Genomic DNA, 144,179 nt, shown 5'->3' on the forward strand with positions numbered 1-144,179 from the left:
AAAGGCAAGTCGCCAGAAAAACAACAGAAGGCATCAGACGCCCGGAATGGCAGTAAATAACGTTTTAAGGCTTACTGCTAAAATACAGATACCAAATTAGAATTTTAAGGCAAATGACCACAATCACGCCCGAAGGCCTTACACGCCAGGAACGGCATTAACACAAAAAAAAAAAATAGAAACCTACTGCAAAACAGCAAATACACTCCTGGAAATTGAAATAAGAACACCGTGAATTCATTGTCCCAGGAAGGGGAAACTTTATTGACACATTCCTGGGGTCAGATACATCACATGATCACACTGACAGAACCACAGGCACATAGACACAGGCAACAGAGCATGCACAATGTCGGCACTAGTACAGTGTATATCCACCTTTCGCAGCAATGCAGGCTGCTATTCTCCCATGGAGACGATCGTAGAGATGCTGGATGTAGTCCTGTGGAACGGCTTGCCATGCCATTTCCACCTGGCGCCTCAGTTGGACCAGCGTTCGTGCTGGACGTTCAGACCGCGTGAGACGACGCTTCATCCAGTCCCAAACATGCTCAATGGGGGACAGATCCGGAGATCTTGCTGGCCAGGGTAGTTGACTTACACCTTCTAGAGCACGTTGGGTGGCACGGGATACATGCGGACGTGCATTGTCCCGTTGGAACAGCAAGTTCCCTTGCCGGTCTAGGAATGGTAGAACGATGGGTTCGATGACGGTTTGGATGTACCGTGCACTATTCAGTGTCCCCTCGACGATCACCAGTGGTGTACGGCCAGTGTAGGAGATGGCTCCCCACACCATGATGCCGGGTGTTGGCCCTGTGTGCCTCGGTCGTATGCAGTCCTGATTGTGGCGCTCACCTGCACGGCGCCAAACACGCATACGACCATCATTGGCACCAAGGCAGAAGCGACTCTCATCGCTGAAGACGACACGTCTCCATTCGTCCCTCCATTCACGCCTGTCGCGACACCACTGGAGGCGGGCTGCACGATGTTGGGGCGTGAGCGGAAGACGGCCTAACGGTGTGCGGGACCGTAGCCCAGCTTCATGGAGACGGTTGCGAATGGTCCTCGCCGATACCCCAGGAGCAACAGTGTCCCTAATTTGCTGGGAAGTGGCGGTGCGGTCCCCTACGGCACTGCGTAGGATCCTACGGTCTTGGCGTGCATCCGTGCGTCGCTGCGGTCCGGTCCCAGGTCGACGGGCACGTGCACCTTCCGCCGACCACTGGCGACAACATCGATGTACTGTGGAGACCTCACGCCCCACGTGTTGAGCAATTCGGCGGTACGTCCACCCGGCCTCCCGCATGCCCACTATACGCCCTCGCTCAAAGTCCGTCAACTGCACATACGGTTCGCGTCCACGCTGTCGCGGCATGCTACCAGTGTTAAAGACTGCGATGGAGCTCCGTATGCCACGGCAAACTGGCTGACACTGACGGCGGCGGTGCACAAATGCTGCGCAGCTAGCGCCATTCGACGGCCAACACCGCGGTTCCTGGTGTGTCCGCTGTGCCGTGCGTGTGATCATTGCTTGTACAGCCCTCTCGCAGTGTCCGGAGCAAGTATGGTGGGTCTGACACACCGGTGTCAATGTGTTCTTTTTTCCATTTCCAGGAGTGTACAATAGCAAAGGTTGATAAAAAAAACAAGCAGCTGATCACCAAACGGGTGAAATAAGATGATGGTAAACTTTTTAATACAAGCGGCCACAGACGGCGCTCCAGGAAGCGACCTCTGACAAGGTCCGGCAACAAACACTTTCGCGAGCGATGAGATAGGAAGCCAAGAGTTGCATTCACTTCGCAAGATAGTAACTCAGACTAGTGGCAGTCTCAAGAATGACTAATGATAATCTTGCTGAAGATACCTGACGTCCGACAAACCAAATGCAACGATGGAACACTACACCAAAGTCGGAAGCGGCGGTCTGCACTGCGTCCCCAGAATACTGCGTTTGGAGCACCCGGAACGAGAAACGAACCACTACCACCGGAGTAGAAAGCACTCCGCTTGCTGGTCTTCGCCTCGGCGACACTGCGGGCAGAAACACGGACCCGAGTCACTGGAGAATCGCGAGATATCACAATGGTGGAGGTTTCTCTACATGGATTGAAATGCACTCATCTTAAAGCTTGCTGGATCCGGTTTACCACGAGGTCGTGCACCCTCGTGAACACAGTCCTTCCTTCCGGCAGTCGATGCGTGCCGCCAGCATTCCCGGCGTATTCTCACTGCGCGGACCTGGCTCCTCTTGAGCCCCCAACCAAACTGGCCCACTCACAGGACCCGGAAAAAAGTGACGTCGCCCCAAAGATAGGGTATCAGTTATTACATATCGATAACCGCTGCTACTTCCACTAGCGGACAGGCAACGCTTGCGAAACCGGAGCTTACGGAATATCGGACCAGGTTTGTGATTGGATTCAGGATTTCCTAGAAGACAGAACACAACATGTAATTCTTAACGGTTCAAAATCTGCAGATGTAGAGGTAATTTCGGGAGTACCGCAAGGAAGCGTGATAGGACCTTTATTGTTTACAATATACATAAATGACTTAGTTGACAACATCGGTAGCTCCGTGAGGCTATTTGCAGATGACACGGTTGTCTACAAGAAAGTAGCAACATCAGAAGACTCGTACGTACTCCAGGAAGACCTGCAGAGGATCAATGAATGGTGCGACAGCTGGCAGCTTTCCCTAAACGTAGATAAATGTAATATAATGCGCACACATAGGGGCAGAAATCCATTCCAGTACGATTATGCAATAGGTGGTAAATCATTGGAAGCGGTAACGACCGTAAAATACTTAGGAGTTACTATCCGGAGCGATCTGAAGTGGAATGATCACATAAAACAAATAGTGGGAAAAGCAGGCGCCAGGTTGAGATTCATAGGAAGAATTCTAAGAAAATGTGACTCATCGACGAAAGAAGTAGCTTACAAAACGCTTGTTCGTCCGATTCTTGAGTATTGCTCATCAGTATGGGACCCTTACCAGGTTGGATTAATAGAAGAGATAGACATGATCCAGCGAAAAGCAGCGCGATTCGTCATGGGGACATTTAGTCAGCGCGAGAGCGTTACGGAGATGCTGAACAAGCTCCAGTGGCGGACACTTCAAGAAAGGCGTTACGCAATACGGAGAGGTTTATTATCGAAATTACGAGAGAGCACATTCCGGGAAGAGATGGGCAACATATTACTACCGCCCACATATATCTCGCGTAATGATCACAACGAAAAGATCCGAGAAATTAGAGCAAATACGGAGACTTACAAGCAGTCGTTCTTCCCACGCACAATTCGTGAATGGAACAGGGAAGGGGGGATCAGATAGTGGTACAATAAGTACCCTCCGCCACACACCATAAGGTGGCTCGCGGAGTATAGATGTAGATGTAGATGTAGAAACCGAGTGGCGCCAGTCAACACAAGAAGAAGACAAACAACCGCAACCATGCCAACTAAACGATACCGTCTGACCTCCAACAGAGGGCGGAAACCTAGAAACAGCACCAACGCAACCCGTGGCATGGCTCAGAGCCTACTTTGGATACCAGTTCTCTTAAGTTGACCCAACAGTTGTAACGTTTTAGCTTTAATTTGGTATGGTGAGAGCGGTACTGATGGACAATGAAACCGGGTTGAAAGCTGTGAGCTGTCTGGGGAAGTTAATCTTGCATTACTAAGCAACTGTTTCATCAGGTATCTAGTCCAGGTTTACCAAATTCCCAAACAGACTAACATTAATGATAATCTTTTAATAGTCATACAACAACCGGTAATATATATATAAAAGGGAGAATTTAAATAAAAAGAAAGAAATCAGTTTATATTTGGAAATTTATTTTTAAGATTGGTCATGAAACTTCAGCATATTAAATTTTATTCGTAACAAGCTGGTGCCTTATTTAGGATGGTGAAAATCTTACGGAACACATCAAATATGGAGCCAAGATTGGGAGTCTGCATACAACACTGCATTCATAAAACAAAACACAAAGAACGTTGAAACGCATGCAAGAGAAAGTTAACCACTACAAACAGATTCAAATTTTTACCCAAAGAAATTACGTTCGAGGCACAATCCTGTCCGTCATGTAATTACCACACACTGGTATACTAAATTCATATTAACTCTTTGTGAAATCTTCGCGAAAAAATAGCTGAGGGCTACTTTGATGATTACACCACATGCTTCACGTGGTCAACTTCGTTTACACAAAGCGTATAACTCCACAATAATTTTGATAATTAAAAGAAATTAGATCGAAAAGCAAATTACAAAAGAACAACCTCGAACTGGTTACTAACGTCTTACTGTTAACCTGACGGGTCAAACAGTTATATAAGCACGTGGTACTGGTCTCACAAAGTACACCCCACGTGGGTTGAACATAAAGAAAAATTGCTATATTGCAAAATATTGTCAAGACGAGACATTATAATCACACATATATTCGCATTTAAGATTGATCTTAGTTAGAGTTACTGATCAACACGTGGTTCCACTTTACTCACAAAGTAGTAACAAAGCAACTCCCGGAAAATAATATGAAATTCACACGAGAATTACACTACGCTGCAATTTAAGATAACCTTAGATATCTTAGAGCTAACCCGAAATAAAGGTGATTAAATTCTCAGTTAGTCTGAACTTAACAAATCCATTGTCCTACGGACTTAGCAGACACGCGCTTAGCCGGAGATCTTACCATTTCAGACGCTCGCCACCTCCAGACTGCAACTCCCTACTACCGAGCGTGCTTCCTGAGGGTGGCTCACAAAGACAAACGGAAGGGGCCAGAGGGGCAGCTTCCTATACCAACATGACAACGGACGGACAGGACCATACTAAGGATAGAAACCTCTCTGCTTTAAGAAAGCGTAGCTACCTGTTCTGACGTTGGTCCTACTGTTCTCTAGCAGACAGCCTTGTCTGCTACCCTCAAGCATGCAACTACAAACACATTTGATCATTCATCCTCTCACACAGAAGGGAAGGGGGATGACAGTATCTTATCATATACAGTATATAACAGAAAGCGGATGTAGGTTCCGTATGAGACTGTGTGACATGAATTACATATAAACAGTGTTTTAAAGTGTAGTAGTGTGACAGATCGTTCTTGTTTACGTGTAAAAGTAACACGTTCCACTACTCAGTCTCCTCCCAGATAGTCAGAAACGCCACAGTAAATTTAGAAGAGGAATTTATGCCGTAAATGACAACAGATTTAAGAAATTAAACGTGAAAGGAATCCAACAGAGACCTTTCACAGTGTTTCCCGTTAACAGCAAACTGACTGAGAAAACCCTTTCAAATATCAACAAAAATAATCATTAACAATGCGACCACCTCGGAATGATTTGCTGGAGATTTACTGAATAACTCGTGCTTTCTGATTTTTAATGTTGACTGGCTTGCTAAAGCTGAAGAAAAGGCATTTTCAGGGCTACTTCTTTTGCGTGGAAATTGCATACATTTTTCATTTTCTTCTAGAATTCTGCACAACGGGAGAACGTGGCATTCTTGATGGGAATGAGGGGCGGATATCGGGGAGTGAACTGTAGCCATTTTTATTTTATGCTCGGAGCTGGCGCCATAATGTATGCGCCAGGGTGTCTGTATCTCATTAAGGGCTGCAGAACGAGGCGACAGAGAGAAGACTGGAAACTGTTTCAGCAACGTTCGGCAAGGGCTCACAAACTTAATTGTGTATGTAAACAGTTCATCAGTCTCGGGACTCGGGAATAGACTTTTTTCCTGTTCTCTGCATTGATACTGGCAAGATATCGGTCCCGGGAATTTGGAAGACTCTCGAGAATGTTTTAAGTTTGAAGTCGTATAACGAAGGGCAAAAAAAAATATTTTTTGCAAGACACAATTACAGATTAACTATTTTAGGATTTTTTTCCTTTACTTGTTATGTCAAACCTTACTTCCGACTAAATTCAATGCTTCTAAGGAAGTACACTATAGTTTGTAATGAGGGAGTTTGCTAGTATCAAAATATGTGACATATATGGCCGTTTCATTTGACTGCATTGATTTAGAAGTTTACATTTACTACAAAGGCAAGGAGCTATAGGCCTTAGTGCGTGACATAAATTTCAACTTAATACCGCTAAACGTTTCTGTGAAAAAGAGGTCATAACAGACGGACGGAGAGCGAGACAGTCGAATTACAAATGGGAAAAAAATACTTTTTTCGTATGAAATACTTACAAACTAACAATTTTCGGATTTTTCCTTTACTTGTGCTGTAAAATCTTACTTCTTGCTGTATTTCATGATTCTGGGCCAAGGGGAAGCAACCCATAAGTTTTGATGAGTGAGTATGCGATTACCAAAATATGACGTAAATGGCCGTATCTTTTGATTACATTGACTTAGAAGCTTAAATTTATTACACCGCCGAAGGACGTTTGATCTCAGTATGCGAAATAAATTGCAACTTGATACCTGTACTCGTTCCTGCCGAAAAGCGGTGTTAACAAAAGGGCGGACAGACAGACAGTCGGTTAACAAATAAGAGAAAAAAATGTTTTTCTTGTGATATAATTACAAATTAACAAATTTCGGATTTTTTTCCTTTGGTTGTATTGTGAAATCTACCTTCTTGCAAAATTTCGTGATTCTAGGTCAATGGGTATTACCCTACAGGTTTTCATGACTTGGTTTTAGAGTACGAACATCTTTCGATTGCACTGACTTAGAAGCTTCAATTTTTTACATCGCCAAGGGACCGTAGACCTTAGTACGTGGCATAAATGTAAACTTGTTATGTCTACACGTTCCTGAGAAAAAGGGTTTTTGACAGTCGGACAGACATACAACATGGTGATCCTGTAAGGGCTCAGTTTTGTCCGTATCCGATACCCAACCCTACAAGTAATATAATTTTCCGTGAACATCCCGAAAACAAAAGCCGTAGAACGCTAGGTCAGCGGTATAGTAGAATCACAAAGAGTCATTTCTATAAATGTGAGAGAATTCTGTCTTCTTCTTCTGCACTTTCCGTATCAGGCCAATTGTGGCTTGTTAAAGGTTCATGTTGTGGTTGGCAGGAGAGCCAACACCGTGTTACTAGAGGAAGCCGAAAGGCACGCGTTTTAGCTCACGCAGGCTGGCGTTAGGTCTGGAACAGGACAAGGAAATTAGAATTTAGAAAAAACGGACGTAGCTGGTGGAATACTTAACTTTAATCCATTAATGGTGAACATCGCTCTTGACGGTACATTATTCACAGTATCAATAGTAACTGGTAATGGCGCCTTGCTAGGTCGTAGCAAATGACGTAGCTGAAGGCTATGCTAACTATCGTCTCGGCAAATGATAGCGTAATTTGTCAGTGAACCATCGCTAGCAAAGTCGGCTGTACAACTGGGGCGAGTGCTAGGAAGTCTCTCTAGACCTGCCGTGTGGCGGCGCTCTGCCTGCAATCACTGATAGTGGCGGCACGCGGGTCCGACGTATACTAACGGACCGCGGCCGATTTAAAGGCTACCACCTAGCAAGTGTGGTGTCTGGCGGTCACACCACAGTACGCATCTTTTTCTCGGTCTGCCTGGATTTCTTTCCCCTTTTGGTTTTCAGTTTTTTACTGCCATGGCAGTCTCTCTGGATCTGTTCTTTGAGGATGTTCATTCCATTTCTATTTGTTTCGATCCAGTTTTTCTTTCACATTGCAATTTTCAACTACTTTCGAATATCTTAATGTCATATTGCATCTATTCTTTTACATCCATTCACTGCTCTAAGAACTCTCATTTCTACTGCTTGTATTTCTTTTTCTGGTCTTTTATTCAATACCCACGATCCATTTCTATATAACAGGGTTGGTAATGCGACTGTTTTATAAAATTACAATCGTGTTTATTTCCGTGTTTTATGCTTTAAAGTTCTGTTAATTGTTCCACAGATACTTCAAAATTTAATCAACTTAATCGGCATGTGTTATTCATATTAACACAATATTTTGCATCCAAGCTAAAATATTTTACCTATTATATTGGTTTTTGATCAACTACTATCTTAGTTCTCACTGAATGCTTCCTACAAATTGCCACTGACTTAGATATAAAAGACGATATTTTCATACTATATTTTGTACATATTCAATCACTGGATAAATTCCTTTCTGCAAATCGTTTTCTCTTGAAAAAATCAATGTAAGTTCATAAGAATATAGGAGTGATTTTTAGCTTCATGGCATTCTTTAGTTTACCCCAATGTTTATCCCAGAATTCCATCTGCGAACTGGATCGTCAATGTAAATATTGAACAGCTTGGTGGATAAACCACAGCATTGCCTCAGTACTTTACTTATTTGTATCGGTTCAGTATATAGTTCTTACATTGAAGATTACTGATGTTTATTTATGTCGACGGCCTTCTCGCAGTGGTAACGCCAGTTCCCGTCAGATCACCGAAGTAAAGCGCTGTCGGACTTGGTTAGAACTTGCCGGTCTGCCGAACGCTGATAGCGAAGCGACGTGCTCTCAGTCAATCTGAGCCAAATTGAGGAGCTACTTGATTCAGAAGTAGCGGCTCCAATCACGAAAACTGACAAAGGCCGGGAGAGCGGTATGTTGACCTCTCGCCCCTTCATATCCACACCCAGAGACGCCTGTCCGCTGAGGATGACACAGCGGTCGGTCAGTACCGTTGGGGTCTTCTGAGACCCCCTTCGAACTGAGTTTAGTTTTAGATGTTTCTGTATACAGACTATTTGTAACTGATATAAGCTGTAAAAAGTAACCTCTGAGCTCCATTATTGTCCATAAATATTCTGTAAGGACATTTTCAAAAGATTTCTGATAATTTATAAAAGCAACACGTGTCTCTTTGTTAAACTCTCTACTTTTCATTAAGCTGTGGTACAAGGGAAACTGCACCAGTCGTTGATCGTCCCTTTCTAAATCCGAGTTGTTCCTTCACTGGGAAACATTTTGCTACTGCTTTTAGCCTTGTGTTTAAAATTCTCACATAACATTTATATCCTGTTTCAAGCAGGCTTATCCCTCTGCGGTTAAAAGAGAATTCAGTAATGAACAGAAAATCTGTACTCCAGATTTCAGGAGAGGGGAAATGCCCTTCTTCCCGTTGTGGATGTTTGGCTTTTGTGGACAGCGACACACCTGCGGCCGCGATACAAACAGATTCGATTAAGATCCCCACCTTTATAGCCGAGATCGGTAACGCACGTCTGTGAAGTGGCGCTCGACTCGGAGACAGCCGGTTCGAATCCTGGCGGTGGCTGATTTTTCACTGTCATTATTTGGTGGGCAAGGGGAATAGAAGTGGTGGTGTAAAGTTCTTGATCAGCAGTTTTTGACGCAATGTCCTGGATTTAATTCCAAACTTCTCCGCAGTGTCTCGTGAATTGAGAGCATGTGACACTGTTTATGGTGATCTCTCCGTTGGATGGGGATGTTAAGGTCGGCAACACCGTTGGTGCTATTCGAGAGGAGTATGCTATGTGCCGGCACTGGGTTTCATCCTCTCTCTGCTCTCATCATCATACAACACAAACATAAGTTTACAGCATTCGCGTATCCTTTACAATCACCTGCACTGTACAAACACAGATACGACTCTGGACACTGGTGGCCGAGCGGTTCTGGGCGCTTCAGTCCGGAACCGCGCAACTGCTACGGTCGCAGGTTCGAATCCTGCATTGGGCATGGATGTGCGTGATGTCCTTCGGTTAGTTAGCTTTAAGTAGTTCTACGTTCTAGGGAACTGATGACTTCAGATGTTAAGTCGCATAGTGCTCAGAGCCATTTGAACCATTTTGAACAAATACGACACGACTCTCATATACCTTAAGGAATGGGACCAAACTCTGTGGAGGAAGAACACCCTTTATGCTAGGCAGCTGAACCCATCCCGTGAATAAAACAGCCAACAATGCCATAGACATTTACAGTTTTTCTTAAGAGGACAGGTAGCACTGGTGGACTCCCTCGGATAGGTGCTCGCATTAGCACGCCGCTTCCGGGATTCTGGGAGCGCGCCGGCTTCGGATCGAATTCGACCACCGTGTATGTGGTTTTTGGCTGGTTTCCCACATCTGATCACGTGAAAACATCCCTTCACAGTTACACCTTTAGCAAACATTTAGAAATTGTGCCTTCACTTTCACTTGGACAACACTAGAAATTACGTCCCGTGGGGGCGGAGGGTGGGGGGGTGTGACAGGAACGGCACATTCTACCACTTCCATTGCCAAATCAGTAAATTAAACATGCTGACACCGGTTGGATACGGGATGAAGGCCAGGAAAATGAGGAAGCAGTTAGCTCTGTTGTCACCATAGTGTGGTACAATTTTTTTTTCGAAGCAGGATTGCGCATCCTGTGCGCAAACCAATCCAGAGGATAACCTCGGTTTCAGCTGTCTGTGTGGACGCCGGAACCCCGGGTACAGAGGTCGGTGGTCGTGTCTTGGGGCTTGCACGACCGCCGCACTGAACACGGGACGTAATGTGGGACACGGAACACGCACGTGCGACATGGAGGAGCAACGCCCTCTGGCTGACCTCACGCTCCCTCAGAGCGACCGCAACCAGGCCGTAAACACGCCGCAGTGTCTGTGGTAGCGTCCTCCACCCACACGTTCCCACACCGACACCCAGCAGGCACGGTATTACTCTGGGCGTCTCACTGGACGGAAGACTTAGTTGTTCTGAGTGGCAAAGCGTACTAAAAACGACAGCAGTCTTTGTAACAGTACGATTGGTAACATTATAAACAGACTGTAGTACACTACTGACCATTAAAATTGCTACACCACGAAGATGACGTGCTACAGACGCGAAATTTAACCGACAAGACGAAGATGCTCTCATATGCAAATGATTAGTATTTCAGAGCAGGCGCCGGTGGCGACACCTACAACGTGCTGACATGAGGAAAGTTTCCAACCGATTTCTCATACACAAACAGCAGTTCACCGGCGTTGCCTGGTGAAACGTTGTTGTGATGCCTCGTGTAAGGAGGAGAAATGCGTACCATCACGTTTCCGACTTTGATAAAGGTCGGATTGTAGCCTATCGCGATTGTGGTTTATCGTATCGCGACATTGCTGCTCGCGTTGGTCGAGATCCAATGACTGTTAGCAGAATATGGAATCGGTGGGTTCAGGAGGGCAATACGGAACGCCGTGCTTTATCCCAACGGCCTCGTATCGGTAGCAGTCGAGATGACAGGCATCTTATCCGCATGGCTGTAACGGATCGTGCAGCCACGTCTCGGTCCCTGAGTCAACAGATGGGGACGTTTGCAAGACAACAACCATCTGCACTAACACTTCGACGACGTTTGCAGCAGCATGGACTATCAGCTCGGAGACCAAGGCTGCGGTTACTCTTGACGCTGCATCACAGTCAGGAGCGCCTGCGATGGTGTACTTAACGACGAACCTGGGTGCACGAATGGCAAAACGTCATTTTTTCGGATGAATCCAGGTTCTGTTTACAGCGTCATGATGGTCGCATCCGTGTTTGGCGACACCGCGGTGAACGCACATTGGAAGCGTGTATTCGTTGTCGCCATACTGGCGTATCATCCGGCGTGACGGTATGGGGTGCCATTTGTTACACGTCTCGCTCACCTCTTGTTCGCAATGACGGCACTTTGAACAGTGGACGTTACATTTCAGATGTGTTACGACTCGTGGCTCTACCCTTCATTCGATCCCTGCGAAACCCTACATTTCAGCAGGATAATGGACGACCGCATGTTGCAGGTCCTGTACGGGCCTTTCTGGATACAGAAAATGTTCGACTGCTGCCCTGGCCAGACATTGTCCAGATCTCTCACCAACTGAAAACGTCTGGTCAATGGCGGCCGAGCAACTGGCTCGTCACAATATGCCAGTCACTACTCTTGATGAACTGTGGTATCGCGTTGAAGACGCATGGGCAGCTGTAGATGTACACGCCATCCAAGCTCTGTTTGACTAAATGCCCAGGCTTATCAAGGCCGTTATTGCGGCTAGAGGTGGTCGTTCTGGGTACTGCTTTCTCAAGATCTATGCACCCAAATTGCGTGAAAATGTAATCACGTGTCAGTTCTAGTATAATATTTTTGTCCAATAAATACCCGTTTATCATCTGCATTTCTTCTTGGTGTAGCAATTTTAATGGCCAGTAGTGTAGAAACGTGCGATCACAATTTCAGGACATTCCCCACAGAAGCACAAAGAAAACGCGTTGTATGGACATAGGTCTGGAAACTTTTGTAGCCGTTTGCTACCTGTGAAATGAGTCCACGGCCTGCGTAAGTAGTTGAGGGAAGCTCATACTCCGCTGTAGGTGTCACTGGTTCTGTTCGAGTAATATGATGTCACGCCTCGACAAAGGCGCGCTCTAATGAACCGAAACGTTACGACCACTGCTCACCACGAGAACGGATGCTCGCCGGTGGCGTTGAGAATACGCAACTCTGTAAGGAAAATAAGCAGCCGGAAAGAAATACAACAACCTCAAGGACTTGTTCAATTTCACCAGCGTATAATACGTGCATACAGAGGAGTTGTAGAGCTAAGGATTCATTTCTGCCATCGGTGACCCGATGATACTCAGGAGACCTGTTTGTGCACCTTCTGTTTTGACTCTGCTGGTAGTAACTGTGTTGAGTTTAGAGGTGAACAGTGTCTGCAACATACAGTCCAGAGTACAACCATGCCCCACCCGACGAGTTGTTGAACAGCTTCAGCCATCTGGTTAGGGTCGCACTTCGTGGCTGCAGCAAGCTGGATGGACGTGTTGCTTCACGTGTTAGGCCCAACATATCGGTTGTGTGTCATTGCTTTCAAGAGTGCCCTGCGCAACATTCCCACACCTGAAACTTCCTGGCAGATTGAGACTGTGTGCCGGACCGAGACTCGAACTCGGGACCTTCGCCTTACGCGGACAAGTGCTCTACCATCTGAGCTGCCCAAGAACGACTCACGCCCCGTCTTCACAGCTTTACTTCTGCCAGTACTTCGTCTCCTACCTTCCAAACTTCACAGAAGCTCCACTGCGAACTTTGCAGAACTAGCACTGCTAGAAGAAAGGAGTGCAGAGTGAAAATCTCATTCTGGAAACATCCCCCAGGCTGTGGCTAAGCCATGTCTCCGCTATATCCTTTCTTCCAGGAGTGTTAGTTCTGCAGGTTCGCAGGAGAGCTTCTGTGAAGTTTGGAAGGTAGGAGACGAGATACTGGCAGAAGTAAAGCTGCGAGAACTGGGCGTGAATCGTGCTTGGGTAGCTCAGATGGTAGAGCACTTGCCCGCGAAAGGCGAAGGTCCTGAGTCCGAGTCTCGGTCCGGCACACAGTTTTAATCTGCCACGAAGTTTCATATAAGCGCATACTCCGCTGCGGAGTGAAAATCTCATTCTATTCCCACACCTGTAGACCAGGTCCTCGAAGTTCGTGTAGCAGAGACGCATGTCAAGATCAACGCATTGTTAGATCAGCAGTGCAAGACCGAAAATCATCCAGACATGAAATACGGTCACATGTTGCAGCTTATGTATCATCAGGGAGCCTTGCGACCATCTGCTTGCAGGAGGATGAACCTCACCTGCGCCTCTGGCCAGGCTACGACTGACACCGTGACACAGCCAAGCATGGACACAGTGGTATCGTGAAAGAGTTCACTGCAGATTACAACGGAGCTTTGTTGTCTTCAGTGATGGGAGTAGGTTGTGTCTGTACGCGAATGAGAGGGTAAACGTGTGTGGGGCAGACCTGATGAGATGTGTATTCCAGGGTGCTGTAGGAAACGGGTTCCAGCAAAGGCTTAGAGGTGTGGGGGGATGGTGGGGGATCAGTTACAGCTGGCGATCGCATTCAGTACTTCCACAGAGTAAAGTAACCGCTACATGGCACACGCTCTTATTCGTGAGCTACTGTCACTTCAGGAAGATGCTGTTCTTTTTCAAAAAGGCAGTGCATGTACACACGCAGCTGCGGGGTGCGTTGCGACGTGATCTTCCTGGTACACAACAACCACCGTGGTCAGCAACATCACCTGATATCTTGCCCAGTAAACACGTATGGGACATGGTAAGTAGGAACTTACCCGGTTTCCAGGGTCTGCAAGAACCATTGCTGAATTGTTACAAAAGGTGCAAGATACCTATGAGAATGTATCACAGGATGCCAATCGGCATCTTGATGATTCCAGAATGAGATTTTCACTCTGCAGCGGAGTGTGCGCTGATATGAAACTTCCTGGCAGATTAAAACTGTGTGCCGGACCGAGACTCGAACCCAGGTCCCGAGTTCGAGTCTCGGTCCGGCACACAGTTTTAATCTGCCAGGAAGTTTCATCTTGATGATTGTTTGCATGCGAGCACAAACGTTAGAGTTGCCGCCAGAGAGGCAATACTGTGTACTGATGTGACTGTTTGGGTACCCTTTGCTGTGACATGCGTATTTCATTTGGTGTTAATTTGTTATATTTCCCACAATGCTGAACTACCTGTCGCCACAAATGTAAAAAAAAAAAAAAATATGACCCTACCCTTGATATTGTTGCATTTTTTCATCGTGTTGTAACCTTCTCCTTCTAATCGGCCTACTGGATTGCGATATAACTGACGGTGATCGCATAAGCCTAATGAAATTTTACAGTGAGTAAGGCTATCATTACCGAAGGAAAATAATACCAGGTTAGCTGGAGGAAAATGTACAACAGACTCTTCTGAAGGAAGAATCTATTCTAAACTTAAGTAAATACTGATGATAATTTTGACATGGGTGGAATATAGTGCAATCGCTCACGAACCACACAGGAGGGAAAAGGGTACCACGTAATATTTACTACAAAAATTACTAACAACACAAAAGAAACGCTCATTAGTTAAAAAAGAGAGATAATTAAACGGTCGCCCGACCGCTAGGACAAAGATTCTCCAGAACCTTAAGAACGGAAATGGCAAAGAAATTTAAGCAAATAGTCACTGGCGTGGCTACAGCAAATCAGTTCACGAGAAAATAAATTAATCAGAAAGCACTGAGTTTCCAGTTACTTATTCCGAAATACTAAATTTTGAAAGTAAAGTAAGTGAAGTTACAGGTTAAATTAATGCCTTAATTAAACTTTGCTATGTAAAAAGATGACTTTCAGTAGCCTCAGTGTAACGTAACGTAAGATTTACAAAAAGGCAAGCAATTTCCTTTTGATTATTGGAACACTGAAGTGAATTTACTTTAAGGAAGTGAACAACTGATTCTACTTTTAAAATAACAACAATGAAGTACATAGCAAGCCAGAAGACGTCACTCGCTAAGCTAAATACAGAATAAATGAAATATGCACTCTTAATCTTTAGTTAAGGGGTTTGTCAGTGAAATTTTACGTCACTGTTAGTGAATGAACGAAGTTAACACGTAAAACTGGAAATTATTTAAGCCCCTGGTATGCAATACAAGAATGAGAAGTTACTGAGGCAGAAAATGTAGACTGAAGGCCGGCCGATGTGGCCGAGTGGTTCTAAGCGCTACAGCCTGGAACCGTGCGACCGCTACGGTCGCAGGTTCGGGCATGGATGTGTGTGATGTCCTTAGGTTAGTTAGGTTTAAGTACGTCTAATTTCTAGGGGACCGATGACCTCAGATGTTAAGTCCCATAGTGCTCAGAGCCATTTGAACCCTTTTTTTGTACACTGAAACACAAAAAACTGGCAGTGAATAGTTAATCAGTTTTCATATTCTTACGACACTCGGTGAAGGTATGGAAAGGGAAGGGACGCTGCCTGATAATAATGTCTGAGGCCAATGACAACACAGGTGCCCTACAAGATTTAACAACTGCAAGTTATTATTCAAGTTGGTCATAGTTTGTGAAAGAAATGTCACTGAGTAATGCCTACTTTAGTTTATAATTTTTCACTTAAGTCTTACGATGTTGTAGCTGTGCGGACAACGAAGAATGTAGCCGACGACAATGCTGAGCTTGGGTAGAGAAACCGTGTTCTTCCAAAAGTAACGGACCAAATCGGCAAGATTTTAAGGAAACATAACGTTCGACCGATTTTCAGACCAACTAAGAAAATAGGCCAAGCACTTCGTTCCGTTAAGGATAAACGTCCCCCTCTGTCTGGAAGTGGTGTATACAAGATTCCGTGTACATGTGGTGGGGTCTACACTGGAAGTACAAAGAGAAGTGTCAATACACGGTTGAAGGAACATAAAAGTCTTTGCCGATTAGGGAAAACAGGCAAGTCAGCCGTGGCGGAATATGCTCTCCAGTCGGGTGATAACGTAGTGAAATTTTCAGAAACTGAAGTTTTATGTACTACGACGAACTATTATCCACGGCTATGTAGAGAAGCCATCGAAATATAGAAACGTGGGGATAATTTTAACAGAAAAGAAGAAGCCATGAAACTCAGCGATATATGGACAGTGGCGCTACAGAATCGATGAGAAGTTTTTATCTTTGTCGTGCTACGATCGATAGTTATATTTCATAATTGACAAGGTTTATCTCTGCTATCACGTGAAATCCAGACCACGCCAGCTATCCACGGTACTGAGGCCGTTCTTTGACGTCCGACTCGTCAGTCGGCAAGACTCGGTACAACCAGGAGCACCTCCGAAGATGTCCAACGTAGCTTTGGATGAAACAAAAAAATGGCTCTGAGCACTATGGGACTCAACTGTTGTGGTCATAAGTCCCCTAGAACTTAGGACTACTTAAACCTAACTAACCTAAGGACAGCACACAACACCCAGCCATCACGAGGCAGAGAAAATCCCTGACCCCGCCGGGAATCGAACCCGGGGACCCGGGCGTGGGAAGCGAGAACACTACCGCACGACCACGAGATGCGGGCTTGGATGAAACGTCAGGGGTAGAAGAGTTCCATGGTCCACGGCGATACAACCCGGAAGAATTCTCGTCAGCTGAAACGTCCGGTCGTGAAAGTCTTTACTGTATAAATCTATTATTACATCGATTACTTATTAAATATAGTTTCCGTGATACAGCTTGCACATTCAGAATCGGAAGTACAGTATAATTATCAACGGATATTAAACGGCAAAAAGTTTTGGATGGTGAAGAAGGTATTTTATCTGCATTTTCGGTGTTACAGTGTACGCAAGCGAGACAGCGTTGATACTGGCTGCAAATGGGTAAATCGAATGGCATAAGCGACTTTGGTAAAGAACACATTGTTACTGCATGGCGCCTGGGTACGACTATCCAGGAAACAGCGACGCTGGTCGGCTGTTCGGATGCTACTGTCGTGACCACCTGTGGAAAGTGGGTGACAGACTGAACGCCTCGTCACAGAACACGGAGGTCGGAAGCTTGCCCGCTCTGCAAAGCAGGAAAGGCGTCGATCTGTGGCTTGTTGCAAGCACGTGTGTTTCGGAACGCACCGCTCAGCGCGCATTGTTGAACTTGGACCTCTGCTACAGGCTAGCCTTACACTTGTTTCTGTAATAATCAACGTCATCCTCAATTACAACTGCGTTTGGGGTTCCATCATCGAGACTGGACCCTGGATCAGTGGGAACGTGACGTCTGATAAGGTAAACCACATTTCTTGTTACACTAGTACGATGGCCGCGGTCGCATACACGGTAATCCAGTAGAACAGCTGCCACAAAGATGCACTGCACTACGGACGCCAGTAGGTGGGGACAGATTTATGTTATGGGGATTTTCAATTGGGCTTCCATGGGAGATGTGTTGGTAATCTAAGGCGAAATCATAGCTGTGGACTACGCGAAAATTATTGCGGATCATCTGCATCCATTCATACGTGATGTCTTGCCCGCTGGTGATGGCTTCTTCCATCAGCATAAGGGTCCGTGTCACAGTGTTAGAAACGTGGTACGCTGGTACGCGGAGTACGGTCGAGAAGTTACGTTGCTGCCTTGGCTATCGAATTTGCCTGATCTGAACCCAATCTAACACATCTGGGACGCTATCTGGCGTCACTGTGCGTAGACGTTTGGTACCGCATACCCCTAGAAACCTACCGAGAACTTGTTGCATCCGTGCCACTCAGAATCAATGCTGAATGTGTTCCAAAAGTGGACGATAACGGTATTGGGCAGGTGGTAATAATGTTGTGGTTCGTGAGTGTAATTTGCAAGTAATTGCACCCCTGTTGTGTTGTGTCCCACTCGACAGCTAAGAAATCGACAACTGTGAGCACAGACATAAGTGCAGGTTGAAACATAAATGCCACTAGAATTTCAACCTGCAATAGCAAGCCTCTTCACAGCCATACGAGGAATGTGATAAAAGTGAAGATGACAACACCGCAAGCGATATGGCAACGCCGTGTTGTTCTACTTGTGTAGACCTGTGTGTCCCTCCCATCCAGATGCTCAGTCCGAGTTTCAGTTCCATACAGCCATCACGATATTTTTTAAAGCGCCATCAGTGAAGTCGTGTTTTTGTTGTGTGTTACGAAAACGGAACAGCGGAATTTAGAACAACATTACGCCATCAAGTTTTGTGTTGAAATTGGGAAATGTGCGAGTATGGCCACTGAAAAGTTGAAACAGGTCTACAGGTAACATTCGTTATGAAGAGGAAAACTTTTTCGCTGACACAAATCATTTTCGATAGGCCGAGAACGCTTTGAGGATGACTTCGCTCAGGGAGACCTTCAACTTCGTAATCCGACGAAATCGTCTAACGTGTGCGTGCTCTTGTGAGATCAGACCAACGTTTCTCAATAAGTAGAGATATCCCACATTAATAATTTGTACGTCCAGGACAAACTGTCAACCAAGTGTTTTACAAAGATGTCCTCGAGAGACTAAGGAAAAGGGTGAATCGAGTGAGACCGGACATTGCAGACAAGTGGATGCTGCACCATGACAATCCGCTGTATCAACGAACACGGAATTTTTTACCTTAAAACTCATTTCTGTTGTTCCACAATCCCCCCCCCCCCTGTTTACTTGATCTGAGTCTTTGCGAAATTTTTTGTTTCCTGAAATTGAAAGTACGTCATTTTGCGACTATGGAGAACATTCAAAAGAATGCGACCGATATGTCAAAGCTCCTAACAGTTGAAGCTTTTCAGCGTTGCTACCAAGACTGGCAACAAAGACTCCACGAGTATACAGCTATCTTAGGGAATTAGTTTGAGGGGCACAATATTATTGTTTGAAAAAATTAAAACCTTGTTAGAAAAAAATCAGTCTCGTTACTTTCTCACACACCTCGTTAGTGGAATGTGCCTTCCTGTCAGATTTTTTACATGTTAGAACTACAACTGTTCCTAGTACGGTAACTGTGGAATACATGCAAAAAAAGAACATATTAGTATGAAACATGGAACTGTTTGTCACATAAAAAGTTCAAAATGTTCTCGATACACGGCATCAACATGCAGTCACATTTAGTCTCAGATGTGCAGATCTGTCAGTGGAGTATGGTGTTTGATTTCACAGATCTCCACGGTATGGCTACAAGGATTCTCTGCATCTTGTAGAAGGGTTCTTGAACGAGCCCGCAACCAAATGCCTGGGTACTGTGTGTGCATTACATGTTCCCACCTCTCGCCAAACGGGGGTACGTCCAGTATTTTCGAACAGGGTGGTCTAGGTGTTACGGCGTGGGCGGGACATAATGTTGCATGAGCTAGTGATCTCCAAATCTTTGAAAACTGTACACATGTTCACAACGTTAAAGAGAGACTGTATTCTTTCCACATGTTCCTCTTTTCGGGAGTGCATTCAGGCTTGACTTCATTTTTATGAATGAGAATGAGTGACTGCGTCGAACAACACTTGTGGGGGAGGTCTTGGAACAAGATGACATTCGGCGAATGGACTGGCCAGCCCTGTCACAACTTAAATCCCACAGAGCACGTGTGAGATGCTTTGGGGTGTTGTGTTTCAGCACGTCCCCATGCACCAACGACTACCCTATTAAACGCATCCCGCCTTTCAGGAATCGTAGTCACGTCGCATAATTGTTGTCTTAGAATAAAATAGTCATTTCTGTTCGTCTCGTTGCGTAATTGTGTAAGAGGTCCATGATTAAAGAATTTGTTGCTAGCGCACTCGAGCAGATGTAATTTCGATGGATTGCTCGCGCGCTGCCTGCGATTTGTAAGGTATAAGAGAATCTCAGAGCAGAGAGCAGTGTTGTATGCAGTAGGAGTAAGTAGTTGCTAGCGAGCAGTCGTGTGTATCGTGTTGGCTGGGCCGGTCGTGGGGGGAGCGATGGCGGAGCCTGAGCAATATAATATAAGGTAAAAGCAGCCTCGCGCATATGTAGTATTGTTGTATCAAGTCGCATGTAAATGTTTTAAAAAATCTCTTAATAATGATCTTTCTCATAAAAAGTAACTTTTGACAATCATTCATTTCAAATTAAAGAATTTACTAATTTCTCCAATCCTTGGTCATCCCGATTATTGAAAAGAAAAATCAGTTGTTTCCTTTTATAAATGACAAATCTGTCGGCCAGCATTGCACAGGGCTGTGCCAGAATAATTTGTTATAGGAGCAGATATATACGCGTTATCCGGCAACCTTATTGAGGTAAGAATTTTCAATTTTTTCAGAATGATCTTTCAGGGCCATGACGCAGCAGTGCTGACGTCCAAAATTTACCAGTTTAAATTCACAGTCATTATTGAAAGATTATAAGTGAGCGACAATTTTATTGAGAGGTTAGTCACATTGTATTATTGGTAGGATACGGAATTTATCTGTTGGTAGGTTACGCTAAATGTCAATGTTATGGTTATATTTTTTAGTGTTGGGAGATTTCGGAATTTTTACTGTTGAGAGGTTACACTAAATGTGAATATTATTCATATTATTTTACTGTGGGGAGGTTACAATTGTTTCAGGTTCCTTCTATGTTGTGTTGTACTGTACTGTAGTGTGAAACTTCTTTCTATGCATGGTTCAAGTTTCACCGAGCTATGTTTCTTGGCTGTGACGTGTCATATGAAAGTTGCTTTAGTCCCTAAGTTTTGCACACCTATGTAGAAAAGAAAAGAACGTTATTCATTCCGTTATCAGGCAAGAAAATCAAGTATTTTCATATGTTTAAAAAGAGGCAATTGCAGTCGGTGAAAAGACTGCTGAACTATCAGCTTCGATTGACCGAGTATAGCTAAGAATATCTACTCTTATTGTCTTTTAATAGCTGTTGTAGGTTTTGGTTCAGGTGGATGTTAAGTACAGAAATGGCTAAGCAGTCATGGATTCAGAACCTGCTCTAACCGGATGCATGTTACGTGTCTGTCGTTTCATTGGGTACACACTGACTAAATAAGCGGTGGTTTGTAGTCAGCGATGAGGTTGGATGTCCATGTCGAGCCCGATAATTCAAACAGTTCAACAATATCGCCTCCATGATGTTGATTTCATCTATAAATAGCCAATAAATTAACAGCTCTGAAATGGTTTGAACGCTAACAATCTACTCTGCGGTATACACATCACCGGAGTTAATTAGCAAATTTCGCTCCTCCAGATCTCTTCTTGCGGATAACATCCCCACATAGCAGATACAGTGCGAGCCTGTATACCCCGGCGACTGGCGAGCGTAATCTTGCATCACCGCGTAGCCAATCCGGCGCACGTTTCCTCGGAGGCTGAGGCGCTGGCTGTGCAAGCTGTTTTAATTAAAACCGGTGCTCGAACGTAAGAGCTGTGGCGCACTGCTGCTCCAGCGGTTAAAAACGGACTGTTTTCACTGGAAAGGCGCCGGAAGAGCCTGCGAGTTCTGCATAATGGAACATCGCCTCTTGGCACGGGGTTCCACGTTTCGCATCGCATGGGTCATCTGCGCAGCGGGATGGAATAATTTAGGCTTTCAGTGCTCTATTGCTCTCGTGTACGTCCAAACTGTTTCCACCGACTTTCATTAGTTCAGTTAGTTTCAAAAGCGAGGGACCGCCGTATCTATTATATTCCTCTCAAACTGCTCCTCCCTTCTTCAAATACGGCTTGTGACTACCATTCGTGAATGAGGACGTACAGCGTTATTGGATGGTGCTTATAAAATCCTAACGACTTTCGCCTGTTCATCGCTCTAAAATATTTTTCTCGCTTCTACGCGTGTCTTTGCTTATCCCACGTTTACATGAAACAGAACATACCGAAGGAAACGCAGAAAATGACTTAAAGATTCTACATGTAATCGCTACGAGCTCAGCAATCTTAAATATCTACAAATTATGAGACGCAAACTTACATGGCCACACCACATGCTCAACGTAAAGACAGAAAGTGAATACAAGTAAATTCTCAATACTTTTAAGAAATGTTGGTTACAGGGATCCAATCCCCCGCAGGCTACCGTTTCATTTTTTAAAAAAATCTTATGCCATTGCTTATAAAATCAATTTTCAGCAATTTCTTGTAGAATCTGTTGTATGAGAAACCTCGATTGCTGAGTTTCGTCAAGATCTACATCATTACTCGTAGCATTTAGAAAATTGTAGTCCTTAACAGCAAATGAAAAATTTACGAACAAAAATAGATAGGGGCACTGGCAAAATCCATCAGGGGTCCTAGCTGATCAAACTGCTGTGTGACAACTCTAGGTAACTGGAACCGCAGTGAGATGCAAATTAATTGTAATGGCAACTAATTTGTCAGTGATTGAACACTTTGGTTCCGACTGCTAATCAAAGGAAAGTGGTGCCAAGTAGCATCAGCTGTGAAGGCAAGGCTCTGCGTTGGGGCGTGAAATCGGTTGACGAAATGCTTCTCAGCCGGAGCAGAGTGTACTACGACAAACAGAAAATTTCGGCGTGTGTACGACTGCTGCGATCCCTGACCAGGTGCACTGCAGTGAGGCAGTTAGCGTCTGTGGTAGAGGGCTCCAAATTCGACCGGACAGTTAAGACTCTAACAAACTTCTCCTCGATAAAGTGCAGAAGAGTAAGGAACGCCCGACTACGACGACGATCAGGACGGCTGTCCTCTGTGTTTTCTTCACCACAGCTACAACAGAGCTTCTGCTCCGATGCGACTCAACAACAGTCTTTCTGCCAATCATGGCTATTAAACGAAAATGGCAAATCTTCCAATAAAAAATTACGTCACCGTAGCCACCAAAGACAGCTCATCCCGCCAATCTTCACGGCGGCCGTAATCATGTGTCGACGTAAGAGTCAACCTTCCAATGACAGCCTTCGCGATATGTCAGCGAGAGGGAGTTCTTGTGTGTGGTCTAAATGAGAGTGGCGCACCCCACCGTCGAGATGGATGCTCGCTTACTCGAAGCCCCAGGTTACAATGCCAGTCTGTCCTCTGTCCTCTTCCACAAAACACCCCGCTTTGGACAGCAGCTTTCGCCCTCGTTAAACGGTGTCCGTTGCTTCAGCTAGCCGCCAATTGCTAACGTCAGAAGGCAAGCCACCGGCGACGCTTAGGCCCCTGTCCTGCTGCCGGTGACCTCGTCCACCTCCGGTCTATTCAACTGCTGGTTCGGCGCGGCTTTTGTGTTGCCGTCTGCATTTCTGTGAATCTGTCACCTTTCTCTCCTCACCTCGCACACTCAAAGCTGGCAGCCGAAACCTCCACAGCAGTCGCAACGTGGAGGGAGAAATGATTAAAAAACATTATGTCCGTCACCCACGCAAATTACACTCCTGGAAATTGAAATAAGAACACCGTGAATTCATTGTCCCAGGAAGGGGAAACTTTATTGACACATTCCTGGGTCAGATACATCACATGATCACACTGACAGAACCACAGGCACATAGACACAGGCAACAGAGCATGCACAATGTCGGCACTAGTACAGTGTATATCCACCTTTCGCAGCAATGCAGGCTGCTATTCTCCCATGGAGACGATCGTAGAGATGCTGGATGTAGTCCTGTGGAACGGCTTGCCATGCCATTTCCACCTGGCGCCTCAGTTGGACCAGCGTTCGTGCTGGACGTGCAGACCGCGTGAGACGACGCTTCATCCAGTCCCAAACATGCTCAATGGGGGACAGATCCGGAGATCTTGCTGGCCAGGGTAGTTGACTTACACCTTCTAGAGCACGTTGGGTGGCACGGGATACATTCGGACGTGCATTGTCCTGTTGGAACAGCAAGTTCCCTTGCCGGTCTAGGAATGGTAGAACGATGGGTTCGATGACGGTTTGGATGTACCGTGCACTATTCAGTGTCCCCTCGACGATCACCAGTGGTGTACGGCCAGTGTAGGAGATCGCTCCCCACACCATGATGCCGGGTGTTGGCCCTGCGTGCCTCGGTCGTATGCAGTCTGATTGTGGCGCTCACCTGCACGGCGCCAAACACGCATACGACCATCATTGGCACCAAGGCAGAAGCGACTCTCATCGCTGAAGACGACACGTCTCCATTCGTCCCTCCATTCACGCCTGTCGCGACACCACTGGAGGCGGGCTGCACGATGTTGGGGCGTGAGCGGAAGACGGCCTAACGGTGTGCGGGACCGTAGCCCAGCTTCATGGAGACGGTTGCGAATGGTCCTCGCCGATACCCCAGGAGCAACAGTGTCCCTAATTTGCTGGGAAGTGGCGGTGCGGTCCCCTACGGCACTGCGTAGGATCCTACGGTCTTGGCGTGCATCCGTGCGTCGCTGCGGTCCGGTCCCAGGTCGACGGGCACGTGCACCTTCCGCCGACCACTGGCGACAACATCGATGTAGTGTGGAGACCTCACGCCCCACGTGTTGAGCAATTCGGTGGTACGTCCACCCGGCCTCCCGCATGCCCACTATACGCCCTCGCTCAAAGTCCGTCAACTGCACATACGGTTCACGTCCACGCTGTCGCGGCATGCTACCAGTGTTAAAGACTGCGATGGAGCTCCGTATGCCACGGCAAACTGGCTGACACTGACGGCGGCGGTGCACAAATGCTGCGCAGCTAGCGCCATTCGACGGCCAACACCGCGGTTCCTGGTGTGTCCGCTGTGCCGTGCGTGTGATCATTGCTTGTACAGCCCTCTCGCAGTGTCCGGAGCAAGTATGGTGGGTCTGACACACCGGTGTCAATGTGTTCCTTTTTCCATTTCCAGGAGTGTATTTTCCTTACATATCAGTACAGAGCATCCGATCACTGATTTACCTAACGAAGTATGTCCATCGCATACCTACGAAAGGCAATTTGCATGCAGAATCAGGCGTAATGATTGAAGATGGACCGGCGTGATGGGTCTGCTACCATGTATGGGAGCGCCGGAAGGCCTGCCATCTTACAGCTTAACCGCTAGTCCGGTTCATGAAGCACAGACCCAGATGCAGGGTGCCTGTCTAACAGCTTACAATGGCAATAAAATTTTGATTTTCAGTATTTCGTGTGATTAATGATCGAACTGAAAAATTTAAAATGCTTATGGTAAAAGCTTATCTCAGTAAGAAAAGTGCTACAATCAGAAACTGTGTGTATGTTTTGACGCAGCGTAACTCACGGCCCGCAAATTACGCAGGCTTTATTCATCCAGTATTTGAGAATGAAACCACTTAGCGACTTTCAACGAATTCACGCCTTATTTTAAACCGTAACGAAACTTATTCTCGTTGACAACCCTCACAAAATGATGAAAGGAAAAGACGATGATGTTTGGATTGTGGGGCGCTCAACTGCGCGGTTATCAGCGCCCGTACAAAGTCCCAACCTTTGCTCAGCCCAGCCTCGCCACTTTTATGAATGATGATGAAATGATGACAACACAAGCACCCAATCATCTCGAGGCAGGCGAAAATCCCTGACCCGCCGGGAATCGAACCCGGGACCCCGTGCTGGGGAAGCGAGAACGGAACCGCGAGACCACGAGCTGCGGAAGAAAGAAAAAGTGTTCATCGCTTACTACATTTTTGCTGTTCATGTATGTAAACTTCAGCACCGGAGGATGTTACGCAGAGTGAAAGGGCAGACGCAGCTACCAAGGAGGCGTGTCGCGATGCTAAGTTGGTTCGATTTGCCATCCCCCTTCATGCTATGGCCTCGCTGTTGAGGTACAAAAAAATGGTTCAAATGGCTCTGAGCACTATGGGACTTAACATCTGTGGTCATCAGTCCCCTAGAACTGAGAATTACTTAAACCTAACTAACCTAAGGACATCACACACATCCATGCCCGAGGCAGGATTCGAACCTGCGACCGTAGCAGTCGCGCGGTTCCGGACTGAGCGCCTAGAACCGCTAGACCACCGTGGCCGGCTTTGAGGTACAGAGTCTTACGTTAGTGGGAGGAGGACTGACTGGAAATAAGCTCCGTCTTGTAAAGCCAACGACGCGGTCGTGCGTAGCTCCTCCCTGCCACGTCTAAGGTACGAGATCTTTCCATGGGGCAAAGTCCTATGACGCACGGCCTCTTGGTCCGGCGAGAGGTCCCTCCACTGTGCGGTGCTTGTGGCAATTGGGGGGGGGGGGGGGAGAATTGTGGAGGGAGACCAAGAGATGAATACAGTAAGTACATTCAGAAGTATGTACGTTTCAGTAATTAGTCGGAGATGAAGATGCTTGCACAGGATAGAATAGCATGGAGAGCTGTGTGAAACTAGACAACAACAACAACTACTACTACTACAGCAACAGTCTCACAAGATGACAAGCATGGGAACAGCAGTAATGTCACATCACAGTAGCGCCATCCATCGCTCGTATCTGAAATCTCGAAAGGCGACCCACTCACTGGACACCGGCAGCGTGCATGTGGGTGACCGCGGCCAGCTGGTGAGTCGTGCGACGCCCGCCGCTCCGCTCCTTCCGGGTCGCGACCGCCGGCAGGCTGCGGGCGCAGCTGCGCGGCTACGTCGCCCGCCCACGCCCACGCCTCGCTACGCCCACGCCTCGGCCCGGCCCTGTCCGCTACCGGCCACCTGGAGCCCACGTGCGCCACTCTGCAGATGGTATCGGCCAGCCTCATTGTCCGGCCGCGGCGGCAACGCAATACCGCAGCAGCCGCGCCTCTCCTTAACGAGAAACTAGCCTTACCGGGAAGCCGCGTTTCCTCAGAGTGCGGTCGTTGCTAAACAAATTCCTCGTCCCTTATGGTTTGTCCTAGTGCGCTGGTCACTAATCCGCGGTCAGACTTGTACAGCCTAAGGTCGCGGCGACGCTTAGATCATTAGCGAACACACAGTAGGACACGGGGTATGCAGAATTGCATAGGCCTGCATATGCAATTCGCAGTGCTCCGCGTGTTCGTTCCCGTACTAAGCTGTAAACGGAGGAAAGTAATCTGTGTGCAGATACTGGACTCGCCGCTTTTGTCCTTCGGCGTTTTACATCGTTCCTTTCTTGTTGCTCTCATGGTGATGGACTGGTTCTATCGCAATCAGTAAGCATTAAAGGAAGCTACCCTACAGACAGAGGGATCTATATTTATACTTGGCAGAAATAATTACATACTGACATAATCGTCGGAATTGCTTGCGTTTCCCAAAAGTTATAAATATTTCGATTTCTGAAAAGAAGCTCTGTATTTGGCCAAGATCTCGAAGAAGAAGGTTCCTTACGTACTGGTTGTATCGAGTAAGATGTGGAGACGGCGGTTTGAAAGCGGACAGAAGAAGTACGAGGAAGGGCGTCCCTTACCTGAGGGATCGCTACTCAAGCTACCTGGCGAAGGGGCAAGTGTGGCAAATGTCCGGTGTGGCAAATGTCCGGCATTTCTCAGCGTGGTGTGCTGACATTTGCCACGGTGGACATTTGCCACGATTTTACCTGCTCCGAAGGGTTGGGTCCCTTGTCTCCCCCTCCCCTCCTCCTCCTCCTCCTCCTCCTCCTCCTCCTCACCCATCGCCCGCCCCTCAGTAAAGGTACTTACTGAGCCTTTCCGCTGGTTCACTTAACATAGGACCAGAATCTCTATGGATTTTCCGCCACATTTCTAGAGAGAGTTTCTTTGTGGAAACTATTAAATGCATCTCGCTTTGAAATCCGCACCGAATTTCGAGCCTCAGTAAAACTTTGCCAATCTTAGAATTTTACATTCGTGTAAATTATAGGTGCCCTTTTCGGTGCTCCTGCAGCAGCTTTCTGTCGTGTTTTGTGTACCATGGGGGATCAGTTCCGTCTCTTATTAATTTATTTGGTGTGAATCTCTCCAGTGCTGTTGATACTATTTCGTTGAAATTAAGCCACATATGGTCTTCACTTACGCAGTTTGGAAGGATTGAAGACTGTCTCCTTAAAAGACGTCAACCGAATTTTTCGTTGCTTTTATAAATAGATATATTTCGTCGTTGCTTTTATAAATAGATATATTTCGCGTTTAGTTTTAGTGAATTTCCTTGCTACGGAATTGAGCCTCGCTACAACTGTGTGTTCACTAATCCCTGTATACGTCGTGATGCTCAGGATTATGTGTGGCTAAGAGGTCAAGTGCGTTTTCGTAACCATTTACAGTTTGAATGGCCTCGTGAATTAATTGTTCAAAATAATTTAAGAAAAGCGTTTAGAACAATTACGAAAGTTGTTTTCTATCTACAATAGGGTCTGAAAATGTATTTTTGTCAACATAAGGAAGGTAGATTGAAGTGAGTGCGAACTATAATAGTATGAGTAGGGTACCTATTTGCGATGAGACTCGAGTTTTCTTTGAAATGTTAGTGCAGATCATTACAATTACGGCTTTTCCCTCCAAAACGTAGGATGCTTTCTCTGTGACCCTGTAAATACCACAGCTAAACAATGTAGAACAACAACGTACGTTACAAGCATAGCATTCGGTATTACTTCATTTCCTTATTTCAAACATTTTAAAACTGTACGTCGACTTTAGATGACATGTCAATCATGTATGTTCTTACCTCTGTTTATAAACGTACTTTCAGACATTTTTTGAACATTCTCCCGCTACATTTTACTAACTAATGTTTCGCCGCAAGTGATATCGGATTCTAGATAGTAAATTAATATGGAGTATGCCGTTCTTCTTTTCAAACATTCACATACCCATTTCTTCTTTCCTTATTGTCTTTTGGGCATGCAGTTGTAGTAATTAAAGTAGACATAAATGCAGTGAACAAAAAGAAATGTTTAACGTACATTCGCATTCTCTTTACATCGTTCCTTTCTTGTTGCTCTCATGGTGATGGACTGGTTCCATCGCAATCAGTAAGCATGAAAGGGAGCTACCATACAGACAGAAGGATCTATATTTATACTTGGCAGAACTAATTACGTACTGACATAATCGTCGGAATTGCTTTCGTTTCGCAAAAGTTATAAATATTTCAATTTCGGAAAAGAAACTCTGTATTTGGCCAAGATGTCGAAGAAGAAGGTTCCTTACGTACTGGTTGTATCGAGTAAGATGTGGAGACGCCGGGTTGAAAGCGGACAGAAGAAGTACGAGGAAGGGATCGCTACTCAAGCTACCTGGCGAAGGTGCAAGTGTGGCAAATGTTCGGCGTGGAAAATGTCCGGTGTGGCAAATGTCCGGCGTGGCAAATGTCCGGCATTCCTCTGCACAGCTGGTGGTGGATGAGGCGTGGGAGGAGGGGGAGGGGTACCCGGCAACGCCGAGGGAACAGAGTGGGGAAGAAAATTAGTGACAGCGTGCTTGGTCTTGCTTTGGTCTGGAGTAGTAACAGAAATATAGAGTGAAACAGGAGAAAGAAACACAAAAGGAAACGAATGGGTAGCTTTGATATATGAAATAGTGAAGGCAGCAGTGGAAGAGCTAAGCAAGAAGACAAGGTCCAGCACACGAAACAGCACGGTTTTAGAAAGCGTCCCTCGTGTGACACTCACCTTACCCTTTTCTCACACGATATACTGCGAACTACGGATGAAGGACAACACGCAGATTCCATATTTCTAGATACCTGGAAAGCATTTGACACGGTGTACATAGCAGGCTGTTGAAGAAGATACCAGCATATGGAATAATTTCGCAGATATGTGAGTGGCTCCAAGACTTTGTAACTTATAAAACCTAGTACGCTGTTCTTGAGGCCTACGAGAAAGACAGGCCGCGGCACGTACGTCACTAAGGTAGTCCTGCGCTCGCTCGCTCGCTCAAATCAGCAGACAAACTACGTTTCGACACCTGTTAACTCGTAAGTAGGCGTGATAGTACAAACGAAAACTGAATATTCTACTGGAATCCGCTATTATGGAATCTCACTGTTATTAGTCCTTTAGGCCCTAATGACGGGGAGTCCATGGGCCTGCCTATAATTTCTTACTGCTGTACTGGCGTACAATAAAATAAAAATCATGCTAAAATGATTATCAGTTGCATAAGGCACCACTTCCAGCACGTAATGAGTACTGTTAAGCAGAAGAGACTAAATGCTATAAACAAGCTGTTATACCATTTACATCGAGTATTGATCTTAACCCTTTGGTGCCTGACGGTACTTAAAAGTACCAGTAAGTTTTGACTCTCATTATTTTCTCGTGGTGCAGTTTCGTGACCTGAGAGCCTGTCGGTACGCAACAGTAACTCTGCTCTACTGTTTCATAGATGTTATTGTGCAATACATAGACCTCTCTGGCGGTCAGAGCTTGAAAGTGTTTTTCGCACGCTGCTGTGAAAACAGAAGATTGTATGTGCTTGTTTCCATGGTGTTGCCTGAATTTGTGCGCAATTTATTGAAACTTCCGTTGAGTTTTCCATTGTACGTACTTACCTTCTTTGTTTTTTTTATAACAGTTTGAAGCATTACGTTACAAGTGAATGAGATAAAGTGGAAAATATAAGGCGGACTTACTAGTACCGTCAGGTTGTGCGAACACTTTATTGTAGCAACAATGCGTTACCTCTCACTAGTTGTTCTGTTCACTTTTTCTCACACAGAAATCCGTAAATACATTTGCCTGTGGAACAATTAGAACAAACAGGAAAGGTATGTCAGGGAATTTACCTGAAGAAAAATGTGTAAAGCGTGGGGAATCAAATCACAGAGAGTCATCTTTAGACCTAACAGTATTTCACTGGAGGGAAAATAAAGTAGTGTATTTTCCGTCAAACTTCCATGGCACTGAACAGAGCATAGTGACAAGAAAACAGAAAGATGGAACTAGTATGACTATACAATGTCCAGTTATTGTATGTGATTACAATAAAAACATGGGTGGTGTGGATCATGCAGATAGATTACGTTCAACGTATGGTCTTGACAAGCGATCAAAGAAATGGTGGCACCGTCCCTTCTGGGGAGCAGTAGAAATTGCTTTTGTCAATGCTTACGTCATTTTCTGTTATCTACATGGGGCACTGCCACTGCTGGAATTCAGGCGTGCTGTGGCACTAGGGCTAATGAATGAACAGCAAGTGCCAAATCTCAAAAAGAGAAACTCTGGTACAGATGAAATAACTCCCCCAAAGAGAAGGAAGGATAACTTTTCTGTTCCGAAGGATGTACGTCTTGGCAACCGAGGAAACCATTTTGTAGTGTTCAGTTGTAAAAGAGGACGCTTCGAAATGTGTGAGAAAAATAAAATTTAGTCGAGACCACATTCACAATGTAGTACATGTAAAGTGTATTTGTGCTGCAATGAGAAAAAGAACTGTTTCCTACAATTTCGTGAGGTATGACTAAATATGTGATATGTATATACTGTCAAAGATGTACAGCTAAGTTACTACGTATTGTGAAGTTGCTCTAGAATAAATTCATGCGAAATTTAAAAAAAAAAAATTCAGGAATATCATATTTCTGTTATTTAATTTTCTAATGTAAAAATATTTAATATTTATGTGGAATAAAGTACATGTTATAAAAATTGGAGCATTTGTCTGCGCATGTTGTGATTCTGTCCATGGAGTCTGACGGTACTTCTGAGTACCAGGAGAGAAAAAAGTTGTGAAAAATAAAATAAAATTTTACAAAAAATCCTACCGTCATTTGAGGCCACAATAGCATAAATTCTGCAAAGAAAATGTTAAAAAGTAAATTTCTTCCTATGTCAGGAAACAAAGGGTTATATTAAATTTTTCTGTAGTACTGTTAATCAGTAAGACTTCATAATAGCAGATTCCAGTAGAAGATGTAATTCTAGTCAGTACGTACACCCCCAGCTGCGAGTTAACAGGTTTAGAAACGCATTTTGTCTGCTGCGCTGAGCGAGCGAGCGAGTTCAGGACTACCTTCGTGACGTACGCGCCGCGGCGTGTCTTCCTCGTGGGCCTCGGCTGTTCTCGACGGCGAGTGTTCATCAGTGACAAGGCTATCGTTAGGACCGCAGCAGGGAAATGAGATAGGACCGCTGCTGCTCTGTATAGGCCTATACATAAATGATTTTGTGGACAGGATGGGCAACAAAAAATCTGCGGTTGTTTGCTAATGATGGTGTGGTGTACAGTAAGATGTCGAAGTTGAAAGACTGTAGGAGGTTAAAGATGAATTAAACAAAGTTTCTAGTTGGTGTGGTGAATTTCATCTAGCTTTAAATGTAGAAAAACGTATGTTATTGCGGATGACTAGGAAAAACAAACCTGTAATATTCGGATACAGCTTTTGGTGTCTCCTAGTTGACACAGTCAGCTCCTTTAAATATCTTGGCGTAGACGTTGGAAAGCGATGTGAAATGGAATGAGCACGTGATGACTGTAATAATGAAGATCGACTTCGGTTTGTCGGACTGTAGTAATGAAAGTCGACTTCGGTTTGTCGGAAGAATGTTCGGAAAGTGTGGTTCATCACTAAAGGAGACCGCATATAAGACGCTGGTTTGACCTATTCTTGAATACTGCTCGAGTGTTTGGGAACCGTACCAGGTCGGGTTAAAGGAAGACATCGAAGCAATTCAGAAGTGGGTTGCTAGATTTGTTACCGGTAGGTTCCAGCAACACGTAAGCGTAACGGAGATGGTTTCCAAGAGGGAAGGCGACGTTCTTTTGGAGGAACACTTTTGAGAAAATTTAGTGAACCGGCATTTGAAACCGACTGCCGAACGATTCTGCAGGCGCCAACATACGCTGCGCGTAAGGACAACGAATATACGAGGGTAATCCCAAAAGTAAGGTCTCCTATTTTTTTTATAAGTACAGAATTCTGTGTGGCAGTTGGTCACACTGTTACGAAGAGTGCTTCACGCGCTGTGTGTGAAGATGCGCACGCCGCGCTGAGGCGCTCAGTCTTGGCTTGGCAGCCGTTGAGAATGGAGCTCCCGGTGGATGTTACCGCCAAGTGCGAATTGCACGCAGTTATTCGGTTTTTGAACGCAAAGGGCATTGCGCCGATTGAAATCCATCGCCAATTGACGGAAGTGTATGGTGAGTCGTGCATGAATGTCAAAAATGTTCGTAAGTGGCGTAGAGGGTTTGCAGCTTGTCGGACCGAAATTCACGACGAACAAAGGAGGGGGAGACCGTCAATTTCTGAGGAGACAGTGTTGAAGGTTGAGCAAAGCATGCATGAAGATCGGCGGATCACCCTGGCTGATCTCTGCACGTTGGTTCCTGAGGTTTCCCGAAGCACCGCTCACAGAATTTTAACGGAAACATTGAACTACCGGAAGGTGTGCGCAAGATGGCTGCTACGCATGATGACTGAGGACCACATGCGCCAACGAGTTGATACTTCCCGCACATTTCTTCACCGCCTTGCAGCCGAACGGGACAACTTTCTGGATTCAATTGTTACGGGTGACGAAACTGGGCATCTCAGTTTACACCTGACACCGAGCAACAATCACACCAAAGCCGCGGAAATTCAAACAAACGCAGTCTGCCGGTAAAGTCATGACAACCGTTTTTTGGGATCGGAAAGGAGTATCGTTGGTCGATTTTATGCCCACTGGGACCACAATTAACGCTGACAGGTACTGTTAGACTCTGAAAAAACTCAAACTGGCAATTCAGAACCGGAGAAGAGGAATGTTGAGCAAGGGCGTACACATTCTCCATGACAACACTCGCCCACACATCGCTCGGCAAACCGTTGCTCTCCTGCAACTGTTTCAGTGGAACATAATCACCCACCCACCCTATAGTCCTGACTTGGCGCCCAGTGACAATCTCTTGTTCCCTAAGTTAAAAGAACATTTGGTCTGAAAGGGATTCAGCTCCGACGACGAGGTGAAAGAAGAGGTTCATAACTTTCTCAACAGCATGGAGGCGAGATGGTATGACATGGACATACAAAAACTGCCGCAGTGCCTACAAAAATGCATCGGCAGAAATGGTGATTATGTCGAAAAGTAGCTAAATGTTCAAGCTGTAAACTGATGTAAACCACTGTAGAAATAACCTGGTCTATGTACTTATAAAAAGTAGGAGACCTTACTTTTGGTATTACATTAATAAGATAGGAGATATTAGGCATACAGACAGTCGTTCTTCTCTAGCTCTATTTTCTAGTGAAACAGGAAACAAAATGACTTGCAGTGGTACGGAGTACCCTCGGCCACGGGCTGCACAGTGGCTTGCGGCATATGGCAGGGGTAATCTCAGGAACTTCTGTAGTGATTTAGATACGGTTTTGAGTGGTAGATTGTTGCACGAGAATATAATTTATGATTGTTTCGTGGAAATTGGCTGAACTATGTTGAATCAAAAGTCCACCGCCGTGTGTTTCTGTCGGAATGTGAAGGCTAACCTCAGGAACTAATCTAGAGATTTTGATACGCTTTACATTAATAGATTGACTGACTCACAAGGAAGTTTTGTGTGTCCTCTTCAGATCAGAAAATATTGAAAGTTCAAGAGAGCTACTATTGTATTAATTACTTTGTGGTAATACAAGGCAACAATGAACGATTCTAAAAAAAATTGAAACGATAGTAATTTTTTTTGGGTCGTATCATACGTAATACCTCAGGACTTAAGCAGGACAATATTATAAATACAACTTAGCAGCTACATGTTGCTTTATTAAGAAAAAGGCAGTCATATACATCACATATATTGCTGTAGACTTCAACAGAGATTAAAATAAATACTTGTTATCGAAACTTTCAACAACTGTAAGTACAGAAATGAAAACAGTAAACAAAATTACCACAGTAAAATCTTGTAAATGTTGTTGTTTTTCTTGATACTAGCACATGGATCAGTATTAAGTTAACATTACTTGTCCTAGTACAACTTTAGTTTTTGTGGAACATGTTAAAGCAATTCCAGTCAATAGTGAAGCACAGGAACACTTTGCACTTGTCCCTCTGTGATACGATAAGGCCTGTGCAGCTTCCTGTCCGACATTTTGACGTGTTCTTCTTAACATGGAAGTCAAGCATGGGAATCAAGCTACGTGCTTCCACTGCGTCCCGAGGTCCAATGCACAAACGTTTAAAGCTTACAAATCTATTATAGTAGTAACTTATAGTTATCTCTTAACTGAGGAATGACTGTAGAGCTTTAATCAATTACTAAAGCATGTGAAGACACTTGTAATTAGAAAAGATATGTCTTTTCGCTTATTTCGGCGAAACATTCTGTGTAGTTGCAGAATTCAAAGCTTTCAGTCGGTGCTGACACCTCCTGGCGCTCAGCAAAAGGACGGACAAGTGATTGTGGAGAGGACAGAGTTGCTCTCTACCAAAACTGTGGTTCGGTAGTTTTGGTACAGCACATAGATGACGTAGTAAATGGTAAGATTACCGATAGTATTGGTAGAACTCGTATGGAAAGAAACATAAATGAACGTGTAAGTGAGAAACTGGAAGCCGACGACTTCTCTTTTTTTTTGTGCTTTGCGCATAATTAGAACGTACATGATTCAGCCTTACTCCACTGCATATTTTATATCCTTACAGAATATAAACATATTTTTATGAGTAATAAAAATTAAGATAATGCAGTACCTGTGTTTGTTTAGAACGATGAAATGTTCCTTCGGACATGCACGCTTGTTCGAAGGGAAGGGACATCACATTATACATCGTAGCAACACAGGCACGGCAATATCGTATTTATCCGCCGATACCAGGCAGCGACTTCCAATTACAATATCCTTTCCTGTACGGGAATTACAGTAAGTGCACGAGCGCAGGTTGTGACGCATGAACGAGGACATATAAAAGTTTGGGTCTGGCGGGGAGTCGTTCGCGGAGAGCCAGAACAGTTAAGGCGACCGCTGTCGTCAAGTGCAAAATCCGGTTCGAGTCTCGGTTCGCACAAATGTTCATTGTCATCATTCTATTATGCAGCTAATGAATCTCTGTATTAGCAGCTGCAGGCAACGGCCTTGCCGCAGTGGATACACCGGTTCCCGTGAGATCACCGCAGTTAAGCGCTGTCGGGCGTGGCTGGCACTAGGATGGGTGACCATCCACGCCACCATCCGCTGTTGTCATTTTTCGGGGTGCACTCAGCCTCATGATGTCAATTGAGGAGCTACTCGACCGAATAGTAGCGACTCCGGTCAAAGAAAACCATCACAACGACTGGGAGAGCGGTGTGCTGACCACATGCCCCTCCTATCCACATCCTCCACTGAGGATGACACGGCGGTCGGCTGGTCCCCATGGGCCACTTGTGGCCTGAAGACGGAGTGCTTTTAGCAGCTGTGAATACATTTCACTTATAATAAAAATTATTTGATCACTTAACTTCTATGCTTTTACGAAACCAAAGAGATCCAAATACAGTTTACACGCACAAATACAAAAATATAGACATATAGTATTGTTGTTATTTTATACTCAATAAGACTTTCTTCATCATCATCAATGGCATGAATTTCCTCTTATTGCTGATAATTGCGTAAGTTTTTTATGAATAACAGAAACATGTTTTTATATAAGTCCGATGAAGTGCTGAGGCGATGTTTGATAATTTTCGATTTTGTGTTTTCTTTACCTTTTTTAAGGAAATTGCGTTTTCTAGCGCTATATGATAAATCTGTATTATTTTCTATATTTCTGCTACAACATCCCTCTGTTTCACGTCATAAATGAACAGTTTTTGTGTAAAACGCGAATTAAACATTGACTATTTCAGTTTTGCTATAAATATTGTTCATTCTTAAATGAAAGACAGGAGGATAACTATGCAGAACAAAAATATTCCGTAGGTTACCTGGCCTTTTATATATCCTCACTCAGTTTCTAGTTTGTTAACTGTTTCTAGTTTTTATGGAAACCAAGTAAAACACTGATCGCACACGTAAAGAAAGTGATCGGTATGAGGAAACGCCCGATAGGTATGCAACACACTCGACGTGCAGGTACCGTTAACTGAACAAAGCTACTACAGTAGCCTACGCTACTTTGGTAGTCCACGGTAGCCTATGATAGTGTAACAACTCTAGGCAAGTGCGATGTGTACAGTATTTACATGGTACCACTGACCAGAAAAGGTTGGGCTGCGGGACACGCCCGAGAAAAAAAGTACAACCTGGAGGTATCATATGTGACACCTCGGGACTGAAGAGGTTAAATAATTTACTATCGCTGTGTCAGGCAAGATGTCAGGCCGTAGATACCGCTACACATGTGAATCCTGATCAGGTCGCTAATTATGTTCAACTGGTGAACAGAGGGTTGGGGTTGCGTTGTTTGTGGGAGGAGACCAGACAGCGAGGTCATCGGTCTCACCGGATTAGGGAAGGATGGGGAAGGAAGTCGGCCGTACCCTGTCAAAACAACCATCCCGGCATTTGCCTGGAGGGATTTAGGGAAATCACGGAAAACCTTAATCATGGTGGCGGGACGCGGGATTGAATCGTCGTCCTCCTTAATGCGAGTCCAGGGTGTTAGCCACTGCGCTACCTCGCTCGGTAACTGGTGAGCGGCATAGCCACTGCGCTACCTCACTCGGTAACTAGTCAACGGAGAACACATAAAAATCAAGAAATAGAAGCAGGCGAAAGGTAACACAGACGTCTGAAAACGAGGTTCACAGAAGGTGCAAAGTGCCGTTGCAGGACTGGCTACAGCAGAAACACAAAGCTGTGGGGGAATACTTGTCCACAGGAAAAATAGCTTCTGTATACAGGAAAATTAAGAAACCTGTGAAGAAAATAGAATCAGTTATATCAGTAACACAGCTTACTAGGAAATCCAGTACTAAACTAAGAAGGAAGTCTGAAACGCTGAAGGAATTTTTGGAATGGCTATACGAAAGAAACTATCTTCAAGAAGATATTAGGGAAAGGGGAGCGAAAGTATATGAATAACAGCAGGGAAATGTGATACTGCCACTACATTTGACGCAGAACTAAATGGCCAAAGTTTAAATAAGACACCTGAAGTAAACATTCACTCACAATTGTTAAGATCTTGAAAAGAAGAAAACGATGATATAATTCTTCCACATAGCGCACAAATTACCTACGGGAGACATTCAAAGTACTTTCACACATCCAGGAGAATATAATAGTCGCAATTTCGAAGAAGGCAGTTACCAAATGTCATGAAAATTCTGGAGGCATCAGTTAGTAAGTCATCGTGGCAAAATACTACCACGAACTGCTTATGCGTGCATAAGACTGATAGAAGGTGATCTTGGGGAAGATTAATTTGTGTTCCGGAGATATTACAAACATGTGAGGCAAGTATGACCACACAGTTTTTCTTAGAAGATAGTCTGAAAACCGCTGGACTTACGTTTCTGCCATTTGGAGATTTGGAGGTGTTATGAGATGTTCACTGAAAATAGTATTCTGAAGTTTTGAGCATAAAACACAACGACTGAAGTTCTGTTTACAACTTGTACAGAAAACAAACTGCGACTGAGTCTAATAACCTGGAATAGGAGCAGTAGTTGAAAAGGAAATGAGACAGAGGTTGTTCAATCTGTACACATTGCAAACCAAAGAGAATTTTCGGAAGGTGATTTAAGTGATGAGAGAAGACATAAAAAGTTGAAGGTTTACAGATGACGTAATTCTCTCAGAGACAACAAAGACTTCTGGAAGACCAGTTGAACTGAATGTGCAGCTGGGGCAGACATTGCCTGCAGGAGAAACAGCGACTGCTGAAATGAAGCTTGCAGGACACGCAACACCTTTTTTATTGAAACGTTTCACTAAATTTAGCAAGAGCATCGTCAGAAACTATGGAATTTACAGTTCAAAGTGATCAGCCAACTACTGCAAATGCCACATTTTCTGATTATGCTCTTGTTAAACTGAGCGAACTCACCCAATAAAAAAATAAGTATTAGTTATCACTTGGCTGTCCTAAGAGCTACAGAGTGGGTAGTGTCTTAAAAATTCGTTCTAAGATGAAAATCAACAAAAATATAAGAGAGTTAATGGAGTGCACTCGAATTAATTCAGTTGATGCAGCACGAATTTGATTAGGAAAACAGATACAAAAAGTGCTAGACGAGTTTTACTGTTTGGTTTGCAAAATAAGTAACGATAGCAGAAGTGAAGACGATGTAAAATGCAGGCTGTCAATATCAAGCAAAAAGTTTCCAAAGAAGAGGACTATTTTAACATGTAGTATACAAGGTGTTAGGAGTATAAGTGTAGTCTCTTTCGTTGGTGACTGAGGACAGTGTACTGAATAACATTACATCAGTATTTGGTTCATTTGCAGACTAATAATTATACTTAGTAGTATTTTTTTGGCTGATTAGTACATCTAAGTTCACGTGGCTAGGGCAAGTCATTAACGTTTATTTTCCCCTGAGTAGCAGGTCAGGTGTTGAAGTGTTTGCACAATGACACAAAGCCTTGCAGTTTATACAGACAGGTGTAGTCCACTTAGTGATGCAGTTACGACTGTGCAGGAAATATCAGGTTACAAATTATGTGATGTATTTGCGGGAAGACTGTAAAATGCAGAGATAAAGTACCAGTGATTACAGTATAGGCACTTATACCCCTAACACCTTGTATACTTGACTGTTACAAAGTCGTTCCTGAAACTATTTGATTTGTAGCGTTATAAGATACGAAACTTTGACGAGAAACAGTTCAGACAAGATGAAAATAGAAGCTCTTGAAATGAAGCAGGAAAGATGAAAGCTGTAATTTGTATGGCTATACATAAAAATACTGTTACTGTACCTAATGGGGAAGAAAATATCTTTGTCTCCTTGTTTCCATAATGGGGTCTGCTGCTATAATGTTTTTTGTTTAAGAGCCCAAAAGCTTCTTTCACACAAATTTTTCCCTCAGTTGGAGTTCGAAACCTTTTATCGCTTGGTCTATTGAAATTAAATACACCCGCAAGTATATATTGTTGTTATGCCACAGTGTCCTCTAAGCAGTAAATGTAAGACGTAGTCTTCTATTTACTCGGGAACAATAATAAACGAATTTCCATACTGTCGCCGCCACAGATTGTGTCGCCGTTGATTCAGCCTTAAACTTCTTTTACATATGAAATAATTAATAGATGTAGAAGCAAAATGTCAAACTTCTTCAATATCCTGCAAGATCAATCTGTTACACATGTAACAAATTTTGGTCAAGGCCTGACGTTAAGTGAGAGAAGCAAGTGTTTTCATAGTCCATAAGCCCATAGCTATTTGGGTTCTGGTGGAAGGGTAACAATTGTAATAAATGATGGCTGCTCATTAAAACTGTTCTAGGTTTTTCCCACTGTGGGAAAGGTGAGGCTCACTTTCCTACTTTAAGTTTGTAATTGGTTTAGTACTTCACTTCTTGTAGCCGCATGTATAGCATTTAACGGTACTGCACTGACAGTTTTCTGTATTTAAAAGCATCGGTTAATACCCATAAACTCAGAGGAAGCTTGAGTCGTACAGTTTACTGTCAACAAGGCTACTGTAAGCTGATCAAGGACTAGGTTTACTTGCCAAATGAGATATGGTCCAGTTCAGAATTTGTCCACAGTTCGCCAGTTCAAGAGCGGTACTAACCTGCAAGAAGACAAAAACAAAAGTTTAAACACAACTTACTTTATTTACCAGCATAAAAATGTAGTTTAATTTTAGTATAAATTGGTAAACATACGACTTAGTAACAGGATATTATTACCGTATGTGTAAGGTTACAATAAGAAACCCAATTAAACCAAAATCAGGAACACAGGGAGCAATTTTGATCAAACTTAGTGCGTATACGGCTTGCTATAGGGGATGGACAGTACAGACTCTAAGGAAGGGAAGAATCATATAAGGATCGTGAAAGGCTGATGGAGTCCATAAGGAAATAACGACTTAAATTCTACAGATATCTCTTTATGAGATACACGAATAACGAAGCAGATTTCTAATGTACTGGAGAACATGCCTAAAGTCTCCAATAGATGTTTGTCGGAAGCACAGAATGATCTCAAGAGTTTTGGATGGAATCTGGAAGACATCTACAATGAATCAAGGTGTCAATAAGTGACCGAAAACTTTAAGGGCTTTCTCGATCAGAAGGAGCAGAACACTGGTTGGACAGAGGTAAGAAGACAGACGTCGACAGAAAGACAGAAACGCTTTTGGACTGCAAAAATTGCTTGCAGAAGAGCCTCATATTTCCCTCACGTGGGCTCCAATGGCCCTACACAAGAGAGAAGATATATGGCTTAGTCTCTTGAAAAATGTTGTCTTGCAGGAAGTCAATTCTAGAGGCAGTGCGAACGTGTAAAGAGGGTGACATGTAAAAACAATAGACAGTGAATTATATTAGTGTCGATCCACAGTTTGCTGGGTTGTTGGTGACAATCCTCATAACATTTTACGGCTAGAAGTGGGCTTCATGGTAGAAAAAGGTGACTTGTGAAGCATAATTCTCGAACGCTTCGAGCAATTTCAACCAATAGTATGACATATATGACTATCGGGGAAAAATATACTTTGAACTGGGCAATCCTTAGATTTTCCAGGGATGTGGTTGGGGTTTAGGGTAGAAAAGGGGTGATACGTATGTTAACATCACTCCAGAGTCCTGGAGAAATTTCAGCCAAACAAAGTAATCAGTTGTGCTATTATCTAGGAAAGGTAATGGGTTAAGACACGCGCAACACGATTTGGCATAGGATGGAAGTTAGACAGAGATGACTTTTAAATATAATGTCAAACGAATGATATTCGTACGTGGGCGGGGGGTAAAGACTTAGCGAAACGCACCACCGTCTTTTAAAAAATTTTGAAAAATATGTTTTCCCTCTACATCTACACCTATACGTATATAGAAACGGCGCAAGCGACCGTATGGTGCGTGGCAGAGGATACCCTGTACTACTAATAGTCGTTTGCTTTCCTGTTCCACTCACAAACAAAGTGAGGGAAAAACGATTGTCTATATGCCTCCGTATGAGCCCTAATTTCTCGTATCTTATTTTCGTGGTCTTTACGCACTATGTACAGGGTGTTTCAAAAATGACCGGTATATTTGAAACGGCAATAAAAACTAAACGAGCAGCGATAGAAATACACCTTTTGTTGCAATATGCTTGGGACAACAGTACATTTTCAGGCAGACAAACTTTCGAAATTACAGTAGTTACAATTTTCAACAACAGATGGCGCTGCGGTCTGGGAAACTCTATAGTACGTTTTTTTCCACATATCCACCATGCGTAGCAATAATATGGCGTAGTCGCTGAATGAAATTACCCGAAACCTTTGACAACGTGTCTGGCGGAATGGCTTCACATGCAGATGAGATGTACTGCTTCAGGTGTTCAATTGTTTCTGGATTCTGGCGGTGCACCTGGTCTTTCAAGTGTCCCCACAGAAAGAAGTCACAGGGGTTCATGTCTGGCGAATAGGGAGGCCAATCCACGCCGCCTCCTGTATGTTTCGGATAGCCCAAAGCAATCACACGATCATCGAAATATTCATTCAGGAAATTAAAGACGTCGGCCGTGCGATGTGGCCGGGCACCATCTTGCATAAACCACGAGGTGTTCGCAGTGTCGTCTAAGGCAGTTTGTACCGCCACAAATTCACGAAGAATGTCCAGATAGCGTGATGTAGTAATCGTTTCGGATCTGAAAAATGGGCCAATGATTCCTTTGGAAGAAATGGCGGCCCAGACCAGTACTTTTTGAGGATGCAGGGACGATGGGACTGCAACATGGGGCTTTTCGGTTCCCCATATGCGCCAGTTCTGTTTATTGACGAAGCCGTCCAGGTAAAAATAAGCTTCGTCAGTAAACCAAATGCTGCCCACATGCATATCGCCGTCATCAATCCTGTGCACTATATCTTTAGCGAATGTCTCTCGTGCAGCAATGGTAGCGGCGCTGAGGGGTTGCCGCGTTTGAATTTTGTATGGATAGAGGTGTAAACTCTGGCGCATGAGACGATACGTGGACGTTGGCGTCATTTGGACCGCAGCTGCAACACGGCGAACGGAAACCCGAGGCCGCTGTCGGATCACCTGCTGCACTAGCTGCGCGTTGCCCTCTGTGGTTGCCGTACGCGGTCGCCCTACCTTTCCAGCACGTTCATCCGTCACGTTCCCAGTCCGTTGAAATTTTTCAAACAGATCCTTTATTGTATCGCTTTTCGGTCCTTTGGTTACATTAAACCACCGTTGAAAACTTCGTCTTGTTGCAACAACACTGTGTTCTAGGCGGTGGAATTCCAACACCAGAAAAATCCTCTGTTCTAAGGAATAAACCATGTTGTCTACAGCACACTTGCACGTTGTGAACAGCACACGCTTACAGCAGAAAGACGACGTACAGAATGGCGCACCCACAGACTGCGTTGTCTTCTATATCTTTCACATCACTTGCAGCGCCATCTGTTGTTGAAAATTGTAACTACTGTAATTTCGAAAGTTTGTCCGCCTGAAAATGTACTGTTGTCCCAAGCATATTGCAACAAACGGTGTATTTCTATCGCTGCTCGTTTAGTTTTTATTGCCGTTTCAAATATACCGGTCATTTTTGAAACACCCTGTATGTTGGCGGCAATAGAATCGTTCGATAGTCACCTTCAGACGTTGGTTCTCCAAATTTTCTCAACAGTGTTTCTCGAAAAGAATGTCGCCTTCCGTACAGGGATTCACATTTGAGTTCCTGAAGCATATCCGTAACTCTTACGTGTTGTTCTAATCTACCGGTAACAATTATAGCATCCAATCTGAATGGCTTCGATGTCTTCCTTCAATCCGACCTGGTGCGGATCACAAACACTCGAGCAGTACTCAAGAGTAGGTCGCACCAGCGTCCTATATGCGGTCTCCTTTACAGATGAACCACTCTTTCCTAAAATTCTCCCAATAAACGGAAGTCGACCATTCGCCTTCCCTACCACACTTCTCACATCCTCGTTCCACCTCATATCGCATTGCAACGTTACGCCCAGATATTTATTCGACGAGACTGTGTCAAGCAGGACGCTGGTGATACTGTATCCGAACATTACAGGTTTGATCTTCCTACTCATGCGCATCAATTTACATTTTTCCACATTTAGGGTTAGCTGTCATTCATCACGATAATTGGAAATTGTGTGTAAGTCATTTTTTAATTTCCTACAGTCACTCCACTTCGACGCCTTAGCGTACACCACGGCGACATCAGCAAACAACCGCAGATTGCAGATCACCCCGTCGGCCAAATCATTTATATACACAGAGAACAACAGTGGGCCTATCATAATTCCCTGGGACACTCCTGACGATGCTCTTGTCTCTGACGAATATTCGCCGTCGAGGACAACACACTGGGTTCTAGTACTGAAGAAATCTTCGAGCCACTCACATATCTGTGAACTTACTCCATTTACTCGTACCTTCGTTAACGGCTGCAATAGGGCACTGTGACAAGTATTTTCCGGAAATCTAGAAATATGGAATCTGTCTGTCTGCCCTGCATCCATAGTTCGCAGTATGTCATGTGAGAAAAGGGTAAGCTGAGTTTCGCCCGAGCGATGTTTTATAAGACCATGCTGATTCGTGGAGAGAAACTTTTCAGTCTCAAGGAAATTTATTTTTGAACTGAGAATATGTTCAAGCACTCTGCAGCAAACAGAAGATATAGAACTTGCTGGCGGATTAAAGCTGTGTGCCGGACCGAGACTCGAACTCGGGACCTAGTAATACTAGTAATGAAGTTTGGAAAGGAGGAGACGAGGTACTGGCGGAAGTAAAGCTGTGAGGAAGGGGCGCGAGTCGTGCTTGGGTAGCTCAGATGGTAGAGCACTTGCCCGCGAAAGGCAAAGATCCCGAGTTCGAGTCTCGGTCCGGCACACAGTTTTAATCTGCCAGGAAGTTTCATATCAGTGCACACTCCGCTGCAGAGTGAAAATATCATTCTGGAGAGAAGATATGGATATTGGTCAGTAGTTTTGCAGGTTTGTTCCTTTACCCTTCTTGTATACTGTCACCTGCGCCTTTTTCCAGTCTCTTGGGGCCTTGTGCTTGGCGAGAGGATCACGACAAATGCAAGCTAGTTAAGGGGCCAGTGCAGTAGAGTACTCTCTATAAAACCGAACTGGTATTTCATCCAGACATTATGATTTATTTACTTTCAAATCTTTCGGTTGTTTCTCTGACCAGGGATGTTTATTACTATATTGTCCAAAAGGGTGTCTATCCGTTGGTTAAATGACGCTATGTTTGTACGATTCTCCTGTGTGAAGGATTTCTTCGTTCTGTTATCTTCAACTGCCACTCCATAACAGTCAACAAGGAACTGAATGGAAAAGCCTTAGACCCGCTTAGTGATTTTGACGTAGATCAGAATTTCCTTGGGTTCTCTGCTACATCGTTTGCTAAGGTATCACGGTGGTAGCTGTTGTATGCTTCGTGCATTGATCTTTTCACAAACGCTCGAATCTCTACTAACCTTCGCTTGTCGTCATTTGTGCGTTCTCTTTTGAACCGAGAGTGCAACAGCCTCTGCTTCCTCGGCAGCCTCCGAATTTCGCTATTAAACCATGATGGATCTTTTACATCCTTTTTCAGTTTACTAGGCACACAACTCTCCTGATCACGATTTACAATCTACTTAAACTTTGTCTATAATTCATCTACGTCCATCTTATTGGAACCAAGTGATGCCATTTCACTGTCGACGTGAGATACTAGCAAGCGCTTATCTGCTCTATCCAGCAGAAATACTCTCCTAGCCTTCTTGACTGATTTATTAACCTTCGTACTCGTAGTTGCTATAATGACATCATGATCGCTAATCCCCGTTTCTATACTGACATTGTCGATAATGTACGGCCTATTGTAGCTACAAGGTCTAAGATATTTCCAATGCGTGTGGCCAGCCGAACTAGCTGCTGAAGTCAGTTTACAGAAAAAGTGTTCAGAACTATTTCGCATGACAGTCTGTCTGTAACACCTACAATGAATCCACAGAAACGCCGGTGTGTACTGGGTACGTCAAAGTGTCCTGCAACTAGTATTGCATGTTCTGGGTATTTGCGCGCTATTGACCCTAGACTTTCTTTGAATGACTCGACAACTGTCACAGCAGAATCGGGTGGCCGGTTAAAACATCCTACAATTAACTTGGTTTCACCTACAGCTGTTATAAGCGACTAGATAACTTCACTGTCACGCTCAACTTCGACCTCACTAGAGACAATTTTTTGTCAGCTGCAATGAACACTCCCCCCTCCTGTGGTCTCTAATCCGTCTTTCCGATATATATTGCACGACTCGCTAAATATCTCGAAGCTCTCCACTTCGGGTATCAGCCAGCTCTCGGTCCCAAGAATAACTCGAGCGCAACAGCTCCCCTATAGAGGAATAAATTCAAGTACATTATTACGAATACTTTGACAGTTCACTGATAAAATTATGACAGTCGAAGTGTCTTTAATTTGAACGCCGTTTGACTTCCCATGCCGCATATCGACTGGCGAATGTTCATCAGAGCGCCTCAGACTACTGCCTAGCCGAAAAAACCATCATTTGCACTCCACAATTACTCTGCTACCCGAGTACCTGCTTCGTTTGTGTAGCGCACATAGGAGGAAGTGATATATTGGTTGACTCTTCTCGAAACGGAAGCTCTCCGAATTTTAGGAGTAAACCACGCGGTGCTACAGAGCGCCTCTCCTGCACTGTATGCCACTTGGCTGAGTATTTCCGTCAAGTTCTTACTTACTAATCAACCTATTTCTCTGTCTGGTGCGGATAAAAGTCTGACGAACAACACCGAAGTATTGGTCAAACAATCGTTTTGTAAGCTACCTTCTTGGTGGGCGGATTCATCTGCTGATGTTTCTTCCAGCGAATATGTCTGGAATCCGCCTTACCTGTGGCTAGTTTTATGCACACCTTGCACTTTAAATCACTCCATACGCATACTCACAGTTATTTTGTATATATGTTTGCTTCTAGTGGCTGTTCTGCAATCGCGTAGTCATACATTAATTAGTCTTGCTGCCAATTTATGCACAAAGTGTTGGATTTCTTTTTTTGGGGTCAAGTGCCAATACCTGCAGCAAAAGTCGATCCTTTGCAGGATATGTTGCATTTCGCTACAGTTTTCCAGCGTTGCGACTTCTGTATGCAACAGCATCATCCGCTCAAAGCCTCATGGAACTTCCTACGTTACCGTCTAGGTCGTTCTGAAAAGTAATAATCATGTAACACCCTCTTGGGGTACTCCGAGATTACTTTTCCGTCTAGAGTCTTCTCTCCGTCGACAAGCGCTATGTGTTCTGTTTGCTAGAATGTCCTCAGTCCAGTCGTACGGATGGTCTGATGTTCCGTACACTCGTTTTGTTTATTAGGCAGCAGTATGGAACTTTATGAAACGCCTTCTGTGGGTCAAAGAACACGGCATCAAGCCGAGAGCTGATATCTACTGCTTTCTGGGTCTCGTGGCCGAACAGAACGACCTGGGTTTCGCAAAACTGTTGTCTGTGAAATCCATGTTGGTTCCTACAGGCGACATTTCCTGTCATTAGAAGTGTCCTTATAGACTAGAATAAAAATGTAACAAATTTCTACAAAAGACTAACGCCAGAGATATAGGCTAGTAGTCGTCGGCCACTGTTCGACAACCATTGTTGAAAATGGAAATAACCAATACATTTTTACCAAATTCTTGTAATTTTTCCTTGCTCCTGCGATCTACAGTAGATTACTGTTATAAGAGGAACATGTTCTTTGCATACTGTACATAAAATCATATGCATAACTAGCAGGTACAGCCATCTTTCCTCCGTTGAAGAATTTTAGTCGATTCAAGTCCCGAAGGCAGTTCCTTCGATGTATGCGATTGTAGTATTTCTCGGCGTATTCCACTGATGAATTCTTCTCGGGTTATCAGCCGAGTGGTGGTGTCGTCTTGTCGCAAAGTTTCGACGAGTTTCGTACCCATCATCTTCTGGTGAAGAACTCCTCGAAACGTTGCGACAAGACGACGCCACCACTCGGATGATAACCCGAGAAGAACTCATCAGTTCCTTCGATAGTTGTCAGGTAGTACAGAATAACTATATCTTACAAATAAAATGATTTGGTGCAATTTATTTCTTCATCTATCGTATTCTAAGTAGTTTCATCAGTGTGAAGAAAAATCGACTTTAGTATAACTGTCTTACAAGTATCATATGGAGCCCTGGGCACTGTTAGCTTTTCCCTGTCCTGTGCATCTCCCTTAATCTGCTGCTAACTTCTTCCATTTACTATTCCAAGCCTTCTTCTTCCCCACACTTTCTCAACTGCATTCCCTCCTTACATGATCTTCCGACTGCAAGCACTTTCTTGGTAGTATGCTGCGTGCGCCATCACGACGTTTTGCTCAGGTTTTTTTTTCACTTAACCTGGTCTTTCCTACAATAACAAGTCCTGCTTCATATTCAATGCATTAGGCATTTTCTAAGCATTTTTCTCGACAACTACATAGTATTTTTATTACAAAACTGTTAAGGCTTTCGTGGCCACTTGTTGACAATTGTTATTGTTTCTTTTTGCCCATATTCACTTCCATTGGCTACGACACAACAGACAAAAGGCTATGCGTATACGTTTCTTAGTTTTACAGTTATTCGTTTTGGTCACAGCCAACTTTTCGTCCTTTTAGGAGCTGTTTTAATGATATGCCTTTTCCTTTTTATTTACTCTATGCAGTGTACATTTTCTAACACTAAATTTTTCGTTTCAGAAATAAAGAGAAAAGTATTGAGCGAGTTTTTTCGAATCGACATGATTATTCGGTTAATTTTTCCGGACTTTTTCTCCAAGAAGTGTGTAAACTGCCAATATGTCAACGTCTATCGGACTTAAAAGTTTCAATTAAAGGTATAATTTATATTTTCTGGATCGGTGTGCTGTATTACTTCTGAAACCTGTTAGCGTTAACAATATGCTCCATTATTTACAAGACGTATTGATTCTTTCTTGCAGTCAGATGTTAGCTATTGTTTTTATAAACTTTAACGAGCTAAAAAAATATTGTGTTTGCACGTGTATCATAATGCTCGATGTTATATGGCGTATTGTATGTCCAATTTCCTTATGGCTCAAATTTGAGTGGTTTGATAGTAACGTGCAGCGAAAACAGAAAATAATGATGCTGCGGCGACGTGGTAATATGGTAATTTGCCTTACGGAAGTGTAAACTGTGTTCTACATCTCTTGTTTCTAAATGAACAAGATGATGACGGAGATAAACATGCTATATAATATGTCTTGTTTATCCAATTTTATGATGGTCAAATTTGAATAGTTTGCTTGTAAAGCGTAGTGAGAGCTAAAAAATGAATGATACCGCGAAGACATGGTAATATGCTAATTTATCTTACGGAATTATAAACAGTGTTCTATATCTCTTGGCTTTGTGTGAATGCGATGTAAACAGGATGATGACTGACGGAGAAAAATCTGTTTCTTTTCTGAGGTCCAGTCGCCTACCATACACTTAAATTGCGCCGGCCGGTGTGGCCGTGCGGTTCTAGGCGCTTCAGTCTGGAACCGCGTGACCGCTACGGTCGCAGGTTCGAATCCTGCCTCGGGCATGGATGTGTGTGTTGTCCTTAGGTTAGTTAGGTTTAAGTAGTTCTAAATTCTAGGGGGCTGATGACCACAGATGTTAAGTCCCATAGTGCTCAGAGCCATTTGAGCCATTTTTGGACTTAAATTGTGGGAAACGTCTGCATCTGTTTGTTAGTGTCAACTTCCGCTGTAGCAAAAAACTTGAGTTTCCAATTTATAAATAATGCAAACTTTGTCGCTTTAATGAGAAACATCCAAGAGCTATTTTTGCAGAACACGGATTTCGTCCTCACAATGAGATTAAAATTTTGAAAGTCAGACTAGCCATTCATGTTGCTTTATACTGAATGTTTGATGCGTTATTGTATGATGGCAAAGAAGGATAACCCTTCGTCTACAGTACATCACAGTAAATGCTTCAAAATTTTAAAATGTTAGTTATATTTTGTGTTTTGAAGAAATCGTAATGAATGAAATGTACATGTATTTATGCAATTTTATTTGCAAAATAACCTTATGATCCATTATTGATGCAAGAAGTAGTAAGAAAGCTAATATTAATTTTATGTTATTATTGTCATCAACCATTTCACTCTTCTGTTGGACAGAGGCCGCCTCCAGACTTTTCCACCCTTTCCAGTCCTCATCTATACGCTTCCACATCTCTCCTGCGTGGTTCCTGAACTCGCCTTCCACCATGATGTTTTCTTAGTCATTTCTTTGGCATCAGCCAAAGAACTTCCGTGGTCCATCTTCCACTCATTTCTGTACTGTGACTACCTCGGTCACGTTTTGGAAAGTATCATATCTTACGTTTCTTATAAACATGTGCTTTCATTTTAATGTAGTAAGAAGTGCTTTGATTAAGTATTTTGTTCATGTAAGAAACTGGATGATGTGTTAGTATCAGAATTGCCATGCAAAACATATTCGTAGGGTGGCGTACACAGGCGGACAGCGCAGTACTATTGATTGAAATATTTTAACCTTTTCAGTGCTGAGTGCGCCGTAGTTGTGTGCTCATCCGTTTGCTGCCGGGATGTTCCACACGGCAGTGGCTCTGAGCACTATGGGACTTAACATCTGTGGTCATCAGTCCCCTAGAACTTACAACTACTTAAACCTAACTAACCTAAGGACAGCACACACATCCATGCCCGAGGCAGGATTCGAACCCGCGACCGTAGCGGTCACGCGGTTCCAGACTGTAGCGCCTAGAACCGCAGGCCACTCCGGCCGGCTCACACGGCAGTGACTACCGCGCTGGACACTATATGGCTCAGTTACTGCTGGGCTGCGTCGTTATCATCGCTGGCTCCTCTATATTTATTCTTACCGTTAAATTTTTAAGATAACGTGTACTTTGAATATTCTTTATTACCGAAGTTCCTAAAAATTGATAACATTATAAGGAATCATATTTAAGAAAGTTTTTATGTGATAGATTTCGAAATAATGTACAATACACAGTCCCACATCACATTGTTTACAGCAGTAGCGCGATTCCTTACGCTTTGTGTTCTTACTGCATAAGATACATCTTCTTATAGATCCATGTTGTTTTATTGGTGATGGGAAAGTGCTTTTTTCGACGCTGCAATGGATTCTTCTCTTCAGTTCGACGAGCTCCTGGTGATATCCTTTCTGGGTGGTACATCTGTAAAATCTCACGAATGAGGCTGCAACGAAATTCGGTGATTCAAGACTTTTTCCCGGTATGAACCGTGAAAAAAATGTGATAATGTCGCATGTATATGTCTAAGGAGTGAAAAAGATTTTTTTAACCATTTTAGTGTTTTGCGAACACATTTCGTTGAGCTAAGCAGCATTTCGATTTTTTCCACTGCGCTCATAGACTTGTTTGAATCCAATATATATTTTTGTTGAACTATTTTGGTACTGTAAACTCAGGTTACTTGAGCCCAAAACCCAAAAAGTGGACCTAAACCCAAAGAAATGTTTTAAATCAGTCCAGGATCTGCTGTAACGCACGTATACATCTGATTACCCATTTCCTAATATTGCTACCTAGCGCCTAATGCACTACGCAGTATCTCTTCTTTTCGCGCCTTCTCACCGCTAAAGTTAACTGTGATGTTAAGCCAAGGATTGTAGCTGCCGTAGAACTTTAACTTTCACCGCTCTCCACACTTCAGTTGCATGCAAGGTAAAGTGAAATTTACATTTTATGTACATTTCGTAACAATATAACAATTTTCGTTTGTCCTTTTTCATAGCCTTATCATTTATCTTTGGGACCACCCTGTTACCGAGGCTAATGGGAGTAGTCTGTGTTTTCTGAGAGTTGGTTACCAGCCATCTGCTCAACCCCCTTGTACGAGGACCAGGATTTTCTTTTGGGATTATCTCCTTTAGCCGATATGTTCCTGTTATTTAAAGGCGCCGGAAATAAGTTAGTGTTTCATCCTCTCCCATTGGCTTTGTAGCCTGTATCCACTGTGTGTCATACATTGTCTAGGCGTCTCACGACTCATGCCTCCTAGGATGTGGGAGTAGGTTATTTTTGGCAGAGCTGCATTGAACTCCTTGAGATCTGATTGATTTCTCAAATATCAGTGGACATTTCACCGAGTTTTGTTTCTGCAAACAAGTATCGGCAGCCTGAGCAGACTCCAGGGTCCTTTTCCAACCTTTGTTTGTTGGAGGATGTTGTTGCTGTTGTGGTCTTCAGTCCTGAGACTGGTTTGATGCAGCTCTCCATGCTAATCTATCCTGTGCAAGCTTCTTCATTCCCAGTACCTACTGCAGCCTACATCCTTCTGAATCTGCTTACTGTATTCATCTCTTGGTCACCCTCTACGATTTTTACCCTCAACGCTGCCCTCCAATACTAAATTGGTGATCCCTTGATGCCTCAGAACATGTCCTACCAACCGATCCCTTCTTCTGGTCAAGTTGTGCCACAAACTCCTCTTCTCCCTAATTCTATTCCATACCTCCTCATTAGTTATGTGATCTACCCATCTAATCTTCAGCATTCTTCTGTAGCACCACATTTCGAAAGCTTCTATTCTCTTGTTGTCTAAACTATTTATCGTCCACGTTTCACTTCCAAACATGGCTACACTCCATACAAATACTTTCAGAAACGACTTCCTAACACTTAAATCTATACACGATGTTAACAAATTTCTCTTCTTCAGAAACGCTTTCCTTGCCATTGCCAGTCTACATTTTATATCCTCTCTACTTCGACCATCATCAGTTATTTTGCTCCCCAAATAGCAAAACTCCTTTACTACTTTAAGTGTCTCATTTCCTAATCTAATTCCCTCAGCATCACCCGACTTAATTCGACTACATTCCATTATCCTTGTTTTGCTTTTGTTGATGTTCATCTTACACCCTCCTTTCAAGATACTGTCCGTTCCGTTCAACTGCTCTTCCAAGTCCTTTGCTGTTTCTGACAGTATTACAATGTCACCAGCGAACCTTAAAGTTTTTATTTCTTCTCCATTGTATTTTAATACTTACTCGAATTTTTCTTTTGTTTCCTTTACTGCTTGCTCAATATACAGATTGAATAACATCGGGGAGAGGCTACAACCCTTTCTCACTCCCTTCCCAACCGCTGCTTCCCTTTCATGTCCCTCGACTGTTATAACTGCCATCTGGTTTCTGTACAAATTGCAAATAGCCTTTCGCTCCCTGTATTTTACCCCTGCCACCTTTAGAATTTGAAAGAGAGTATTCCAGTCAACACTGTCAAAAGCTTTCTCTAAGTCTACAAATGCTAGAAACGTAGGTTTGCCTTTCCTTAATCTTTCTTCTAAGATAAGTCGTAGGGTCAGTATTGCCTCACTTGTTCCAACATTTCTACGGAATCCAAGAGCCTCCAAGGGGACTACTCTTTGTCTGGAATCTCACCAACTGACCTGTCTGGCATGAGAGACCCTACCAGGAGCACAGCTCCCTCCAGCATTGCTCAATGGATCACTGATACACACAAACCTCTGCACCTCCCTCAGTGATAAAGTTCAAGATTAGAGAAGAAAATGGAATGAACATCTACAAAGAATGGAGAGTGAGAGACTTCCCTTAAAGGCAAGAAGTTATAAGTGTCATAGGAGCAAAGACAGAGGAAGATCGCGACTGAGATGAGTACCGTAACAAGCAATTCCTGCCTAATACCTGAAGAGAAGATGAAGATGAACAATATAACAATTGTTCGAATTATATAGGTAACGAACTCCGGGTAAATTTTATATATTTGATGAACACTGTGCTTGCAACCTAAAAATGAGATTAATTGGACCCAGCCCAGAAGTAGGTTTTTTAAGTAGCCCTTAGCGCTATATTTCAATTACACACTTCCAAATTTCACTGCAAAATTTTGTACATCATTAAGTTTTATCAATTTACCTCATTACAGGATTTGTACACTGTTCGGTTCTTTTTTTACTTGTAGATCTGGAGCCAAAGAAGACTCCAAATTATAAAAAAATACCCTGGGAGCATAACATATACGGACTTCGCAACAGAAAAACAGCAAGAATGTTTAAATGCTGTAAGGTCTGGAGAAATGTGTCAAACAGTAGTTTCAGCATATTTCGAGGTAAGTAGGTCTACGATCAAAAAGGGGACTGAAGAATAACCGTTTGAAGAAACCTGTACATTCGACCGTGTTTAACTACTGAAGAGGAGTTGGCCTTCGCCAGCCACAAAGATAAAATTTGCGATTTCAGATTTCCCGCGAATGAAGTGGAATTTCGATTTATTCTCGAGTCGTACCTGGCAGTGCATCGAAGAGCAGTGAGATGTTTCCGAAACAACACTGAGCTGGTAAAATTGTTTTTCAAGAGGTTTCCCCAGTTATCTAGCAGATTTGCAGACAACCTAAAAAGAACTCGTGCTGCCATCAATGAATCAGTTATTACCGAGTATACTGAAAACTTGAGTGCTTTGGTTCAAATGGCTCTGAGCACTATGGGACTCAACTACTGTGGTCATTAGTCCCCTAGAACTTAGAACTAGTTAAACCTAACTAACCTAAGGACATCACAAACATCCATGCCCGAGGCAGGATTCGAACCTGCGACCGTAGCGGTCTTGCGGTTCCAGACTGCAGCGCCTTTAACCGCACGGCCACTTCGGCCGGCCTTGAGTGCTTTGACTAAAGACTTTCCACCAGAAACATTTACATTTACAATGAAAGCAGCGTGCCTGATGATCCTGATAGGATCGAGTTAATTTGCCACCGATGTTGCAAATATTCAGAGAACATAATAAACTCTACAAAGACTAATGTCACTGCCATGTTTCGTGGCGATGCTGCAGGGTCATCTCTCCCGCCATACATAATACGGAAAGCGGAGCACATTTGGACAACGTGGACGGAAAACGGACAAGTAGATGCTATGCACAACCTAAGGAAGCATGGTTGGATTGACCATGCAACATTTGACTGTTGGTTTATCGCCCAGCTTCTGCCTGTGCTCAAGAGACAAGAAGACACTAAGATTGCAATTGGGGATAATTTTTCATCGCATCTCTGCTGAAGTGTTGTTAAGCTCTGTGAAGAGCACAATACACAATTTGTGTACGTGCCACCAAATTCCTGATTTTGACACAACCGCTCGATGTAGCCTACTTTAAGCCACTGAAAGCTAAACGTAGAGATATTTTAACCAACTGGAAACGTCTAAAGCTGGAAAGAAATCAGCGTCTTTGCCTACAGGTAAGTTTCCCACGTTACTAAAAACTGTATTAGACTAGATGGAGTATAAGTTGCCAAGTAATCTGAAAGCAGGTTTTAAGAAAACTGGCAATTTCCCCACAAATAAGGATGAAATTATATCTCGTTTGCCGAAACCAGATAGATCAGTAAACTTATATCTTGTTGGGGACGCTTTATTAGCTCACCTTCATCAAACTGAGCCTGAGTTTTTAAAGCCCCAGGCTAGGAAAAGAAAAAATTCAAGCTGCACCAGATAAAAGCATCCGATCTCTGATATTCAGCCTGAAGAAATGGAAACTTCGTCTTCCGACAGGCGAAGAGAAGATGAACATATTTGAAACGCAGTTGCAGAGAAAAAAGCGCCTCCGAAGGAAAAACGAAACTCCACGAAAGAAAGTTTTGCGGGACAGCATCTGAGGACGAGGACGCTTACAGAATTAGATATTCCGGAGAAAGAGACCTACTTTTTTTTAAGATGAAATTTTTACGCCAACTAATGAGCATTTTGCAATTCATTTGAAACTACCGGTCTCATATCCACCCCTTTTGAGTAATCTTCCACACAACGAAAATGAAGTAGTTTGGGAAATACTAAAGGTTCCCTACAAGAACAGCATTTTGTTGTTGTCGCTTGGTATAATGTGTTATTTCCAGGTCAAAGAATGACTGTCTGCGACAACGGTGCCATTGTTGACTGCATGACACCGACGAGAAAAGCCTATAAATGACCTACAGAAAAGGACACTTTCTTGCACAAGTGGTGTGACGTAAGAAACATTAATCAACCCACTTTAATTAGAGGGGGTTTGTTTTGAGTGGCAAATAAACTAACTTCATTGTGCACTGTAATTTATTATTACGACTACATACAGTGGTGTAAACGAGTGATAACGTATTTCTTTCAGCCAAACACAGTTTATTACGTGTTTTTTAGAATACTTTGAAATTAAATGTCAAATGCAGTGAACATTCATTAAACCAAAATACCTGTAAATGTCTTTATTTCCAGAGCCCAGGCCCTACGTGTATCTGACGCAGCATTAAACTGCTTTTTGCATGGAAAATAATACTTGGGTGCAAGTTACACAAACCCAGGAGTTACGTGAACCTACTTTTCAATAATTTGTTACATACGTATAAAAATTAAAATCAGGTCTGAAACAGATAATTTATTAGAAAAAAATCACAAATATAAAATAATTGACGATATTAGCAAAATTATTATTTGTAGGCTATCATTTGGTGTTAAATGTACAAAAAGTACACTTTTTGGCTCAAGAAAGCTCAGTTTGTGGTGTTAGTTTGGTGATCCGTTTCCACAGCTGATTTCAGTTCAGCTGTATGCCACGCCGGCAACATATTTACAGTGCCACTGCAAAGCCATCAAAATGTCCGTTGACTCATGTTCCATCTCAGCTCTTTGTAATTAGGCTTCAAGTTTTGGTCTCTCTTTCCTGTTGATGCTGACTGTACCTACTGCATTTGTTCTCTTTCAGACAGGTAGTGGAAGAGAAAAGGGCTTTTGTACCACTTGTCCAACCACGGCGTGTGTTTTATAGCGTGAATTTATTAAGAAAGCCTTGAAAAGTATATATCCGGCGTTAGCATTCTTGGCACTCTTAGCTCCTGTCGCATACGTACGCCGTTAGCACTTCAGACACGACGACTGCACACGGATATATGCGTCGAAAGCAGTTAAAGGGTTCAGAGGACTTGAGGGCGAATTGCTGCAATAAAGCTGCAGAACACTTGGCACTCTGTGTAGCTTTGTGCTCGGTCCAACACACTTCCAGTGGCAGCAATTTTTCCGCGGGCCGACAATAACTTAGAGCTATTGTACTCGTCTTTTACATTATGAAAAAATACAAGCTTATGGGGAATACTTTATCTACTTAAAATACTGCAAGGAAGATGAAATTGATGGACAGAGACAGAAGAACATTAAAAGGGATTGTTGCTTATGACAATACGCCAAGTTCGAAAGCGAGTGCAATCCTCACTCTGACAGAGCTTACTATCAAATGAAATATCCGCAGCTCGTGGTCTTGCGGTAGTGTCCTTGCGTCTCACGCACGGGGTCCCGGGTTCGATTCCCGGCGGGGTCCGAGATATTCTCTGCCTCGAGGTGACTGGGTGTTGTGTGTCCTTCATCATCATTGACTCGCAAGTCGCCGAAGAAGAAGAAGAAGAAGAAGAAGAAGAAAGGGACTTGCAATACGGCGGCCGAACTCCCCTGCGTGGGGCATCTCGGCCAACAGTGCCATACGATCATTTCATTTCATCAAATGAAATAAACTGACGAAACGGTGCATATCATCGGCGAGCGTATGCCTTAGCGGACGTTGTCACAATCTAAAATGCCTTTCCGGGTATGTGACCTCGTCACTACCTGTAGCCGCGCGGTTTGAGACACCATGTCGCCGATTGCGCGGCCCCTCCCGCCCGAGGTTCGAGTCCTCCCTCGGACATGGTGTTGTTCTTAGCATAAGTTTGTTTAAGTTAAAGTAGTGTGTAAGTCTAGCAGTTTGGCCCCTTAGGAATTTGTAGTGTCGGCAGACTTGCCAACACTACGCACACTAATTGAAAGAGGCGGCCAAGATGCACGCGCTAACTCACGAAGGATGGAGTGAGGTCTGAAACAGGAGACTTAATGAATGCTATAAAGAAAAGTACGTAGCTTCTGGACTACTTAACTTTTAATCCGTCCTTGTATACATCGTTCTTGATGAGACATCTGGAGATTGTGGCGATACAAGTGAGGCTCTTTAAATACAAGCTATCTAAGGCTAATGGCGCCTTGCTAGGTCGTAGACATGGACTTAGCTGAAGGCTATTCTAACTGTCTCTCGGCAAATGATAGCAAAGGCTTCGTCCGTATAGTCGCTAGCAACGTCGTCGTACAACTGGGGCGAGTTCTCGTACGTCTCTCGAGACCTGCCGTGTGGTGGCGCTCGGTCTGCGATCACACAGTGGCGACACGCGGGTCCGACATGTACTAATGGACCGCGGCCGATTTAAGCTACCACCTAGCAAGTGTGGTGTCTGGCGGTGACACCACAGAATTCACACACATTTGGACATTTGAATACTATCTGTACTTATTATAAATTAAAGTCTCCCGACGCGTTTTTCTTTCTGTATGTGAAACCTAGTCTCAGGAACTGATGTAGGCATTTTGATACGGTTTTCTCTAATAGGCTGATTCAGGAGGAAATTTTATTTACATACGAGAGGCATTCAATAAGTAATGGTTCAAATGGTTCAAATGGCTCTGAGCACTATGGGACTTAACATCTATGGTCATCAGTCCCCTAGAACTTAGAACTTGGTTCAAATGGCTCTGAGCACTATGGGACTCAACTGCTGAGGTCATTAGTCCCCTAGAACTTAGAACTACTTAAACCTAACTAACCTAAGGACATCACAAACATCCATGCCCGAGGCAGGATTCGAACCTGCGACCGTAGCGGTCTCGCGGTTCCAGACTGCAGCGCCTTTAACCGCACGGCCACTTCGGCCGGCGAACTTAGAACTACTTAAACCTAGCTAACCTAAGGACATCACACATATGCATGCCAGAGGCAGGATTCGAACCTGCGACCGTAGCGGTCTCGCGGTTCCAGACTGAGCGCCTAGAACCGCTAGACCACCGCGGCCGGCAATAAGTAATGGAACAGATTCTTTTTGTAGGCCGATGTCAGTTAAAAAATGTTTTATGAACTTTCGATAGGTCGCAGCGCTATACGTAGCCTTCAAAAGGATGTCTCTAACGCAGATGCGTTTCAAGCAGAGAGCTGTCATTCATTTTCTTTCGACGGAAAACAAGAGGATCTCAAAAAAATGGTTCAAATGGCTCTGAGCACTATTGGACTTAACTTCTGAGGTCATCAGTCCCCTTGAACTTAGAACTACTTAAACCTAACCAACCTAAGGACATCACACACATCCACGCCCGAAGCAGGATTCGAACCTGCGACCGTAACGGTCGCGCGGTTCCAGACTGTAGCACCTAGAACCGTTCGGCCACCCCGGCTGGCAGGGGATCTCAGATATCCAAAGAAGAGTTCACAATATGTGTCGAAACCTGGCAGTTAACAAAAGCACGATGACTCGTTGGGCGAGATGTCTATCATCATCGCAACAAAGTAGAGCGAACTTGTCCTATCTCCTGCGTACGGCCCGCAGCACACAGTTGTGACTCCTGCAATGTTGGAGCGTGTAAACAGCAAAAATGCAAACTTCTTTCTCCTTCTCCTGCGCGCCTGAGAGGACTGTTCTTCCTCTTCTGTCTTACAACCCGGATCTCGCACCTTCCGGCTTCCGTCTGTTTAGTACAATTAAGTATGCATTCCGCAGGGAGCAGTACGTGGATGACGGGGGGGGTTATTGATGCAGTAAGACGCTGGCCCGGATGTGGACCAGTGGAATAGCACCATGCGGTAAGATAGCGAAAGCCGTCGGTACACGGACCGTGCTGTCGAACGTCAATGTTGAGTGTGCTGAGTTCAACGTGCTGCTGAACGCTCAGAAATGATGCGACACGTATGTGCACACGGTACGTGGGCCCCAATGTGGCATGCCCGATCGCAACGCACTCCAGCGGCAGTTGTGGGATGTTTCTGGTTCGTAAATCACACTGTTTACTCAACCGGCGAGAGTAAAATTCCCACTTAGCTCTATTGAAATGCACATTTCCTCCATTGCCCATATCCTAGTCACCCTCTTGTATTTGTAATATACACAAATAAAAACTTCACTATGGTTGCACATGTTTTAAGACAAAATTGAAAGTACCTTGCCCAATCAGTAAGGGCACCGGCTTATAAAAGTTCCATTACAAACAGAGCAACACAAATTTTCAATAGTTCTACACATAAGATAAACATTATTTTACCTTTCCCACATTTTACTAAAACCCTAAGGTCTTTCTTACTTGATCACTGTTCCTACCCAATAGCAGAATATTTACAACATGTGAATTACGAAACTCAAAAGAAAAAGGAACAAAATATCTTTATACAAATAGCGCAAGCTGTCCTGTAGATTAAGCCAATCGAACAAACTCACTCCTCACAAAATATTGCAGCATATACTTATATTAAACTAATAATAAAGCATCAGAACCTATTAAATACGCGAATGTTAGGAAAAAAATATGAAGACTTAGCGACACACGAACCATCATCATATACCTCGCAGCTGGCTGTGAATCTCTAACGCTACTCACTACGCTAAAGTGACGAAATTGCAGTTGTGGCCAATTCTAACATGTTTCCACTTGCTAAATGCTTTAATCGTAGCTATGTTACTAATTGATATTTAATTATAACAAATTGTAGCAAGAACAATGTGTTTTTGGTGGATCCTCAGTGTGTCGCTGCCTTCAAATGACATACTCTCATAATAAGCAAGTTACAACAATTATTTTGCAACGAATCAGATGTTTTTCATTATTTTATTGCTACTAACAAAGTTACCAACGGGTTTTCGAGTGATACTGAATTTGCTGGTGCTCATAAACGGCATATATTCGTGTAGGCTTGAACTGAATGCCAATATGGCGCCTCACTGGCGCCGAAGGAAGATCGCGTGCATGTAACGTAAGTGGTGTCGCGCCATCCGATTGGTCAACGCTCGGACGCACGCCCAGAATATCTGACATGCTAGATATCGCTCTGCACATTCGGAAAGACTGCCGCTATGACGTCAGAAACTCGGCACGCTCAACGCTCGGATGCACGGTCCGTGTGCCGACGGCGTAAAGCCGTCGGCACAGGGACCGTGCATCCGAACGTTGAGCGGTGAGCGTGCCGAGTTTCTGACGTCATAGCGTGGAATAGCACGCTCTGGAGTCTTTCCGAACGTGCAGAGCAATATCTGGCACGTCAGATATTCTGAGCGTGCGTCTGAGCGTTGACCAATGAGATGGCACAACGCCACCTACGTCACACGCACGCCGTCTCCCTTCAGTACAGAGTTGTGAGGCGCCATATTGGCATTCATTTCAAGTGTATATGTATATATGCCATCTCTGAGCACCAGCAAATTGAGAATCACTGGAAAACCCTTTGATAATTGTGTGATTCGTTCCAATAAAATAATAAGATGCATCATATTCGTGGCAAAAGAATTATTGTAACTTGCGTATTATGACAGTAGGCTATTTGAAGGCAGCGACACACTGAAGAGCCACACAAAACGCATTGTTCTTGGTACAGTTTGTTATAATTAAATTTCAATTAGTATCATATCTACGATTAAAGTTTTCAGCAAGTGGTAAGATACTATAATTAGATCATGAAAGAGAGATGTTGGTTTAGCGTAATGAGTAGCGTCATTGTCCCTACATGTGTCTTTTGTTGGGGCGGTGGTTCGCGTCTTGACACAGCCAAATTTTTTTCCTAACATTCGCGTTTTTATTAGGTTCTGATACTTTATTATTAGTTTAATATAAGTATATACTATAATATTTGATGTTATGTAAATACAAGTTCACCTTTTTTGAGGGGTGACTTTGTTCGATTGGATTAATCTAAAGGACAGCTTGCGCTAGTTGTATTACGTTATTTTGTTGCTTTTTCTTTTACGCTTCGTAATTCACGTGTTGCAAAGATTCTGCTACTGGGTAGGAACAGTGATCAAGTAAGACTGACCTTGGTATTTTACTAAAATGTGGGAATGATTAAATAATGTTAATCTTATGCGGAGAAGTATTCCAGATTCGTAACGCAGTGTTTGTAACGGAACTTTTATAAGCCTGTGTCCTTATTGATTAGGCATGGTAGTTTCCTTTTCGTGGACGATGGAGGAAATGTGCGTTTTAATAGAGCTAATGTGGGAATTTTACGCGCGCCCGTTGATTAGAGAGTGTGATTTACGAACTAGAAACATCCGTAAACTGCCGCTGGAGTGCGATGCGATCGCGTATACCACGTTGGGGCCCACGTACCGTATGCACGAGTCGCATCGTTCCTGAACGTTCAGCAGCACGTTGAACTTGGCACGCTCAACGCTAACGTTCGACAGCACGGTCCGTGTGCCGACGGCTTAAGGCCCTCGCATTGAACGGGGACTGCGTTGAAAAACAGCATTTTGTATCCAAAAGATTGTAGAAGAATATGGTGTACCGGAATCGTGAATAAAGAAACCTGCTTCCAGAATACAAATGTGTTGTATTACTTATTGAACGTCCCTCGTACTTTACAACCGCTATGCCAGACAGTTCATTCGGCCATAGATAACGACAGGGCGAAACACAACCCTCTCTGTTCGCCCATGAGACCCAGAAAACAGTGGATACTCGAGTCCGGGTTGAAGACATGTTCCTTGACTTCCAGAAGGCGTTAGACACATTTCCACACAGCCGTCTAATAGGAAAAAAAGGAGCGTACAGAATATCAGAAGACTTCACGGCAAATAGAACACGGCAACACATTGTCAACGGAGAGAAATCTCCAGACGCAAAATTAACTTCCGGCATACCACAGGAATGTGTTACGTGATCATTACTTTTCAGAATGGCCAAGTGGATAACGGCGAAAGTTCCACGAGGTTTTGCGTCCAAAAATGGTTCAAATGGCTCTGAGCACTATGCGACTTAACTTCTGAGGTCATCAGTCGCCTAGAACTTAGAACTAATTAAACTTAACTAACCTAAGGACATCACACACATCCATGCCCGAGGCAGGATTCGAACCTGCGACCGTAGCGGTCGCTCGGCTCCAGACGGTAGCGCCTAGAACCGCACGGCCACTCCGGCCGGCCGAGGTTTTGCGTGGAAGATGCTGTCGTACACGAGTACAGAGAAATCGCAATTCAAGAAAAATGCAGTGAAATTCAGGAAGACCTGCAGAGATAGACATTTAGTACAGGATTAACAACTGGCTCTCGACGTAGACAAATATAATCCATTGCCCATAAAAAGGCAGAAAGATTCATTAATGCATGTTTATACTCTTGCAGAACAATCACTGGAAACAGTCGCACCTATAAAATATCTAGCACTATGGGTACAGAGCGTTTCAGAGTGGAACGACTACATAAAACTAATCGCAAGTAAGACAGATGCCAGGCCGAGATCCATTGGAAGAATACTCAGGAAATGCGGTCCACACACAAAGGTGGCGGCTTAAAAAACTCTCGTTCAACCAGCACTTGAGTATTGCTAATTAGTCTGGGACCATAACTACTTAGGATTGACAGAGGAAATAGAGAAAAGTCAAAAAAAGTGCAACACGTTGCTTCACAGCTTCATTTACTAAGCGCGAAACCGTGACGGAGACTCTGGGCTAACTCCAGAGGCAGACGCTGTAAGAGAGGACCTTCAGCGTCAAAATGTGGTTTACTGTTGAAGTTTCAGGAGCGTACGTCCCTAGAACGGTTAAGCAATATGTTGCTTCACCCCACGTGTATCTAGCGACAAGAGCAAGAAGGTAAGATTAGAAAGATCCGGCCTCACACGGTGTCTTACCAGCAATGGATACCTTTGCTTCTGGAACGGAAAAAGAGGTAAGTAACAATGGTATACAATGTACCCTCGGCCACACAGCATAAGATGGATTGCGGAATACAATTGTAGATGCAGATGTAGTATGTCATATTGACCAACGTTTCATCTACTGTTGCAAGTTACCTTCATCAGCATGGAGCACGTCGGTCAATATAGCAGCATCACAGCACGATCATTTGTCCCGAAAACTTTTACTGAGCTGCAGAAGCAATATTAGTAGTTGCCAAGACTTTTTTAAACGAGGTGAACGCAAATCGCATCCTTCAGTAGTGCTCAAAATGTTAAACACACAGATGTGATACCATGAGACTAGTTCTACATTGTCCTTTATAGCTTGTCGAATCCACGTGGCGTAAAATTTTCACTGCCAATATTTGGACGCCGATGGGTTAAACATGTGTTGGCGAAAAGTTTCTGATGACGAGTCTTTTCGACAATCTCCTGGATTAAATTCCAAATCTCTCTGCAATGTCTCACAGAGTGAAGGCATGAGACATTGTTCCGTCCGTTGATTGGTTCAAATGGTTCAAATGGCTCTGAGCACTATGGGACTTAACATCTGTGGTCATCAGTCCCCTAGAACTTAGAACTAGTTAAACCTAACTAACCTAAGGACATCACACACATCCATGCCCGAGGCAGGATTCGAACCTGCGACCGTAGCAGTCGCGCGGTTCCGGACTGAGCGCCTAGAACCGCTAGACCACCGCGGCCAGCCGGTTGATTGGTGACTTTAAGCTCGGAGCGCCGTTAGCGCTCCTAGAGAGGGATATGCTGTTTGGTGGTACCAGGTTGCACCCTCTGCCTTCTCTTTGTCCATAACGACATTAATCGAACACTACACTATAAAGGCACACATCAGAGTCATCCTCGTTTCACGGATACACACCTGACACTTCGTAATACGTCGGTGCAAAGTATGGAAAATCACCTCTACAAGGACCTTCCCCAGAACGGTGATGCAGGATTCCTGCATCTGTTCATATACACCAATTCGCTGAGTATAGCACTACTTTGGGCCACAATTATGTTGCCTCCATAGCATACCTTGCGTAGGGAATATAAGAGAGGGCGCATATGGAGGTATGTAGACAGTAATCTTTCCATAGTTCGCGGGACAGAAAATTGATAACATTGGTGCAAAGCAAACCTCGCCATGCGTTGTACAGAAGCCTTCAGTGTATGTACACGGAATAGGAAAAAATATGGAAACACGACATCCACAACAGTTTACAGTCGTCTCTGAGTGGATAAATAAAGGACCTGACAGTTTTTAAGGGCATATTACAACAATAGTTGCAAGTTCAGGGAAAGACGACGAGGGTGGACAGCAATCACGCGCCAGTTTTTAAGGGCATATTACAACAAAAAAAATTGTTCAAATGGCTCTGAGCACTATGGGACTTAACATCTTAGGTCATCAGTCCCCTAGAACTTAGAACTACTTAAACCTAACTAACCTAAGGACATCACACACACCCATGCCCGAGGCAGGATTCGAACCTGCGACCGTAGCAGTCCCGCGGTTCCGGACTGCAGCGCCTAGAACCGCAAGACCACCGCGGCCGGCATATATTACAACAATAGTTGCAAGTTCAGATAAGGACGATGAAGGTGGACAGCAATCATGCGCCTTTCCCTCCAAACTATACGACAAGGGCTAAATAATATTGAAATTTGGTGAGCGCAGCGGGCAAGGAAGGTGCGACAATTCATCATCATGCTCACAATATGAGTCTTGGACGATGCCAGCTGTGTGAACACGGCATCACTGTTGGGTACCAAACACTTACACCTTGGGATGGAACTGGTCATCCAAAATGATCGCATAATCGTTGGCAATAATCCGACCTTGCAGAGTAACCATGGAGGCCTCGGAATACCACGATATGTCATCCCAAATGATCACCGAACCCCCTCCATGTTTCACTCTTGCGACGTAAAGTTGGCCAGAAGTAGGAAACGGTATGAAACAAGACATATCCGACCAAATGCCATCCTTCCAGTGCTGCACAGTCCAGGATTTATGACTTCGGCGCCACGCTTTCCTGTTACAAACATTCGCATCACCGCTGAATTATTTTGGAACTCCATCTTGCCCTGCATTTGCTTTCTCTGTATGCGGTATAAACCTTCGATGCGGTGCCGCTTCAAAAACCAAACACGTTGGCTACCGAAGTTACGGAAGCATCACCACACCAGCACCAGAAATCTGCCCACGTTCCGAGTCACTCATTTTCGACGTAATGCACTCGCAGCCGTGCAGAACACATTTCTAACAACGACGGACACTTGCAAAGTACTGAGAACATTGCACAGGTGCAATTCATGGTCCTGGAGGCTTCGCTATCACCTGCATTCATGTTCTAGGCGCTCGGTCCGGAACCGCGCGACTGCTACGGTCGCAGGTTCGAATCCTGCCTCAGGCATGGATGTGTGTGATGTCCTTAGGTTAGTTAGGTTTAAGTAGTTCTAAGTTCTAGGGGACTGATGACCGCAGCTGTTAAGTCCCTTAGTGCTCAGAGCCATTTGAACCATTTTGAACCTGCATTCGTGTGCAAGGATACCTTTCCCACGATGTTTCAAAACTTTTGTCCAACCCCGGTTTATATAAATGTATGTATGAAACATCTTTTCAGTCTTCGCTCAGTTTCCGTCACCGTAGTTTTATCCTTACTGATACACGAATAACGGCGAAGGGGCTGTACGGGAGCTACGCCGATGTTGTCGTACAAGGTAACATTCCACGGAACGCCTCTCCACTTGACGAGGCCGTGAACTTAATACGATCACGTTCCGGTGATGACGCGCTGCCCTGTTGCTGTCTCTAATGAATGCGTGCCTCATTTATAGTATTATTTATAGCGTTCATTTAGTACGACAGTTTCAAGGCGAGCACTGTAATTTTCGGGAGCCGCTATTTATGACAAGTCGGCACTATTAGCCGGTCGGAAACCAGTTTACCGGCGGTCTAATTAACAAAGCGCGGGCAATTTATCCCCAGATAAGCGGGCCGTGCGTGCGCCGCGATCCCGGAACGAGAAGTGATAACGGGAAGCTGCGGGAGGTGGAAAGGTGGAGAGTAGCCGATATCGATAATCTGCAAAAGCAAATTAGAAAAGTCAAGTCCCGCCTAGTTTATGGCGTTCGCCGTTCGCACCGTTAATTAAAGATAATAGGCTCCTAAACTTGGACGTTTCTGTAGCTGCGAGATTCCACATCTTCGGCGTCAAAGTGAGCGAAAAAGTTATTCAGCTCCAGCGAAGCCAACCGTAACGAAGATGTTATTGTCCGCAGCTCGTGGTTGTGCGGTAGCGTTCTCGCTTCCCACGCCCGGGTTCCCGGGTTCGATTCCCGGCGGGGTCAGGCATTTTCTCTGCCTCGTGATGACTGGGTGTTGTGTGCTGTCCTTAGGTTAGTTAGGTTTATGTAGTTCTAAGTTCTAGGGGACTGATGACCATAGATGTTAAGTCCCATAGTGCACAGAGCCATTTGAACCATTTGAAGATGTTATTCTGGGAAAAGCAGATCTGTTTGGAAAGAGCGTCCGAGTGTATACAACAGAAAAAATGTACACAACTTGATTTCTTCCACAGAGTCATGATCATATCGAGACAATCAACAGTAGAAGCGATCAGCCTTTATTCTGTTACCGGGTGATACGACATAGGACTCGCATTTGGAAGTATAAGTCGAAATGTCTGTTCGGCCATACTGTGGCTTTCCCGTGGTTTGTCTTTGTCATAGTTAAAACTAATATCACACCCTTGAACACTGAATTGGGAAACTTGTTCTAAAATTTTCTCATTCATTATTATATTCGATTTGACTCGATTCTTTCCTTTGAAAGCCATTATCCTTTATCATATTTGCAGATGAAGTTGTAACATATTACGTCTTGGCTCATTCTGTAAACTGCTCTTTGCAAAATATCTTCTGTTACCTGTATGATTATCTGGTCAGCAGCATGTAACAAAATATTTAGTCCAGAATGAGGTTTTCACTCTGCAGCGGAGTGTGTGCTGATATGAAACTTCCTGGCAGATTAAAACTGTGTGTGGTACGTCTAGCTCCCTGCTTGCTTTATTCGTCGACTTCCGCGGGCTACGCGTGAAACTTGCCCGCACGCGTTCAACCGTTTCTTCGCTCACTGCAGGCCGACCCGTTGATTTCCCCTTACAGAGGCATCCAGAAGCTTTAAACTGCGCATACCATCGCCAAATGGAGTTAGCAGTTGGTGGATCTTTGTTGAACTTCTTCCTGAAGTGTCGCTGCACTGTTATGACTGACTGATGTGAGCGCATTTCAAGCACGACGTACGCTTTCTCGGCTCCTGTCGCCATTTTGTCTCACTGCGCTCTCGAGCGCTCTGGCGGCAGAAACCTGACGTGCGGCTTCAGCCGAACAAAACTTTATGAGTTTTTCTACGTATCTGTAGTGTGTCGTGACCATATGTCAATGAATGGAGCTACAGTAAATTTATGAAATCGCTTCAATCATTTGTAATAGCCCTGTACTTTGCTAGATCATTTCTGTTGTAGTTGTTCTATGTTACTTTAATTACAAGTTTAAGTGGCAAATGATATAGCAACCAGTCACGATCTATCCTGCTTAATCTCTTGACAGATTTCTATTCTTTTCTATTCTGCTTTATCTACATATTGCCAACGGCCTTGCTGCAGTGGATACATTGGTTCTCGTGAGATCACCGAAGTTAAGCGCTGTTGGGCCTGGCCGGCACGTGGATGGGTGACCATACAGCCGCCATGCGCTGTTGCCATTTTTCGGAGTGCACTCAGCCTCGTGATGCCAATTGAGGAGCTACTCGACCGAATAGTAACGGCTTCGGTCAAGAATACCATCATAACGACAGGGAGAGCGGTGTGCTGACCCCACGCCCCTCCTAACTGCATCCTCATCTGAGGATGACATGGCGGTCGGATGGTCCCGGTAGGCCACTCGTGGCCTGAAGACGGAGTGCTTTTATCTACGTTTTACGATTTATACGTTTAGTGTCATTTATCGTGTGTGTCCAGTGTCATTTTTGTCTCGTCATTATACATGGCGATTCAGATGCCCCTACCTACGGGTTTTATACAAACCGAACAGCCTCCAAAAACCACGCTCGAGATTTTGAATTTCTCTCGCTCGCTGTGCACAAACAACTAATCCTACAGAAAAAAATGAACAGGACATTATTGTTGGAAATTTAATGTAGTTACATTTTGTACTGAATAAATTTTCGCTGCAGACCACGGGTTTAGAGATATTCAAGAAAAACGTACGGAATTGACATTCAAACGCGTTTTCTTGAATAACTGAATCACTGCTGAATTACTCTGTATGTGTTTTAATTTCCTGGAGAGCAGTGGACAGGACTACGATGTGTAGACCAGCTGTTACATACTGCGGTTCACAGAAGAAAGATGCAACATGTGGTCGCCAACATCCATTAACGGATAAGCAGCAGCAGAAGAAGAAGAAGAAGAATGCTAGTGCCACATTTATTCTGTCTTAATTTGGTCTAGTCATACGTCTAAATACATGTTTTGGCAACTGATACAATAACCATGACGGACTACCCTACTTAGTCAATTAACATTTTTCTATTTACTTTTTCTGCGTGTTACTAGCTCTCCATTTAGCGTCGTGCAAGTCGTGTATGTGTTATACAACGACAAACCAGCCGTTCCTGTAACGATCTCTAATCGGCGCTTCCAGTTACAGGGAAAAAAGCCAAAGTTATTGAATATGGAGACGGCCGTAAGGAGTCCAGCTTCCGGTACGGGCAATGCGCGAAGGCCGGTGTTACCCACAAGCAGTGCGCCAGACCGCTGAACTCGTACTTCGTACCAACAGTACGGTTCGCTGTCCTGTACCAGGAAAATATGACTGTCTTTCTGGCTCCATACGTACTCTAATCTCTTCTGTCTTATTCCTATCATTCTTACTCAAGATACCCAATGGCAGATGCAGAAATCTCGCAGTCTTTCTCAAAAAACGGGCATCTAAATTTCCTCAACAGAGTTTCGAGAGAGCAAAGTTCTCTTCCGTCCAAAGATTACCTTCTAAATTCCTGAGCATTTCTGCTGCATTTTCAAAGGAGTTTTATCGTTGTGTTAAGACCCCAGCTCCATGTCGCTGAATCAGGTCGTGGTTTGTTGTCATGTGTACTTGATAAGGACTCTAAAACACTGAAACAATAGAACTACCCGCACTAGTGACTTATACACTATTCCGTTTACCCACGCACTGCACTTACCCCAGAACCCTTCCATTAAGTCTTCTGTTCGCCTCCCCTAATACTTCACTGAAGACCCAAAGAAACTTGTACACCTGCCAATATCGTGTAGAGCCCCCTCGAGCACGCAACACGAAGTCGCATGGATTCGACTAATATCTCAAGCAGTGCTGGAGGGAACAGACTCCATGAATCTTCCAGGGCCGTCCATAAATCCGTAAGAGTATGAGGGGGTGAACATCTCTTCTGCACAGCACGTTGCAAGGCATCCCAGATATGCTCAATAATATCAGTGTCTGGGGAGCTTGGTGGCCAGCGGAAGTGTTTAAACTCAGAAGAGTGTTCCTGGAGCCACTCTGTAGCAATTCTGGACATGTGTCGCATTGTCCTGCTGGAATCGCCGAAGGCCGTCGGAATGCACAATGGTAATACCACATTACGAGTAAAGCGCTGCTCACCTTATCCAGATCCACGCTGACTGTCTGCAGCTACTGCACACTGATGCTTGTTTTCCAGCCTACGTCGCCGTATCAGTACCGTCGCCTAACGGAAAGTCATGACATTAACACTACTAACAACGCAAACCCTGCAGCGCACAGTCTGAACATCATCCCTATAAAGCATTAGTAGAGAATGTATTGCTTCGTCTGCTGCGACCACTCTCCATCATGGGTACAATATCTTCTTTGTTATTATTGTAGCTTTAATTCTAGATGTTTTTAGCCTTGTTAGCATCTCTTTGAGTGGAAATCCCTCTGAATATGTATTAATATTGTATTGCAGTACTTATGGCCTGAAGATGGTCTATAATTTAGATCGAAACAGGTTGTCAACCAAAATAAACATCTGGTACGCTCGAGACTGTTTTCCTGAATTTTGAAGTTCCGATTGAATTCGCGGAGCATTTCCGCAATACTCGTGTGCTGATCGAACATACCGGTTACAGCTCTATCGGCGCGTCTCTGAGTTCCATCGACGTTTCCTTTTAACCCGACCTGGTGAGGATCGCAAACACTCGAGCAGTACTCAAGAATATACCGCAGAACTGTTCTATACGAGGTCTCCTTTATAGAATAGTGAAACCTGGTAGCCAAGGAAGGCAGGATTCGGTTACGATTGTGGACGGCGCCGTAATCAATTACTATTGGTTGCCTTTTTTTATCATACAAAATTTATTCAAAATCAGCAACAAATAAAAATAATGGCAATAATTTAAGTATTGTTTTACCGGTGAAAGCCTTAGTGGGCAAAAATTAAGAATTGTTTAAACTTGTTGTAACATACAACTACAGTTATTAAAATATAAAAGACAAATCACCAAAGATCTTAAAGTTCGTTGCTAAAATGCAACTACCAAATTAGGATTTTAAAACAAGTAACCATGCTCACAGCTGAAGGCCTTAATGGCCATAAATTTAGAACTGATTAAACTTGCTGCAACTTACAATTACAGTTATTAAAATATAAAAGACAAGTGACCAAAGATCTTAAAACTCGCTGCAAAAATTCAATTGCCAAATTTCAATTTTAAGACATGTAACGACACTCACGGCTCAGGGCCTTAATGGCAATAAATCAAGGATTGTTTCACGGCTGAAGGCCTTAAATGCCAAGAATGGAAATTATTAAGAAAATTTAACAAACATACTGCCAAACAGCAATGAAATAGCAAAAGTTAATTTAAAAGACAGGGAACGGATCACCGGTCAGACAAAATTATAATAAACTTGGTAGCACAGCCATTTAACTTGCTGTAACGCCAAGAGTGGCAATTATATTAAAAAATTTAGAACATACAATAAAACAGCAAATATAATAACAAGGTTAATTCAAAGAACAAGCAACTGATCCCCAAACAGGTAAGACAAATGAAGGTAACTTGGTAATACAATAATAAAATAATAACAATAATAAAGCACAAGGGCCAGTCACGGTGTTCCAGGAATCGACGTCTGAGTAGATCAGGCCCAGAACACATTCACGAGCAGTAGAGAAAGGCAGCCAAGAGTTGCATTCACATCACAAGATGGTAACTCAGAGTAGTGGCAGTCTGACGAATGACTAATGATAATCTGCTGAAGCTACCTTAGGTCCGATAACCAATGCAACGATGGAACAACACGCCAAGGCCGGAACCGGCAGTCAGCACTACGTCTTCAGAATGCTGTGTTTACGGTGGCCAATAGGAGAAACGAACCACTACTACCAGAGCAGAAGAAACGCCAATCGACCTACAAATCAAGGAAACTGTAAAAACTACACGCCTTACCGGATTGCAGCGGCAAGTTGAGGAAACGTGAACTGCCGTTACATACACTGACCTCCAGGGCAGGTAACTGGGGCGTTTGCGGCCATCAGGTTCAAAAAATGGCTCTGAGCACTATGGGACTTAACTTCTGAGGTCATCAGTCCCTTAGAACTTAGAACTACTTAAACCTAACTAACCTAAGGACATCACACACATCGATGCCTGAGGCAAGAGGTCGCGCGGTTCCAGACTGTAGCGCCTAGAACAGCTCGGCCACCCCGGCCGGCCGCCCATCAGGCCCAGGCAGAAAATATACCACTGGTTGAACATAACAAAGAGTAACACATGGAATGCAGCAATTAGTAACAAGAAGTAGAGGACAGCTAATTAGATCCGCCCTCCCCAAGCACTCCACTCGCTGCTCTTCGCCTTAACGACACTGCGAGCAGCAACACGAACTCAATTCACCGGAGAATCGCGAGATCTCACATTGGTGGAGCTTTCACGACTCGGATTAAAATCCACTCAACTTAAGGCTTGTTGGATCCGGTTGACGACTAGGTCGTGTACCCTCGCGACCACAGCCCCTCCATCCGCCAGCGGTCCCGGCGTCTTCTCGCACTGCACTCATGGCTCCTCCGGAGTCCCCAACCGAACCGCTCACTCACATGACACGGAAGATAGGGCCTCAGTCACTACATATCGATAACGCCACTGTTGCCACTACCGGACAGGCAATGCTTGCGAAACCAAGTGGCGCCAGTCAGCACAAGAAGAAGATAAACAAGCGCAACCATGTCAACTAAATGATACAGTCTGGCCTCTAACAGAGGATGGAAACCTACAACGGCACCAACGCGAGCCGGAGCACAGCTCAATGAGCTACACTTTCATAGAATACACCCAATAACCTGAGCTCGACAATTCGCTTTCCCTAGAACCGATCTAATGTGCTCGTCCCTTTTCGTTTTGCTGTGCAACGCTGCTCCTGGATATTTGATCGACGTGACTGTGTCAAGCTGCTTGCAACTGCTACTGTATTCGAACATCGCAGGGTTGTTTACGTGCTCATCTGCATTAACTTACATTTTTCTACATGCAGATTACCGTCCATTCAACACAACAAATAGAAAATCTAAGTCGTCCTGTATCCCTCTACAGCCACTCAATGACGAGTTTCCCGTATACTACAGCGTATAACGGAACATATTAAAGGCTTTACTTTACCGAAGTATGCGATACCCTCCAAATTCAACCAGTTTAACGAGTATTTATGATTATAGAAAAGTTATTGTGTATGTTAACAATGATTGCATAACATGTCTCCATAAACAGTCAACCCATTAAATCATACTGAATAACTGACCCACACAAAAGTTAATATCACTTGATCACTGATACAGCAAATGTCATCATGTAAAAACACTAAGATCATCTTAAATAATTAATATGAAGTACGAAAAATAGTGGCCAACGTAGGTATTTTGGATCTCCTTAAATAAAAATCACCCAGTGAAACCTATTTGTTCACTAGGAGCGTTTTCACTCAGTATTCACGTAATCAATCCTATTTTAGACGAAAACCAATGTAATTCTTAATAATTCATGTTATTTATTTATTTATGCAAATTAGAGAAGTCAGTTGACAAACTTCTAAAAAACGGCCTTTTTGTAACAAAGAATTATTCTGTCAAGTCAACAAATCTGTCTGTCATTTTAATAACATGTTAAATTATGTCACTCGATGCAAATTAATAACTTTTCTGCACAAATTATGATAACAGATGTACATGTGACTTATAAACTATATCTCTATTTAGTAGTTCTTTGACAATGTTATAAATACCAGCAGCAAGAAGGGTCGGGGGCGCAGTCGGAATGTCACTTTGGTAAAGTGTGTTTGTGTGTTACTGTTTGAGGTGGATAAACAATGCAAAGAACATATAAAGGAAGTACTACTTTGTGTTGTGTCATGGTCTTTGGTGGACAGTGGAATTAAGATGGCCACCAAAGTAATAAATATTTGAAGTTTACATATTTGTTGGTTTCGCTCGTTCTTTATCATCAAAAGCACATATAAAACACGGGACCTCATGTTTTAACCCTAGACAACCAGATTTAGAGCCAGCATCAGCATCGAGACACAGCAGCGATCCAGCAAGCAGCAGCGATTACCACAATGCATTTTAATGGTGCCAACCTAACATCAAGTGCTAACAAGCTCCGTAAATGGGAGTGAAATAGTGCGATTGTAGCAATTAGGAATATCTACGACTAGGCGACCATTACAAGCGTCATCGGCAAACAGTCGCAGATTCCTGTTCAACTTATCCGGTAGATCGTTTATGTACATAGAGGACAAGAACGGTCCCATCACACTTCCCTGGGGCACCCTGACGATACCCTTGTCTCTGAGAAACATTCGCTGTCCAGGGCATCGTACTGGGTTCTGTTATTTAAGAAGTTCTCGACCCACTCACATATCTAAGAACCTATTGCGTATTCTCGGAACACTGTCTGCAGCGGGGCACCGTGTCAAAGTTTCTCTGGAAATCTAGGAATATGGAATCCGTCTGGTGCTCCTCACCCATGAGTCTCAGGATATCGTGTGAGAAGAGGGCAAGCTTTTCCACGAGAGATGCTTTCTAAATCCGTGCTGATATACGGGCAGCAGCTTTCCTCCGAGACGTGTGGGTTCTGCTCACTGAGTGTAACTGTTTAGAAAAAGTTTGGATTTGAGTAGTCAACAGAGAGGATGTCAGTCTGCTAACGGCGAGAATTCCTACAGTTGACATCTTCGACTGGAATTGGGGCGAATATTTTAACGCACACGTATGCATTCGAAATGCAGTTTTACGTTATTTGTGAAACTATTTCCCCACTCGATGGTGTTGCTTTCCGAGTAGACTGTTGTGGTAGTGTTGCTGGACTTAAAGTGATTCATCATATCCATTTGTGAATGAAATCGGCGAAGGTATTGTGATTGTGTGCGGAGGAAAGGCATCAGCATACGAGACCCTGAAATAGTGGAAAAGATTGTTTCAGTGACTCTCAAAAATTTAGAAGTCGCGCCGAGGAGTGGCAACTGTTTGTGATAGAAGAACTGAGCATCATCGCAAAAGGTGGCAGCTCTAGTATTTTATGATAGGAGCGTTACCATCCTGACAATTGTCAGAGTGTAGCATCAGTGCACACGATCCATTACAGAACAGTGTTGACCCAGTGAATCCCTCTTTTGTTAACGTCCATCCAAATGGAGCAGTACGTATGACATCTGCGGCGGAAATTTTGAGAATGTGAAAGACGACTGTTTCAACCATCGCATCGCAATTGTTCAAATTCAAATGGCTCTGAGCACTATGGGACTTAACAGATGTGGTCATCAGTCCCCTAGAACTTAGAACTACTTAAACCTAACCAACAACCTAAGGACATCACACACATCCATGCCCGAGGCAGGATTCGAACCTGCGACCGTAGCAGTCGCGCGGTTCCGGACTGCACGCCTAGAACCGCGAGACCACCGCATCGCAATGGACTAATGTTCAAATGTGTGTGAAACCTTATGGGACTTAACTGCTAAGGTCATCAGTCCCTAAGCTTACACACTACTTAACCTAAATTATCCTAAGGACGAACACACACACCCATGCCCGAGGGAGGACTCGAACCTCCGCCGGGACCAGCCGCACAGTCCATGACTGCAGCGTCTTAGACCGCTCTGCTAATCCCGCTCGGCACAATGGACTAATGTCGGATTCACGACAGAAAGGAGCTGTCAGGAAAAAGAAGATAAAGACGCAGATCGCGTCCCGGAAAGTTATGCTGTCTGTCTTTGGGGCCTGCCGTGGAATGAGTCACCGGCTACGCGAGAGAAAGACACTGTATTGCGGACCATTATTACCAGAATATTCTGAAGACTCTGTCGCCAGAGATCATGCAGAAAGGTCGAGGAGGTGTGCGACTCTGCACGATAACGAGGCCACTGACACAGTTCAACAAACTATGGCTCTCCCATCACTCCTAGACTAAGCAGAGACTTCCTACTGACTCGAAAACTGAATAAACGACTGTGTGGGCAGCATTTGGCCAGTGATGACGTAGTGGTCCTTGTGATAAAAAAAATTTCTTTATCAAATGAGAAGTTCTGTATTGTGGTTTACAAAAGGTTGTACATCGATGCGCAAAAGAAGGGAGTACAATAGGCGAATCGTAACATGTTTGTAGAAAATTATCCTATTTTCGTTTCTGGCATAAGACTGTCTTAATTTTCCATCTTCATAGAAGACAAGTAGGGTTTTTGGTAGAGAAGGTATAACTATTTTCCAATGGTCTCGAAAAATGGAAGAGATGGTATGCTTGTTGAAGAAAAGGAAGGAAGGAAGGTAGATAGGCTAGAGTTTTTCTTCTCGTCGATAAGGCCCTCATTAGAGACAGATCACAAACTCGAATTAGGAAACAATGGTGAAGAAAATCGGCCGAGACCTTTTGAAAGGAACCATCGAGGCATCTGTCTGGCACAATTTGGATAAATCACGGAAAATCTAATTCGGGTTTGGCCGGTTGGGGATTTGAACCGTCGTTCTAGAGCAAACCACTGTGCCACCTCGTCTTCGGTATTTAAGAACGGCCTTGACCTCAGCGTCCCCGGAATATTGAAGCAATATTATCGGCCATTCAATCTGCACGGTTTCGGAGCGTATTGCAAAACCTCAACAGTTCATTGAAAATAATGATTTACCGAACGCAAATCACAAATAAACATAAAATTATGTTTGATGGAACAGTTAACTTGTCCCTTGCATCAACCTTATGGGACGCTTGTTATCAAGGCGACCGTAAGGAGGAGCATGTGTAACAAAAAAAATTATCCAGGAAAGTAGCTCTGATCTTAGTGATGCACAAGCAAAATCTCGACGCTGAAACACTAAAGGTTAATTCACTGAGCTTTTTAAATTCGAATGAGCACCACTAGCAGAAGTCTTCACGACGTCTGGCAGAATGGTAACATTCAGCTGTCCTTGATGAAAAAGATGGAGATTATTCGAAAGCTCGATTCTTGACTCTGACGCAACATGAAGGCTGCAAATAATTTGTGTAATTGCGAAGCTCACAGTACTGGGTAGTTATTTCGGAGGCACCAGCCGAGCGCACAAAAACTGATCCTGTGTCGACTTGCTTGCCGTATCCGGCTCCGGTAGGACTTGTGGCCCGGAATCACGTTAACGCCTGGAACTCGCTTTTAGCAATCGTAAAGTATACGTTCCAGTAACTTGTGAGAAGCACGTTTTTGCATGGAGCGCCTGGGGTTTTCAGGATAGGTGGTGAATGTGAATTTGTAGTTTTTGAACTCATGGAACTGTATCGGGAAAACCATTGGTTTCCAGACCTGTATCTACCAGCATTATTTGCTTGGGTCATTGTCCTCTGCTCGCAACTATCGTTTGTATTCATAATAGTCAAATACCCTGTATGTAAAAAGTTTGTCCTATAGGGAATTTTCTTACAAGAGATAGTCTAAACATAGCTCTAGAAACAAAAACTAGCCGGGATATGGATCATCTTGCTTATGTCTAGATCGGTAATCGGTAGTGTGGGCTTTCTTTCGTCCAGAGCTTGGACAATGTGAACAGTGAAATGGAGACCTATTTTACACGAGGAAAGTAGGAAACATGGTATTCTGCTATGTTTTAGCCAACGGAGCATGTCAGGTACTGAAGAAGAAATCCTTAACGCCACATTCCGTCTGAAACAACGTTCAGCGAGTTGTTCCAGCAATTTGTATACACGATTGGTTGGTTGGTTAATTTGGCAGAGGGACCAAAAGTGACGTCATCGGTTCCATCGGATTAGGGAAGGAGGGGGAAGGAAGTCGACCGTGACCTTTCAAAGGAACCATCCCAGCATTTACCCGAAGCGATTTAGGGAAATCAAGGAAAACCTAAATCGGGATGGCCGGGCACGGGTTTGAACCGTCGTCCTCCCGAATTTATATACACGAGAGATCGCTGTAGACCCCGCACAATTACAAAGCCTAATATGCAAGGGCGACTGTTGAGACGAGTACAAGATGATCGTAAAACAGGTGAGCGAAAAGTTGGAATTGCTGAGGGCACAAAACACGCACTTGTATGGCTAATTCCGCCGGAGCAGCTACTCTTGATTTGCCCACTTGGCCTGCTACGTGTGACTGGTCTTAGATTGTAACACCATAACGCCAGAATACTGTTCTGCCTGTGGATTCTACGACGGAGTGCTCAAAATCCGCATTTCACAGCTGATATTTTATTTACGGATAAGGAGGTATTCTCACATCATGCGTTTATAAGGTACCACTTAAATCTGTGTATGTTGTATGGAACTTGTTGAAGTCAGCGACTTAATAATTACTACTGCCTCATTCACTTTTTACCAATATTAATTAGTACGATGAGTTTCAACAGACTGCTGCCATCATCAGTTGCATCAAAGTTACGTGTACATCAATCTGAAGTGTGCTGAGGATTACTTGCCAGGTGTGCCAGTAAGGTCATGTACCGAAATTTAAACAATTTTGTTGAAAATATTAGTCTGGCGCACAGAGCACAGTAATAGAGACGATGGTGTCTTTTAATCTGCATCATGACATAAATATGGTTATAAAAACATCACATTTCTTTCAGTGCGTGTGATAACTGGTCGTGGTGTGTTTATTACTGTGGTCTGTGTGTAAGACAAATAAGTTTTCAGTAAAAATGATTAAATTTTGGTACATAACCTCACTGGAATTTCCAGCAAATGAACTTCTTCACATTTAAGATTAATATAGTGTACATGTAACTGTAATACGGCTGACAGTGGTAGCATCCTACCGAGACACATTGCGCTAATAAATATCAGTAAAAAGTGACTATAGGAGTAACAATTATTTCATAAATAAATTAGCCCAATAGCCAACTGTGGGCAGAAGCAAATAGTCTATTGGTCATGGAATGAAGGCAGCAGGTTCGCTTTATTATTAGTAATTATTAGTATATGGTCAGTAGCTGTGGTTTATTCACAGGGCCATACACTTTACTGAACAATGTAACAAGTCCTCTATATCAACAATATTTGCGGTATTGGAAAACTGTAACGTTGTGTGTATTTAGGTGAGCTAATCGGCCGCACAGTATTGGTACGAGGTTAAGGTAAATTTGTTGCTAGCGGGTCCAGGGCTTAGGATGCGCCGAGGTCAGCCCGATGGGTGACCGGTTCCAGCCAGCCAGGTGTAGAGACAAGCAGTGTTGCCGGAAATGGGGAAAATCCCAATAGGGAGAATTCTGATGCATCGATCGCCTAAGAGCACAGACAATGCTGCAAGAAACGCCAGGGTGTCAGTCAAGCTGGCTTCTTACAGCTCTACGAGAGTCTGTAACTATTCAAAGTATTAAAGCAAATCTGAATACTTCTGCGCTAGTAGAGAAATGAGGTCCTTGCAATGTCACAACAGTATTTCAATATAAGTGCACAGTCAATAAACATTTTCACAGTGAGCCTCTGCATTAACAATTTTTAAACACTTCATGCAGTTTCAACATGTGATATCTCAGATGATATTATTGCACTGTAGCTATCATCTCTGATAGCTCCATATGTGTATGTGCTTTATTTCTTGATTTATTACGTTTCTGTATCCGTTCATTACGCAAATGTTTGTAGGAACATCGCATTCTCCACAATTACAGCATGAATACCATGCATACTGTCATACTTTAGCAGTTGTTTACTGACCAGTTTACTATTTTGCCAGTAACTTTATTTAAATGTTGATTGCAAGTGCTATCAAAAAATGTAAAAGTGTCAGTTGCATGTGTTAGCTGACACCACAATTGAAAAGAGAACCAAAAGACGGTACTGTCAAGAAAGCATTAATAATCGTTTAAACAATATTTAACGACAATCTGTTGTCATAAGCACGCTTGTCCAATAATGCTGGCTTACTTATTTATAAGCCAACTAGTACTTATATTCAATATAAATGATCTGACAGAATGTTTATGATATTTCTTTATTTAAGTATTGTTGTAACATATTAGTTTGTCCAGGAAGTGCTATGTTGAGTAAATAATGTCTGTAGAACTTAAGAACAGTGTATTTTGTTGGAGATGGCCTTCAGCCAATGGCCAAGCAGACAACAGTGGAATATTATGGTCGTCAAGTGGAGACTGAGACTTTTTGATTGTAGAGCTCAAGGGAGTGGTCTTCCACTTTTACATTTGTGCTTCAAGGTGCAGATCTCCCTGTGATATTGTGTGGTTTTCGATGTAGTGGATTCTGGGTGGTGAACAGCTTCTATCATACATTAACTTACGAAGACACTTAAAATTTCGAGAGGTCTGAATGTGCTCCAGTGTAGGACTAACTTTTTCCCGTTGTACTACGAAGGGGGGATAGACAGAGTATGAGTTACTATTGTATCGCATGAGTCAATTTGTCAATCATCATGTTGAGCTCTGAAGTTTTTTGAGCTGGTGAATATTTCATGCATTGTGATTGCGAAATCTTCTTAGTTTTCGAGGAATTTTTATTACAGTTTAGTTTGGAGATTTTGCCACCATTCTCGTAACACTCTCAATGTAACTTTACTGTATTTGATAAAGGTATTTTCTGTCTGTATTTTAACCGAATACGGTAGGACTCTTTCCTGTTTATTTGAGATGTCCTTTCTTGAATAAACAATATTCAACTTAATTCTCTGTGGTCTGCATCAATTACAGACATAAGAATAAAGTCCATGTCTTTAAATTATTCATTTAACTTTTAATTAGTATTTCTGTGTTTTATTAACTCGCAACTCTAGACAATGCATGGATTATTTGACTACAGGATCACAGCTACAGGTTATTATTTTCATGGAGTTCACATACATGGAAGCATATATGTGTAGCTCGACTCTATGGGTACATCGAGCTATTTTTTTTTTAATTTTAAACAGAGCCGTGCGTAGCCCAAATACCTAAAGTATTCGTTATCGGAGGTAAAGACGAAACTGGTTTGCTGGCGTGGGCGCCTGTTTAGAAGAGCAACTACACTAGCAGTAACCGTTAGGCATAGTCGCAGAACGTTACTGTTGTAGAAAGATAAAGGACGTGGTTTATTCAGGATGCGGTACCGAACGATTTTCTGATTTTCTACGCCTTGTACATCAGTACCTAACAGAAAAAGTTAATGAGTGATGGATTGGAGCGCCATCCTGCAGGTGCTTTAGCTAGCGGGGAGGGGGGGGGGGTTAGGGGTGGGGAGGGTAGCACCTCCTTCTCCTTACTGGATGGACCTGAATACTTAAGATTTCTGGCCACAGAGACATTTAAAGTCGTTTTACTCCACAGTTATCGATAAGGTATAATCGTATCAGGAGCGTCTACCCAACGCAAGGCTCAAATACGATGGCAGCCGGGTTTGTTCGTAGGAATTCATTTTTCTTTGATGAAGGGGACTGAAGTACCGGGTGATCAAGAAGTCAGTATAAATTTGAAAACTGGAAAAATCGTGGAATAATGTAGATAGAGAGGTACAAGTTGACACACATGCTTGGAATGACGTGGAGTTTTATTGGAATCAAAAAAATACAAACGTTCAAAAAATGTCCGACAGATGGCGCTTCATCTGATCAGAATAGCAATAATTAGCGTAACTAAGACAAAGCAAAGGCGATGTTCTTTACAGGAAATGCTCAATATGTCCACCATCATTCCTCAACAATAGCTGTAGTCGAGGAATAATGTTGTGAGCAGCACTGTAAAGCATGTCTGGAGTTAAGGTGAGGCATTGGCGTCGGATGTTGTCTTTCAGCATCCCTAGAGATGTCGGTCGATCACGATACACTTGCGACTTAAGGTAACCCCAAAGCCAATAATAGCGCGGACTGAGGTCTGGGGACCTGGGAGGCCAAGCATGACGAAAGTGGCGGCTTAGCACACGATCATCACCAAACGACGCGCGCTAGAGATCTTTCACGTGTCTAGCAATATGGGGTGGAGCGCCATCCTGCATAAACATCGTACGTTCCAGCAGGTGTGTAGGGGTAATTTCACTACATAAAGGAAAACACTTGTGTGGAATTTATACTGTGAACGATCACCTTTATTGTACCGCACAAAACACACTTGTACAACACCAACGTTAACGCGGGAAAACGAACACTCGTCGTGTCCTGCAAAGAACCCCGCTCGTAAAGAGAATCTCTCAGTGTCTTGTCGACTATCGACTTGTCACTCCCACACAGCCCCCCCCCTGAAGTGCGGAGCACCCGGTATGGTGGGGTACTTAAACTTCACCTCTCGGCCTGCCCGAGTGCGGATAGTGCGGGTGTGTGTGCTGCTTGCTGATTCTGTTGCTGTATTAGGCCCCCTGGTGTGGGGCTCATGTGGGACCCAGCTGTCTGGTTCTGCGGAAGGTGTGGGTTCGTTGCAAGTTGTGTCTGAAGTCGTCTGTGAGACTGTCGTCGGTGCTGGCATTGTCCAAGCGGGTTTTACCCGCTCAATGGAAACTTTGGTCGACTTTCCCTGGAGGAGGATATCCATTGTGTGTGTGTCCCGTCCTAGCACTTGGTATGGTCCAGTGTACGGTGGCTGTAACGAATGACGTACCAGGTCTGTGCGGAGCATGATGTGGGAACAAGTATCGAGGGACTTGTGTATGAACACTGGATGCGTGCCGTGCTGAGACGTCGGGGCTGCACGTAGTGTCTCTGCCTGCTTCCTCATTTGTTGCAAGAGGTGGGGTAGTTGTGTGTCATCTGGGAGAGGAACTGGTGCAAGGAATTCTGCTGGAACTCGGAGTGGTTCTCCGTATACCAACTCTGCCGAGGAACAATTGATGTCTGTTTTTAATGCGGTCCGTAACCCCAACAAAACCAATGGCAACGCTTGAGTCCATGAGTCCTCGTGGCACATCAGGGCAGCCTTTAAGGTCCGGTGCCACCTTTCCACCAAACCGTTGCTGGCCGGGTGGTAGCTAGTAGTACGGTTTCGTTGGAAGCCGCAGAGTTTTGACAGTTGTTGGAACAGCGTTGACTCGAACTGGCGTCCTTGGTCAGTGGTAACGAAAAATGGGCACCCAAAACGAGCCATCCAAGTTTCCAAGAATGCGCGTGCAGTAGTCTCTGCAGAAATGTCCCTGATTGGTGTAGCCTCTGCCCACCGCGTGCAACGATCCACTGCCGTAAACAAGTACCTGTAACCTTCTGAAGGGGGGAGGGGTCCAACCAAGTCAATGTGTACATGCCCAAAACGTGCCGTTGGGTTTGGGAATTGTCCTACTGGAGCGTGAACATGGCGTCCCACTTTGCTACGTTGACACTGATAGCAGCTGCGGGCCCACTCCCGTGTATCTTTCTTGATTGAAGGCCACACAAAACGGTCCGTCACTAATTTCACTGAGGCATTGGTTCCCGGATGTGCCAGGTTGTGAATGCTGTCGAATACCTTTCGTCGGAACTGGGGGGTGATGTATGGGCGTGGTCTAACCGTGTAGGTGTCGCACCATACCTTACATGGGCTGCCGGGGACGTCCACAAGTTGTAAATGTAGGCCAGTGGACGGGTCCGCCAACAAGGATTGCAGCTGTGCATCTGAAGCCTGCGCCCTTGCCAATTCGGAATAATCTAACATTGGACTTATCCCATTAATACGTGAGAAATAGTCTGCCACAATGTTTTCGGCACCATGGATGTGACGCACGTCTGTCGAAAACTGGCATATAAACTCTATATGGCGGGCCTGGCGGGGGGAACATGAATCGCTGACTTTGTAGAAAGCTGCCACGAGAGGTTTGTGGTCGGTGTATATGGTGAATTGCCTGCCCTCAACTAAGGGACGGAAGTGCCTGACGCTTTCATACATCGCGAGGAGTTCCCTGTCATATGCACTCCAACGAGTTTGACTCATCTGTAGTTTTTGTGAGAAGAAACTTAGTGGCTGCCAATGACCCTTCACTCTCTGGTGCAGTGCTGCCCCGATTGCGACTTGGCTTGCGTCCACTACTATGGCTAGCTGAGCTCCTGGTGCAGGGTGTGCAAGCCCCACTGCGTTGTGAAGGCTGTTTTGCAGTGCCTTGAAAGCCGAGTCCATCTCGGGTGTCCATGGGAGTGGGCGCTTGCCAATTTTGTTGTGTCCGGCCAAGGCATTGTTCAGTGGCGTCTGGATTGCTGCTGTTCCGGGGAGGTGGCGACGATAGAAATTTATCATCCCTAGGAACCGTCGGAGATCGTGGTAGGTTTGAGGCCGTGGTAGGGTACGCAACAACTCCAGCTTCTCTGGCAGTGGGAAAATGCCCTGAGCTGACACTTTATAACCCAGGAAGGTGACAACGGGTTCCCCAAACACGCACTTGTCCTTGTTAAGCGTAATTCCATGAGCGCTAAGCCTGCTTTGCACCTCGCTTACGTGTTTCTGATGGTCAGAAACATTCTCCGAAAACACCAGAATATCGTCTAAATAGGCGAAACAATATGGTAGTCCTCTTAGTACGCTGTCTAGGAACCGTTGCCATGTCTGGGCCGCATTTTTTAGCCCAAATGGCATCACCAAAAATTCAAACAGCCCGAATGGGGTTGTCACTGCAGTCTTTGGTATGTCCTGCTCTGCCATTGGGATCTGATTATAAGCCTTACGGCAATCCAAAACACTGAATATGGCTGCCCCGGCCAGTGAATGGGTGAAATCCTGTATATGTGGCACAGGGTATCTGTCTGGAACAGTTCGGGCGTTCAAAGCGCGATAATCCCCGCACGGGCGCCATGACCCATTCTTTTTACGGGCAAGATGCAGAGGAGAGGACCACGGACTGTTAGATGGCTGTATAGTTCCTTCCTGTAGCATCTCGTTGAAAATGGCCTTGGTTTCCCGCAAGCGATCAGGTGCAAGCCTGCGAACACGTGAGGAGACTGGTGGGCCTGGAGTTGTCCGGATGTGGTGCACCGTCTCATGCTTCGCCCTGCTCTTTCTTGTTCCCTGTTGTGGTTTGGGTGTCGCCTTTGTGGTTGAAACAGCAGGAGCCTGTTGTTGTGTCGTTAACTGTTTTGATGTCGTTTGAGCCGTGTGCCGGTCAGCTTCCTTCGTTGCTATGGTGTCCTCCCAGGTGGGTGCACTGAGGTTATCTACCCTTTGGCATGCATGAGAAGTCGGACGTCCTTGTATTCCCGGAATAACAAATCCATTGACAGAATGGACGAGTTGTGACTTGTGTAAATCCACGGACAATGCATGTTTTGCCAGGAAATCAGCACCTAGTATAGGTTGGTCGATATCGGCCATAACGAAGGTCCAGTTGCATTCTTCTGGTAGCCCAATGTCCACTGGCAGTGTTTTCTGTCCATATGTGTGGATGACTGAGTCGTTGACTGCTTTCAAAGTGGTCTCTTCAGTGCGTTTATCTGAAGGGAAGAAGTTTACAGGCAGAGTGCTGACATCTGAGCCGGTGTCGACCAAGAACATCCATCCTGTAGAGCGATCAGGAACGAAAAGTCTTTGTGAAGCGGCGTACCTTACAGTTGTGGGAGAAGTCGATCCACATAACGTAGGCTCGTGCTGAAATGGGGGTGTTCCCCTTCCATGCGTCTGTGAGTTTAGGCGCAGTTGTTTGTTGTCACGGTCGGCTGCGCCTAAAGCAGGCCGTGGGATGCGTTTGGGTGTGAGCACGGCGTCTTACACTTCGTAGCTTGCGCGCCGAAGCGCTGGTGGAACCAGCAATAACCGGTGCCGTTGTTTGCGTGACGCGGCGGTCGCGTCGGCTGGCGACGACGCGTGTGTGTGTCAGCCGCCGCAACGTCGCGTGGCTCTAGCCGCTGCAGCTGGGCGGTCAGCTGATCGATGGCAGCGCGGAGAGATCGGAAATCTTCGGTCGCGTCCGGCGCTCGTCGTGCGGTCGTGGCAGCGCAAGCTGGAGGCGCCGCGTCGACCGGCTCCGGCCGTGCTCGGCTGGTGTCGTTGGCCGAGGTGGTTGCGGCGGCGGCCACTGTGGCGCGCGAGTCGAACAGGGAGTGCGCTCTATCGGCTACTTGCAGCAACTCGCTTAATGGCCGGCCCTCGTAAGCAATTAAGGTTAAGCCCACCTGCGGAGGTAACTGCTGTTGCCATATGTGCAAAAGTAATGTGTCTGAGAACACGGAAGGGTCCACCATAGCACGTAAATGCCGGTAAAAGTCTGAAGGTGACCTGTCACCGCGTTTCTCGTGGTACAGGAGCTGTGATATCCGCTGATCCACAGGTTTTGTACAACGCGAAATTAAAGCCGTCTTGAGAGTGGCGTAGGCTTGTTGTGGTGGGGGTTGCATAATTATATCCGATACCACTGACGACGCACGTTGGTCCAGGTTGCAAATCACTAGCGTGAACTGTTCCAAATCGTTGACTATTTGTTGCTGTACGAAAATGTTCTCCATAATAGCGAACCAAATTTCCGGACGCTCGGGAACGAAAGGTGGGGGTCGAATTTGTAACCGCGACGCGGGTGGCCCACGATCACTGGCGAACGTAAAGTGCGAAACTCGTGGGAGCGGTACCGACGCGGGTGATGAAAACGGGAGCACTTTGGGTCTGATATCGGCGTGTCCTGTGCGCTGGTTGTGCGAGGCAATGTCCTGTGGCGGCGGCGCGGGACCCGCCGGCACACGCGGCGCGGTTGGAAACGTAACGTCGTGGGCGAAGTCGGTTTGAGATGTAGGCGTCCGTGGCACTGTGAACTGAGGGTTTTGCTGCATCGTGTCGAGCTCCTTTTTGATGTTTTGGATGACGCCGTCGATGTCGTGGAAGAGATTCTGTGCAGACGACATGTCGATACGAGACGTCGCGGAAAATATCTCAAGAAACTTGCCTACTGTCACACTGCTTAGTTACGGGGTCACCACTTATGTAGGGGTAATTTCACTACATAAAGGAAAACACTTGTGTGGAATTTATACTGTGAACGATCACCTTTATTGTACCGCACAAAACACACTTGTACAACACCAACGTTAACGCGGGAAAACGAACACTCGTCGTGTCCTGCAAAGAACCCCGCTCGTAAAGAGAATCTCTCAGTGTCTTGTCGACTATCGACTTGTCACTCCCACAGGTGTTTATCAGCCAGGCTGGGGATGATGCGATTGTGTAACATTAGGCGTACCTCTCACCCGTCACGGTAGCAGTTTTGCTGTCCAGCGCCATCTGTCGGACATTTTGTGAACTTTGTTTTTCTTTTTGTTCTAATAAAACCCAATGTCATTGCAGGCATGTGTGTCAATTTTTACCTCTCTATCTACATTATTCCGTGGTTTATCAAGTTTTCAAATTTATACTGACTTTTTGATCACCCGGTATGTATAAGAATGACTGGTAACCATATAGGGCACCTGTGGGTCCCGAAGGTGGAGGAAAGGTTTTCTCACAGCTTATGGGTTAGACTGGGACAGCTGCAGGTAGAAGGGAGGTGGGAGGACAGAGCTGGCCTTTGGACACCTCTCCAGCAGGACGGCCTGGAGTGGGTGACGGGCGTGGAGTGGACGTCAAGCACCCTCCAGACTCCAGCCTGGCGGCAGGTAGGCAGTCGCTCTCGGTCCCTCACACCGCAGCCACACCTGCTGAGCCTCATTCCAAACGCAGCGCACAAAGGATCTGAGAATTATGTCTGTCTAGTGACTCGGTCTGTTTCTGCACTGAGATGCAATGTAGACCGAATTTCTACCACTTTACTATGAAATGTATCCTTAAGGGCTGTCCGTGACTTGGGGATATTTTTGCTAGTGACAAGCCGTCTTAAGTTACACTAACGCGTTTTCCTGTTCCGCGTTTTAGTTCCACGCGTGTAGAACCTAAAGTTCCATTTTTAATCGCTACAGTGACTTACATCTGTTTCATTTTATGGCCTAACAGTAAATGAACGACATAGGTGTTAGGTTCATAGGAAAAGCTCTGAGATGACATTAATGAACAATGCGTTATTAATGAAGTGGTGAAAAACTTTCACGTTTGCTCCTCCATGGCAAATGAAAATGTTTATTGCTTAATTTTTTGTTCAGGGGTGTATTAATCATATTTTCGTTTTCGCAGATACATGAAATAAAATAAAATCACTCAGTGTAGTGTCAGTTAGTTACATTTTTTACATTCTTGTATACAGGGCACAAGGTTTATCGTAGTTATTGGCATATCGTGTGACTCAAACTACTTGTCATAATTTGCTACTTCCATTCATAAGTAAGTAATTTATACATCAGATTATCACACAATTTTAGTTCATGAGAACAGTTGAGGTGGAATGCAGTAATGTACTGGGGAAAAGTGACGGTGGGTATGATAAGGGGGATGTTGTGCCTGCCTCGGGTTCAGCGTCACTGATCATCCTCCCCACAGTCTTGTTTGGTCCCCATCCGATTTTCATCTGTTTCCGAAATTTAAAGAATGCTTTCAAGGGCTTCACTCTGATAGTGATGAAGCGGTACAAGCAGAGGGGAGGTTGAGGCTCTGTCAACAGAGTCAAACATTCTATAATGACGGTATCAACAAAATGACCTCTCGTTGGGAGAAATGTGTTCGGTGCCAGGGTGACTGTTGAGAAACAAATACGTAGGCTTGAAGAATAAAGACGTACAACGTTAATAAGGTTTGTTTCATTTTAAAAAATCTTAAGAATTTTCAAGTAAAAAATTCGGAGAGATTAGTTTTCAGCACGCGCTTGTATTTTTCACGTAGTGCAGACACCATCGTACAGAAAAGTATAGCAACACAGGTGAAGACGGGTGATGAGAAATTGTCCAAACGCGACATTAACGAGGAAAATATGAAATACAAAACGTACTCGGTGAGAAAGAAGCAGGTAGCTTAAGAATTAACACATTCAATTTGAATGATTCAAATGGCTCTAAGCACTATGGGACTTACCATCTGAGGTTATGAGTCCCCTAGACTTAGAACTACTTAAACGTAACCAACCTAAGGACATCACACACACTCATGCCCGAGGCAGGATTCGAACCTGCGACCGTAGCAGCAGCGCGGTTGCATACTGAAGCGCCTTGAACCGCTCGTCCACAGCGGCCGGCTCAGTTTGAATGAAAACGAAAGCAACAGTTACGTGGTTACGAGATGGTGTCACAGACGCAACATTCTGTGAAATCCATCCAAACATTTCGTGCACTGTGACTGACCTGCGAGGAATTGCGTGGAACAAAAATTATTCCCCGAGAATGTTCCAGTCGACAGTTTTATGTCTTCCTGCCGCAGACGGGCTACAAAGTTACCAAAACTAAATCACTATCGGTAGCCACTCAGACCAAAAATTTTCCCGTAAATGAAAAGGAAAAAAGTTCCGAATGAGAAATAGTTGTGGGATATTTTGCGACCTACCGAACGGCGCTCAGAAATACTCGCGACTGCTGCCATAATTTTCTCGCGCGATCAGATAGCGGCGCAGCTTCGCAGGACGCGTGAAATACGACGCCCCGTCCCCGAGGACCGGTGGACCGCGCGCGCCACGGGCGGTGATTTATTCTGTGGTCATCGTGGGCGCTAATAGGATTAGAGGCAGCCGCTACCTGGCAGGGAGCCCTGCTGATAAACTGGAGCAATCTCCGTAGCGTAACGAGCCCCCTGAGTCTTCCTCTTCCAGTCCAGTTCAGCAGGTCTGCATTCGCGAGAAGCGGATGAGGTTCTGCGTGGTGTAACAGTGAAGTATAACGTCTTGGCCGGGTAGAGTCTGAAAGCCTTTAATTAAAAGTCGTCTTCCAGTATTCATTTTTACGACAGTCGTTAATCGCCGAATTTGGCAAACACGTTATGTATCCCAGTTCTCTCCTGCTACGCACACAACAAAGTGGAGGTACAGGGATTGGACAAAAAAATGGGAACGTGATGAGAAATGGATTCTTGAACATAAATGCGGATTCTAGCCAAACCTGCAGAGGGCGTTGTTGTATTTGGCCACGAACGGCACCTGTGAAATGTCCTCAGCAGATTACAGTTGTAAGCGTATTGTCATATCGCTGGCTTAGTTGTGGAGTATCTTTGTGGGCAGCCGCGTCAAAGGAGTGGAGCGCAGGACGCGTAACGGTTATGTTGTGTAGTGGGTAGCTCTGCATGTGAGAGCCTTTTTTAGTATTCAGGTTGAAGTGTTACTACAAGTGCTGTTACAGTAAAGTGATGAAATATGGGAGTGATTCAGAGGAAAGTGCGTCCAGAAGTAATTAAAAATGAGCAGTGCTGTCGATAACGTATTTGTTTCCTCTCGTTACGTGTCGCACAGCATCGATCATCCGCGCCGTGTTCGGTCTCCCCGAATGAACTAATGTGAATCAGAAGACATTAGTTACCATAAAAGAGTGCAGTCAAGTGCCAGAGTCTTGTAGCGAGCGTGAGGACGTGCGTTCGGTCATCACGTTTGCGCATTATCAACCATCAGCCGCGCCGCGCCGCGACGGTTACGCGCACGCTCGTACAAGTGAGAACTAAGAAACTGAAAAATTAACTTTACGAACAGTGTTGTATGATTGCTAGTGTCAAGGAGGACTGGTACCAGATACCTGTATGTGTGGCGAGAACTTTCGTTCGATCATTCGGCTTTCGCATCATCAACAATCACCCGCGTCGTGTCGGTTACGCGTACGCTCGTCTGAATTATATTTTGGACTGTTAATCATCAAGATTGTTAATTGGGATAAAAATTTACGATTTAGAGTGTAAACAGTGCAACCTGTAGTTTCCATATCGTCTCAGAATATAGATGTTAGTGGCTGTGCTTGGGTGGGCTTGTCTAATTCGATTCGTTCTTTTTCTAAAAGTTTTCCAATAGATGAACGGAGCTTACCGGGAAGATGTGTGTTATTCAACCTCTTTCTGTAAGAGGTTTTGTCAAAGAGAGCGCAAGATTTTTGAGAAATGATATTCTCGCGTCATTTGAAAAGCTGTCCGTTTTGCTATTGCTTTTGTAAATGATAAAACTATTTATAGCAGCGATGTCTAAAATAGCATAAAAGTACCACATGGGCCATCTTCTCGATTTTCTTTTTGTGGTCCTGCTGTGGCAAAGCATATCTAATACATCGACCCCTCCTTTAGTTAGATTGTAGAACTCCACAATTTCAGGCTTATTTGATTTTTCTTTCATCTCTCCAGAGAAGGGCATAGACGATATCAGTAAAACTTCTTTATTTTTCTTTGGGGTAAATGACACCAAAGTATTGTCGTCCTGATACATAAATGTTGAAGAGCCTACTGGAGCGGAAAGCAGCATTGATGGTGGTATTTGCGGTTTGTTCCTCCTCAGTGTACCTACAAATGTGAGTTTCTTTTGGAGGAGGAGAACCAATTGTCCGCTGTAATGTTTCTATTGGAACCCCTGATAGATTCTGTCAGGCGCAAAATATTCTGGGCAGGTAAAGGCTAATCTCCATGTCTCCTCTTTATTCTGTTGTCCTTGCCAGTGTATGGAATGCCACGCAAAAAATAGAATGTCCTTGGTCGCAAAGTCTCTACGATCGTCTCCATGGGAGAATAGCAGCCTGCATTGCTGCGAAAGGTGGATATACACTGTACTAGTGCCGACATTGTGCATGCTCTGTTGCCTGTGTCTATGTGCCCGTGGTTCTGTCAGTGTGATCATGTGATGTATCTGACCCCAGGAATGTGTCAATAAAGTTTCCCCTTCCTGGGACAATGAATTCACGGTGTTCTTATTTCAATTTCCAGGAGTGTACATCAATATGGGGTTGAATCCTCCCCACAAAAGAAACTAATAAGTGTGGTCGGATCCAACCTGAGCGCGGTTAATGTAGGTTTCGGATAGAGAGGGTAGATGCAGGTCACTCACCAGACTGACCACAGCGCTCTCAGAAAAGGGAGTGGGGAGTTATAGACAAAACAGACTCGCTGGGGTCGGATCGAACCCCAACCTTACCGTTAGAGGGTTAAAATTTAAGTCCAGTGAATTGTTGTCTTTAATTGAAATCTGTCTAGGCATGTATTGCGTCTCTCTCTCTCTCTTTGTTTTTAAATAACACCTAAACGTTGTGTTATCTCATAGTGATTTCGTAAAACTTTTTCATTTACTTGTTCTATGCATGCTACCAGCGTATGCTGTTTGGAATATTTTGACAAATAAAAAATATATTTTTCGTGTAGCCTCTGCTTGGGTTCAGTCCTTCCATTCCAGCAGCCCATATCCTCCTATCAATCATATCATATAAGTGACAGCTTGGAACTGTGTGTAATGCCTTCCGGAATTCAAGGAACGTGATATCTATCTTGGCACCGTTGTCTAACCTTTTAGTAAGCAAGCGCAGAAATTGCAGCCGAGCTTATACGCCGTAAATAATTACTTGTCTCTCCAACAGCTTCCTCTGATCAGAAAAACTGTGGCGTCATTCAAGACATATTTCGTAGTAGCCGACAAATCCCACGGAAGAGGGCGGCTTGCGTCCAATTTCGGCCGCTCGAGTCCGTCGCGTGTGTGTCGGCTTACACGTGTCGTGACGAAGACGGGGCCACGCCCATCCGCCCTGAGCAAACAGGCGTCGATAGCGGAGGGCACCACACACGGAGCACCGTTCTCCCACATGTCGCAGTGCTAACAGCTCCACCTATCCACCTCCACTTTTTAAGGTCCCCAGGATGAACGATAGTGATTACTGGAAGTTTAGCGACCCCTTGCCTGATGTAAACGTTACACCCGTTCAAATTAAGTTAATTTGCAAAGTGCGCTGCATGAATGTCGAATGTACACTCCTGGAAATTGAAATAAGAACACCGTGAATTCATTGTCCCAGGAAGGGGAAACTTTATTGACACATTCCTGGGGTCAGATACATCACATGATCACACTGACAGAACCACAGGCACATAGACACAGGCAACAGAGCATGCACAATGTCGGCACTAGTACAGTGTATATCCACCTTTCGCAGCAATGCAGGCTGCTATTCTCCCATGGAGACGTTCGTAGAGATGCTGGATGTAGTCCTGTGGAACGGCTTGCCATGCCATTTCCACCTGGCGCCTCAGTTGGACCAGCGTTCGTGCTGGACGTGCAGACCGCGTGAGACGACGCTGCATCCAGTCCCAAACATGCTCAATGGGGGACAGATCCGGAGATCTTGCTGGCCAGGGTAGTTGACTTACACCTTCTAGAGCACGTTGGGTGGCACGGGATACATGCGGACGTGCATTGTCCTGTTGGAACAGCAAGTTCCCTTGCCGGTCTAGGAATGGTAGAACGATGGGTTCGATGACGGTTTGGATGTACCGTGCACTATTCAGTCTCCCCTCGACGATCACCAGTGGTGTACGGCCAGTGTAGGAGATCGCTCCCCACACCATGATGCCGGGTGTTGGCCCTGTGTGCCTCGGTCGTATGCAGTCCTGATTGTGGCGCTCACCTGCACGGCGCCAAACACGCATACGACCATCATTGGCACCAAGGCAGAAGCGACTCTCATCGCTGAAGACGACACGTCTCCATTCGTCCCTCCATTCACGCCTGTCGCGACACCACTGGAGGCGGGCTGCACGATGTTGGGGCGTGAGCGGAAGACGGCCTAACGGTGTGCGGGACCGTAGCCCAGCTTCATGGAGACGGTTGCGAATGGTCCTCGCCGATACCCCAGGAGCAACAGTGTCCCTAATTTGCTGGGAAGTGGCGGTGCGGTCCCCTACGGCACTGTGTAGGATCCTACGGTCTTGGCGTGCATCCGTGCGTCGCTGCGGTCCGGTCCCAGGTCGACGGGCACGTGCACCTTCCGCCGACCACTGGCGACAACATCGATGTACTGTGGAGACCTCACGCCCCACGTGTTGAGCAATTCGGCGGTACGTCCACCCGGCCTCCCGCATGCCCACTATACGCCCTCGCTCAAAGTCCGTCAACTGCACATACGGCTCACGTCCACGCTGTCGCGGCATGCTACCAGTGTTAAAGACTGCGATGGAGCTCCGTATGCCACGGCAAACTGGCTGACACTGACGGCGGCGGTGCACAAATGCTGCGCAGCTAGCGCCATTCGACGGCCAACACCGCGGTTCCTAGTGTGTCCGCTGTGCTGTGCGTGTGATCATTGCTTGTACAGTCCTCTCGCAGTGTCCGGAGCAAGTATGGTGGGTCTGACACACCGGTGTCAATGTGTTCTTTTTTCCATTTCCAGGAGTGTATTTCATTTGAAGCGTTCTACTGAAAGACCATGTCGTCCATTTATCATTCTCACAATAGCCACCAACTCCCAGGTGAAACCAGTAACAAATGTTTACAGATTCGGATATATTTATCTTGATAAAACGTCAAAAAAATGTTATTCATTACTTCTTCAGTCCAGTCCTACGAAAGAAAATGAATTGAAACCCATAATTTGGAAATTTGTGGTAAGGTCTTATGGTACCAAACTGATGAGGTCATCAGTCCCTAAGCTTACACACTACTTGTTGTTGTTGTTGTTGTTGTTGTGGTCTTCAGTCCTGAGACTGGTTTGATGCAGCTCTCCATGCTACTCTATCCTGTGCAAGCTTCTTCATCTCCCAGTACCTACTGCAACCTACATCCTTAGTGTATTCATCTCTTGGTCTCCCCCTACGATTTTTACCCTCCACGCTGCCCTCCAATACTAAATTGGTGATCCCTTGATGCCTCAGAACATGTCCTACCAACCGATCCCTTCTTCTGGTCAAGTTGTGCCACAAACTCCTCTTCTCTCCAATCCTATTCAGTACCTCCTCATTAGTTATGTGATCTACCCATCTAATCTTCAGCATTCTTCTGTAGCACCACATTTCGAAAGCTTCTATTCTCTTCTTGTCCAAACTATTTACCGTCCATGTTTCCCTTCCATACATGGCTACACTCCATACAAATACTTTCAGAAATGACTTCCTGACACTTAAATCTATACTCGATATTAACAAATTTCTCTTCTTCAGAAACGCTTTCCTTGCCATTGCCTGTCTACATTTTATATCCTCTCTACTTCGACCATCATCAGTTATTTTACTCCCCAAATAGCAAAACTCCTTTACTACTTTAAGTGTCTCGTTTCCTAATCTAATACACACTACTTAACCTAAATTAAACCAACTTACGCTAAGGCCGGCACACACATCCGTGCCCGAGAGAGGACTCGAACCTCCGCCGGGAGAAGCCGCGCTGACCGTTACAAGACGTCTAAGACCGCGCGGCTACCCCTCGCGGGCAAAATCCATTATAATAATAATAATAAGCAAGTTTACAGCACTGTTCATCAGAAGGATAACAGACTAATTCTCTCTCTCCTCACTTTCTCTCTCTCTCTCTCTCTCTCTCTCTCTCTCTCTCTGTCCCCTAGAGAGCTACACAGTACTAGAACATTCTGGACCTAAAAACACAATGCTAAAAAGTGAGAGGGAAGAATTAATCGTACTGCACCGGCCAAAAATGCATTAAGATGTGTTTTCAATTTCTCGTTAAAACAGAAAATAATCTTACCCATTAATCCTTACAAGCCATTAAACCCACAAACACTTATAAAGAATTATCAAGAGGAACAATGAACTAAAAAGTAAATAGTACATGGTTGCTAGCCGTATCCGTCGAGTATGATGCTCCAGACGTGTTCAGGATGTAAACACAACATTAGGGATACGGCCTCGTGTTGATTCACTCCCCGTTCGCGTCATCTGTAACAGTCTGTGACGAAAGCTCACTGCACGTAGATACTGACCGCCTGTGGAACCACCGAAACGTTATAATAGCGAAACTTCCTGGCATGAATGACATTTCATCTTCAGAAGATGTGATTAAATAAAAAAATTAGTAAGCCTTTATTTTCACTTGATACGATCAGAAAACGCTTCAAACCGATATCGGCCTACACTGGCCGTAATATGAACTGTAAAATGAAAACAGGTCGATTTTAGTTGGTGTTCAAAGTCATGTGTTTAAACTTCTGAATTAATTTCAAAACACTAGTAGGAGGTACCAAACGCAACTCAACTACTGCTAGCTAGCAGTGTGGTTCAATAACTGAAGTGGTTTTCTAGTAGACATCGCGGAGAGTGAACAAAATAATTCATTTAAAAGATTGTCCGCATCTCGTGGTCTTGCGGTAGCGTTCTCGCTTCCCTCGCACGGGGTCCCGGGTTCGATTCCCGGCGAGGCCAGGGGTTTTCTCTGCCTCGTGATGACTGGGTGTTGTGTGTCTCTCGTCATCATTTCATCCCCATCGACACGCAAGTCGCCGAAGTGGCGTCAACTCGAAAGACCTGCACCAGGCGAACGGTCTACCCGACGGGAGGCCCTAGCCACACGGCATTTCCATTTTCCATTTAAAAGATTAAGCACTGGAAGTTAAGAACACATGATTATACTTTGGTGTATATAAGTCATTTCTTGTAGGGACGATCGTCGCACACAGCCGGCGGGTGTAGGCGCTTCATTCTGGAATCGCGCGACCGCTACGGTCGCAGTTTCGAATCCTGCCTCGGGCTTGGATGTGTGTGATGTCCTTAGGTTTAAGTAGTTCTAAGTTCTAGGGGACTGATGACCTCAGATCTTAAGTCCCATAGCGCTCAGAGCCATTTGAACCATTTGATCCTCGCAAAAAAAAATTGTTCAAATGGCTCTGAGCACTGTGGGACTAACTTCTGAGGTGATCAGCCCCCTAGAACTTAGGACTACTTAAACGTAACTAACCTAAGGACATCACACACATCCATGCCCGAGGCAGGATTCGAACCTGCGACCGTAGCTGTCGCGCGGTTCCAGACTGTAGCGCCTAGAACCGCTCGGCTACTCAGGCCGGCCATGATCCTCGCACAGATGTTGTTTATGACTTCTGTGTTACGTCAAAAACTGCAGATGAGAATAACTGAGAAAGTATACAAGCATCTGATTACGATCATAATATCCTCACTAGTTTGTCTATAAGCCCAGCGGAATCTTGAAGCGTTAACGTATTACTGGCTGCTCCCACAGGCCTCGATTGAATTCCACTCGTAACTCTCACGAAGATTTGTGCTGAAAGTGGTCTCAACGTGATGAACTGTCCATAACGAAGCTGGAAATTACAACAACGACTGTGTTCATGCTTGGGAAATCGTAGTAGAGAGAGTTGCATAGTAAATTAAACTGCTTACGAGGACAGTACGGCAAATGTCATCATCCGATTCCCCAGGAACTTCGCTTAGTGGGACTCAAAATAAGGGAACACGTGTCTCGGCTTATTCGTAGATACTGGACCGATTTTTTTATCTAAAAAAAACCCACTACCTAAAGTGATTAGTGCGCCCTGTTTGTGTACATGGAATTGCAGTGATATTACAATTCTAACAGAAATCATGATATAGGTAATAATAATATTATATAATTTTGTTTAATTCTAAGATTTACTTCTATTGCCTGCAGCGTTACTACATCCAGCATCTCTACGATCGTCTCCATGGGAGAATAGCAGCCTGCATTGCTGCGAAAGGTGGATATACACTGTACTAGTGCCGACATTGTGCATGCTCTGTTGCCTGTGTCTATGTGCCTGTGGTTCTGTCAGTGTGATCATGTGATGTATCTGACCCCAGGAATGTGTCAATAAAGTTTCCCCTTCCTGGGACAATGAATTCACGGTGTTCTTATTTCAATTTCCAGGAGTGTATGTTGGGAACGGTCCGTGCCCAGTAAGGAAATGCAGAAATCCCTGGTTGGTCTGAAACATGTTCTCTAATCTTTGATAATAGTTGAAAGGTTTTCCTCCCAGATTCCTCTGATACCCAAAACTCTTGCCAAAGCTCTTCTCCCTGCCTTTTTAACTTATTCCAAACTTGAACCCCTAGAATTTCAGCCACCTTCTCAATTTGGCCTTTTTTAACCCAGTACCATGCAGCCTGATCCCTTATTTTGATATCAAGCACTAGTAGAGGCCCATCCGGTGACGTTCCATATGCCACAGCAGAGTGTAATATCATATTCCACTGCACCCGCCTGACAGCCACAGCAAGCAAATTAGCCTCGGGAGCCTGTCAGCCCAGACACCAGAGCCGTAACCCACAATAGATCTCAGTACACTTTTGTGGTAAAGTTTAATTAAGTCTGTAGGCAAATGGAACCTCTTGTGTCCAACCCCAATTAGATTATGTAATATCTTGAGCGATCTCTGAGTTACTGCGTCTATATGTGCCGCAAAGTTCCGGCGCTTATCAACAATGACGCCCAGGTATTGGGCGTCACGAAGCCAAAAAACTGGCAAGCCGTAAGTTCTGACCGTTGGATTTCTTACTAGCGGACCTTTCAATAACAAATACGTCGACTTATTCGGAGCAATATTCATTTTGGTGGCGAGGATCTTGAGCCAAGAACAGAGAGGGCTATGAGCTTAGTGACTGAATAGTGCCATAGTGGATGGTTTTTGAAAAACCTACGGTCAAAGTTTTCAAGGTGCCTTTTAGATCGCAACATCCACAGACGAAATGTTGGCTGTGTGGCTAGCGTTGCGGCTTATTGATTTCGCGGTTCTGTTTTTATTTGTTTTATTTTATCTAAGTTTTATTGTTTTCATTTATCTGCCCATGTCCGTAGAAGGTTACTTACTGGACGAATGTTTCTTATTGGATACAAAGGCGGTATGGTAACTGTAAAATTACAACTGTATTTCACGATAAGTGTCATACATTTATCATGTCATATTACGGCGAATTTCCTTGAATGATACAGATCGTACGCTCGTAGAAACAGGAACACAGGTATTCCGAACAACACGAGCATTGCGCGAAAGCAGGTTTGATACGGTGACTTTTTTTTCCCTATGAATTTCACTCAGGAAGAAAAAGTCGTTAACGTTGCTGATGATTCGACGCGTTTTCAAGAACTTCGCGGCGAACCATGCATGACTGATCACTTTTCCGCAAATTATCGCTTGAAATTGATTATGAATCTAGACACACTACAGGAGTTCCACCGAAAACAATTTTAAATAATTTTCTCATTCTTTTTTAGTTCATTTATCCGGCATACAATTAGAAACATCAAAATACACTGGAAAACATTCACCCAGTAATCTTCTACAGATAAGGCTATATAACTGAAAAACAAAAAATGAACCCTGAAAGGCTTACGCTTCGTAGAAGTTTCGTGTGACCACAAGAAGAGTTTGGTGACAGTTTCCAACAGCTTTACAAGCGACGTCAGAAGTGTGTTGCAGCTAATTCTGACTATTTTGAAGCCCAATAAAAATATTCTGTTTGTAACTCTTTTTTCCTTTATTTTCTAACATCATTCATCAAACGTCTCAGACGCACCTTGTACGTCAATCCACTGCAAGAATTGCCAGGAATTGTACATCTGACAAACGAGAACTCGTCCCGTAATCGTAAGTGGATCTTGACAGTTTTTGCCTATCGCGGCCCCCGCCACATCCCCCCCCCCCCTCCCACGACCCCCCGCCCCCCAACTCCTCATCACCGTGTCTCAAGTTCTTTTGCCGAAGGTTATTCTAGGTGTGAGTTATTATTTTACTGCGGAAACACAAATCAGAGCGCCTGGACCAGAATACTGGGGCCCCGCTACTAATACGCTCCCGCCTCGGCTAAATCGGTCTGCCATTCGCGCCTCAGAGACGCCGCGGTGCATCGCCCGCGCGGCCACAGTAATCTCGTCCTCTGTCCCGGGACTTCCCTGCCCTCCCTCTCCCCCCCCCCTGGCTCTTCGCCAGTCCGCTGCCCCCTTCCGGTCCACTGGCCAATCCAGGAGCTGCTAGTCGTCTGTCTCCACGCGCTCCAATAACGGACCGGAGACACAGCGACTGAGAGGCGCCGCACCAATTAACGACCAGCGTCTTTCGCAGAAAGATAATTACGGCCGGTCGGAAACTGGCGCCAGTTAAAGCGGCGTGCAGTGGGCTGTAGCGGACAGCTCCGCGATTACAGCGAGGGAGGCCTGCAATCCGGCCGCCGGTTTATTTTCGGATTGACTCGGCCAGCGCAGCCGCGTACCGGAAGCGATAAAGCGCGCCGGATTGGAATCGCTCGCGAAAGGGAATCATCGGAAGGAACTCGTTCGAGTATTGGCAGCAGAACCAGTAGGGTGCACGGCACCGATCGAAGATTGCGGAAACAGACTACAGTGTCGTAGACGCAGGGCTACAAATCCATACATATTATGAAAATGGATGATGAGTGTGTGCGTGTATGTGTGTGTCTTCCAGATCTAATCCCAAACCACTGGACCGATTTCAACTAAACTCTGTACACATGTCCCTTACTGTCGGGCAACAAACGCTGTGGGGGTAACAACCACCTATCTACGTAGTAGTAGTAATAGTAGCTTTATTCATCCGTAGATCTCTTTTTACAAGGATATAGAACATGTCAAAGTATTTACAAATTGACAACAGCTTCCACATAACAATACTTATGACCTATTAAGACATGAAGAGACTTTTGAAACTCTAAATAGTCTGGCAAACGAGGTATCACGGAAAGTACTGACAGCATACTTGAGGGACTTTCACGACTAAAGACAAATACTGAACGCGTCCAATTATCCTGATCCTATACCGCCTGTGCGTGGACAGGTCGACTTTTCAGCTGCAATCCGCCACGTGCAGGACTAGGGGGACCGGGGTAAACTAATCTAGACCAAAAAGCACCGGAATTGACGTAGGTTAGTACAGTAGTTGTAGCTTTAGATATAGATATTAAGTTAGGAACCTGCAGCGACAAACAATCTTGGCCTGCCCAGTGTCAGGGGCACGCTCATCGGGATTAGCTCGATGAGCAAGGCCTAAAGTAGTAGGTTTGTATCTACGCTGACACTCCTGTAACGCTGCAGGCAGTTAGGAATTAACAAGTAGGTAAGAAAACTAACAATTAGCAAGTAGTATAGATTAATAGCTGTAGTCTGCCTATTACCCTGTATTGTATCCTGTCTGTAGCCCACAATAATAAACATAGTACCACTGTAATAACAACAAAAATAGCTGCTGAATATATAACATTGTAGTATTATTATGACCCACTAATCATTAAGGAGGTGGGTTCCTTTTGTATAAATATTATAGATGTTGTCAATAAAGATTAAAAAAAAGTATTTACAAAGTTAGATCACTTTAAAATAAGCTAATTCGTATACACATAATTTACAGACTTCTAGTTACAGACAATCATTAGATTTACTGCTTGTATACAATACTTTTTTTACAAATAACTTATTAAATACTGTAAAGCCACATTGTTCACTCATATGTCATATGTCACTATCACTCACTGCACACACTATACACACATTGTTTCATAACACTACACACACACACACACACACACACACACACACACACACACACACACACACACACACACACACGCACACTATCATAGTTCAGGAAAGATGACTTCTTAAACAATGAGACGTATAAAAACTGACGCCTTCTGCGTAACGTTTAAATTTATTAGTTTTGTATTACTTACTATATTCATAATAAATTTCGCAGACAGTATCCACATACGACGCTAAATGCACCTACAAAATTATATCATGGTACCACACATACACTATGTGATCAAAAGTGTCCGCACACCCCCAAAAACATACGTTTTTCATATTAGGTATATTGTGCTGCCACCTACTGCCAGGTACTCCATATCAGCGACCTCAGTAGTCATTAGACACCGTGAGAGAGCACAATGGGGCGCTCCGCGGAACTCACGGACTTCGAACGTCGTCAGGTGATTGGGTGTCACTTGTGTCATACGTCTGTACGCGAGATCTCCACACTCCTAAACATTCCTAGGCCCACTGTTTCCGATCTGATAGTGAAGTGGAAACGTGAAGGGGCACGTACAGTACAAAAGCGTACAGGTCGACCTCGTCTGTTGACTGACAGAGACTGCCGACAGTTGAAGAAGGTCGTAATGTGTAATAGGCAGACATCTATCCACACCATCACACAGGAATTCCAAACTGCACAGGATCCACTGCAAGTACTAAGATTGTTAGGCGAGAGGTGACAAAACTTGGATTTCATTGTCGAGCAGCTGCTCATTAGCCACACATCACGCTGGTAAATGCCAAACGACACCTCACTTGGTGTAAGCAGCGTAAGCGCTGGTTGTTTAAACACTGGAAAAGTTGTGTGTAGTGACGAATCACGGTACACAATGTGGCGATCCGATGGCAGGGAGTGGTATGGCGAATACCCTGTGAACGTCATCCGCCAGCGTGTGTAGTGATAACAGCAAAATTCGGAGGCAGTGGTGTTATGGTGTGGTCGTGTTTTTCATGGAGGGGACTTGTTGTTTTGCGTAGCACTATCACAGCACAGGCCTACATTGCCGTTTTAAGCACCTTCCTGCTTCCCATTGTTGAAGAGCAATTCGGGGATGGTGATTGCACCTTTCAACACGATCGAGCACCTGTTCATAACGCACGGCCTGTGCTGGAGTGGTTACACGACAATAACGTCCCTCTAATGGACTGGCCTGCACAAAGTCCTTACCTGAATCCTACAGAACACCTGTGGGATGTTTTGGAACGCCGACTTCGTGTCAGGCCTCACCGACCGACATCAATACCTCTCCTCTGTCCAACATTCCGTGAAGAATGGGCTGCCATTCTTCAAGAAACCTACCAACACCTGATTGAACGTATGCCTGCGAGAGTGGAAGCTGCCATCAAGGCTAAGGGTGGGTGAACACCATATTGAATTCCATCATTACCGTTGGAGGGCGCACGAACTTGTAAGTCATTTTCAGCCAGGTGTCTGGATACTTTTGATCGCATAGTGTAATTCAGGAGAAATGTCGCCATAAACACCGAGAAGCGTGAGAAAATGCCGCATTGTGTGTCACGTTTACATCTATTACTGCTTTGCCGCTGACTCTATTCGCAACACATTTTTCTGATAGTATCCACATATATTGCTACTTCTTTGCTAATAACTCTATTCACAACATATTTCGCCGACAGTAACCACACATGCTGCTGTATGTATCTAGAAACACATACCGCTGTATGACACATAGATCAAGAGGTATGACGTCATAAACACTCAGATGCGTGAAAAAATGCCGCATAATGCATGAATTTTTAATACATGTATTCTTTACTACTAATACACACTTACATTTGAGTGAACTTGAGGGAATCCTTGACACTTGGCAGCACTTTTATGAGCTTTCAACTGCGAAGCGAAAACTGCTGTTGCCGAAAATAATAGCCGTCCATAGAGTTATGAAAAATCGTTGCAACGGAGACGATTGCAAAACCGCGTGCAGCGTAAAGAAAGTGTATGCTACTAATAGAAAACTGGTAAGATGGATACCCGGGAAATGCCGGGTTTGTCAGCTAGTTTTAACATAAGTGTATTGCAAAAGTCATTATGCTTATAGAATTAGCCATTACTTAAATAGTGCTTTTTATGAATGAGTGAATTTCGGATAGGTTGAAAAAGACTAAACATCTAACTAATCAGGTTCTTTTTCCTTTTACTAATCGAAGCCCAGAAATTCCCGGTGTAGAAAAGGATGGGCTGTTTACTTGGCTTTGCGGGTCATCTGAGACGCAGTCAGGTAAAAGGCAGAAAGAAGGAATAAAAACTTGATAAGTTAAGGAACTGTAATGTGGTAGGAGACGAGCGATAGTCTGAAGGAGCCGGGGGACCCACTGAATCCAGCCCTGTGCCTCGAGGTCAATTTCAGCACCCATCCGGGTGTCCTCCATGAACTGTAGTAGTGGCTGAATGTTCACGTCACATAATGGGAAAAAAAGGAGATGAGATCATGGTGATAAGCTTCAAATAAACTATACAAACTCCTCTCTCGAATAAAACGTAAACACAGATCCGCCGCTTGGATGGCGTCTCGTGACAGTAGAGGTAAGGATTTGTTGAGCTTCGGTGCTCAGCACAAAGCAGCAAAGTTCGGGCATTTTAACGGAATTTGGGCTGCCGACAGACGATTAGAATGACGATCAATAGTATCATCTCCTCTGAAGACGTGTTCGACCGATACACAGCAGGCAAAGGGAAGATTTCCATGCGGTGGTGGACCTCATTACGACACGTAGCTTGTTAGTAGTGAGAGCAGTGAGCCATTCCTTGTTCCAAACCTGCAAAAGCTGAAGACAGGGTCAATGCTAGTCGGATCCCGATATCTTCACCACCAGAGTCCTCATCTCCACACCTTCGTTTGCTAACCGGCCAGCATACACTCCTGGAAATTGAAATAAGAACACCGTGAATTCATTGTCCCAGGAAGGGGAGACTTTATTGACACATTCCTGGGGTCAGATACATCACATGATCACACTGACAGAACCACAGGCAAATAGACACAGGCAACAGAGCATGCACAATGTCGGCACTAGTACAGTGTATATCCACCTTTCGCAGCAATGCAGGCTGCTATTCTCCCATGGAGACGATCGTAGAGATGCTGGATGTAGTCCTGTGGAACGGCTTCCCATGCCATTTCCACCTGGCGCCTCAGTTGGACCAGCGTTCGTGCTGGACGTGCAGACCGCGTGAGACGACGCTTCATCCAGTCTCAAACATGCTCAATGGGGGACAGATCCGGAGATCTTGCTGGCCAGGGTAGTTGACTTACACCTTCTAGAGCACGTTGGGTGGCACGGGATACATGCGGACGTGCATTGTCCTGTTGGAACAGCAAGTTCCCTTGCCGGTCTAGGAATGGTAGAACGATGGGTTCGATGACGGTTTGGATGTACCGTGCACTATTCAGTGTCCCCTCGACGATCACCAGTGGTGTACGGCCAGTGTAGGAGATCGCTCCCCACACCATGATGCCGGGTGTTGGCCCTGTGTGCCTCGGTCGTATGCAGTCCTGATTGTGGCGCTCACCTGCACGGCGCCAAACACGCATACGACCATCATTGGCACCAAGGCAGAAGCGACTCTCATCGCTGAAGACGACACGTCTCCATTCGTCCCTCCATTCACGCCTGTCGCGACACCACTGGAGGCGGGCTGCACGATGTTGGGGCGTGAGCGGTAGATGGCCTAACGGTGTGCGGGACCGTAGCCCAGCTTCATGGAGACGGTTGCGAATGGTCCTCGCCGATACCCCAGGAGCAACAGTGTCCCTAATTTGCTGGGAAGTGGCGGTGCGGTCCCCTACGGCACTGCGTAGGATCCTACGGTCTTGGCGTGCATCCGTGCGTCGCTGCGGTCCGGTCCCAGGTCGACGGGCACGTGCACCTTCCGCCGACCACTGGCGACAACATCGATGTACTGTGGAGACCTCACGCCCCACGTGTTGAGCAATTCGGCGGTACGTCCACCCGGCCTCCCGCATGCCCACTATACGCCCTCGCTCAAAGTCCGTCAACTGCACATACGATTCGCGTCCACGCTGTCGCGGCATGCTACCAGTGTTAAAGACTGCGATGGAGCTCCGTATGCCACGGCAAACTGGCTGACACTGACGGCGGCGGTGCACAAATGCTGCGCAGCTAGCGCCATTCGACGGCCAACACCGCGGTTCCTGGTGTGTCCGCTGTGCCGTGCGTGTGATCATTGCTTGTACAGCCCTCTCGCAGTGTCCTGAGCAAGTATGGTGGGTCTGACACACCGGTGTCAATGTGTTCTTTTTTCCATTTCCAGGAGTGTAGTTGTTTCTCAGGCTCCAGAATACATATGTGATCTGGGATCCAGAAGAATACAGTCAAGCTGCCAGTATCATGGAGGCGATGAAGAAGATTGTTTACGGCCAAACTCAGTGGTTTCCAAGGATATCACTGGCTTTTATATTGCTAGTTGCCTGGAGTGATTAGCAAATCTTCGTGACAGCGAGTATAATCGCGGTTAGATAATGGGAAGTAATTCTGCAATAAAAGCATTACACCCAGACGGTAGTGAAGTTCCTTCACAGCCCCTGGAATGGCTAAAACCACTGCTGATGTGATTGTCGACCTCTGAGGCGTCAGTATAGATGACTGTGGAACTAACAAATTCACCAAGAACTGAAAGGAACTGACACTGAAAAGTTTCAGCATTTCCTTTGGTCCAATGGAGACCTCCAGCAGGGTCTTCGGTTGATGCGCGTTCCATGGGCGGGGAAGAGTTAGGCGGGTGCGTTCGCAAAGGCAACGTCAGTAACCAGACGAGAGGGTTCAACAGAGGGAAGCGGAAGTCAGGGCAAAGAGACTCCCGATCAGCTGCTGCTGGGGCACCGAGCAAAGAAGATTCGAGTTTAAAGTCCTGTTGGCAGTGACGTCATTAGAGTCGGAGCACAAGCTCGGATTACGAAAGTGTGGGAAAGGAACTCGGGCAAGCCCTTTTCAAAGGAACCATCTCCGCATTTGCCTGGAGCGGTATACGAAAATCATGGAAAAGCTAAATCTGGCTGGCCGGTAGAGGATTTGAACCGTCATCCTCCCGAATGCCAGTCGAGTGTGCTAACCACTGCACCACTTCCCTCTGTGCTGAAACGCCAGACTTGGGTGGCCCCTATTGGATGCATATCCCCTTCTCAAGTAAAAGAATATCATGATTTGGATGTTTAGGATAGCTGCAGACACACATTCCATAATATAAGAGGAGTAATAGGTGACAGCTGGTCCAAAGAGTGGGATCCCAGCCTCTTCCAGGAGACAATCCACAGGGTTCGTTCAAAAGGCGCCAATTGCGAGCCGGATCCACCATGGCGAAGGGGGTCGGGTCTCGTCCTCACGCTGTGATCACTGGTTGTTAGGTCTATAATTCTGTTTTAATGAAATGAACACTCAATCTTAAACTTTCGGGATAGTTATTTTACTGAGAGGGGCATCAGGCCAGTCACTACAAGTCATTTAAGGGGACCTGGGCGTGAACGGGTTGGATTTTTATGCCTCGCTCTCAGTGCACATAAGTCTTGATCTACAATGCGGAGACAGTTGTGGTTTTTTTTACCAACAGTGAATGACATTAACTCAAGCTGTATCAGGAAATGTATTGAAATATCTGTTATAGTTTAAGAATTACAGTATTTTGCCTAATAGATGTTTTTATAATACACGTTCCTATTCTGGTGCCATTTTCTGGTCCATCATCAGTCTAATAGCATTCAGACTGTGGCAGGCTGCTGTCAACATTCATAGGAACACTTTATGCCTCTCGTTTTGTAGTTTGGAGTATATCTGAGGAAATAGAAAAACCCTTATTATACCACATTACTGTTTTGTCTAAAAAATACCGCTATAATTACATACAGAATGACAAATATATATCATTTCTGCGATGTATTAGGCAAAATACGAAGACAATATCCCATTCTTCACTTGAGAGAAATTTGGTGAACATGGATAAAACCATTGTGAAGTTATATGTTCGTAATGTTCTGAAAATGTAGTTTCGAGAGAATGAGAAAAGAATGTTCACAGTGTTTTTGACTCACCGTATGCATTTTTCAGAACATTCCAGCAGTATAATCTTCCGGGCCAGCTGCTTCTTTATCCTCTGCAGACTTCTTCAGGAACCTTTTTCCTTACTCTGCGCTCTTTAGTGGTGGCTTCCACAGCCCATTCAGCTTCAATAATAAGTTGCTGACGATGTATGGCAGTCAGAGCTGCTATCATATTATTTCCAGGCTGGATGCCTAATTTGTCCATTACTTTTATCCTGCTGATTACACCATCATTGAAACAGATGACAGCATCCATCACACCCACTTTGAGTACTGTCCATCCAACAAACACTGTTTTTGGTACTCGTCGCCACACGCAGCTGTTGAAATTCTCATTAGGGCTTTGTCTACGGCCATATAGACATTTGCTAAGAAATTTTTGATCTGCAAGGTCCCTGTGTATTGGCTTTATGGTTTACATGACTGTGGCAGGCATGGAATGTTTATGGTGATATTCCTTGCCTGAAACCAGTGTTCAGACATCTGTTCAACGAGCGTTTAAGACTAACAGTTTTAAAAGTTAATAAACCATACATTTTTGGAAACGGGAGAAATTTGTATTTCACAAGGTAGCAATTTGTTTTTATTTTTCAGTCATTTTTATGTCCAGGTCTCCTTAAAACAGGGTGCTACAACATGGATACAGTTCTAAGAGAGAGATGATTGGAAAGCAGTACAGAACTATGGAGTATCAGGTAATGAAACACTAGCGTTGATAAATATATGTATTCGATAACTGTAGGTAAGCGTTAACAACACGATATTCACTTTACAGTCGAGTGACTGATTGAGAAAAACAAATATTTACAGGCTGCCCGAAATGAAAGGGTCTCCCAGGGAGCTTTGTCTGGGCAGCTAGACAAACTTTTTATGTGAGATTACAGGCTGTAGCATACAGCGGGACAAGGTTTAAGAATAGTAAACCATCATGTCGTGCAGGTGGAGGCGTGGTGAGTTCTGATGCAGCCAGTTCATCTAACGTGCCAGGCGTCACCAGCAAAGAGTAGCGAATCTCGGATCATAGGGGTAGGAAGACCCGCAAAAGCAGCGTGGACCAGGAGGTAGTGGCAGACGTTGGCTAGGTCTACATCGCGAAGCAGCTTCTGTATTCAGGCGTTGTATTTCCCCCAAGAGTTCAAAGAGCACAAAAGACCTCTCCAAGGCTCCAATAAACAGAAATACCTTACAAAGTGTTGTCTTCTCCTCTTCTTTGCATGACTTACTGTCATCTGTTCGCCCATCGTAAGTTCTAGTGAATGTGGTGTGGCGTTACAAACTGGTGGTTTGCTCTAGGAGCCCCTTTATACATCTTCCAAACAACCACGTTATCAGAATTTCCTTGTTTTGCTACAAAGTGGTTATGACCATGGGAACGCCTTTCTACTACGGCCAAGTTGCTATGACTTGGGTCTTTGGTGTGGTTCTCCTGCTCTGCCGTAGTCATTCTCCAGGGACAGGCGTTTCCTCCGTCCAAATCGATGGCCTAGATCTTAGGAAGCCGACTATAAGAACCTTCAACATCGCAGCGCGTCAGCAATCGTTGGTTAATATATTAAAAAACTAGAAACCCGCCTCGATTGCGTAAAAAGCACCTAGTGTTAACCTAGGTTTCGGAGTAGATAACTACACCTTCTTCAGAACAATGAAACCCACAAGTGCCTAAGAAGACCTTTGTCAATGATTAAAAGAACACCATAGCTATACATTTATAAACGAAAAAAAGGAAAACACAAATAGTACGTATGTACAAAGTCTAAACCACTACTTAACTTAATGGTGTAACCTCCACCTCACACCGGCCTATGTTCGATGGGCCAGGACCCGCCATAAACCGCAGCTACAAATGGTCGCTCACTTACACGCCCGACCCGCTACCTATGCACATGCGCAAGACAAGGGAAGTTACTTGAATGCATTGCACCGAAGGCTGTCAATACGCAGCAAGCACACCTAACGGTGCTCCCGGGAGCGGCTTCCCAGGAATGCACGCCAAGCAGTCTCAGCAAATAAGAAACCAGAGATAATGGGAGTCATACATGAAGAATTATAATTGACTGTGTAAGAGCAGCTAAAGATCGAGGCAAGACTGACCGTTAGATGGAAACAGCGATTTGATATCAGCAAATACTGAAATGCAATATCAAACGTAGATGGCGTGAAGGATAACCACCCTACATTGGCTGGAGTTTCTGAAGAATTGCTTACTTTGCAGAACGTGCCAGCCGCCCAGGATTCACTTTCACTTCATGGTAAGGCTCATTGGTCGTGTAGTCTTGATGGCAGCAAATTACTGGCTGCATAAGCAACAACTTGATACAACGCACAGCATTCTTAAAGCTCCGGCAAATACTAAAAAAACCGAGCGAGGTGGCGCAGTGGTTAGACACTGGACTCGCATTCGGGAGGACAACGGTTCAATCCCGCGTCCGGCCATCCTGATTTAGGTTTTCCGTGATTTCCCTAAATCACTCCAGGCAAAATACCGGGATGGTTCCTTTCAAAGGGCGCGGCCGACTTCCTTCCCCGTCCTTCCCTAATCCGATGAGACCGATGACCTCGCTGTCTTGTCTCCTTCCCCAAAACAACCAACCAACCTAAATCACTCCAGGCAAATGCCGGGATGGTTCCTGTGAAAGAGCACGGCCGACTTCCTTCCCCATCCTTCCCTAATCTGATGAGACCGATGACCACGCTGTCTGGTCTCCTTCCCCAAACAACCTACCAACCAAATACTAAAAAGGAAAGAACAGAGACGAAAACGGATCTCTGGCGAGAATATTGACACCAATAAGAAAGTGAACGGAGGGTGTGAGAATGGCTCCAAAGTGTTCAGGAAAAATTAAGATCAGGCACCTACAGCCGTCTAGAGACTTAATGAACTTTCAAACAGGAGATGGGCTGTATCCTGCATATCTCTGCAGGATGGCGAAGAAGGACTCACCGGTGTGCGAATGTGGGGAGGTAGAGGGCGCTCTCGACCATGTTGTATATGAGTGCCCGACATACACAGCATTAGGAGCAGACCTCACACAGGCTCTGGTATCGAGAGATGTTAGAGCCTTACTCGGAAACGGAGACCCATTTCAGACTCTAAACAATTATAGAACAAAGTTCCCAGTAAAGCCTGGAAAGATTTCGTCAACTCGTAAGAGCACACATCGCGTTTTGTTGCAGACGACGGTGCTCGGACGCCTTACGGTTTGTGCAGCTGGTCCACAGACCAGGGTGATGTGTGCACATAGTACTTGACAAAATTAGACGCATAGATGTAGCCCCTGTAGTTGTAAATTTTGTTTGCACATATAGTAATTATGGACGGAGAGTGTGGGAATATTTAAGAATAAAAATTACGGCTCTTTTTGACTAGACAGAAGAGGCCTGGCTCCCCGTGCCTGGGGTGGAAACCCGCCATGACTAGCCCGGCGCGGCTAAATGGTCTTACAGCAGGAAAATTGAGTTGTATTGGAGTTAGGTGTACTTTTGTGAGTCAAGAAAGCGCGGCGCAATTCTAACAACTAACACGTTGAATTATAAATACTAAATTTTAAGACAGTAACAGTAGCATATGGTAGCAATTGTATGTATTCTAGGACTCGTTAATCTTATGAGGAAACGGGCTATTTATTTTATAAATAAATGAAAAAAGTTTTGATGGTGTTCGCTTCTAGTGGACAGCAAATGAGATGAATAGGCGGTGTGGTGAGGTATATTGGTACGTCGTACAGTTGTTGAGATTCGTCTGACAGCAAAACTGAAACCGAATTTACGTTTCAGCTAAAGATATTATACTTACGTACTGTTGCCAGAAACGTATTAAAGCCGAAGAAGTTTTTAATGCAGCTCTAAAGTTATTTTGAAAACCTTTGTGTCCTCATTGTAACATATGAATATTTGTTCTTAGCATAAGTTAGTTTAAGTTGGTTTAAGTAGTGTCTAAGTCTAGCGACCTATGACCTCAGCAGTTTGGTCCCTTATAAGTACATACACATTTGAACGTTTTGAACATTACAGGTCTGTAATGGCCCCGTCCCCGTAAACCGGAAAACTGCCGCTGGCGTCCGTAATAGCGACCGAAGGTAACCGACAGGCAGCGCCTGGAAATGATGCCCCACAATTTACGAACATTGCTGGCTGAAGGCTGGTGTGAATGTAAACGACTTCCCAACGCATAGCAGGCACGCTCTATAGATGACATGTAAATGCACTTTGCAGGCCAATCAAAGATCCGTGCACCCCTCTAGGGGTTTTTGGTAATGAAGACCAGTGTCGTGTCCTGCATTATCCTGCTGGAAAATGTCTTTTCGTACCCAGAAACGCTCTGAAGAACCTTCAGTCCTTCTCAAACAATTACCAAATCAGTTCTGTTGTATACACAATACCTCCGGACACCATGACTCCGAGACTTGGAGTGATACGGGTCTAGAGAATGGCACCTTCCTGTGACCCTCCATCAGATCCTCTACGAATGCGCAGGCGTCTGCTGACCTCCAGGAAAAGAAGAAAGACTCATTTTTTAACACAATGCCACGCAATGTCCCAGTTGACTCTGGCTTCATACCATGTAACTCTCTGTTTGTGGTATGGTGTCAATGGTAAAAGACGCATGGCAACTCAAAATCTCAACTCAACTTCCAGTAATCCGTTATCTGCGGTTCGCTGTGACACTCCGACGGTAAAACCTGCCCGGATTTCAGCTACTGTCATCCGTATATTCGTCAGGGCCAGTGAAACAGGCGTACGACTTTCTAGTGTTGTACTCCTCCCGAACGAGTTTGTGACTACTCTTTTAGCCAAGCTGTTGTTATATTCCCATCTTGTCATCAGTCGTTCTTCAAGCATTGCACTGTCTGTGCAATCTCTCACCATGATACCACTGCGTCTCCCGAGCAAATGATTAGATGTTTCTTACAAGGGAACCTCCCCATCGCACCCCCCCTCAGATTTAGTTATAAGTTGGCACAGTGGATAGGCCTTGATAAACTGAACACAGATCAATTGAGAAAACAGGAAGAAGTTGTGTGGAACTGTGAAGAAATAAGCAAAATATACAAACTGAGTAGTCCACGGGTCGCATAGGCAACATCATGGACAAAGTGAGCTCAGGAGCGTCGTGGTCCCGTGGTAGCGTGAGCAGCTGCTGAAAGAGAGGTCCTTGGTTCAAGTCTTCCCTCGAGTGAAAATTTTATTTTCTTTATTTTTGCATAGTTATTATCTGTCCGTTCGTTCATTGACGTCTTTGTTCACTGTAATAAGTTTAGTGTCTGTGTTTTGCGACCGCACCGCAAAACCGTGCGATTAGTAGACGAAAGGACGTGCCTCTCCAATGGGAACCGAAAACATTTGATCGCAAGGTCATAGGTCAACCGATTCCTCCACAGGAAAACACATCTGATGTATTCTATACGACACTGGTGACGGCATGTGCGTCACATGACAGGAATATGTTGTCGACCCACCTAACTTGTACACTTGGCGAAGGGGTAAAAAGATTCTTCTACCTTGCCCGATTTAGGTTTTCTTGTGGATGTGATAATCACTCCCAAAAAAGTGATAAAAACATAAGAGTTTGTCACATAAACTGAAAATAAAAAATTAAAGTTTTCACTCGACGGTAGACTTGAACCTAGGACGTTCTGGTTCCACAGCTGCTCACGTTACCACGAGACCACGGCGCTCCTGCGTTCTCAGTCTCCTTGACGTTGCCTATCTTCCCATGAACTACTCAGTTTGTATATTTTGCTTATTTTTTCACAGTTCCACACAACTTCTTCCTGTTTTCTCAATTGATCTGTTGTTTTTCAAGGTCTATCCACTGTGCCAACTTATAACTAAATCTGAGGGGGGTGCGATGGGGAGGTTCCCTTTTAGAGTCCGAAAGATGACGATAAGCTTCTCTTGCACGTTGACTGGGGACGCTGTGTTGCCATCTCCACCTGAAAAGTTCCAGTAAAGTTAGAGATGCCCTATAGGGGTCATGTACTCTCATAATTGATTCTCCACATCTAGGAATGGCTTTTTTTTTTTGCTGCACTGAAAATAAGCTCACAGAAGAATGAAATCTTAATCAATATACCACACAGGTATGGAAATACTGGATTATCACTTTGGTAGCGTTCGATCAACACTTTCCATTTTCATATAGGGCTAAGTGTTTCTCAGCCATTAAAGATACTTTTTTTACTTTGAGTCATCTCTTTCATCATTTCAGTGACGAGAGTATCAGCACTAGAGGTACGTAAGTCTTGACCATAGATCTGTGAAAGGATGAGTGTGTTACATAAGGGGCAGTCAAATGAAAACCGAACGCTTACCGCAGTGGGACCATGGAATACTTCCATTCAAAAATAATCACCACATGCGTTAAAACATTTATCCCACTGGGAGACGAGACTATCAGTTCCTGTTTTCATGGTACGCGCTCGGCTGTTGACGGATCCACAACCTCACCTACTCTTGCACATCGACGTCCCATTGAAACTGACGTCCACATATTGTCTTTCATCAGGTCGCCGAAGATGTGAAAAATCACACGGTGAAAGATCCGGGCTCTACGGAGGATGTTGCACCGTTTCCCAACCAAATCGCTGGTGTGTAGCCTTTGACCGATTGGCAGTGTGGGGGCGGGCGTTATCATAAACAGGATGGTTCCTTCCGACAGCATTCTTGGTCGTTTTCACTTTACGGAGTTTCTGCAAAGTGCCTCCATAGCGCTGTCTTGGTTCCACGCTCGAGCAGAGGGCCCCCGCAGTCGAAGAAGAAGGCCATCGTGACCTTGCCAGGACTTCTGTACACAGCTTCGGCTTTCTTGGGCGGGGGAGATGTGTGCCGTATACACAGCGTGCTTTGCCGTTTACCTTCGGGCTGTCGGAATGCTGTCTGACGGAATCATCCTGTTTCTAGGTGAGAAAAAATGAAAAGCTAACTAGAGCAGTTTCCTGATCTGGCATCTAAGATGGGTGGTTGGTTGTTTGGGGGAAGAGACCAAACAGCGAGGTTATCGGTCTCATAGGGTTAGGGAAGGATGGGGAAGGAAGTCGGCCGTGCCCTTTCAAAGGAACCATCCCGGCATTTGCTTGGAGCGATTTAGGGAAATCACGGAAAACCTAAATCAGGATGGTCAGACGCGGGATTGAACCGTCGTCCTTCCGAATGCGAGTCCAGTGTGCTAACCACTGCGCCACCTCGCTCGGTGGCATCTAAGAGGTGTTAGGCTTATCTTATGGATAATTTCACACACTGCCAATCGGAGGAAGGCTACACTTTAGCGATTTGGTTGGGTAACACAGCAATATCCTCTGTACAGCACGGGTCTTTCACCGTATGATTTTCACGTCCTTGGCGATCTGAAGAAAGACACGCTTGGACATCGGTTTCATTCTGACGAGAGAGTGCAGGAGTGAATGGGGTTGTGGAGCTGTCAACGGCCGACCACATTCCAAGAAACAGGAATTGATTGTGTTGTCTCCCAGTGTTGTCTCCCCAGTCTTAACGCGTGTGGTGATTACTTTTGAGTGAAACCATTCCACGGTCCCGTTGTGATGGATGTTCTGTTTTCATTTGAGTGCCCTTCATAGATAGGACAATGGAGCTATATGGCGCAATAGTGACGTGTTTTTTTGAAGTAGTAGTTTAGCTCACTACGAGATGCGAAAAGAACCGTCGACTAGTGAACTGTATTATACACTAACTTATATAGGTTCCTCTTGTAGCTGTGAGCTGTGGGTACCTTCTCAGGCGCTTCGATATCACCTCGTTGCAGACGACAGGGAGGTATCGGGATAGCTCTGAGCTCGGAGGTCGTGCAGCACGAGCTCGCTGTTCCATAGAGCTCTGTGAACACCAGCTGGCTGCAACGTCACAGGCACAGAGAAGGATGGACGCCGCCTCAGGTACACCGCGAGTGTTCAGCGCCACGTACAGTCGGCCACAATCACGGGGGACCTAAGTGTGCTCAGAGATGGCGGCGAAGCTGCTCTGTGGGAACGAGGATAGCAGACTGAGCTAGACGACGCTAGTCAGTTTCATTTTAAAGAAGCTGAATGCGTGTCTGAAGTACGGCGTGTACATGAGTAGCCACTCTCGCAAAAATAAGGGGCTTTATCCATTTTTGCCAATGTCACTGCTACTGCTAGTCTGCTTTTTAGATCCTTCTTGCTTCATCCGTCAAGGGTTATTGGTAGCATAACTTCTTAACTCTGTCTAACTCACGATCACCAATTTTAGTGTTAAGTTTATCGCTATTCTCATTTCTGCTACTTCTCATTACTTTCATCTTTCTTCTATTTACTCTCAGTCCATTTTATATACTCATTTGTCTTGAGCCTTTTATTTGTGTCATTGGTTCTTCAATGTACAGATTGAACAGAAGGAACGAAAGACGACATCCCTGTCTTATACCCGTTCTAATCCCAGCACTTCGTTCTTGATCTTTCAATCTTATTATCTCCTCCCGGTTCTTGTACTCATTGTATATTTACCCATCTTTTCCTATAACGTACCTCCTAAGATATCTAAGCGACTTCTTTTTAACATACTTCATAAAAGATATACGCACTTTTCTGCAAATTGAATAGATTCACCAAAAGACTTGCAGAATGCCCATAAAACGAAAACCACCTACTATGCAAATAGCGGTCGTGAATTTTTCCATTCGTTACTGTCAGCAGTACTATAAACTTTTGCTTATAAGGCAATAGTCAAGCCTGCTGCATGCGTAACAAGAATATATCTTAACCGGCTCCTGTTCGGCGACACCCAGAGAAAGCTGTCTGGATGAACAGCTAATTACGATGGATCTAATTACGTAGATATTCATATATTCATACAATGAAGGCTTTTACGACCAAATGTTTCAGCTGCCGATAATTATTTCGGGTTGTATGGCCGTGGTGCATGGAACTCTTCTATCCCTGACGTTTCGTCCAAAGCTACGTTGGACATCTTCGGAGGTGCTCCTGACTGTGCTGAGTCTTGCCGACTGATAAGTCGGACGTCAAAGAACGGCCTAAACACAGTGGAAAGTGGGCGTGGTCTGTATTTTACGTGATAGCAGAGATAAACCTTGTCAAGAATAAAATATAACCATCTATCATAGGACGTCCGCAACAGAAAAGAGGCGTAATTAAAAGTTTAGTGGACAGAGCTAAAAGGATTTGTGCGCCGAAATACCTGGACGCCGAGTTAAAGCATCTAAAGAAGGCTTTTGAGAAGAATGGGTACTCTAGTAAGGAAATAAATAGAGTTCTGCGACAGAATAACAGGAGGCCTAAGGACAACGATAGGACACGGCGATGGAAGAACACGGTTTCAAAAAAGTTACGGATCAAATCGCCAAGATTTTAAGGAAACATAACGTTCGACCGATTTTCAGACCAACAAAGAAAATAGGCAAAGCACTTCGTTCCGTTAAGGATAAACGTCCTCCTCTGTCTGCAAGCAGTATACACAAGATTCTGTGTACATGTGGAAGAGTCTACATTGGAACTACAAAGAGAAGTGCGAATACACGGTTGGTGGAACATAAAAGTCTTTGCCGACTAGGGAAAACAGACAAGTCAGCCGTGGCGGAACATGCTCTTCAGCCGGGTGATCACGTAGTTTCGGAAACTGAAGTTTTATGTATTATGACGGCTATATAGAGAAGCCATCGAAAAATATAAACATGGCGATAATTTTAACAGAAAAGAAGAAGCTACGAAACTGAGCGATATATGGACAGAATCGATGAGATGTTTTGTTCTTTGACGTACTATGATCGATATTTATATTTTGTCCTTGACAAGGTTTATCTCTGCTATCACGTGAAATCCAGACCACGCCCACTGTCAACGGTATTTAGGCCGTTCTTCGACGTCCGACTCATCAGTCGGCAAGACTCAGCACAACCAGGAGCACCTCCGAAGACTTGAACTAACTTATACGAAGAACAACACCCACACCTACGCCCGGAGGAGGACTCGAACCTCCGGCGAGAGACGGCCCGCAATCCGTTACATAGCGCCTTAAACCGCGAGGGCACTCCGCGCGGCTGGAATGTGAAACGGTACTATGTGCTATCATATTCATGATAAGTCATCATGACTTGGATATAGTGCACTGAAGACAGCTATGTAGGGGCTGAATTCGATCTAGAATAACCAGATTAAAATTTTACGACCGATGCTGCCCTTCCTCCTACCTTGGATCTCATGAACACGGCCTTGGAGCACGCCGTTCCTGACAGAAACGAATCTGAAGAATTTCGTTGTTAGTCATCAGGGGATGGAGACACGAAAAAAAAAAAAAACATAGAAACTGATGGATCTCCCGATCTCCAACAACTCTTTCACACGGACTCGTCCATGCATCTTGTTTCTTAGAACGATTCTTCCAATCAGTGTCGCGATTATCACATAAAAATGTATGCTCTTTGACTTCCATTATAAGAACTTCACTGTCAATAAACTATAAGTGTTGAGAGATACCCACGGGTACCAAAGCCCGTGTAAAGCGATTGTTCCCAAAGAGTGGGCCGGCCGCGGTGGTCTAGCGGTTCTAGGCGCTCAGTCCGGATCCGCGCGACTGCTACGGTCGCAGGTTCGAATCCTGCCTCGGGCATGGATGTGTGTGATGTCCTTAGGTTAGTCAGGTTTAAGTAGTTCTAAGTTCTAGGGGACTGATGACCACAGATGTTAAGTTCCATAGTGCTGAGAACCATTTGAACCAAAGAGTGGTCCGCAGACCGCCAGTGGTCCGCAAGAGCTAAAAAATGTTCCGCGAAAGATTTAATATTTCAAACTAATATTCGTTTTAAACTATTAATTAAGCAGGGATGGCTAGAGGACAAATGTAAGGATATAGAGGCTTGTCTCACTAGGGGTAAGATAGATACTGCCTACAGGAAAATTAAAGAAACCTTTGGAGAGAAGAGAACCACTTCTATGAACATCAAGAGCTCAGATGGAAACCAAGTTCTAAGCAAAGAAGGGAAAGCAGAAAGGTGGAAGGAGTATATAGAGGGTTTATACAACGGCGATATACTTGAGGACAATATTATGGAAATGGAAGAGGATGTAAATGAAGATGAAATGGGAGATAAGATACTGCGTGAAGAGTTTGACAGAGCACTGAAAGACCTGAGTCGAAACAAGGCCCCGGGAGTAGACAAAATTCCATTACAACTACTGATGGCCTTGGGAGAGCCAGTCCTGACAAAACTCTACCATCTGGTGAGCAAGATGTATGAGACAGGCGAAATACCCTCAGACTTCAAGAAGAATATAATAATTCCAATCCCAAAGAAAGCAGGTGTTGACAGATGTGGAAATTACCGAACTATCAGTTAAATAAGTCACAGCTGCAAAATACTAACGCGAATTCTTTACAGACGAATGGAAAAACTGGTAGAATGGGACCTCGGGGAAGATCAGTTTGGATTCCGTAGAAATGTTGGAACACGTGAGGCAATACTAACCTTACGACTTATCTTAGAAGAAAGATTAAGAAAAGGCAAACCTACGTTTCTAGCATTTGTAGACTTAGAGAAAGCTTTTGACAACGTTAACTGGAATACTCTCTTTCAAATTCTGAAGGTGGCAGGGGTAAAATACAAGGAGCGAAAGGCTATTTACAATTTGTACAGAAACCAGATGGCAGTTATAAGAGTCGAATGGCATGAAAGGGAAGCAGTGGTTGGGAAAGGAGTGAGACAGGGTTGTAGCCTCTCCCCGATGTTATTCAATCTATATATTGAGCAAGCAGTAAAGGAAACAAAAGAAAAATTAGGAGTAGGTTTTAAAATTCATGGAGAAGTAGTAAAAACTTTGAGGTTCGCCGATGACATTGTAATTCTGTCAGAGACAGCAAAGGACTTGGAAGAGCAGTTGAACGGAATGGACAGTGTCTTGAAAGGAGGATATAAGATGAACATCAACAAAAGCAAAACGAGGATAATGGAATGTAGTCAAATTAAATCGGGTGATGCTGAGGGGATTAGATTAGGAAATGAGACACTTAAAGTAGTAAAGGAGTTTTGCTATTTAGGGAGTAAAATAACTGATGATGGTCGAAGTAGAGAGGATAGAAAATGTAGACTGGCAATGGCAAGGAAATCGTTTCTGAAGAAGAGAAATTTGTTAACATCGAGTATAGATTTAAGTGTCAGGAAGTCGTTTCTGAAAGTATTTGTATGGAGTGTAGCCATGTATGGAAGTGAAACATGGACGATAACCAGTTTGGACAAGAAGAGAATAGAAGCTTTCGAAATGTGGTACTACAGAAGAATGCTGCAGATAAGGTGGGTAGATCACTAGCTAATGAGGTATTGAATAGGATTGGGGAGAAGAGAAGTTTGTGGCACAACTTGACTAGAAGAAGGGATCGGTTGGTAGGACATGTTTTGAGGCATCAAGGGATCACAAATTTAGCATTGGAGGGCAGCGTGGAGGGTAAAAATCGTAGAGGGAGACCAAGAGATCAATACACTAAGCAGATTCAGAAGGATGTAGGTTGCAGTAGGTACTGGGAGATGAAGAAGCTTGCACAGGATAGAGTAGCATGGAGAGCTGCATCAAACCAGTCTCAGGACTGAAGACCACAACAACAACAACATTATTAATCCTTTCATAAGTGAGCGGTGCAGCCCCTAGCGCATGGGGAGTAGTGTCGATTGCAGGTGGCCGGGCGAGGGCAAGTGACTGACGACAGTTGAAAGGTATTCGTTTCTCTCGGAGCACTCTCGACGCTAGGCTGCCTTAGACGCGAAGTATTACTGTACACATTGTTAAGGGTAATGGTGCCAACACTGCGGGAAGCTGCCATCTCCTAACCGCTCTTAAGCCCTCGGCAATCCTCCTTTTTAACACATAAATATGTTAGTTGTCGAAAGGCAACATATTGGGAAGATTGTACGAAATCAGACGAGAGGTTGATCTGTTTCTAGGTGAGAAAAAATGAAAAAATCTAGAGCAGTTTCCCGATCTAGCACCTCAGATGCGTTAGGCTTATCTTATGAATATTTTCACACACTTGAATAAGCTGAACGTGCAATTGCATGATTCGGGTAAGAGACGTTTAGAAGGTATTTGCATATATATACTTTGTGCCTTTACTTGCAAACTTCAGTTATGGACGGATTAAATTGTCGAAAACAATTATTCTATGTTCACGACATTAAAAGTACTCATTGATGATAAAAAATTTGACTCAGTTAGAGAAAAATAAACAAGAAAACATTAACAGTAATCTTAAAATGTTTGCTAGTGAATTCAAGCATTATTTCCTCCAATGTAACCAAACAGAGGCTAAAGCTGATCGAAAATTAGTTCGCAACACTTTCAGCACTAATGCTGGAGAAGTAGCAGAAGAAACCCAGGACGAGCTCATGGCACTCCAGAGTCATAGAAACGGTAACGGCGCATTTTAATCTGGTTCTCTTGAGCAGTTTTGCTGTAAAAAATAATTTCATACACTCAAATTCAAGAAATTTCTTTGCTCTGTCTTATGCTTTTCTCTACTACTCAGTTTTGCGAACAACGGTTTTCAGCTTTGCTAGTAGTTAAAAACAAGTCCAGGAATCGATTGAAAGTAAGCGATGATATGCGTGTGGCTCTGTCCAGTAATGTTAGCCCCAGAATTACCAACTTGTACAGAAGATGCGAGCTCAAAAGTCACACTAATGTGAACCGAAATTGATTTTCTTCTAAAAATATCGTGTTTTCTAGTATAATAGTACTGCTAACCCATTCTACGCCTGAGTTTAAAGAATATGTTAAAAATTTTGATGGCAGTTCCTTTTAAATTGACAGCTTATTTCTCTTGACCTTTGTGGTCCCTGCTAGCAACACAGAAATCAAAGTGGTCCTTGATCAAGAAAAAGATTAGGATTCACTGGTGTAGAGCAACTCCTAACAACCCGCTGGCCACAACACCGGTTATTTAACGTGTGTGTGTGGAAGCTACCACTATTGTATTTCGGCAGAAGATAATGGGCCCAGTCCCATATGTCAGATCGCACCTGTCTTTCGAGAATGTGCGTTAATTTCAGTACCATTGTAACCTCCCTGTGAAAAATAAAAGACAATGATAATGAGCTAAAAGTGTAATCTCCCCACAAAATTTTTAAAGACAATAATTGAATAAAAATGCAAATAGTGCCAAATGTTAGCTTCCCACAAAACTGAATAATAAAAATGTGCAAAAATGTTATGTCCCCACAAAATTAACGTTAAGATGAACCCGATACATTTTATAAGGTCAGCTGCGCTGACCTTTGGCCCTGTGCAATAATTAAACCTGAACACAAAAACCAAAATTCTTACCTCAGTAAACTGCATCTATATCTGCTCTTATTTTTACTGCATCTACATCTGCTCTTATTTTTCGGCACAGCTCCGTGCAATGCTGGCCCATGTTTAATTTTGATTCTTGGAGGGAATGCATGGGCAGTTCAATAAGTAATGCAACACATTTTTTTTCTCGGCCAATTTTGGTTGTAAAAACCGGAAATTTCTTGTGGAATATTTTCAAACGTTCCCGCTTCGTCTCGTATAGTTTCATTGACTTCCGACAGGTGGCAGCCCTGTACGGAGCTGTTAAAATGGCGTCTGTAACGGATGTGCGTTGCAAACAACGGGCAGTGATCCAGTTTCTTTTGGCGGAAAATCAGGGCATCTCAGATATTCATAGGCGCTTGCAGAATGTCTACGGTGATCTGGCAGTGGACAAAAGCACGGTGAGTCGTTGGGCAAAGCGTGTGTCATCATCGCCGCAAGGTCAAGCAAGACTGTCTTATCTCACGCGTGCGGGCCGGCCGTGCACAGCTGTGACTCCTGCAATGGCGGAGCGTGCGAACACACTCGTTCGAGATGATCGACGGATCACCATCAAACAACTCAGTGCTCAACTTGACATCTCTGTTGGTAGTGCTGTCACAACTGTTCACCAGTTGGGATATTCAAAGGTTTGTTCCCGCTGGGTCCCTCGTTGTCTAACCGAACACCATAAAGAGCAAAGGAGAACCATCTGTGCGGAATTACTTGCTCGTCATGTGGCTGAGGGTGACAATTTCTTGTCAAAGATTGTTACAGGCGATGAAACATGGGTTCATCACTTCGAACCTGAAACAAAACGGCAATCAATGGAGTGGCGCCACACCCACTCCCTTACCAAGAAAAAGTTTAAAGCCATACCCTCAGCCGGTAAAGTCATGGTTACAGTCTTCTGGGACGCTGAAGGGGTTATTCTGTTGGATGTCCTTCCCCATGGTCAAACGATCAACTCTGAAGTGTATTGTGCTACTCTTCAGAAATTGAAGAAACGGCTTCAGCGTGTTCCTAGGCACAAAAATCAGAACGAACTTCTCCTTCTTCATGACAACGCAAGACCTCACACAAGTCTTCGCACCTGAGAGGAGCTCACAAAACTTCAGTGGACTGTTCTTCCTCATGCACCCTACAGCCCCGATCTCGCACCGTCGGATTTCCACATGTTTGGCCCAATGAAGGACGCAATCCGTGGGACGCACTACGCGGATGATGAAGAAGTTATTGATGCAGTACGACGTTGGCTCCGACATCGACCAGTGGAATGGTACTGTGCAGGCATACAGGCCCTCATTTCAAAGTGGCGTAAGGCCGTAGCATTGAATGGAGATTACGTTGAAAAATAGTGTTGTGTAGCTAAAAGATTGGGGAATAACCTGGTGTATTTCAATGCTGAATAAAACAACCCCTGTTTCAGAAAAAAATGTGTTGCATTACTTATTGAACTGCCCTCGTATTATTTAACTTGAAATGAATCCTTTTTGTTTAAAACAGTTACTTTAAAAGAAAATTATTATTGGGGCAATTCTTGAACAAATTAATTACAATTAACATAAGTCATTAGCTGAGCGCAATGCTGCTTCATTACCTTCGATAACAATATACCTCGTCCAGAACTGTGACCAGAGACCCATGTCGACGTCCGCCGACTCCTCACACACAACTACCGTTCCTGCCGACTCGCTACACTCAACTGTCTACTCGCAACTACCGACTGACTACTACTGCAGACAGAGTGCAACTGAACACTCGCGCGGTCAAGCGCAGACTAGCAACGATAAATAACTCTCTGGTCAGAGATTCTGTCATGCCTCGCCATCGCTGTTAATGAATACACTGAATACATACGTGTTTCACCATGTAGCCATAAAAGTCCATGTTCCTTTCGTTATTTATCACACAAAAGTTGAGTTGAAAACGCACGTGTAGCCTTAGCTAAGGAGTGCCTGGATACGATGTCTGACACAGAGCAAATAAACAAGGAAATATTAAGTGTAATCCGCAAATATTTGCTGGCGAATTCAATCATTACTTCCTCTAATATAACCAAATAGGAGTTAAAGACGACAGATAAGAAGGAACGGTTACTGCGGACACATTGTATGTTCCAGGAATCACAAGAAATTTCTCAAAAAGACATTCGGAGGCTGTTTGCTTCCGCGCCACAACGAGGTCAGAAAGTAGTTAGTAGATGCCGGCGGCCAGGTTGGTTGCTGTGTTCCTTGACTCCCGGAAGGCGTTCAGTAAAGTTTCTAAAGATTCGTACTGTCATCTAATGAACAGAATACAATAGCACAGAATATCAGACCAGCTATATGTTTGGAATGAAGAGTTTCTAGCAAATACAACGCAGCATGTCGTTCTCAACGGAGAGAAAATTTCAGACGTAAAAGTAACTTCGGGCTTACCCCAAAGGGACTGTTATAGGAACATTATTTGAAAATACATATAAATGACATAGTAGACAACATAGGGAGTTGCACGTACTTTTCGCGGATAACGCTGCTGTATACAGAAAAGTAGCATCACTAGAATACTGTAGCATTTGGCTCTCAACGTAAACAAATCTAATGTACTGTACATAAATACGCAGAAAGATCTATTCTTGTATGATTACAAGATTGCAGAACAATCACTGGAAGCGGTCACTCCCATAAAATATCTAGGAGTATGCGTACGAAGCAACTGAAAGTGGAACGACCACATAAAACTAATCGCAGGTAGCAGATTCATTGGAAGAATCCTCAGGACATGTATAAAGGAAATAGCTTATAAAACTCTCCTTCGACCAGTACGTGAATATTTTGCGACAGCCTGGGATCCGTAACGGGTAATATTGATAGGGGAAATAGAAAACATCCAGAGAAGAGCAACGTCTTTCGTTACACGATCATTCATTAAGCGCGACAGCGCCTCGACGATGCAGACCCAAATTCAGTTGCAACAGCTGAGAAAGAGGCATTCGGCATCACGGTCTCCTTCACTGACAAAGTTCCGAGTGCGTACGTTCCTACGAGACTCGACCAATAATGTTGCTACTTCATACTAGATTTCCCGAAAAGACAATAAAGGTAAAATTACAGATATTCAAACTCACACGATGCCTTACCAGCAATCGTTCTTCCAACGATCCATTTAAGACTGGGGCATAAGAAGGAGGAAATGACTATCGTACACTAAATACTCTGACGGCACAACATAAGGTGGCTTGCGAAGAGTAGTTTAGATACAGGTGCAGATACAAGAGTGTATTGGTGTCCATTGGTGTGGCACCTTGTACTAATGTTGGTGACAGATAACAATTTCGACTGAAATGAAAGTTTAATCATGTAATACCCACCATAAGACTGAAATCACTACAAAATTTGATAAATAATGACTAGCTCTTCATAGAGAGGCAGTTTACATTTCCGTCAATGGAGAGCAACTGTTTCAGTTGTTTGGAATGATACTCGAAACTGCATATTATTTACCACTTACATTGAATGACTAAATTTTTTTGTAGGTATACTGTAACTGTGAGAATTCCAAGTCGACTTAAACGAACAGAGGAACTATAGCGCAGACAAAGGTCAGCGCTTATGGTTGATTTACCTGCTAGGAGATTGTCGGAAAAGAGAGGAGAAAAAATACGTAGCCTATAATGTCGCGGTAACCCACTAAAGGAAATACGATATTGCTGTTCCTGTCTTACTCTGATTACAACGCAAGCATGTCCAAAGTAACTTTGCAGAGTAATCAGAATAAGACAGTCTGCGATATCGTATTTATCTGACGATACTGGGCAAGCGACTTCCAAGTACAAAGTCTGACCCGTACGTGAATATACATAATGAATGTACGACTACAGATCGTGGACGCATGGTTGACAACATATGGAAGTTTGGGTGGGGCCGTGAGTCGTGTACGGATAGCCAAGTGGCGCCAGCACAGTAGCTCAGCGTGTTCTGTCAGAGGGTTAGCTGCCCTCTGTAAAAGAGAACTTTGTGAACGGACCAACGATGAACTTTAACAGGTGTCATGAGACGTCCTCCCCGAACTTATACAATGAACAACTACGAAGAAAATGAGATCATAAAAATAAAAAAAAGCTGGTAGGGCGATCGCTTGCGATAGCCGAGACGTCCGGGTTCGAGTCTCGGTCCGGCAGAAATTTTCATTGTCGTCGTTCTATTCTATAGGTGATGGTAGTCCTTATTCGTAATTGCGAATTCATTTGATGTACTAAAGGAATCATCTAACAACTAGTTTTATATTATTTATTCTGTTATTACAGAATTTCAGATGTGATTATGTAACAGAAGAAAGAAGACAACGGTTCGACCGTGATCTACAATAACTGCGTGTCACCCCTTTCTCCAAAGAAGCAGTTTTCATAGTGGGGTCAACACATATTCTTAAGCCCCTAGATATCGCATCTTTATCAACAGCCGTGTTCTAATGATATTAACAGAAGTTCGAACTGAGGCACACTGTTTTGGGATACTGAATTAGAGAGAGCTGCAACATGGCATATTTTGGAATTCAAAAGGCCCTGAAACCGTTTGAGAACCACTTTTATCCACGTCCCCTACTCAGCTGCCCACGAATAACTGACATCGATTAATCGGAGCTGGATTCGAAGTATCTGAGTGTCTCTCAATGGAGTTGCAGATGTGCTCAGTGGGACTGAGGTCACGTGACCTTTGGGACCACTACAGCACCCTCATGTCCGTAGAGTGTCTAGCCGACATCCATTTGACCCTTTACTCATGCCCTTGGTCTCCCTTCGCAATTATTACCCCCCACAGTTCCCTCTAATATTAAATTGACAATTCTACGCCGGCCGAGGTGGCCGAGCGGTTCTAGGCGCTACAATCTGGAACCGCGCGTCCGCTACGGTCGCAGGTTCGAATCCTGCCTCGGGCATGGATGTGTGTGACGTCCTTAGGTTAGTTAGGTTTAAGTAGTTCTAAGTTCTAGGGGACTGATGACCTTAGAAGTTAAGTCCCATAGTGCTCAGAGCCATTTGATTTGACAATTCTACGGTGTATGAGAATGTGCCCTATTAATCGATCGCTTCTTCTTTTTACCTGCCCGGAGTGGCCGCGCGGTTAGAGGCGCCATGTCACGAACTGCGCGGCCCCTCCCGCCGGGGGTTCGAGTCCTCCCTAGGGCTTGTGTGAGTGTGTGTGTGTGTGTGTGTGTGTGTGTGTGTGTGTGTGTGTGTGTTGTTCGTAGCATAAGATAATTTAAGTAGTGCGTAAGTCTAGGGACAGATGACCTCAGCAGTTTCGTCCCTTAGGAATTCACACACATTTGAACGTTTTGAGCTTCTTTTAGTCAAGTTACGTCACAAAAATCCTTTGCCCCCATTTCTATTTAATAACTTCTTATTTGTAGGCGATCTGCCTTCTAATCTTCAGCATCACATTCCAAAAGCTTATATTCTCTTCTTGTCTTAACTGCTGATCTTCCACATTTCATTTCCGTACAAGGCTACACACCAGACAAATGCCTCCAGAAAAGACTTCCTTACACTAAAATTTATATTCGATGTGAAAAAATTTCCTTTTTTCGGAAACGCTTTTGTTACCAATGCCATTCTACATTTTATATCCTCTCTACTTCTGTCATCATCAGTTATTTTACCGTCCAAGTAGCAAATCTCATCTATTAGTTTTACTGCCTCATTTCCTAATTTATTTGCCTCAGCATCGCTTGATCGAATTCTACTACATTCCTTTACCCTTGTTTTATTTTCTTAATATTCATCTCATATTTTCCATTCAAGACACTTTCAACTGTGTTGAAATGCTCTTCCATGTACTTTGCTGTCTTTGACAAAATTGCGAAAACATCGGCAAACTGAAAGTTCTTTGCTTCTCCAGCCTGAACATTAATTCGATTTTCAAATTTGTCCATACTTTCCATTACAGCTTGCTCAATATCAAGATTTAACACCACTGGGGATAGGCTACAAGCCTACATCAATTCCATCTGAACCACTGTTTTGCTTTCATGTCCTTCGACTCTTGTAACTGGCGTCTGGCTTCTTAAAAGTTGCAAATAACCTTCCGCTCCCTGCATTTTACCCCTACTACCTTCAGAAATTTAAAAAGTGCTCTCCACTCAATATCTTCAAATCCGAATCGACAGATGCTATAAACGTATTTTTGCCTTTCCTGAAATTATTTTCCAAGATAAGTACTAGGGTCAGTATTGCCTTATGCGTTCCAACATATCTCTGGAACCCAAACTGATCTTCCCCGAGATCGGCTTCTACCAGTTTTTCCGTTCTTCGGTAAACAATTCGTATCAGTATTCTGCAACCATGACTTATCAGACTTATAAAAAATGGCTCTGAGCACTATGGGACTTAACACCTAAGGTCATCAGTCCCCTAGAACTTAGAACTACTTAAACCTAATTAACCTAAGGACATCACACACATCCATGCCCGAGGCAGGATTCCAACCTGCGACCGTAGCGGTCTCGCGGTTCCAGACTAAATCGCCTAGAACCGCTCGGCCACAGCGTCCGGCTATCAGACCTATAGCTCGGTAATATTCACAGCAGTCAGAACCTTCTTTCTTTGAAATTGGAATCAGACATCCTTCCTGAAAACTGGAGGGTATTTCACCTCTCTCATATATCTTGCAAACCTTTGATATCGACGGATCATGTAATCAGCAATCAGTCAGTGGGACGACGTGGCTGGCCCTCCGAAGGGTATCAACAGTTCTGAGAAAATGTCGTCCTCTCCAGGGGCCTTGCTCCAGCTTAGGTTTCCAGTAACCTGGAAAAGTTCTGTTGCAGTGTCGTATGTCCCCTCTCATCTTCATCTACTTCCTTTCCCCTTCCTATAACATTGCCTGCAAGATCATGTCCTTTATTTAGTCTCTTTATCTTACGTAAAAATAAAACACTAGTAATATTTTAGGCACTGAAAAGACTTAACTGCTAATTTTCAGTATTTAAATGAATTTATACGAATAGTTCATTACATTTGGAAAGCCTCATTTTCTTTAAAACAATAAAATTATTCTTGTTTTTTTAAATTTTTAAATAAGCGAAATAAAGAGTTAATTCGGAATTGTCACCAAATGCTTGATATAAGTTGAAATATGTCGTCAATAAAAACAATGTCGGTCGACGCTAAAAAAAGAACTGAAGCGAAGAGAAAAAGATGGGAACGAGTGCTGGTTCAGAGTTCAGATCTCGGAGCAAAAAGCTGGGAGAAGTCCGTGTTGGTCCATTGGCCAGATGGTGCAGACTTTCTACGTCGTTAATATTCCATTTGCGGTGCTCGCTCGGCCGGAGCGCCGGCTGAAGTCTCGCGTAATGAGTGACCTCTGCTCTCCCCTCTGTTGCCACTGCTGGAAGCTGCGAGCCCGCCGTAAAAGCCTGCGGCGGTCGCGCCGGCAAACTGCGACTCGGCTCCCGTGTGTGCAGCAAATGGCCGCGATGAAAGAAACGGGACACACGGGCTGAACGGAGGCACATTTTTCCTCTGGAGCGGCCATTAGCTGAGGGCACTCCGCTTTCCCTGACCCCAGCGGGCGCAAGAAGCTCAGGGGGGCAGCCAACTTGGCTATACGTGCAGCGCATCTGAAGAAAGGCGCAACTGCGGCCATTATACTCTGATACGCTTAACTAAGAACTCGAAAATTCCGCACTGCCGCCTTCGGAAAAGTACTGGGGCGAAGGTAGGGCTTCTTACTGCCAGTGGCTTTGCCAAATTAACCTTCAGTATCGATTCAGAAAATCCAGATTTGACCGCCAAGTTTCATCTCCAACAATCGATTATCACTCCAGCTAAACTTTCAGTTGCGTTTGTGTTTCTTTTCAAGATTTTGGTACATATAACGAAGTGATTCTGTGTAAACGGAAGGAAAGGAAAATTATATGGCACTGACCAGGATATTAACCTTTTTCTCTAATTAAATGAAGAAAAGCACATTCCATCTTTTTCCGGTAAGTTCTGTAGCCAATGGAGTACTTCCACATGACGTCGATGTGTACTGCTAGGTGAGGTCGTTAGAAACATGTAACGAAATGAAGAGATATTTGAAAATTACCACCAAACTCTCCAAACATGGGGTCTTGATTCTAAATTCCAATACGTAAATATAACCTAAGGAGCATAAATACGATAAACTTCCAATATCGACAGACTATGTGATCGGCAGTCAGTCAGTGGAACGAACCACAATCTTGAAATATCTAGGAGTTTCTGTCAGTAGTGGAACGATCACATGAATTCTACAAAGAAAGAAGACACTTCCAAAATTGTTCTTCTACTAATTCCTGAGTGGTGTTGGTCGGTTAGACAGGCTTCCCAGTGAATTTACAAAACAGATAAAAAAGATTGTAAGAGGAGCCGCACGATTCTTCACGAGATTGTTTAATCAGCGTGAGAATGTCTCAGAAGAGTTCAACGAACTGCAGTGAAAGGCGTTTGAAAAGCAGCATTTTACGTTGTGAACAGTCTACTCACAGAGCTCCAAGAATCCATGATTGAAAACGAGTCGAGAACACAGTCTTTCTCCGGTATACGTCACGCGTAATAATCTCGCCTTAAAATCACTCAAATGTGTACTAATACCATCTGCTAACGGAACAGGAAGGAGTAAAAATATATTGGTATATTAGGATGGCTCTCACATGGCACCCGATTATTCATAATTTTGGGGGGGATTTCAAACTCTAAAAATACGGATCAACCGATAACTACCAACTTTGCAAAATATTATTTCCTTGTGACAAATTGAAAGGCGGGTTATTTGCTTCAGTGTCCTAAAATGAATGTGTATCAATTTCACAGATCGCATTTGTGAAGGGGTGGTAACGGGTTAGTTCCTCCAAGACAGAGCGGGCCGAATTGTGCCTTCTCATGATCCTGCCCGGACAACCCCAGATGTCTTTCATTTTTGGTGGAAGTTAGCAATGGTAGCAAATACAATGCCCTGACCTTCTGTTCATTTACGGGAGTCAGTATAGGCTATTTGCTCGGGTATTTTATTAACTAACTTGAAGCAAGCTGGTATCAAGTGAACAAACGTTAGTGGATTTCTTTTACAATGGGCGGGTGTGTAAACCAACCGTGCGCCAAAGCGTCACAATAGCAGCGATGACTTGTTGGGATATAACACGACATCCGACAAAGGAGTTGAGAAACTGTGTTCCCAACTTTGCCCCAGAAATGGAGGTAACAACAAAAACACGTAAATTTTTTTTAAAAAAAGAGGTTAACTCCAATTTTTCTTGGCGAAATACTAATTTTTTTCTGAATCAAAAACAAAAATGGTAATTGCATTCAGCTGTGAAGCAGAATCATTAGTCAGCATTAATAAGTTGTTTAATTGCGAATCTATTAAATTACAGAAATTCTTAAGAATGGCGCTCTACTGTTTATCTGTAGTCAATAAAGGCTATTTATTGTTTCGTTAGATTTAACTTGAAGCAAGGGCTCTGATAAAGAATGCCACGCTAATAAAGCGTGGAATAAAATTATTTACAAAAAAAAAGAGGAACTGTAGTAGTACGTGCTTCAGGTTGCATTGCAGCATCACCATAACTTTCCAGGGCATAAAAAGTTCTTTATCAAATAATAAGAGCCGGCCGGGGTGGCCGAGCAGTTGTAGGAGCTACAGTCTGGAACCGCGCGACCGCTACGGTCGCAGGTTCGAATCCTGCCTCGGGCATGGGTGTGTATGATGTCCTTAGGTTAGTTAGGTAAGTAGTTCTAAGTTCTAGGGGACTGATTACCTCAGAAGTTGAGTCCCATAGTGCTCAGAACCATTTGAAATAATAAGACAATTTTCTCACCATATTTACCTTACAAAACCTATACATGGTAGTATTATAGATTCTGTTACTAAAGTTAATACATCAGTATTAGTAATTAAGATGACAGTTAATGAGCTACTTCTGTACAATATTTTTAGATAAAAAATAAGTTAGTCTTTTATGCCATTCATGCTTGTTTTCCAAATGTACGAGATAAGTGGCACCTCGTGCCGCTTTAATAGAGAACCTACATGACGTACAACTGATATTTTACTCGGCGTAGATTCAAACATAGGAGTAGTACAAAGATAAAATTCAGAGCCACCCTGTGGTACAAGACGTACCATCCACAGGGTGAAGTGCGAAGTACAGACATACGTTTCCATCGTCCATTCAAAAAGTTCCGAGACTGATTTCTGTTCGAGGTATACAATAAGCAACGTACCTGCGGTAGCACTTCAGACTAACTACTATAAACGACAGATGTTCAATTGTGCATTCGACCAGTCATTTGGGAGCAGGTGGTGTTAAGTAGAGGGCGTGCCGCCGTAGTATGTCAATACGATATCGCCGTACCTGTATATGTCCAAAGGAAATTTGCATCGCAATTCAGACTAATACAGCAATGCAGACGAGCGACTTTCAAGTAAAATGTCTACCCTGTACGAGATTATACATAATGGATGTACAAGTACAGCTTGTAGACATATGGTTGACGACATACGGAAATTTGGCTCTGGCCGGAGTCGTGCTCGGATAGCCTAAATCTAAGGCTACCTCTCGCGATAACCGTGAAATTCGCGTTCGAGTCCCGGTCCGGCACTAATTTTCATTGACATTCCATTATACAGGGTGTTACAAAAAGGTACGGCCAATCTTTCAGGAAACATTCCTCACGCACAAAGAAAGAAAATATGTTATGTGGACATGTGTCCGGAAACACTTAATTTCCATGTTACAGCTCATTTTATTACTTTTCTTCAAATCACATTAATCATGGAATGGAAACACACAGCAACAGAACGTACCAGCGTGACTTCAAACACTTTGTTACAGGAAATGTTCAAAATGTCCTCCGTTAGCGAGGATACATGCATCCACGCTCCGTCGAATGGAATCCCTGATGCGCTGATGCAGCCCTGGAGGATGGCGTATTGTATCACAGCCATCCACAATACGAGCACGAAGAGTCTCTACATTTGGTACCGGGGTTGCGTAGACAAGAGCTTTCAAATGCCCCCATAAATGAAAGTCAAGAGGGTTGAGGTCAGGAGAGCGTGGAGGCCATGGAATTGGTCCGCCTCTACCAATCCATCGGTCACCGAATCTGTTGTTGAGAAGCGTACGAACACTTCGACTGAAATGTGCAGGAGCTCCATCGTGCATGAACCACATGTTGTGTCGTACTTGTAAAGGCACATGTTCTAGCAGCACAGGTAGAGTATCCCGTATCAAATCATGGCGGTGAATTGAGGAAGTACAGTACACACTGACGAAACTAAAATGAGCTCTAACATGGAAATTAAGTGTTTCCGGACACATGTCCACATAACATCTTTTCTTTATTTGTGTGTGAGGAATGTTTCCTGAAAGTTTGGCCGTACCTTTTTGTAACACCCTGTATAGCTGACTGTAGTCCGTATTCGCAAGAGTGAATACATTTCATGTAGTACGTCTGTGATGTTGCGTCACAAATCGCAATGGAGCAACATTTCTAAGTCAAGTGTTCAGAACATTCTCTAGAATGTTTTAAAGAAAAGAATGGTGTGTGCAAAGTTTATCCCTGAGGCATTTCACTGCCGAGCAAAAGCAACGACCCACGGGCGCCTGCCGCACTTCAATTGAAATGCAAAAGGTGGACAATTGTATGCGAATAAAGTCATCATGAGTGACGAGACTTGGTGTTGTCATTGCGAACATGTCAAAAAATGACGAAGTGTACAAATTCACACGAAGGATCAACGCTTTGACGACACAACCGACACTGAAGCTATTTTGATGATCGAGTAGAACAGCATTCCAAAGCAGAACGTTTCCGACAGTTTCACACGCTTGTACGAACGTTGTGTGCGTTGTAATCAAGTGTAAAGAGACTGTGTAGAATACCTGAAGCTTGAAAAACTCCATCTTAACTTCTCTCTATTGCTTATTAACTCATTCGGGGAAACTTTCTGGACTGACAGGATAGGTACAGGCTACAGTAATAACAGTGAATGAGTTCACTGTTGTACCAGCAATTATTCTAAATTCGATTGTCCTACCATCACAAGCGTACTGTCACTGAGTCACTCACTCGCTTGACATTTACGCTGAAATTATGTAAATTTACTGTAATTTAAAACAATTGCAGGACATATTTCGGTAGCCTTCCGCGTCGATGAGATCTTACTGAAAGTTTACGCTTGAAGTTCACATGGCCAATGTTTAGTTGTTAAATACGAGGAGAGGAGACCATTCAGCATGTCTTCACATTTCCGTACACGTACGAGGGTGAGTCAAATGAAAATCTTAAATATTTATTTAAATATTATTTATTGTGCAGAAGTGGTACAAAGCTGTATCACCTTTCAGCATAATCTCCCCCACGCTCAATGCATGTCCTCCAACGCTTACAAAGTGCATAAATTCCTTTAGGAAAAAATTCTTTTGATAGTCCGTGCAACCACCCATGCACCGCGTGGCGTACCTCTTCATCAGAACGGAACTTCTTTCCTCCCATTGCGTTTTTGAGTGGTCCAAACATATGGAAATCAATTGGGGCAAGGTCTGGTGAGTTTGGTGAATGAGGAAGACAATCAAAATGCAGGTCTGTAATTGTTGCAACTGTTGTACGGGCAGTGTGGGGTCTTGCATTGTCATGTTGCAAAAGGACACCTGCTGACTGCAATCCACGTCGCTTTGATTTGATTGCAAGCCTCAGATGAATTTTTAGGAGATCTGTGTATGATGCACTGGTGACAGTGGTCCCTCTAGGCATGTAATGCTCTAAAATGTCGCCTTTTTCGTCCCAAAAGAGAGTCAGCATAACCTTAAGTGCTGATTTTTCTGCTCGAAACGTCTTTGGTTTTGGTGATGAGGAGCATCTTCCACTGAAGTCACACCATTTGCGAACTTCCTACTCCATTCGTAGACTTGCTGCTGCGACAAACATGCATCACCGTACTGAACTTTCATTCGTCTATGAATTTCAATAGGTTTCACACATCCACTACGCAAAAACCGAATAACAGAACGCTGTTCTTCCTGGTGCAAGTCGCACCAGGGACTATTAGGTCCATCAGGCCCTCTCTTACGTCGGACCAGTGTTCCACACATGCAGCATTTCACACATCAGAGTTACATCATAACAATAGTTTAAATAAGAAAATTAGATTAGTCTAGTGACAATATGAATAAATAGTAATGACTAAGATCTAATAAAGTAAATGCTGGCAGTATTTTTACAACAGGTGCTATACATCCAGATTATGATAAAAGCAATAATAATAATAACAGTAGAAAAAAATCAGATAATAATGGTAAACATGAGAAAAATTGGCAATAGTAATGATTTGTGCAGATGTACATTAATATCTTGGTGTGTAAAGTAGATGTTTACTAGTATAACGAGTTTTGGGGAAGGGAGATTTAAGGAGGGGGAAAGATGGACGTCATAAGGTGAAGTGCATTCATGTGCAGAGGAAGGCATTACTGTTGCTTAAGTAGATACGTCATTAACTGTTTTTTGAAGCCAGACATGTTTATAAGTTCTCTAACATAACGAGGGAGGTTATTCCAGAGTCGGGTTCCCGCTACTGTAAAGGACTTGGAGAAGGTGACTGAGCGATGCAGTGGAACAGAGAGGATTTTATTATGACGGGAACGTGTGTTTCTGTCATGTTGTTCCGACATGAGCGTTAGGGACGAGGAAAGATATGAGGGACAGTGTACATTTATAAGGCAGTAGATGAGACACAGTGTATGGAAAACTCTGCGTTTGTCTGCACGCAGCCAGGACAATTTTGCATATGCTGGTGAAATTTGATCAAAAAGTCGAACGTCACAGATATATCGGACGCAGGCATTCATGACCAGTTCTAGACGTCGCGAATTTTCCTGAGAGAGGCCTTGTAGGATAATATCGCTGTAGTCAATGGTCGGGAGTATTAGCGTTTGTACTAATTTCTTTTTGAGATCGAAAGGAAAGAGTTTTTTATATTTCTGTAGGACATGAAGGGATGCTGATGCTTTTTTGCATGTTGTTGTTGTTGTGGTCTTCAGTCTTGAGACTGGTTTGATGCAGCTGTCCATGCTACTCTATCCTGTGCAAGCTTCTTCATCTCCCAGTACCTACTGCAACCTACATCCTTCTGAATTTGCTTAGTGTATTCATCTGTTGGTCTCCCTCTACGATTTTTACCCTCCACTCTGCCCTACAGTACTAAATTGGGGATCCCTTTATGCCTGAGAACATGTCCTACCAACCGATCCCTTCTTCTGGTCAAGTTGTGCCACAAACTCCTCTTCTCCCCAATCCTATTCAATACTTCCTCATTAGTTATGTGATCTACCCATCTAATCTTCAGCATTCTTCTGCAGCACCACATTTCGAAAGCTTCTATTCTCTTCTTGTCCAAACTATTTATCGTCCATTAAATGTGATTTGAGACTTTCTCGGCGTATTCCATTCGTGAAATCTTCTCGGGTGATCGGCCGAGTAAAGGCGTCGTCTTCTCGCAACGTTTAGAAGGGTTTCGTACCCATCATCTTCAAGCGAAGTATTTATCGTCCATGTTTCACTTCCATACGTGGCTACACTCCATACAAATACTTTCAGAAATGACTTCCTGACACTTAAATCTATATTCCATGTTAACAAATTTCTCTTCTTCAGAAACGCTTTCCTTGCCATTGCCATTCTACATTTTATATTTTTGCATACAGCATCTTTATACTGATACTGCGACGGTATGTGTGGATATGCACTATGCTGCCACCTACATGCTATTCTGCACACTGTTTGTAGCACGCTTACCAACTTATAGAATAACGGCGCGAAATTTCGATTTGTTATTACAAATTTAAGGTTTTCATTTGAGTCACGGCCGTATGTAGTGTCGTCTAAAGAAATGGAATAACTTAGGCATTTGTAAATTTAGTGACGTTGCATTTCCCCCCAGTGACGTCACTGCTGGGACGACAATATGGAGCACTCGCCGGCTGGCAGTGGCTCCGCAGCGAGGAGCAGACGCGCGGAGCCTGGACAATAGCGCGGTGTCCCCCGGGGCACTATACTCGGCCCCTCGCTGTCCATTAGCGCGTCGCTCCGCGCCCGCGCGGCAATCACGGATTATTTCCCCCTGGCCGTGAAATGGAAGTCAGTCACTCACTCGCATTACGAGCCGTCATTACGGAAATTGCCGGCGCTTGACAGAGTGTCGACCCTGGGGGCTCAGAATTCGGTCCTCTCTCTGTAATAGAGCAATAAATCGTGTTGCCGGCTCCGGGAAGGTCCCCCTGCGGACCTCACTCATCTCTGCAAACAAATTCAGTGCTGCACACTGCTTCATCGTTCGTGAATATCTCTCGGGAATGGGAGTTCAACTACGCGTAATTTGCAAGTCGTGAAGTGGGGATCTTTTCACCAAAATTGCAGGCTGCATGCCCATTTGAGTATTGGGCGAACATTACCTCGGTCTGAGACGGTTTAATTTTTCACCCTCCACTAAGTGTGTGAGGAAAATCTGATATGGTACGCGGTAGCCGTGACGAAACAAACAGCGAACAGATACAAGATAGAAGTACTAAGATAACAAAGGACAGTTGAACGACGAAAGGGATACACAGAGTGTCTGTATAAGGGGAACAAACTAGAGGACACCCTTACAGAAATAGGAAAATAAGAATTAGGTGAAAGTGAAATGAGAGATCTGATACAGGGAGAAGAGTCAGACAGAGTACTCAAAGACTTAGATGCAAACAAGGCCCCAGGAGACATAAAAGTTTTCTGGGTATGGTACCGCGTCATAATGTAAAAAACTACTGCTGCCGGAGAAAAACCAACGTTTCGACCACGGTTGCAGCGGCCTTCTTCTGGGTCTGGGAAGAAGGCCACTGCAGCCGTGGTCGAAACGTTGGTTTTTCTCCGGCAGCAGTAGTTTTTTACATTATGACGCGGTACTATACCCAGAAAACTTTTATGTCGACTGACTCTGGCCACGGAAGCCTACGCAATTATATAAGGTTCAAATGGTTCAAATGGCTCTGAGCACTATGCGACTTAACTTCTGAGGTCATCAGTCGCCTAGAACTTAGAATTAATTAAACCTAACTAACCTAAAGACATCACACACATCCATGCCCGAGGCAGGATTCGAACCTGCGACCGTAGCGGTCGCTCGGTTCCAGACTGTAGCGCCTAGAACCGCACTGCCACTTGAATTATATAAGGCCCCAGGAGTAAACGACATTCTCACAGAATTAATGAGAACGCGTTAAACCCAGCCATTGCAAAAGTAATTCATTTGGTGTGAAAGATACATGGTGAAATACCGTCAGACGTCAGGAACAATGTAATAACTCACGATTACAAGCAACGCAGGTGCTGACACGTTGAATGCTGTCGAACCATCAGTTTAAGAAGCCACGCTTGCAAAATATTTACACGAATAATTTACGGAAGAATGGGGAACATGGTGGAGGCCGTTCTTCGGAAGCTCAGTTTGGGTTCCGGAGAAATGAGGGGACACGTCAGGCAACCTTGACCCTAGGAATTATCTTAGAAGATAAGTTTCAGAATACAGGTTCAAGAAATGCATTTGAAAATTTAGTGAAAGCTTTTGATAATGTGGACTGGAATACATTCCTTTTAATATTGAAGGTAACTGAAAGGTTGTTTCCAACTTGTACAGAAGCCAGACCGCATTCATAGGAGTCGAAGATATGAAATGGGAACCATAGTTGAGAACGAAGTGAGACAGGTTTTTTTGACTATTCCCAGATTGTATTCAATGTGTACATTGAGGAAGCTGTGAGATAATCAAGAAGAAATTTGAGACGGGAATTCAAGTTCAGGGAGAAGAAAATAACGACTTAGGGGTTTGCCTATGACATCGTAATTCTGTCACAGAGGGCTAATAATTTGGAAGAGTAGTTGGCGGAATGGATAATGTCTTATAAAAAGGTTAGAAAATGCGTGTAAAAGTGATAAGAGTGATGGAATGTAGTCTAATTAAATCAGGCGATGAAGAGGGAATTAGATGAAGAAAGAGAGAACAAAAGTAGTAGTTGAGTTCCGTTATTTGGGTAGCAAAATAATTAATGATGATCAAAGTAGGGAAGATACAAAATGGTGAATGACATTGGCAAGAAAATAATTTTGTCAAGAAAGAGGAGTTTGTTGACATCTAACAGAAATTTAAGTGCTAGAAAGTCTTTCGTGAATGTATTCTGAGGAATCAAGGAACTGTCAGTTTACTATTTACTATTAGAAGCAAGTGTGGGGGATAAAACTTGTAGAGGGGGAACAAGAGACGAATACAGCAAGCACATTCAAAACGATGTAGGTTGTGCTGATAGTGCAAAAGTTAAAGACCTGCCCAGGGCAGACTAGCACGGAGACCTGAATCAAACCAGTCTTCGGACAGAAGACCACAACAGAAAAGTAAGGTACAAATAAAACGATAGAGTAAGCCACGGATAGCGTGTAACTCTTAGCAAACGAGTGACACTCTAAAAGAATTATAAAATCGCGCTTTCAGCGATATTGGAAGGCAGTTTTGAGTATGAGTTTCCGACAAATGAGTTCATTCGTGCACCGAGTAAGTGATTATAAGTAGCTTAAACTTTACACATCAGCTTCAATGGGATTAAAGTCCGCCCGCGGTAGTTGAGTGGTAGCCGACACGGTAGCTCAGCGTGTTCGGTCAGAGGGTTAGCTGCCCTCTGTAATAAAAAAAAACTGAGTTAATGGATCAACGACGAACTGAAACGGGTGTCTTGCAACGTCCGCCCCGAGCAGATGTAACGAACTAAAACGAACAAAATGAGACTTAAAAATTAAAAAAAGTGATCAGCGCGACAGAATGTCAATCCCAACGTCCCGGGTTCGATTCCCGGCTGGGTCGGAGATTTTCTCCGCTCAGGGACTGGGTATTGTTTTGTCCTAATCATCATCATTTCATCACCATCGACGCGCAAGTCGCCGATGTGGCGTCAAATCTAAAGACTTGCACCTGGTGAACGGTCTACCCGACGGGAGACCCTAGTCACACGACAGTGGGGGTAATAGAAGTGTAAGTGCAAGACAGACACATTTGTGCTGAGAACGGTCTACGGCATGATTGCAGCTTATCACCAGTGTTGGCTACCGTTGGTCTCTGACAAGAGTAAAGAAATATTATTGTTGTTCAGCTTGTACGTCGAAGAAGCAACGAAAAAAATGAAAGAAAATTACTTAGCAGGAATAAAATTTCAGAGGAAACTGATATCAACTCTAAAATTCGCTGAGACTTAACCTTTCTGGCCGGAGTTTGTTAAGACTTTCGGAATGTCTGTCGAAAGGAATGAAGAACATCCCTAGCATTGAATATAGCTTAAGGATAAACACCAAAAACAAAGGTGATGTATAGAAAAAGAAAAGAGAATAACGACTTGCATAACATCAAAACTGGGAACGACAGAGACATCTTCTTCTCCTCCTCTTCTTCAGTAGCTCTACAGCCCTTGGTGAGCCTTGGCTTCTTCAACAATCTTCCTCCACACTTCTCGGTTATTTGCTGCTTTTTTCCACCCCCGGACTCCCATACTGCTGATATCCATTATTACCTCATCGATCCATCTTCTTCTAGGTCTCCCTTTTCGCCTAACTGAATGGATCATACCTTTCATCATTTTCTTTGGAATTCTATCCTCTGCCATTCTCTCCAAGTGTCCTAGCCATCGTATTCGCTGTGATTTAACAAATTTTACTATGTCCCTGCCTTGTATTACCTCCTGTAATTCAGCATTGTAGCGTATTCTCCAGCCTTCTTCCTCCCTTATTGGCCCATAGATTTTGCGTAGTATTTTCCGCTCAATGCTTCTTAGAGCATTTTTATCGTGTTCTGTCAACGTCCATACCTCTGAGCCGTGTGTGATAACTGGGAGGACTAGGGAATTATATATTAACAGTTTAGTTTTTCTTGTAACAAGGCTACTTTTGAAAAGCTGCATATTTGCAAAGTAAGCTCTGTTTCCTGCTTGTATTCTTTCCCTTATAGCCTTTCCAATACTGTTATCATTTGTTATTAGGGCTCCCAAGTAGTTAAAAGAGGACACTCCATTGAAGCATTTCCCATTGATGTTTAGGTTTTTAGGGGTTCTTCTGGCCTCAGATTGTGACATTACCATATATTTTGTTTTGTTTACATTTACTATGAGGCCAATTTTTAAGGCTTCTGTTTCCATTGCCCGGTATGTTTCTAGGAGTGTATTGGTATTTCTTCCTACTATAGCAATGTCATCAGCGTATGCACATATCTGGCTAGTTTTCATAAATATGGTGCCTCTTTTGTTGATTTTATTTACTGCACTATGCAGGGCAATGTAGAATAGGACAGTGGAGAGACTATCCCCTTGCTTCACACATTTATTAAAGTCAAAGCTTTTACTTGTTCTGCTAAGGACCTTTACTTTTGCTCTTGTCTCTGTCATTGTCATTCTGATTAGTCTTATTAATTAAGCACATATACCAGCTTCTTTCAGTACTCTGTATAGTTCTTGCCGATTTATGCTGTCAAAGGCTTGTTTGAAATCGATGAATAAGAAATGCAGATCTATATCATATTCATAGAACTTTTCCATCATTTGCCTTATCACAAATATTTGATCAGTTGTTCCTCTGCCCGGTCGAAAGCCACACTGATATTCCCCTAGTATGCCTTCTGCACACTTCCGTATCCTTTCGTTTAATATACTTGTGAAGATCTTATAAGCTGTACTTAGGAGTGTTACACCTCTATAGTTTTCACATGCTGTTCTGTCCCCTTTCTTATAAATGGGGACTATTATTCCAATTTCCCAATTATCTGGCATAGTTTCTGTTTCCCATATATCTGATATTAATGTGTGCAGTTCCTTTATTACAGCCTCACCACCAGTTTTTATTAATTCAGCAATTATGCTGTCTTCCCCAGGGGCTCGATTGTTTCTTGACTTGTGCACAGCCTGGGAGACCTCTTGTAGTGTTGGTTTTCTTGCCTCATTGGTTTCATTGTCTACTTCCAGCTCCACTCTTCCCTCCTGTGTGGCTCTCTCTTCATCTTCTAGGCTGGTGCTTAGTGTATCTTTGAAATATTCTGCCCATCTTCCCACTATCTGTTCTTCCTCCCTTATCATTTTCCCATCTTTACTGGAACAGGCCATTGTTTTTGGTTGGAATCTATTCTTCATTTTGCCTATGGCATGATAGAATTTTCTTATTTCACTCTGTTCCTTTAGTTCTTCTAGTTCTTGAAATTTCTTCTTATTCCACTCTCTTTTCTTTCTCTTGCACAGTCTGTTAGCTCTTCTCCTTAATTCTCTATATTGTTCCACATTATTTCTGGTTTCTCTCACGACAGAGACATGATGCGACTGAAAGAAATCTTGGAAGTAAGATGACGCAGTGTGGCGAAAGTAAGGAAGATATCAGTGGCACAGACGAAGAAAACCTTTTCGCATCACAGAGCTCTACTGACATCAAATGTTGATACTGAATTGAGGCAGAAGCTCTTCAAAGAGTGCGTCTAAAGCTCAGCATCGTAGAGAAGTGAAACTTGGGCCACCGATGATCAGGGGAAGAAGAAACGGGAAGATTATGAAATGATATTTAAAAAGATATGTGAACAGATAAGTTATGGAGTAAAGAAATGATGAAAATAATAGGCAAAAGTAGAAACTGACGGATAAACCTTGTAAGAAGAAGAGGAAAAAGGGTGCACTTATGATAATTTAACTTGATTCTGAAAAGAGGAGTAGACAGGAAACAATAGTAGGGCATAGCAAAAATTAGAGCATGCTGAACGGATTGTAGAGGATATATGGTATATTAGTAAAGTGGAGATCAGAAATTAGAACAAGATAGGAAAAAATGGAGGAGAACATCAAACCAGTCGAAAGACCCATGACTTTATAATAAAAAGTTTAGTCTTATTAAAATCCCACCGGGTGTACTGCTTGGCTCATTATACTGTATAGAATACTTCAGATCCTAGAGCCTGTATTAATAAACAGCTGAAAACGATATACTGCAGGCAGTTTGCAAATTGCCTGTCTGATAGCTTCAAGGGGCGACAAAAATTTGTTTTTTAATATTTCATACAATTAATGACCGAATTTAAAGCTGTAAAATGTTGTCATAAACTTCTCGTTAAGAAGTATTAAAGTCAGAAACTGTGTATATGTACTGAGGCAGCAAAACTTGCGGCGAGCGAATTACCCACACTATATTCGCCCAGTGTTTGAGAATAAGAACACTTAGCGACTTCCCGCAAACTTTACACACGATTTCAAACTTGTTTTTCGCTGAAAGGAGAAAAGTTCATCTCGAACTACATTTTCGTTACTCGTGCAGTAGAACTTCAGCATTAGGCATAACACTTTAATTTATTATGTTTTACTACTTTCTCTATTTGTAACACATTTTGCAGACGAAATTCACATTTACCACTGAATATATCTGAAAAATTATATCGTTGTACGAAACGTGATTCTGTAGATACGACGTTTTGTACGTTGAATTGAAAGAATCTGGGCTCGGAGGGGGGGGGGGGTACTAACACTAAACTAACCGTCGTCTACGCAGTGTTACAGTGGTCCTCCTAAGGTTGTAGACTGGTTTTTTCGTGGGTTGTGTGTTTATTTAAATACACTCCTGGAAATGGAAAAAAGAACACATTGACACCGGTGTGTCAGACCCACCATACTTGCTCCGGACATTGCGAGAGGGCTGTACAAGCAATGATCACACGCACGGCACAGCGGACACACCAGGAACCGCGGTGTTGGCCGTCGAATGGCGCTAGCTGCGCAGCATTTGTGCACCGCCGCCGTCAGTGTCAGCCAGTTTGCCGTGGCATACGGAGCTCCATCGCAGTCTTTAACACTGGTAGCATGCCGCGACAGCGTGGACGTGAACGGTATGTGCAGTTGACGGACTTTGAGCGAGGGCGTATAGTGGGCATGCGGGAGGCCGGGTGGACGTACCGCCGAATTGCTCAACACGTGGGGCGTGAGGTCTCCACAGTACATCGATGTTGTCGCCAGTGGTCGGCGGAAGGTGCACGTGCCCGTCGACCTGGGACCGGACCGCAGCGACGCACGGATGCACGCCAAGACCGTAGGATCCTACGCAGTGCCGTAGGGGACCGCACCGCCACTTCCCAGCAAATTAGGGACA

General features: G+C 44.2%; 1 protein-coding gene across 1 annotated transcript; it reads right to left on the reverse strand.

The window, feature by feature from the left end:
- Nucleotides 1–40,600: 40,600 nt before the first annotated feature.
- Nucleotides 40,601–87,166, reverse strand: LOC126262771 (uncharacterized). The gene is made up of 4 exons (XM_049959586.1): nucleotides 86,089–87,166; nucleotides 85,151–85,834; nucleotides 82,983–83,194; nucleotides 40,601–40,684 (listed from the first exon to the last, which is right to left on the reverse strand). The coding sequence occupies exons 1-4, from the start codon at nucleotides 87,164–87,166 to the stop codon at nucleotides 40,601–40,603; spliced, it is 2,058 nt and encodes a 685-aa protein (XP_049815543.1).
- Between the last annotated feature and the right edge of the window lie 57,013 nt (nucleotides 87,167–144,179).

The sequence above is a fragment of the Schistocerca nitens genome, chromosome 6 (genome assembly GCF_023898315.1).
Source record: "Schistocerca nitens isolate TAMUIC-IGC-003100 chromosome 6, iqSchNite1.1, whole genome shotgun sequence".
NCBI lineage: Eukaryota > Metazoa > Arthropoda > Insecta > Orthoptera > Acrididae > Schistocerca > Schistocerca nitens.

Coding starts and splice junctions, on each gene's coding strand:
- LOC126262771 (XM_049959586.1), bottom strand. CDS start 87,166: ATGTCGTCTGCACAGAATCTCTTCCACGACATCGACGGCGTCATCCAA. Junction 85,835..86,088: donor TCACGCAAACAACGGCACCG/GTTATTGCTGGT, acceptor ATCGCTCTACAG/GATGGATGTTCTTGGTCGAC. Junction 40,685..82,982: donor TCATGCTCCGCACAGACCTG/GTACGTCATTCG, acceptor GTCTTCTTGCAG/GTTAGTACCGCTCTTGAACT.